This window comes from Dermacentor variabilis, chromosome 4, assembly GCF_050947875.1.
Source record: "Dermacentor variabilis isolate Ectoservices chromosome 4, ASM5094787v1, whole genome shotgun sequence".
NCBI classification, from domain to species: domain Eukaryota; kingdom Metazoa; phylum Arthropoda; class Arachnida; order Ixodida; family Ixodidae; genus Dermacentor; species Dermacentor variabilis.
The window spans coordinates 198,482,039-198,626,217 of NC_134571.1; the positions used below are offsets into that span (position 1 = coordinate 198,482,039).

General features: G+C 48.5%; 1 protein-coding gene across 2 annotated transcripts; it reads left to right on the forward strand.

Moving 5' to 3' along the window:
* The first annotated feature begins 11,222 nt into the window (after positions 1-11,222).
* Positions 11,223-106,829, forward strand: LOC142580044 (endothelin-converting enzyme 1-like). 2 transcript variants are annotated; one of them, XM_075690790.1, is made up of 4 exons: positions 11,223-12,047; positions 22,678-22,835; positions 50,821-51,103; positions 101,439-106,829. In XM_075690790.1, the coding sequence occupies exons 1-4, from the start codon at positions 11,442-11,444 to the stop codon at positions 103,467-103,469; spliced, it is 3,078 nt and encodes a 1,025-aa protein (XP_075546905.1). In that variant the 5' UTR covers positions 11,223-11,441; the 3' UTR covers positions 103,470-106,829. The 2 variants fall into 2 exon arrangements, with proteins under 2 accessions (XP_075546905.1, XP_075546907.1); XM_075690792.1 differs by having other exon boundaries at positions 22,681-22,835.
* Positions 106,830-144,179: the final 37,350 nt, after the last annotated feature.

The window sequence follows — 144,179 nt, forward strand, 5'->3', positions numbered from 1 at the left end:
GGCGAATAGTTTAGCGACCATTTCGCGAATTAAATTTTTTAGCCCGCACATTCGTGCAATTATTTCGTGGGGTGTTGATAGAGCTGCAGCCGACAATTCTGCGGCGCAACGCATCGGGTGCATGTGCTCGGGCTACTGGATACTGGAGCATTCTTTGCAATTTGCGCCCAGTCAAGCCGGCGGAAAGAGGGGTGTCTTCAGGCGTATATGACACCCCTCCCCCTCCCTCCTCCACTGGCCCCTTGTACCCGGGGCCCACGGCCCCCCGGCCCCCCCTGTTGCTACGCCACTGCCTATGAACACATGCTGTTCGGGGCAGAGAGCTGTATGTTACGCGCAGCGAGTGCTGAAAAAGTAGGGCGCTCTGCCTTTGCAAAAGAAATGTACCTATTTCTGAAGCGGTACAACGTGCACTATTTGCAGTATGGCAATAATGCGCTCTCTCTCAACCTCAGTAGCAGGCTATGTGCGCTCGAGCGTTGTTAGCTGTTCTGCTTGGGGTTGAAGATACGTGTTTTTCATGTTTTAATTGTGTATGCAGTCGCTACCGTAGAAAGTTCCTTGTTTCTTAGCATTTATAACAGTGCTTCCTTAACCAAAAGATACGCATTACATGAAGGAACGCAGCATCTCCATTATAAAGCTTTTCAGGGTCCAGTATTGGTTATAAGAAACGTAGCGTCTACATTCAATAGCTTTGAAGCCCTTGGATTGCTTACCTTCTGTCTGTCATTCTACGTATTGCAGGAATCTCCACCATTTCCTCAAAATACACTCTACAGCCGGAGGACATCATACATACTCAAGGGCAAAATTCCAAGCATCGGAAGATGATTGCAAGGCTTCGAAGACAGCAGGTGAAGACCCCCAACACAAAGTGCTTAATTGCAGCTGTTTAATGACGGAAGCACTGGCTTACACATTCGAGATGACGACGTTGGCGCGTGCCCGATTATTTTTGCAGCCATTTAATTTCTACACGCAACCATTCACATAATTTTTCTACCTTAATTCGGCCTCCTTCGCAGAAGTACAAGAAAAAGCGTCATATTTTTTCCTTCTAAAACAATCCTATTTTGAGCAAATTAATTGCTGGTGTGTATGTGCAGTCTTTTTTCAATATCTTGATAGTTGCAACACGTCGTCTATGTGTTTTGCTTGTGCAAACTCATTGCCATCACGCCTATAATTTCCGACTATTCTCCATTATACCGGTGTCACACGACCACTTTCGATCGCGATCAAGTCCGATCCGGATCGAAATTCTCGACCGCTATTGGCTCCATCGCGCTGCTTGCGCAAAAGAACCAATCACGATCGAGAAATTCAAATTGGATTGGGCTTGATCGCGTTTAAAAGTGCGCCGTGTGACACCCGTATTACTTGCATTTCGCTGTTTCTTCACGTTTTGACGCGTAGCAGGCCTACACTGGAGAGGACAACTTTTCCCTAGATGAGGACTTTTCTGTGGAAGAGATACGCACGATTTTGCATAACCTTAACAGCAAGTCGGCTCCCGGACCGGACGGGATTTCGAACAAGCTTTTGAAAAATCTGGACGATAGGTCAATCAAGTACCTTACCGGGGAGGTTAACGCTATGCGGAGAGACGAGGTGGTTCCGGAGCAGTGGAAGATAGCTCTCACGGTGCTGATTCCCAAGGCTGGCAAAGTCCCGAGCATTGATAACTTAAGGGCTATTTCGCTCACTTCGTGTGTGGGCAAGGTAGCCGAGCATGCGGTGCTTAATCACTGAAATGTGGAAACGCACAAAGAATATTTCAGCTTTGACGATGAAACTGGCTTTTTATAACACAGAAGGTAGCCCTACTTGGGTTTGTCGACCTCATCAATAAATGTGTGCGGTCAGTTCGTAAGACGTGTCACGGGATGAAGACCACAGAATTCACTGAGCACACTTATCCCGAGTTCCATCCAGATTTCCTTGAGCGGAGAAGGTTTCCAGAAGAACGCCCCTATTGTTTCCCACATCAGAATATGTTACTCCGTGAAGCGGAGAATGATACTAATGAAGAATCATGATACTAATACAAACGAAAGGCCCTGTCTTTAATGTGAGTGCTGCTCTTAGAACTGAACAGTTGCCGCGCGTTCCGCCGTAAATGAAGGGAAAATAAATGCCGCAAGAAGGTAACCTTCAGTGCATTTAGAAGACCTGGGTGCTGCTCCTTCGCTTAACTGTGAAAGTCTTGGGCAAGACGTGAAAGAGGAGTAATGCACGCGTTGAGATGTCGCGCAGTCTCGCTTTCACTGCTGCCTCTGCAGGCGTCGGAGCCCTCGGCTAACAGCGCCATCTCGGGCCAGCCGGGTGCGCGCCGCATTACACTTTTCTTTATGCGCTACCGGGAGAGATGGCTAGACTTCTGTAGCACTCTGTCACACCATTCCGGTACAGGGCGCTTGTGACGCACCTTCCGAGCTATGAATGGTCAAAAGAAGACTAGGAATAACATAGAGAACATCCTGATCCGCACCGGTCAGACCGTCGATGAACTAGAGCATGAGGCAGCATACACCTTTTTCCCGCAGCCCGTTCATTTGCCACCATGCGATATCTACACCCCTCTGCCGTCTGAGAACTGCGACGGCATCAATGCTCCATTCACCCTGTTTGAGTTGGAGCTAGCCCTTTCGCAAGTGAATCGGAACAGTGCTCCAGGAAAAGACGGGATCTCCTGGAGCATGCTCCGCAACGCAGACACAAATACCAAGCACAAGCTCCTAGAGTTGATAAACAAGCATAGGCAAGATGGCTCCCTTCCTAAGCACTGGAAGCATTCCGTTGTCATACCTATACCGAAACCTGGCAAGCAACCGACGCAACTCGACAATATGCGACCAGTCTCACTTACTCCGACCATTTGTAAGTTAATGGAAAAGATGGTTACTACACGCTTCTCCCACCACCTCGAAGAGTGTGGGTACTTCCACCCCTTCGAGACCGGATTCCGGCCGCAGTTGGGCACACAGGATAACCTCTATCTTCTGCATAGCACCATCAACCGCGAGAGGAAATTTTGCAGAGGACGACCAGACATTCTAGTAGCAGTTGAAGGAATCTTTTGATACCATTGGCCACCCTGCTATTATAAAAGCAGTCGAAAGCACTCGAGCAGGCACCAGAATTGTAAACTTCGTGAAAGCATTCTTAAAAAACAGAACATACGAATTTCAGCTATCTCCCGGTCATCAAGCCAGGCACTTCACCAACTCTGTAGGAGTCCCACAGGGGTCAGTCATCTCCCCTACACTCTTTAATGTCGTCATGGCCAAGATCGCGTGGAAGTTAAACGCAGTTGAAAACCTTTGGTTTATAATGTACGCTGATGATATAACCCTGTGGACGACCTATAGGCTCAGTTCAGCTGAACAAGTAACAACGCTACAACATGCACTGGACATATATCAGGAGCTGAAACCAACAGGCATGAGGCCCTCGCCGGAGAAGACGCACTACATCACGATACATGACAAACATGGAAGTTCCGACGTAACCCTTTACTTCGATGGCCACCGAATTCGCCAACCGGAAGAGGGATACCTCAGAATATTGGGCATCCCAATCAGCAAGGACGGCACGGCAAGCACATGGCTGCAACATTTGAAGCAGCAATGGAAACCGATGGTGCACCTTATCAGGAGGCTAACCCACCACAGCGGAGGGGCAGGAACAGAGGTTGCCCGGCGGCTTACGGTAGCTGTTCTCATCGCCAAGATAAGGTACGGAGCCCCACATTACGACCTGACGGCTGCAAACTACAAGCAACTTGACAAGCTACACAACATGGCTATGAGGGCAATCACCGGCCTACCAATACACGCAAAAATAGAAGACCTACACAGATACTCCGGCCTCCCGACGGTGGAGGCATTGGTTAAAACCCACAAGGATAACCATGAAACGAGGCTGAAGAACACGTGGAATGGTCAGCGACTGCTATCTGCACTGCATGGCACCAACCTGCAGCTGCCAGAGCTGGATCACCTCCTCCCACCCTGGGATGAAATAAGGGTTACGGAACCCCGACCACTACCTCAGAACACCAAAGGTGAAGGCAGGGCACACCGACAACAAAGTGTACTAGACGCGGAACAAAAACATGAAGGAACAAAAATATATACTGATGCTGCGTTACAATACGATGGACATTCAGGAAAAATGTATGCTGCTACCGCTTTTTACAGAGAAAACGGGCAAGCACACGCCGTGAGCCACAGCGGCTATGCTTCCTGGACAGCCACCGATCTTGAACTACTGGCCATCGAAGAAGCCATTCAACTCTCTGAGGCGCGCACCGAAGACACGGTTCACATCTACACCGACAGTCAAAAGTCCGTCAAGCAACTGAACTCCTGATCCTACACGACTACCATAGCGCACCGCATAAAACAAGCCTGCCGCCACCTGCGGGACAATAGACATGCACAAATTTTCGTACACTGGACACCTGGTCACAACATGAGGGGAGCGGGGAACAAAGCGGCCCGTGAAGCTGCAGGCGAGAAAATTAGAGAAGACCGCCATCGCAGCCGTGAAGTGAGCCCGTCCCTGCTGGACCATACCTATAGCTCCCCGTCATCTGTCGTTGTACCAGATCAACAGATTGCCCGGTTGAAACACGAGAGGAAGGCTCTACTACGGGAGTCCATTCCTAGCATCCTTCCTCCCATTCCCACTCGCCTTCCTAGAACAGCCCAGGTTCTCATCCACAAAGCAAGAGCTAAGGCATCTATTACACCGGATGTCCTGAGCAAGTGGAGAAGAACAGAAGTGGAATGCCCCAACTGCCCTGCGATCAACGTCGATCTTAAACATATGATTTGGTCCTGTCCTGCCACAGCCACCCTTAGGGACAAGCACACCCGACCTCTAAAGGTGGCATCGTACGAATACTGGGTCGCACCTCAAGCAGATGCCACCAGAAGAATCAACGCTTTGCTCTCCTTTGCGAAGGAGGCAGGCATCCTCCCTTTCACCTAACCCCCACCCCTATCTTAGGCCACGGGCCATCCCTTCTAATAAAAGTTTCAATCAATCAATCAATTTTTGTGTAGCGCGCGGAATGTTGTGGCCGGATCAAAACGTGCCAGCACGCGCAATCTCGGAGGCCATGTTTAAAAGGCCGCAACAGCATGCAACTGCTGTGTGTAAGCGCAGCGTTTGCTTTGTGCACGACAGGGCTGGAGCGCGCGCTCGCGCTCGTGTCTGGCCGTGCTACGTGGCGCAGACCGGCTGAATGATTCACCGGCGGATAGTAGCCACATCCAACTTGCGCATTTTGAAGCGCTTTCAATGGCTCAGTACAAAGCGATGCCTACCAATGTGTCTAACCAGAAGTGGCAAGGAGTGAACGCGCGCTGGAAAATATACCTGTGGTCTTACCTCAAGTTTCGCGTTGTTCGAGGCTAGTTGTGCGTTTAAGCTAATCGAAACTAGCGGGACCCAACGGCTGCGACACCGATAAGCAGGGTGGCCCAAGTTTAATTCTTATGTGGGTGGTCGCAGTCGAGCCTTGGCAAACAAGGCTTCTTACGGAACTACGTAATTCAATCCGAATTCGAAAGCAGATTTTCGCCTACTCCAGCCCGTTTAGTAAATGGCGTCTACAAATGTACACAGCGACGATAAGAAGTGGACTGATCCAAATGCCATTCTTGATTGACACTAGATATCATCCAATGGTAGCCATATACGGTAACCTTGCTTATGAGGACATATGCAAGCCGTCGTCAACTTCAAAGAGGGTGAGGAGAAGGACTCGTTTGAAACGAGAGTGCTTCAGAAATAAGTGTCTACGCGCTCTGCTTGAGAGACTGACGCGCCGCGCGCCACTGCAAAATTTGGCTGAGATGTTCACTGCAGCTTATGCTATCTGCAGAGTGCGTTTTTTCACAAGTCCGAGGGGTGGTCCCAGACAGCTTTAATCTTTATACGCAGCGTTGCCTTGATTTGCTTTGTTTTGAGCACGTTTTCACTCTAGCAAACGGAGGAGGAGGAGGAAATAACTTTAATGTGTCCTGAGGAACCCCTCCCCACCCACTCTTGCTTTAGTGGGCGGCAGGGGTCGCGGGCCGCACCCACGTTGGGACGGGAAGCCCGTGAGCCTCCGCCCTTTCGTGAGCCCTCTGGACGGCCCGGAGCTGGGTCTGGTGGTCGTCGCTTTGCAGGGCGTCCACCCAGTCTTCTTCTTTAGTGAACACGGTGCCGCTTAACGCGGAGCATTGCCAGAGCATGTGCGCTAGCGAGCAGTAAGATTCGCCACAATCCGGACATTGCGGCTCTACTTCTGGTGAATAACGTCTCAGTCTGCCTCTCGTGGGGAACGACCCTGTCTGAAGCATTCTGAATATCGATGACTGTGGTCTAGTGAGTTTAGCGTGGGGGAGTGGGAAGGTCCTCCTCGACAGCTGATAGTGTGTTGTTATTTCGTTAAAGGTGAGCAGCGGGTCTCGGTGCTCCCCTCCCTCCCCGCCACCTCGCTCGCCACGATCGCCGCGGTGCGTGAGTCCTCGCGCGCGTCCGTGCGCCAGCTCGTTGGCGTTGGGAAATTCGGGGTGCACATTTGACGATGTGCTGACCCGCGGCTCCCTCGCTGCCGAGGACGGCCGCCGCTTCCCGGGATATCGAGCCCGAGGCGAATGCTCTTGCCGCCGATCGCGAATCTGTGTAGACGTAAGGACGTTCGGGGTCTCTCATTGCCATGGCTATTGCTACCTGTTCGGCCACTTTGGACGTTACCCCCTTGACCGATGCTGCGTTAATTATCGTGCCATCCCAGCGTACCGAGACGGCCGCGTACCGGTCACTGCGCCCATACTGGGCCGCGTCTACAAATGCCGCCAGGCCCGGGCAGTTGGCGGTCGATTTCAGTAGTGCTCGGGCCCTCGCCTTTCGGCGCCCCTCGTTGAATTGCGGGTGGACGTTTCTCGGAAGCGGTTCTACCTTGAAAGTGCCCCTTACCGCCGCGCTGAGCGCAATCTTGTGTGCGTTGCACTCTGCCTCGGCATTTATCCTTGCTTCTTCTAGGATGCGCCTGCCGGCCATGGTGGTCGACAGCCGCACGACCTGTGCCTTGGTCTGCGCTTCGATGATTTCTGATAGTGAATTGTGGACCCCTAACCGATCGAGCTGCTCCGTGCTTGTAGTGATCGGAAGACCTAGCACCCTTTTGACGCTCTTGCGCATCAGTGTCTCTATTTTGGCCGCGTCTCTCTTGGTCCATTTTAGCGCCGAGGCTACGTAATTTACGTGACTCATGAGGAAGGCGTGGTAAAGTCTGATGAGATTGCTCTCGCTGAGCCCTCCTCTGCGGTTCGTCACCCTGAGGATCAGCCGGAGCATGTTCTCCGTTTTGGACGTGAGTTTCATGACAGTTTGTGTGTTACCACCTTTCGCCTCAATTAGAAGCCCCAGGATTCTTATAGTGTCCACTCTGGGAATCGGCTGGCCGGCATTCGTATGTAATTTGATCGGTATTTGATCGATCGGCGTCAAATTCCTCATGCCTTGTTTTGAGGGCCTGTACAGCAACAGTTCCGATTTGCTGGGTGACAGACGGAGTCCCGTTTCCTTCAGGTACTCTTCCGTTGTGTCCAGCGCCTCTTGAAGAGCCTGCTCGACGTCTGCGTCGGACCCTCCCGGGCACCACACCGTAATGTCGTCTGTGTACAGGGCGTGATTGACGTTGGTCACTCTCGTCAGCCGGTCAGAGAGCCCTTTCATTGCAAGATTGAATAATAGTGGGGAGAGCACCGCCCCTTGTGGGGTGCCCCTCGCGCCCAGCGTGTACCAATCGGAAGTGGTCTGTCCTATTTTGATCGTGGCTTTCCTGTCTCTGAGGAAGGAGCCTATGTAAGTGTGGAATTTCCGGCCGAGCCCCATCATCGAGAACGTTTCCATTAGAAATCTGTGTTTGACCGTGTCGAACGCTTTCGTTAGGTCCAGGGCCAGTATGCCCCTGGCGTCTCTGGTTATGCCGTCAATTATATGCTTCTTGAGTAGTAACATTACGTCCTGTGTGGAGAGGCCCGGTCTGAAGCCCACCATGTTATGTGGGAAGAGGCTCTCTCTCTCTATGTACCGGGATACTCGGTTATGTATGGCATGTTCGGCCGTCTTGCCTACGCACGAGGTGAGCGATATTAGCCGCATGTTCTCCGCCGCAAGTGGTTTACCGGGTTTCGGTATAAGTATGACCGAGGCCTCTTTCCAGACCTCTGGTACTTGTCCCGTTTCCCACACTCTGTTTATTTCTTCGGTGAGCTTCTCGACCGACTTTCCGTCTAGGTTCCTCAACAGTTTGTTCGAGACCCCGTCCGGGCCCGTAGCGGAGCGTCCGTTGAGGCCTTGTAAGGCATCCCAAATTTCCGATTCCGTGAAGGGCGCGTCAAGTTCTTCGACCTGTGCCCCGGCGTATTGTGGATAGTCGCCGTCGCCTGACGGGCCCAGTGGGAGATACGTCTCCGCCAGCTCCTTTAGGAACTCGCTTTCCGTTTTGCCCTGCTCCTTTTGCTTTTGTAAAATCCTATCGATTGCCAATTTCTGATTGCCTTTGGATTGCCTTTCGTCTAACAGTTGCTTTAGGAGGTTCCATTTGCGCCCGGTTCTCATTTGTCCGTCTACCGACGCGCACACCTCGTTCCACTGTTGCTTGGAAAGCTCGATCGAGTGCGCTTCGATTTCCCGGTTTAGTGCCGCTACTTTCTTTCGTAGTCTGCGATTCAGTCTTTGCGTTTTCCACCTGGCCGTGATGGAATTCTTTGCCTCTAATAGGTGTGCCAATCTCGCGTCCATCCTTTCCACGTTCAGTTCAGTTTGGACAACCCTCGTCGCGGTGTTAACGTCCTCTTTGAGCCTTCTAAAAAGACTGTCTAGATCAGCGTATTCGTTTGTATCTTCCTTCCTTATTTTGCGGAAGGCGTCCCAGTCGGTGACCTTAAATTCTCTCGGTGGTGCCGCCCTGATGGGGATCGTGACCGCCAGTATGTAGTGGTCGCTGCCGAGGTTCTCGTGCAGGTTGCGCCACTCTGCCCCTCGCACGTTCTTGACGAAGGTCAGGTCGGGCGTCGTGTCCCTCGCCACCGACGTGCCTAGTCGAGTCGGATAGCGGGGGTCCGTCACCAGCTCTAGCGAGCACGTAGTGACTGCCACCAATAGCCGCTCTCCCTTAGGCACTGGCCTTGCGTAACCCCAAGCTCCGTGGGGCGCGTTAAAATCTCCTGCCACTATTAGTGGGGCCCCCCTGGCCATTGAGGCCGCCTTCGTTATTATCGATGTGAACGACTGTCTGTGGTCAGAGGGCGGGCTGTACACGTTTACTACGAATACGCTGTTTTTCAGCCAACTGTTCGGTATGAGTTCGATCACGGTTACCTCCGCTTTCGCGTTGCCTAATTTCAAATCTCGTTCCTGGAAAGAGCATTTGTTCGCGACGAGGGTCGCCACGCCGCGCTTACCCTGTTCGAATTTCGACGAGGCGACCCGGTAGCCGGGCAGGGACGCCTCGCTACCCAAAGTTTCTTGTAAGATTATGACGTGCGGTTTGTCCGCCTGTGAGGCAACGAACTGTAGCAGCGGAGCCTTGCGCTTTTTGAAGCTAGCGCAATTCCACTGCCACACTACCAGCTCTCTAGTTGAGTTGGTCGCCATGATTGATGCCTTGGATTTGTTTAGCACCCGCAGGCGCCACGTGTCCTTCGATACGCGTCACTCTTGCCGCGAGCGCTACCATGCTTTCCGCTAGTTGCTGGACCATTAGATGCAAAGAGCTAATCGACTGCTTAATTCCCAATAGGACGCTACTGGACTCGGGTTCCGCCGGGTTTCCCTCCTCCGTCAGGGGAGGGGCCCTGCGTTTGACCGAGTGAACCGACTGTTCCCCTTGCGGGGTCGGTGTACTTTGCGGCACCTGCTGCTGCTGTTGTTCGACTAGCTGAGGAGTGGAACCGTGTTTCCGAAACGATTCGAAATCCGCCCTCATTTGCTGAATCTCCGCCTTGAGGCGCGCGTTTTCTTCCGCTAGCTGAGCTATTCTAGAGTCTTCCTTGTTATGCTTTGGCAATGCTACCTGCGTTACCTTTGATTGTGATTGCGGTTTTGGCTTGGCCCGGTCCGCCCAAGTCGGCCCTTCTTGAATGCGCACTTGGGAGCGGGAGCGCCCCCTGGAGCGAGAACGGCCTCTCGATCGGCTGCGCTGTTGTAGTGTCGGCATTGTCGAACGTCCTCCTCTGGGGGCGCTTGACACGCTGGAATCACGTGATCTACTCTCCAGCTGTTGCGGATGGCTTTTCAGCTGCGATTTCTTCGCATTTCTGCGTCGGCGCCTCCTGCGCCGCACGACGTAAGGGATTTGGTAGCGTTGCTTGCACTTGCTGTCCGCCGTCGGGTGTTGGCCCCCGCAGAAGGCGCACTTGGGCGAGCACTGGTGGTCTGCAGCCGGGTCGTTGGCTCTGCAGCCGCGGCACCTCTTCTTGTCAGGATTAGGACAGACGTCGACTCTGTGACCCAAGTCACCGCACCCGTAGCACACGTCGTTCTGCCGCCTGTAGAGCGTGCAGCGTATTAGGCTTACGCCACACATGACGTAGTTCGGCACTTTCATGCCGTTGAAGAGCACTACCACCGTCGAGGTGTTTTTGATTCGCTTAGCTTCCAAGGCCATGGGATTTCTTTGGTTCACGATCATGGCCTGAAGCTGGGCCTCGTTGATTTCGGGGTCCACTCCTCTGATGACCCCCTTGCACGTGGAGAATTTGATTTTCGGCTACATGGAACCTCAATAAAAGCGATGCAAGGTTGAGAAAAATTCGCAGCTATGACCTGCAGAGAAGCTTTGAAGCAGACACCTGGCGACGTGACCATTTGTCAATGACCTTTATTCAAGCAGCGGCTTCCGAACCATGGCACAACATCTCGCTGCGCAAGCACCTGCACTCGCTGACCTGGTAGCTTTGACTCTGCTGCGGGGAACTGCTGAAACAGAATGCAGCCAATACATTCAGTGGCAGGTCTTTGTGGAATACAGAAATTTTAACTTGCGTGGTATTTTATTGTCGTCATAGTGCTCTGTGCGCAAACGTCCCAATGCCCAAATGGGTGATTTGTAGCTGTAGTCATGGCTCGGCTCCGTCGCCGGTGCAAAATCACCCATGGAGAACGAAAAGGAAGAAGCATAAATCTGCGCTCGTGAGCGCTGACTGCTCGAAAGTTGAAGACGAAGATTGCTCTTCTGCGTAGGTCGACGTTCCCACAGCTTGCGTTGACATTTAATTCACAAGTCTGCATTGGTACGCTTAGTTTCCAGCTGTCGGCAGCCCGCTACGCACTCGAACAATCACAGCGAGCACCTCGTGGCGCCACTTCAGGCGACGCCAAACTCGACTTGTGTGCTGGGTGTTGTCGAAGCGCGCCGGCCAGTCACCATGCGCGAAGGCCAACCAGAGGAAGACGACCCTGCCCGCAGTGACCACGCTGCAAACACTGCCCCGGCCTCCAGTGGCGGCGCAAGACGTCAAGCCTCGCGCGGCAGCTCGCGCGGACGGGTGCCGCCAAACGAATTGCTCAGAAGACGCTCTCGTGTCGGGAAGTCCCCGACCGCGCAGCCAACCGCAGCCCTCGGCGCAGCCTGGACGCAACCGCATCAACGGCAAGGTTTGCTTCCCCTATCGCCGAGTGTGCCGTCCACGGCTGATGCGGACCGCACCGCACCGCAAGAGATAACGCTGCGTCATCATCGCCCGAAAGGCCGCAAGAAACAACCAAACGACGGCTTCGAACAGACTTTGGCCACGTTTACGCGCGCTTCCCCGCCGTCAGCTACTTCCGCATCTCCATCTGCTTCCCCGTTGTCGCCCATTTCACTCTTGTCGTCCGGCTCCCCTTCGTCTGCGCGTCCCGGTTACGACGCGAGCGCCCTGCAGCACGAGGGACTGGGAGCCCCGGAGCAAGACGCGACAAGCGGTCAAGGAGCACCCAGGTTGGGACGTGCCAAGTACGGGGCACTGCACGGCTCCGTCGACAAGGAGGAGGTAGGCAGGCAGTCGGGCCTCGTCATGAGAGCAGCTACTGAGCACACAATAGTGCAAACGAGCGGCAAGTCGCTGTACTACCTCCGACCTGCTCGAATTATATATCCATCAGTGGTATAACGTAAAACTATTAGATCCCAATTTAATTACGATCTACTGATCTAAAATTGATGCAATGGCTGGCGCAATCATCGGGCAGCGATTGAAAGTCTTTGTTTGAAGAATCCCATTAAACACTTTCCTCCTTTATAGGAGCTCACATTTGCTAGCTTCCAACGAAAATAGCATTGCCTTCCTTTGCACGTTTCTGTTATGTAACTGACCAACCAGAGAGGACGTGTGCGCAAGTAGATAGGGTTTCTATGTGTCTCATGTAGCATAGTAGAAGTACACGTATAGGTAAACGGATGAAGAAGGCGGTGCCCACGTGTGCGATTGGTCCTCTTCCCCTTGCTTTGCTTGCGCAGGCTGCTAGAAGCTTCACGGCGGTGTGCAACAGTACGTTAAAAATGCCGCTAAAATGGATCCTTAACGAATAAGAATTGTCAGAGCCATGTCGTATACGGGCCGAAAGGTCTCGACAACGTTGTGTTTCCATGCCAAAATGATTCTCCCCGGCAGCTTCGTATAGCTGGTGCCACAGCTACTGGCAGCAGCCATATTTTATGCCTTTCGGAACAGGGCGGCCTGTCATTATTCTGAAGAATAGTCAATTTTGTTCGGCGTCTTAATGCATCTTTAGTGCGTAAACGACACTTGTACATGTTGATTTTTGTGGTTTTGTGGCTTCGCGCGACGGACAGGCGAAGAGGGCACAGGCCAAAAATTTTTGGCAAATATCAGAGGGCTAATGACGAAAAAAGCATAGAAGGGGAAAAATAATTTTATGTTTTTCTGCCTAATCCTGCACAGTCAATGTGTCATAGGCGTCATATCAGACGTCATATCGCGCTTTTCGTGACGTCCCCTGACTGATAGGCCAAGTGGGGATAGTCCGAAAAGTTTCGGCCAACTAGGTAGGCTGGTAGTTGAAATGGTATGAAAACAGATTGGAATAACTTAACCTAACTGAACGTAATAGCGCACCATGGCCGATAACAGGAAGGAAGATCCCTGTGTAAAGGCAGGGGCGAGAATAGCCTTTACACATTTTATATAGGTATTTTGGCCTTGAAAGCCAGAAGCAGTTTTCTTAAGCTTAAGAAATGAAATATTCATCCTAAGCAGAAGTGGTTTAGAAGATTATTGCTCAGATATTTGGAAATATTAGGTTTTCATTACTAGGACGTCTCCTCTTCCCCTTGGATTAAGAAGTACCCCAAGTTTCATTCCTTGCCCCACTTTCCTCCTTTTGTATTACGTTTTATTATACACTTAAATGTTTTAACTGATTGCGTTTATGTACGCTACCACCGAATGTCTACCGCCAGTTACACACGGAAAATGCGTGCAAAGCGAAACAAATAAAATTTACGAGAATATGTCGTAACAGTTTGTGCACCTGCAATTGTAACAATCATAGTTCAGTTATAGTGCAAAACCACACTGACAATACTTGAGAGTTCGTGTAAGCCCTACCCTCTTCTTACAGGGACACAATAATTACCATAATAACGCTAACGGCAAGCTTAGATGTCGAAACAATTGTACGGCCCAATCCTTTGTGAAGCTCCTTCCATGAGACGTGTCTTTATTCTGAGCTTGGATACCAGCTGTGGGGGATCTACAAGTTACCATTTCCATCAGTCGTACTGAAGCAGCCCTGATGTAACAGTCAAGTCTGTATTCCGTTATTCTCGCCCTTCGTCACTGGCTCGAACATCGCAGCGCCGAGTCGTAGTAAATGAAAATTAGAAAGCAAAGTCCGTTATTGCATAACAGGGCCGCAGGTTTCATTTTATCAAATTACTTCCCTCCGTTTAGCGTATTCTGTTGGTGAGCCTGTCTTTGCGCAGGTAAATAGCCCACTTATCCTAAGTTAGCGAGCTACATCGGACTCCCACCTTAAGACAGAGCTACGTGCTGACTCTGGATTTCGCGTATCGATGACTGACCGCTGCTTGTCGTGGGAGCCTGTGCTCGCACTGTTTCTTGCTTCATTTGTGTAAAAACTGCGTCAGTCACGTGCGCTTTAGTCAATTTGCAAAGTGTGAACGAATGGTGGGAGTTTACGTGTCAAACCACGATTTGATTATGAGGCACGCCCTAGTGATGGAATCCGGATTAATTTTGACCACCAGGGGATCTTAAACGTGCTCCCAATGGACGGGACACGGGCGATTCTTTCATATCGGCCCCACAGAGCGACCGCCGCGGCCGGGCTTCGATCCCGCGACCTTGTGCTTAGCGGCGCAACACCATGGCAGCCAAGCCACCACGGCGGGTAATTTGCAAAGTAACGGTTAAGCACCAGTAAAAGCATGATGCACTCCCACGGGAGCTATCATGCAACCTGTTTAATGTTAGTGACACTGGACGGCCCTGGGATACCCCACAGACGACAATGCATAAAGGGCCCTAAGAAATGCTAGATTCTTGCTGCTTTGAGGCTTGTTTGATCTCTCTGGACGAAGGTTCATACCTAGCGCTGCCACTAGTTGTAGGATCTGGAGGACAATCCCAATTGCTGTCCCCCAGATTTTTGGACCTTGCCGTTGGGTGCGGGAGTTGGCCGAGGTTGAGGAGGACTTATAGATGAAAATTGGAGGTATATTTACATTATTTACAGTGAGAATACAAATAAATGAACAGTCATAAAGTCATTACGGGCCGGCAGCAACTCGGACGCTGCGGCCCGTGGCAAGAAGCTCGAAAGAGATGAATGAAGGAATGCTCTACCGCTGCTCCCGGTCTCTGGCTTTTAAGCCCTTCGGTGTCCCGAAGTCACGTCACGTTCGGCAAATCGGCGAGCCCGCTCAGGTGACGCCATTTTCGACCAATCGGCGAGCCCGCTGAGGTGTCGTCAATTTCGGCCAATGGTAGGCGCCCGTGCGATTGTGTCACACCCGGCGCAGAGGGTCGCTCCTTGGGCTCCAATTGTCCGAGGGCTTACTTCTCTCTGCGGTATTGCCTTGCTGGCTTGCAAGCGCCGTCGCAATAGGCGGAAGGGGGCGACGTTTCAGTACTGCAAAGCAGCTTTGCTCGGGACCTGCGTTACCTAGAACCGTGCCAGGCTCTCGTTACACTTTCGGGAAGAGGCAAGCAGTGAATTGCTCCACCTGCGGCGCACGAGGTGGGGGACGCCAACTCGTTTGCACGTGCCGCGCCTCGAGAACGGGATAGATGTGTTTCTGCGCGCTCCTTAATTAGTTGTGGCGCGATTCGATGTGGTCTGGTCAACTCGAAGGAGGCTCATGAAAAGGCCCCGTATCTAACAGCTCCTCCTCGCCCCGGAAGTTCAGAATGGCCGGTGAAAACAATTCGCTGGCCATGAGGAACGCTGAAAGAACCTGCAGGGTACTTGTGTCGAGCCTCGTTTGACGAACTTCGGGATCCTGGGCCCTGGAGAACGTACGTCAAACAAACAAAACAACACAGCGCTGCACCACGTGTAAGCGCAGGCTCTTCACCCCTGACTCGCCAGGCTATTACTGAGTCAAAATGAACCCTGATCTTTTATTTCCCCAATTTTGACAAAGCAGTTCCAACCACCTTTCCAAACCGCTATCCATTTCTCCCCGAATGCCGACAAGGCCAGAGTGACATTGTTGTTGCAAAACAAAGGGCCGTTGGCGTTGCAAACAAAAAAGGAAAACAGCCGAACATTTATTTTATTTATTTATTATTTTATTTATCAATACTGCAATCCCCATTGGGGATTTTAGCAGGGTGGAAAAGAATACATATGTAAAGAATACTATAGCATAGGCAACGAAAACAATACAAATCAGGTTAACAGAGCTTGAACATAGCAGTGGCACAGCAAGAAAACAAATTGTTACTCAATACTTGAAACAAACGCCGAAAGTGATGATTTTAAAGCTTGGTCATTGGTTAGATGATTCCATTCAACGACTGTTCGGGGAAAGAAGGAATACTTAAAACAATTATTACGTGTACTAAATGGGGTTACTGTTCGGCTATGTCGCTGTCTAGTAGCATGACCAGATGAAAAAGTAATTATTCCCGTGAGATCTGTCTTATAATGACCGTTAATAAGTTGAAAAAGAAATTTTAGTCGTGATACACGATTTCTTTGCATTAATGGTGGCAGGTTTGCTTTTGTTAAGAGGTCTGTCACTGAAGTGCGTCCGAAGTTGTTATAAATGAAACGAGCTGCTTTTCTTTGCACCATTTATATCTTGTTAGTGCCAGTTTTAGTAAAAGGGTCCCAAATTACACATGCATAATCTAGCATCGGCAGAATTAGAGCTTTATATGCGAGTAGGCGTACAGTGGGAGTAGAAAGTTTCAAAGCCCTCCTTAAAAAATAAAGCTTGCGGTTAGCATTAGATACTACATATTCAAGGTGCTTAGCCCAAGTGAGGTCATTTGTGATCCAGAGTCCTAGATACTTATAATGTGTTACTTCGGAAATAATTATGTTATTAATACCGTATGGAAACGTTAGTTTATGCTTCTTATGTGAGATGGACATAAAAACTGTTTTCTCGAAATTAATTCACATTTGCCAGGCAGCACACCAGTCGACAATTTGTCGAAAAGCATCATTCAGCAACTCCTGGTCAGTAATATTGTCTATCTCCGAGTACAATACACAGTCATCTGCATAAAGCTTAGCCATAACAGGAATACCATGCAGCATATCATTAATGAATAAAAGGAACAAGAGAGGTCCAAGGACCAAGCCCTGGGGAACACCAGAGCCTACCGGAAGTCGTTCAGAAGAATGATTATTAAAAACAACAAATTGTTCTCTGCTATCAAGGTATGCTGTGGGCCAATTAATTAGTCTGGAGTTTTTCAGTATCTTGCTCAATTTGTAAAGTAGTTTTTTGTGAGAGACCCTGTCGAAAGCCTTTGAAAAGTCCACGAAAATAGCATTTCCTATTGTTAATTGCTTTCGCAAAGTCGTGCACTGTTAAAACTAGTTGGGTAATTGTAGAGTAGCCTTTTCTGAATCCGTGTTGATGCTTTGTTAGTACATTATTGTTTTTCAAGAATTCTGAGATATGATTATGAATTATGTGTTCCAAAAGTTTACATACTGTAGATGTTAAAGAAATTGGACGGTAGTTTTGAATGCAGTGCTTTTTTCCTGTTTTATGTAATGGCTTCACTCTGGCTGTCCTCCAGTCGCTCGGTACTTGTTCCTCGCACAATGACCTTGTGAACAGAACGTGCAAGTACTTTGATGTCCATTCTGCATACCGTTTTAAAAATGTGTTTGGAATGTTGTCCGGGCCAGAAGATTTTTTAGTGTTCAATTGTAAAAGCATGTTGAGTATACCTTAAGTAACATAACTTAAGTGGCCTAATTTCGCGAACAGCCTGTTTCCAACCTATCGCAGTGGCGTACTTATCGCACGCATTGGGGCCACTGAAAAGTCCGGTCAACTCTACAAGTACGTAATCACAAGCGCGCTTGCTTTGTGGTCCCTATTCCGAACACGTACTTGCGTCGCACGCAAACGTTCCATCACGCTTACTCACGTGTCTTTCTCTAGTCCCTACAGGACACGTAACTTAAAAGAACAACTAAACTTGCGGGACTTACGCACTCCGCAGAACCCTTAAAAAATGCGTCTGCTAATAACTCGTTCCACGCACGCTCACTAGAGAAGTCAGAATAAGGCTGCCCTCAACACACACGAGCAACCCAGTCATAAATCTGCTTCCTTCCGTCCACACAGGACACGCGCTGAAGGAACTAAGAACGCTTCTCAGTGCAAATTATGCACTCACTGAAAATCTACGCGCTTAACCTTAGGAAATAAAAAAACACATAAAAATAAGGTTAACTAATACACACACGCGCTACCATAGGCCGCTCACCGATAACGTTGACCTCCAGGTTACTCACACACACAGAAAAAAAGAAAGCCTATCTACTCATTAACACTCGCGAAACTAAAGTTTTACCTAAACCTCATCTTTCAAATCTCGGAGCTTCTCAAAAGAAAACACAAACAAAGCTCATACCTTACACATTGAAAGAAATCCTAGTCTCAAATCGTGAAAATTTCGAAGTGCTCAAAATAAATTTAAAAAAAAACACGCTTTCCTTCTACGGAAGCTCTCTTGGCCTCCCGTTTCAATTGTTTACAACTGATTCATAATTTTGAGCCGTACTCGAGGTGGTCGCGGTTCGAAAGCTATTCTGGCTACCCAGGAACGATAATAGGGCCGACACACTATCAGCGCCTTGAAGACGTTACAGTCTCTGGCCAATTTGTCTCCTGGAGCCATGCTTTTATTATGATCTCGACTGACCGCGTCGCGACTCCCTATCACTTCGTCTCGTCCTGCCACCTTGCGCTCCTTCGCACTACACGCTAACTTCGAAATGAACGACGGACCTACAAGGAACATAATTGCCCCGTGCCCTTTGTCCGCGTCCGTGCAGAACATGCTTCTCGGTATATCTTTGACCGGTGGCTCGAACGTGTTTGATGCGCCAACGTCGTCAACGACGACCGCACCTTTCTTCTCCTCGCGCTTTGGTTTTTCGCGCCTCTCGCCCTTTTTGGCTGCGCTACCTTATCTACGGATTCCCGATTTTTACCGCGCTTCTTTCTGCGGCGCTTTCTCTTTGAACTCGCTTTCATGTCGCCTTCTCGCGCCTCGTGCTGGCCGGTACACATTTCGTCGGCCCGGATCGGTCTTTTACCCGCACAGTCTGAGTGATTCTTAACTACATCACCTCTCTTGGCTGCCTAGACTGGCGGAGAGCCGCATCGATCCCTGAACAATGCAGTTGTCTTCCCTTGAGCTACGCAGCTCGCGATCCTGAGAGCTGCCCTCAACTGCATCGTCCAGCTTTCACTTCCCATCAGCACGCAGATCTGGCTCGACATGGGTGCTCGCGTCTGTCGGGTCAACAGTACTCTGTACTTCGCTAACAACCTCGTCAACACTACAAGCGACGCACACGCGCGGTGACTGTCCCAATTTGTTCGCAGCTGGCCTAGCTGTCTCTACAGTACTCTGTTGGCACAGCACCTCGTCGCTCTCACTCTGGCCTTTAACGGCCTCTGTTGCCACTACGGCATCGTTAGCAGCTAGCCCTTTCCGTTCGCGTATGAATGGGCCGCTAATCTCACAGGCACTACTTTTCTCGTCGGCTTTTGGTGAAAATGCGCTAGATACTTCCTCATTCTTTTGCTTTACACTACCTACAGAATTTTCAGACAGCCGTTGTCTCTGTGCCTTTAACTGCTCACAATATTGTATCTGTTTTATCAATGCTGCCTTCTCTCTCTCGTACTTTTGCTCACGCTCACGCTTACGTTCTTGATACCCACGTTCACGTTCATTCTCACGTTATTGACGCTCACGCTGACGTTCTTGACGCTCACACCTAAGTGTAAGTTCTTGAAGCTCAAGCTTCCGTTCATTCTCACGTTCTTGACGCTTACGCTCACTCTTACGTTCACGTTCACAACGCTCACGCTCCCATGGTTCTTGTATCACCTCCCAAGCAAGCTCAATGCTTTTATCATCATTGCCACTATCTTGAATCACCTTTATGATAGCTGGCTTTTTCATCTGCTCGTCCGCCTGAACTCCCAAATCGTCGCACACCAACAAGTCTAACATCGTCAACCTTCTAAGATCCATGGCAGCTGCCCCGACTGGTGGTTAGAACTGTTTTCCTTAATTTGTGCAAACACACAATATGCAACAAATTCCCGATTCCTAGAACTATCAAAATAAACACAACATTTGAAGTATGGCGAATCAAAAGGAAAAAAAAAACCACACGCTCACTTACGGTTGCAGCACCCTGCCACCTTGTTCATCGGGCCGCCCTTCCCGGTTCCTCGGGACTCTGTGGGTCGCAGGCTCGCTCTTCTTCGCTGCGCCCAATTCCTCGGGACCCCTTTAGACGAAGGCTCTTCTTCGCTGTTCCGGGGTACTCAGGATTCTCTGGGTCGAAGGCTAGCTCTTTTTCGCTGTTCCGGGTTCCTCAGGATTTCTCTCGACGAAGGCTCTTTTTCGCTGTTCCGGGTTCCTCAGAATTTCTCTCGACGAAGGTTCATCCGTATCGAAGCTACCACAGCGGGTAATTTGCAATGTAACGGTTAAGCACCAGTAAAAGCAGGATGCACGCCCAGGGGAGCTGTCATGCAACCTGTTTAATGTTAGTGACACTGGACGGCCCTGTGATACCCCACAGACGACAATGCATAAAGGGTCTAAAGAAATGCTAGATTCTTGCTGCTTTGAGGCTTGTTGGATCTCTCTGGACGAAGGTTCATCCCTAGCGCTGCCACTAGTTGTAGGATCTGGAGGACAATCCCAATTGCTGTCCCCCAGATTTTTGGACCTTGCCGTTGGGTGCGGGAGTTGGCCGAGGTTGTGGAAGACTTATAGATGAAAACTGGAGGTTTATTTATATTATTTACAGTGAGAGTACAAAGAAATGAACAGTCATAAAGTCATTACGGGTCGGCAGCAACTCGGACGCTGCGGCCCGTGGCAAGAAGCTCGAAAAAGATGAATTAAGGAATGCTCTACTGCTGCTCCCGGTCTCTGGCTTTTAAGCCCTTCGGTGCCCCGAAGTCACGTCACGTTCGGCCAATCGGCGAGCCCGCTCAGGTGACGCCATTTTCGGCCAATCGGCGCGCCCGCTCAGGTGTCGTCATTTTCGGCCAATGGTCGCCGCCCGTGCGATTGTGTCACACCCGGCTTACAGGGTCGCTCCTTCGGCCCCAATTGTGCGAGCGCTTACTTCTCTTTGCGGTATTGCCATCCTGACTTGCAAGCGCCGTCACAATAGGCGGAAGGGGGCGACGTTTCAGTGCTACAAAGCAGCTTTGCTCGGACCCTGCGTTACCTGGAACCGTGCCAGGCTACCGCTACACTTTCGGGAATAGTCAAGTAGTGGATAGCTCCACCTGCGGCGCACGAGGTGGGGGACGCCAACTCGTTTGCACGTGCCGCTCCTCTGGAACGGGGTAGATGTGCTTCTGCACTCCTTAATTAGCGGTGGCGCGATTCGATGTGGTCTGGTGAACTCGAAGGAGGCTCAGGAAAAGGTCCCGTATCTAACAGGCTCATGCGTCCCGTATGAGCCGTACGTTGTTTGTACATTGTGGATGTAAAATACATTTTATGTGAAAAGTAGATTTTCGAGATATGTGTACAACTTACGTGAAGCCGTGGTGCAAGTGCGGGTGGACGTGAGAGAACGGTTGAGATCAGGTAATTAATGCCCTAATTGACTAAAATTGGTTAATGAACTTGTTAACTATTAGACTTGCAGGGCTCATTATATTAGGGAAATCGAAGAAAGATATCCATACATGACGTATGAGCGTTTACATGTGGAGAAACTCGGCGGCTCAGCAGCGCTCCCGGCCACACTCTCGAGTGAACGTAACTGGAACGCCACTGAGCGGCGGGAGTCAAAAATTCCGCGTCCACCTTCTACATTGCACCCCTCAATTCCTTAGAATAGAAGAAATATATAAGCGTGGGACGGCGTATCTCGGTGACATTTACGATGTAGGCGTGAAATTCAATCCAATCGTGCGCTCATTGTATATACTTGAAGAAAAGAGCGTTACGAAGACGCGGACTAAAACAGGAACATGTATGACGGACAAGGCGCTGCTTGATGTGGGCGAGTTGGTTTTGCATACTTGAAGAAAGCAGACTCTTTTAGTCCGCGTCTTCGTAGCGCTCTTTTCTTCTAGTCTGCAATTTTATAAAAAAAGTTGAAAACGACGTCTCAAAGAACAGCGCTATATATATATATATATATATATAGATATATATATATATATATATATATATATATATATATATATATATAGATATATATATATATATATATATATATATAGATATATAGATATATATAGCGCTGTTCGCCTGCTGTTCGCCTGCTGAGAAAGTTGTAATGGTCACTGTTAACCTGGTATTGTTAGGAGGCGCCTCTAAACGCTAGCTTGCTGATCTACTCCCTTGGACGTGCATTGCGCGATGGTGTAACACCATCCTCTGTTTCCTAACTGTTTGTTCAACTGTATTGTTAAATTCGTTTGCATTTCGTTTCCAACACTTTCGCACCCAATATGCCTCTCTATACATCCTCTAACTTCTTTACTCTCCTTACATTTTCCTGTTCTGTTTCTACCCGTTTAACATTTGTGGCATGGAAAGGGGTACCCCCAACAACCAAGCACATTTTCATAGCAGTGGGTGAACAAGGAGTGTCCATGTAGCCAACGTTTCGACAAGGGCACGCGTCTTGTGCCCTTGTACCGCTGTTGATTCATGCAAACTTCCATGCTAGCGTGACTTTCTGGCTTCCTTGTATATTTAGTGTCACAGGGATGGGGCGCCTTCAGCCGAACATATCAGATGATATGGGCTATGGGATATACCACATATTTGATAAATGACAGCTGCCTGTGCTCTCGGTAAATTGTTCTCTGTTTTTTTGTGTGTGTGGGAAATTGAGCGCTGTTTGCAACGCTTAGTGGAAACTATTTCATTGCAGCAGAAGCCAGCAAGGGTGTCTGACATCGGAGCTGCGGGCTTCGAAAGAACAGTGGCCAGTCACCGCCCTCTGACCAGCACTAACCAGCGGCAGCGGGCAGGTCCGAATGGTGGCGCCAAAACGGCCCCAGGCACGGACTTCACTACGACTAAGATCGGGTAAGGATCGGGCTCGAGCACGCGAACGCATCTCTCGCTACTCTTGAACAATGGCTCACCAATATTTTTTGAATGAAGAGTACGTAACAAAAACAGTCGTCATTGCTAAAGTGTCCCGGACAACAAAGTAAACCGAAAGAAAGCGAAAGACTGCTAAAGCAGCGATGGAACGGAACACGGTAGGTGCAACGTTAAGACAAGAATGAGGCAGCATGAATTAATAATTAATAATTTAGCTACCGAACTCTCCCGATCTGTTGGATGCTTGTATAAAATTGCACACTTAATACCTATTTGGCTGAAACAAAATCTATATACTTCACTGTTCAACTCCAGATTATCGTACGGCATATTGGTATGGGGTACCACAACAAAAGCTAACTACAACAGGCTCATTATTCTACAAAAGAAAATATTGCGCACTTACGAAAACTATCAGGGACCATGTCATGAACTAAGCACATTACCATTATTCTTTAAATACCGAATGCTTAAAGCTAACGACGTTTACGATTTTAAACTACTGCAGTATATATATAAAAATGCACTCTATATACACGAAAACATTAATGAAGCTCCTTACGATATGAGACTAAAAAGAAAACGGACCCTAAACACAAGGACCAAGTATGGTAAACAAACAACCAGGTACCAAGTACTAACAATCCTAAATAAGCTAGAAGATAACATTGATTTCAGTATGACAAGAAACGGCTTCAAAAACCATGTGAAGGAATTGTTACTAACACAGTGTTTGAGAGAGTGATTGTTGCTACATAAATATATTATAACCCGCTTTTTTCCTGTTTTTCTGTTTTACGTGGATACGTACATGTTCATGGTTATATGCTGCACTTTAGTGTACTATGGTAATTAACCTGTATAACCTGTACGTTATTGACTGTGAACCGGGAGAGGAAAGGGAAGAGGGGAGGAAAAGGGGAACATTTTTTTTCTTATTTCACCGTCTGTATTGGTAAACAAACTGTAACCCAAAAATTTTGTTATTTCTGTTCTCAGTTTGTGTAAACTCATGCATAATGTGTTAAAATATGTAACGTTGTGTGTGTCCGCTCACTGCCAATGAACTACCACTAAATAATGTATAATAAAAGCGTATATTGGGGGTACAGGGGCCACTGTCAGGCGCTGTGCGCCTTTTGCCCCTGCACCTTTCTTGAAAGTGTATTCAAGATGAAATAAACATTCATTCATTCATTCATTCATTCATTCATTCATTCATTCATTCATTCATTCATTCAAAAAAAAAACCTTGCCAGTTCTATATCTTAGACGCAGCCACAGAAGGGTGCATAAAACTAATGTGCGTGCTACAAAGGTTGTATAGGAACTAGGCGTATAGAAATGACGTTGCGAAATACAGAAGTTCACTTTCAATTTATTACCTCAAAGGTCCCATGGGGGTGGGGTATTATATAAGGGGTGGATATACAAAAAGGAAAACACAATGCCCATTCAATATGAGTAGTGAGCTCTTACAGCGCCAATGAAGGCGTGTGACTTGGTGATGTCCACGATGGCGTGAGGAAGGCCGCTCCAGTCTACAATGGTGCGCGGAAAAAAAAAAAAAGACGAAAAGGCGAGAGTATGGGCTCGGGGGCGCGCAATAGGGAATGCCCTATACGAAGGGATCTGCGAACTGGTGGTAAGAGGTAAGGTAATGTAAGGTAGCTGATTGAGAGACCTATGATATATTTTGTGAATTATGGATAGACTAGCGATGCGACGGCGTCAGTAGAGGGGGGGGGGGCTGTTTCTGCCTTTAAGGAATATATGCTTATGTTGTATGCATACGATGAGAGATGAGCCTAATAGCACGATTATGCACCATATCTAGCACATTTATAAGATAAATTTGATAAGATCACAAAGTGTGACACGTACTCGGATTTAGCGCGAATTAGAGGCATGTATGCAATGAGTTTAAGATGAGGAGGGGAGTTTCGTAAATGACGTCTGAGGAAACCTAGGGTTTGGTTATTAGATGTAACGATGTTGAACACACGCAGAAGCCAATTAAAATCTTGAGAGATAGATGTTTAAGGCAATTAAGTGTCTCAGTGCGAGTGGTAGAAATTGTGTACGGAAAAAGGGGAAGGTTACGAGAACGAGTGAAAGACACCGCTTTACATTTAGTGGGATTTAGAACCATCAGGCAACAATCGCACCAGTTTAGGATATTATTTACGTTGCGCTGCAGTGTGACCTTGTCGTTAGTGTTTGGTAAATAACACAGTCGTCTGCAAACATGCGAATTGTGCAAGAAACTTGTAGTGGCAGATCATCAATGTATATGAGAAACAATAGGGGGCCCAATACAGAGCCCTGGGGTCGCAAGATGATACAGGGACAGGATTAGAGGCAGTGTTATTGATGCATACATATTGTAAACGGCTAGTAAAGAATTCTTTAATACATCGTATGAGAGCTGGATGCCAGGCAAAATGAGAAAGTTTTAATAGTAACCGTTGGTGGTGTACTTTGTCGAACGCTTTAGCCAAGTCGAGGAAAATTACGGCAGTTTGCATGTTAGTATCTAAGTTTGAGTGTAAGTCATGATGGAAAAGAGTCAACTGAGTTTCAGAAGATACTCCCTTGCGAAAACCATGCAGTGATGGATGAAAAAACGCTATTGGAATATAGGAAGTCCATTATATGACCGTAAATGATACGCTTCATTTTTATTACGTGGTATGCTTGTTATGGAGATGGGCCTGTAGTGCAAAGGTGAAGCATGGTTACCTGACTTATAGATCGGAACGACCTTGCCCACTTTCTATTTGTTTGCTGGAGTTCCCGAAGACAAAGACTGTGAAAACAACAAAATTAAGAATGCCGGAGAAATATGCTTAGTGTTTTTAATATTTTGGAGCCGATTTCATCAACACGCGTGGACGAAGACACTCTTCGTTTTTCAATTAGTGATGCGACGCCGTTGGCGGACCGGCATTGTAGACATGACAGGTGAAGAAAACACGGGTAGCGGAACTTCAGGTTCAGTTTGAAAACTGATGAAAAAGCGACATTGAAAGTATTAGAGCACTCAGAGTCCGAAAGAGTATCACCTTGACCATTACAAATATGGATAGTGGGAGTAGGCTGAGGGTTCATGGGCTGCCAGAATTTACGAGGGTTATCATTTATCACGCGGGGGAGGTCTGAGTGAAAAAAAAAAGAATGCTTACGTTGGCGAGCCGCTGTTAGATATACGTGCTCAGCATGATAGTAAGTGTGCCACGAGTCGGCATTTGGTTTTAACTTCGCAGAACGAAAGAGCCGTTTCTTTTTGTTCTCAAGTGTTTTCAAAGTTTGGGTGAACCGTGGTTTTTGGCGGTTAGTAGGAATAGAGATAAGTGGAATATAATTATCGGCTAAAGAATTCATCTTCTTCTAAAATAATAATCAGTTGTGTTGCACAGACCAATTTACAAAAGCAGACTCATTTGTTTGGTAAAATTCCTGCAGTTCCCCGTGTATAGCAGAGTAGCTCCCTTTTTCGTAGGGGCGATTTTTTTTTTTCATGTGTGACTGACGCAAAGACGGTTTTAAGGGAAATGTAGCATGAATTACTTTGTAGCCACTCTGTCCGTCAAGGTAAGTAACGGAGGATAAGTATTCGTGGTGCGTGGTTAGTATAAGATCATGCGTTTCTGTAGAATAATCGAAATTTGAGCGTGTTGGTAATGTTTGAACATCTTGAAGGGGCTGCGCAAGACGACGAAGACAAAAGGCAGGGAACACGCAGGACAGCGCTGAACTCACAACTAAAGAAGGCATACACAAACTTATGTACCAGAACCCATACCCACGTGCTCTCTCATCGATGGCGTCATTATCAGTGCGCTGGCAAAAATAACGCAATAGCCTGTAATCTAATGCACACTATGAGGCGGTTAAAAAAAATGGCTGAGGCTTAACTTGGCTAAGCCTAGTGGATTGCGAAAGCAATCTTCTGTTCAGGTTGTAGAGTTCCATACTGCTCATCGAACGTGTAGATGCAGTCTCGTCGCCATTTAAAGCATCCATAAGGCTTGCTGTCGAACGATCAGGTGTCGCCAAAGTCGCGTCAGCACTGAGAGCATGCATGATACTTGTAGATGCACCCAGATCAAGAGATGTTGAACGCATTCGCCTGGCTGCATAATATGCACGCCGTTTAGCTAAACGTTGTTCCCGCTCTTCATCCGTTTCTTCCGCACGCCGCCGCTTCTTAGCTGCAGCACATCGTTGCAGCTTCACCTTATACACATCATCCAACATACCGTGGAGGATTCGCTGGGACGATCGCGACGAGCCGAGTTGGGGGCGTGCGTCTATTTGTCGTACAAAAATCCCTCACGTGACCTGATCCAAGGTGGCTAGGGACAACATCGATTAGGGATTTTTGAGAAAGCGCGATGCTGGCGCCGAGCGACGCCGTGGCGTGTTCGTCAATGACGTGATCGTTCTCTGGACCGCGCGTTTTTCAACATTGCTCATGTGATTGTACGTGCGTTGCTTGTGCGTTGCTTGTGGGTTCTGTGTTACTTGGCGGAAAGCCGTGAGTACTAGCGGTGTGGCACTGCGCCTTTGGCCTCGGTGAGCTATGGCAGTACGGAATCTGCGTTGTGTGACTCGTGCTTTCTTGAGAACCCTGCGGTGGTGACGATTGAAATATCGAAGTGGCCTAGCGCCTCGGCAGCGAAGTTCTGCGAACCGCGATGTAGCGTCGCCATGTCAGACTTTGCTTAACGGACATCGAGGGATGTGCTGCTCGCTGCAAGTCATGTAAATGCAACTGCGTCGACCGCCCACTGTTCAGCGCTGAATGTGTGTTTGGTGTGCTGAACGAGTGGTGCAGCCGTGCAGTGGGGGTGGCGGAGGAGCAGAGTGGCTTAGGGGCTCCGATTGCGCGTTCACAGACATGTGCTCCCGTCTTGGTCTCATTAGCGGCTGTCGCGGGCTTGTGGTGTGCTAGCTCCTCGCCTAGTATGAAGTTTACGACGCTAACACACAGCATGTTCACGTTTTTCCGCGCTATATGTCATTTGCATGACGGCCGAATTGAAAACGAGACACATGTCTTTGTTTGCATTTGTGTGCTGTAAATTAAACAAGACGTATGTCTGGGTTCTTTGCGTTTGTGTGTTGTAAATTACTTTCTATTGTGGAAGTTCTGGGAGTCTTATTACGCAAGGAGTGCGAACGTAAACATAAACACATATGTGTGTCTGAAATATTGAATCACTCCTTATACCCTTTACGACTAATAAGTTGGCTACACGGCCTGTGTGAATCAGCTACCGTATGTTGTGACGTGTGTTGTGGTATACTGATGCATGGTGCGCGTTTATTTCAGTACTGTTGTGAAAACCATTTGTTTATTCACTCAATTAACGGTTAACAGTTAACAGGTATAACACACTATAACACACTATAACAGTTAACAGCTATATATTAACAGTGAACAGCTATAAATACCTTGGTGTTCACATTTCTTCTAATCTATCGTGGAATACGCATGTAGAATATGTAACTAACAACGCCAATCGCATGCTTGGTTATCTGCGTCGAAACTTTTTTGATGCCCCATCGTCCCTGAAGTTAACACTTTACAAAACCTTGGTACGTTCTAAATTAGAGTACGCATGCGCCATATGGGATCCTACTCAGACTACACTCATTCAAACTCTTGAAGCCATACAGAATCGCGGCGCACGTTTCATCTTGTCGAATTATTCACGTCATTCCAGTGTCACATCTATGAAGAAAACCCTAAACTTGCCTGACCTTTCGTTGCGTCGAAAGTCATCTCGCCTTAATCTTTTTCATAAAATCTATTATTATAACAACGAGATGAAGGACGTTTTGTTTCATCCACCTCATTACATATCTTCAAGGACCGATCATCGCTTCAAGGTGCGGCTACGTTCTTGTCGCACAAAATTGTGTAATGACTCTTTTGTTCCTAGAACAAGTGTCGCATGGAACCAGCTTCCCTCCACAATCGCGAGCATAGCTGAGGACCACCAGTTCAAGAACGCTTTACAAGACGCCTTGTAATATTTTTGTTTATTTGTTTGCTGCAAGCCTTGCCATTTCTTCCCCACTCCTTTCTGTAGTGCCTTTGGGCCCTGAAAGTATTTTAAATAAATAAATAAATAAATACAAATGTTAGGCTTCTTCGCCGCAGTACATTTTAGTTACGCGGTGAAGCATACTAAAAGTGGGAGGGGGCTGCTATCGGCCACCATAGGTATGTCCATTTAGGTGACCTGAGAGGCGGCGGGCGCGCGAGTGTATAATTAGAGAACTCTTATTATGTCCAGTGACAGTGGCCCCTTCTCACTTTTAGTATGCTTCACCGCAGTACATTGCTTAGGCTTCACCGCGAAATATTTGTGTATTGCGAGAAAGATAGTCGTAAAAAGCCTAATTATGCAACGTTTCTTTTGTAGCTTGCTACACCGCAATACAGGGGTGTAAATAAGCATCGTGCAGTAAAGCGTACTAAGAGTGGAAAGGGCACATAGGTTTACACTGCTCATTATTTTCAATTGTGACATAATTTGCAAGTGCATCTGTGCTCGTGGTAAGCTTCATTGACAATTCTTCATACATTACAAATTCATATTGCAGGGAAGCTTACTAAAGTACATTCGCCTATGGTACGTGTTATTCACCTTCAATGCAGGAGCACAATGCGGATTCTTGCCCCTGCTTTTGGCTGGACTGCACATGCTCTTTGAGAATTGATTCATTGTTCATAAGTGCACTGGTACTTTACTCTAAACTGGAGGGCTCAAGTTGATATGAAAGCACAATTTTTATTAAGGGGACAAGATGTTGCCGAGATGGTTGCAGCACAGCTTTTTTTTTCCAGGCACCTTTTCTACTTGAAGCTTCCATTGCAGTGTCTCGAGCCTCTTTGAACCAGCACATAGTGTGTATAAAAATTGGACACTGATTGGCGACATCACCTAAGTCCATGCCTATCTATAGTAAAATGATGTAGCACGACCAGACAAAATAAAAGAAGGGGGCGGGCTGCAGCAATACCAAGTGTTAAATGGTGATTTATCCTTTCCTTTGAGTTTTCTGTTTTTGTGCTTTTTATGGATCCTCCGCAGTAACCACGCGAGTGCCGAACTTGAGCTTGCTGGTTTCAAGTCTCATGGTTGGTACTAACAGAACAGTGTAATAAATGAACGAGGTCTTGGAGGCATCCGTTCACCTTGCTTGCCTCATGGCGCTGCTTCATAAGCACCGCGAGCATCCAGGCCAACTAGGAAGGGACCAAACCAACAGTACTCTCAATGACAGCTTTTGGACAGTAGAATGCTTGCACCCAGCAAAGTCGTAAGAAGGAAGCATTCAGGATGTGCAAAGTGGGCTTTTGAAGCTGGCAGCATTACTGAAGGGGCTTTGCCCATCTGCCCTCTTTATAGATAAACAAAGATGATTTCCTCTTTAAGAGAGATTGTTTCAGAGGTCGTTACATGGCAACAGTGTTGGGTGTTTAGTAGCTTGTCTTTGCCCACTGTTAACGATCTGTTCCTTCTCCAGTGCCCCTGTGAAGTGCCTACTTTTTGGACACAATGTGCTCTCCATGCATGCATTTTTAGCTTGTAAAGACGTCTATTACCCCTTGCCTCAAGCTGGTCCTTGCTGATGTCACCCAGAAGGAATTGGGGAATATGGCAATGTACACTTACAAAACACTGTTGATACCAGTGAAACCAAATTAATGGAGCTGCTGTTCTTTTTTTGTCCACTCCATCCTCGTTAGTTAAAATGAGCAATGTCCGAACAGAAGGCATATCTAGTTGGTCGTGCATAGCCTGCGCACTAAGACTTGTTGGCATGTTATAACCTTAGCACTGTGTTTAAATGTAAAAACCTCCTGATGTGTTGATGACTTCCTTCTCTTTATTATACTTTGCCTGATGGAGCCAGCAAGTGGGTCAACCAGATGTTCAACAGGCTTCCGACTAGTTTTCCCAGAGTCTCCTTTACCAGGGTGCTGCCAGGGTGCTGCTCATAGATATCTGTTTTCTTGACCTTGCACTGCACTTCAACCATGGCCACACCTGCTAAACCTATAGCATGCGATCAAAAAAGTGCTATACACCATGTTACTCCAATCTCGTGACATGTGCTACAAGGCCTTGAGGAACACCCTCATTTATTTATTCCCTCATCATACTGTACGAAGCTTCGCATGATAAGTGCGACAATTAACATCTGCTGGTTTTTCACTGTTATTCCTGTCCAGCTTGCTGAAAGCTGTCCTGAGTGTTTCAAAAGGAAACGACCGCTGCTGGACAAGAAGTGCTTAAAACAAGGATCGCTATAACCACATGTCACACGAATTGAAGAAGGCCACTGAGTATACAGGCGGTTTACTTCATATCCAACAAGCTTGGTTCTCCCTTTGCTAGTGAGTAAACTCAACTTGCCCCGAATATATGGCCTCTGACAGACTATGTGCCAGATGCTGTGTCCCCTGCAGAGCTGAAGATGTGTATGAGATCCTGACACCCTGCAGCGGCTTCTACACTGGGCAAACAGGCTACTATAACAACGACTGTCTTTACTTATATGCTAATAACATGAAAACGGGCAGAAATTTGGCTATTCATCGGACCGAACTGCAAGTGCAAGCCACTCTTCCACCAGATGTGTGTTGTTCACAGAAACTGGAGCTACACAAATGCAGATAAAAACAATGATGTTTCAAAGTAGTAGAGTTCAACTATTTTCTGCACAAGCAGTGCTACCTGCAGCACTGGTACCTTATAGCCACAATTCATGGCTGCACCACCGTGCAAAGGCACTATTCTTGAATTATTAACATCTATTATATTTACGGTGGCCATATATTGCAATTACATATCCACATTGTGTGCAATATGGTTAAATGTCAATTATGATGACCATTCCTAATCTGAAATGCAGCAAAAGGGCAAATATAGGCAAGAAATTGCAATTCAAAGAGACAAAAGATAACCAGTGCACAGGATAAGTGACAGACTTCCTTTTATTGAAAAAGATATAATAATAATATTTGGGGTTTTACGTGCCAAAACCACTTTCTGATTATGAGGCACGCCGTAGTGGAGGACTCCGGAAATTTTGACCACCTGGGGTTCTTTAACGTGCACCTAAATCTAAGCACACGGGTGTTTTCGCATTTCGCCCCCATCGAAATGCGGCCGCCGTGGCCGGGATTCGATCCCGCGACCTCGTGCTCAGCAGCCCAACACCATAGCCACTGAGCAACCACGGCGGGTTTTTATTGAAAAAGAAATATCACATGTGTCATGCCACCAGCAGTGGGTAGCAATCTTTCAAGCTTTGGTGACAGAGGCAAAACTTAGAAAAATACTACAATCACGCTGTAAAACGGCCTTGGACACAAAAAACCGACGCCAAGAAAAAACAACCCGAAAAAGGTTTCGCTTAGTCTTTCAACGATTAAAATTGTCAAACTGTCTCATGATCTCTTAATGAACCTGCACAGCTGAAAAGTAAGGAAGGAAAGCCCAATAGCAGGGTTGCAGAAAATGTCACCGAATAAATATACTTTACTTACCAACGATACCTGTGGCTTAGTTGTGGTCTGTGTATAAACTTGCTTGTTTAGAATAGTTTAGCGGATAGGGAAAAAACGACCATAAGAGAACCAGGTGTATGCATAGTCTACGCACGAAAAGCCACTGCTTTCTTACTTTTATTTTTTTCTCTCTACTACTATTCATGAGAATTTAAGTACATAAATAGCACTGCTAACATCCTACTGCAAAGTACGAAATTGGGCAATTTGTGGCATAAGGAAAATTGCAGTTTCACTCATAATGTGAAACAATGATGCAGTAGCTGGTGAAATATGCTCAGGAAGCTTACTTCATGCAGTGTTTGTTGAAGTGAACACTTTCCAATGCAAGTCAGTAATCTCCTCAAAAAAGTAAAATAAGAGTCGTATTTATTTGTCGGAGTTGTGCCTTCCAGTGTTGATGATGTTTGATGAGTTTGGCGCTTACCCACTCACGGGGATTGGCCAAGAGTCGGGCGGACTTTGCACAACTCTTGTGTTGAAGTGGAAAGACTCGGCTTTTCTTCCTCCTCTTTCATATCATGACTTGGCCACTGGTCTACACCAAAACAACCCTTTAGCATCTTACTGCTGAATTAGTTTTGGTTCTCTCAAATCTATATTTGGGCTACCCATTGCTAGGTCTCGCGCTTAATCAATGTTTAATTGATTAAGCGCTTAATCAAATGTTTGTGATGTTAGTAGTTTGCAGAATGATCTAAACAAAATTCATGCTTGGTGCATTAAGTGGGGCATGTCTTTGAACAATGCTAAATGCCAACTTGTGTCATTCACCCGCAAACGCTTTCCTGTGAGATCAGTGTATAAATTGGACGGACTACTTCTTGAAAAGGTCGAACACTACAAATACCTCGGGGTCTATTTTTCAGAAAATTTAACATGGAACAGACATATTGAATACTTAACCTTAAAATCATCTCGTATACTAAACCTTGTTAGACGTAATTTTTATAACGCCCCCCAGAAAGTAAAAGAACAGCTTTACATAACAAATGTTCGTCCGGTACTCGAATACGCTTGCCAGGTATGGGACCCTCAAAGCTCTAAACTTATAGAAAAGCTCGAACGCGTCCAAAACCGCGCTGCAAGATTTGTTTCTGGTAATTATAATTTCCGTAGCAGTATTACATTGCTTAAAGAGGACCTTGGTTGGAAAACACTAGCACACCGCCGATTAACTGCAAAATTAGAACTTTTTTTCCGAATCTACTTTGATCTCACAGGAATAAACAAGAACTTGTACATTTTCCCTCCCCACTTCATCTCTAAACGATGTGATCACGAGCTGAAAGTCCTTGAAATGCGCTGTCGTACTGATGTCTACCGTAATTCATTTTTCCCGCATGTTTCCGCACACTGGAATAGGCTTCCCAGGAGCATTGGTGAATGTAAAACGTGTTCAGAGTTTCTGTCTTTATTGTCACGCAGTCTGTCGTAGTATATTATCCCGTTTTCTCTATATCATTTGGCTGGCATTGCACTTCATGCGATAGTGTACCCTTTCCATTTCTGTCTTGCAAATTTGCACCGCATTTCACAAGACCGTTTTGCCGTCGAGATGACTCATCTATGTTACGTATTTTGTTACTTTTACCACCTGTGCTCTGCTGTATCAAGTTTTTGTCACATGTTCACTTTATTTCAATTTGTCCCCCCCTGCAATAATGCCCTTGTGGCGCTGCAGGTACTTGTATAAATAAATAAAAAAAGAATGAATCAATTCTCAAAGAGCATGTGCAGTCCAGCCAAAAGCAGGGGCAAGAATCCGCATTGTGCTCCTGCATTGAAGGTGAATAACACGTACCACAATGGCGAATGTGCTTTAGTAAGCTTCCCTGCAATATGAATTTGTAATGTATGAAGAATTGTCAATGAAGCTTACCATGAGCACAGATGCACTTGCAAATTATGTCACAATTGAAAATAATGAGCACAGTGTAAACCTATGTGTCCTTTCCACTCTTAGTATGCTTTACTGCACGATGCTTATTTCCACCCCTGTATTGCGGCGTAGCAAGCTACTAAAGAAACGTTGCATAATTAGGCTTTTTACGATTATCTTTCTCGCAATACACTAATATTTCGCGGCGAAGCCTAAGCAATGTACTGCGGTGAAGCATACTAAAATAAGAGTTCTTTAATTATACACTCGCGCACCCGCCCCCTCACGGGTCGCCTAAGTGGACATACTATGCTAACCGATAGCGGCCCCCTTCCACTTTTAGTATGCTTCACCACGTAACTAAAATGTACTGCGGCGAAGAAGCCGTACATTTGTATTGAGGGAATAAACAAATGGTTTTCACAGCAGTACTGAAATAAACGCGCACCATGCATCAGTATACCACAACACACGTCGGAACATACGGTAGCTGATTCACACAGGCCGTGTAGCCAACTTATTAGTCGTAAAGGGTATAATGAGTAATTCAATATTTCAGACACACATATGTGTTTATGTTTACGTTCGCACTCCTTGCGTAATAAGACTCCCAGAACTTCCACAATAGAAAGTAATTTACAACACACAAACGCAAACACAGACATATGTCTCGCTTTCAACTCGGCCGTCATGCAAATGACATATAGCGCAGAAAAACGTGAACATGCTGTGTGTTAGCGTCGTACACTTCATACCAGGCAAGGAGCTAGCACACCACAATCCCGCGATAGCCGCTAATGAGACCAAGACGGGAGCACATGTCTGTGAACGCGCAATCGGAGCCCCTAAGCCACTCTGCTCCTCCGCCACCCCCGCTGCACGGCTGCACCACTCGTTCAGCACACCAAACACACATTCAGCGCTGAACAGTGGGCGGTCGACGCAGTTGCATTTACATGACTTGCAGCGAGCAGCACATCCCTCGATGTCCGTTAAGGAAAGTCGGACACGGCGACGCCACATCGCGGTTCGCAGAACTTCGCTGCCGAGGCGCTAGGCCACTTCGGCATTTCAATTGTCACCACCGCCGGGTTCTCAAGAAAGCATGGGTCACACAACGCAGATTCCGTACTGCCAGAGCTCACCGAGGCCAAAGCCGCAGTGCCGCACCGCTACTACTCACGGCTTTCCGCCAAGTAACACAGAACCTACAACCAACACACAAGCAGCGCACGTATACAATCGCATGCACTCTAAGAACAGTTTACACCCTTTGACTTGCCCCTTCTGCCACACAAAGATAATCGTCATCTGCGTTGATGCGTTTCCTTTCTTTATCGCTGCAAGCCCGGAACTTTCCAGTGACGAACAGCACACGCGTTATCAGAAGGGGCACTCCAAAGGGTGTAAACTGTTCTATGCTGATAACGCACGTGCCATTCGTTACTGGAAAGTTCTGGGCTCGCAGCGATAAAGAAAGGGAACGCATCAAGGCAGATGACGATTATTTTTGTGTGGCAGAAGGGGCAAGCCAAAGGGTGTAAACTGTTCTTAGAGTGTGAGCTATGTTGAGCAACGCGCGGTCCAGAGAACGATCACGCCGAGGACGAACACGCCACGGCGTCGCTCGGCGCCAGCGTCGCGCCTTCTCAAAAATCCCTAATCGATGCTGTCCCTAGGCACCTAGGATCAGGTCACGTGAGGGATTTTTGTACGACAAATAGACGCACGCGAGTTGGGGGGGGGGCGCTTTTACACAGCTGGCATGACGTCACGTACACCGAGCTCCCCTCGCGGCAGCGGCGCGCAGCTGCAGCATGGAGGATTCGCTGGGACGATCGCGACGAGCCGAGTTGGGGCCCCGCTTTTCCACAGCAGGTATGACGTCACACATAGGTCACGCTAAAGGTCAATGGTGGATTCTCCGGGACGACGGCCAAGAGCGGAAACCTCGAGCAGTATTGCTTTCGCAATAAATTTCAAATTCACTCTCATACAGATTTAGGCATGGCACGCTTACACAACGCGATCCTTTTTACTCATATAGTAGACCTCAATAATCTCCCTCGTAGTCTGATTGCTATGCACTGAAAGTATTGTGTTGTCTTCATAGATTAAAGTGCACCCATGCACAGAGCAATGCCGTGCGACATGTGACTAGGCATTACCCGTTAGCTAGCGCATATGCTCTGACAATCTAATGTTCAGGCATCGACCTGTTTGGCCGATATAGACGTGACGGCAGGTAGGTTTGATGTAAAGGATCTTTTTTCTGCCCCTAACAAGATGATCAAAAAATATAAGGGCACTTTGCAGAGCCAAACTGCGATAGGCGAAAGCCTACCTATGACTGCCTTTGTTGCTGTTGTGTGAACTGTTCTGCGAACGGACGCCGCCGTGGCCGCGAGCATGGGATGCAATCACAGCCATATGGCTGCAAGGTTTGTCGTCGATGTGCGCACACCCCCACGCACATGTCAGCGCTCTCCCACGCGCCCACTCGCACAGCGCTACTGGCATGGCGCCTCCTCTTATTGCTTCTCTCGCCCATGGTGCCTCTTCAACTTCCTGCTAGTAACAGCGCAAAATATAGACAAGGGACGAGAGAAGAAGACACCACAAGCGCTGACTTTCAACAACGTTTATTCTGAAAGAAACACGGCTTCTTATAAACATTGCCCTCACGTGTCGCAGTCACGTGATCTCACATCATGTGAAACAAGCACTTTTTTTTTTCTCTTCTTTTCTTTTATACACTCAAGATAGCGTTTGCACGTGCAAAAGCTCAAGTTCTTTTTTTGTCAGTAACAAGGACGGCGTGCTAACGCATTGGTCACGAAGTCTGGTAATCTCGGCCGCCTCAATTATCTCCCGGACCAGCTGGTCATTGTGCTTCATCAGCACTTTACAGCGTCTAAATTCTGCGGCGCAATCTTTTGAGGGGCAATCCCTGATATGTATGCCTAGATTCCTGTTAGCCTGCTCGACGCTAAGTTTGTGTTCCTTCAGTCTCTCATTTGTGCATCTAGAAGTTTGCCCTACATACCTTTTTCCACATTTCAGAGGTATTGAATACACAACGGCTTCCGTGCACTCCACAAAACGAGTCTGGTGATTAGTCGTGCACCCTTCCTGGTTTGTCGGCTCTTCAGCATTGACGCGTCGGCAGAGGCTTTTTAGTTTTTTCGGGGCAGTAAGCACTACATTAACACCAGCTTTGCGCCCAATCTTTTTCAGGCGGTGAGATACGTTGTGCACGTATGGCAGGGCCACGGTCCGTCGTTTTTCTTTTGGCTTCTCGCTACCTGGCTCGCCATGGGCACGCTTGAGTTTTAGGTTCTTGCTCATTTTTTCCGCAACGGACACAAGAAGGTGCGACGGGTAACCAGCCCTAGTAAGCCGGTCAACCTGCCGTCGAAAACTTTGTTCCATTGCGTGGATGCACGATTTTTTGAGCGCATTTGTTAGACAAAGGTTTGCAATTGCTCTCTTCACTATTTTTGAATGCGCTGATTCGAATGGCAGTGGCGCCTTGTCGCCTCTGGGTTCATAGGCCCAGCAGACCTTCCCTTTGGAGAGCTCGAGTCGGAGATCAAGGAATCGCAAAGAGCAATTGCAAACCTTTGTCTAACAAATGCGCTCAAAAAATCGTGCATCCACGCAATGGAACAAAGTTTTCGACGGCAGGTTGACCGGCTTACTAGGGCTGGTGTATTTATATGACCCATTTATATTTGGTGATTTATATTTATGACCCATTTATATATGTATATATATATATATATATATATATATATATATATATATATATAAATGGGTCAGTTTTTTACCAGAGTACCCATAAATCCTCTGGTTTGTAAATGGGTCCACTTCGATTAGGAAGGGACCATGATTGCAAACTTAGAGCGAATGATTTAGACTGCCTGTAATAAAGTTAGGCATGTGAGGTTTCTAATACGTGAATGAGTGCAACTTCGCCGTTCAGCAGGCGTGATCACTAATCTACCGCTCTTCGTCGTGCAGGTTGATCCTTCGTACGGCACATTTTTGTATATATATATATATATATATATATATATATATATATATATATATATATTTCTTGCGCTTAAAGGAACTTCGTGTGACCTCGAAGAATTGAGCGCTGAAGTGACAGCATTATATGAGGATGTTGTAACGTGATAGTAACTGGCGCACACAGTAGCAAAACTGTAAATGGCGAAACTAAATTTTTATTGGGCGAACTTCTGTCCTCGAAAGCAAGTTACACTTAAACACAACGATAGCGGCGAACACAGTTGGCGGTCGTCGGAAATCTGATCAGCGGGTCAAGGGCGTCGGCTTTTATACATCAGTCGTCGAATGTTCCAGAGTAATCGCTGGGACCCGTGTGTCTTCCACGAAGTTCTACACTATTCGCGTCGCGCATACGTGCAATCAGATTACACAAGATTCGGCGACAGACAGCGGATAGAACCATCGATAACCTTCCAGAAACTTCCGATACATGCAGGCGCGTCCCTCGCTGTGCAATAACATTTGTTGGGCGAAAAAACGTGGTCGCCCGATAAAGATAAATGAGTACACGCATCAATATACAAGGCCCTATAGTAGGGCAGAGTTTAAATTTCACAGCCTGAGACCCCTTGGTGGTACTAATACTGCTTCGCCTTTCCGGCGAAACTGCGACCTCTCTCTCTCTTTTTATCTTTTTCTGTGCGTCCCAGTATAAGCGCTCCTGCGCATGACTGCTGTTCATCCTGATTTCGGGTGAACCCGGCTTGGTCTCATTTGGTTACTAAGTGAATTAAGCAGTGTTCCCCAAATATTGTGCCCCAAGACATAAAAAAAAGAGCAGTTCCGTTACTCGAAAAAAACCTAGTGCCTATTGTTTCCAATACGCTGGTGTATCCGCCACTATTTCTTTCGTTACTTAGATTTATTTCGGTAATTTCAATTAATTATAGAATTCGAGAAACACTGTCCTAATTTTCAAAGCGTCAATGCGGCATTTTTAGGCACCCCAAGAAGACACCCAGCTGCGGTGTTTTCGATGGCGTACTAATAATTCCATACAATCTTTTCCGACTGGCAAAGAAACCTCAGCAAGTACGAAAAATAGCACGTTGGTGCCCTCCCACCCACACCCGCATCATAAAGCAGCGCCCTCAAGTAAGCCGATTGAAAACAACTGCATTGCCTGTGGCGTACCTGAAAGAGAGCGCATCACCTTGATAATTGTATGTAAGGAGCACCAACAGCGGGTATCGCGGCTTCCCAGCCACTCCTTCGTCTCATTTCTACGTCACACTTGTTATCCGTCTTTCAAGGCCGACTGATCACATTGATAACAAAAGCCCCTTGATAACGCGGCCGAAGCACCACTCTGACCACGCACGAAATGGGAAAAGCAATTTAATAGGCATAGAATCTTTCAAAATCCCGGCTTTGCTCGCACCACATCGATAGAGTGCGCGCGAAGCCGTATTTCGGGCCAGAAACTAGCCTTGGACCAATGCCAAATTAAAGTTACTGTTTGATTTTTCATGAAAGTGTATACGTGCTGCAAAAACAGGTTCGTGTCAAAATATAAAAGTGAAATAAACAGACCGGGAAGCGGCCAACCTGTAGAGAAAATGCAAAACTGATGCGTTCAAGAAATTAAATATACCACTTCGAAATGAGCCGAATTGGCAATCAGGATGTCTGCAAAAAAAATAAATAATCAGATTTCAGTGTGCCTTCACTATCTATGAATTCGTCAGCTCCGCTAAACACCAGCTGCTGCTTAGAGGGCGTATTCGAATAGGTCTCCTTTTACAGCGACGCCAGTACTGTGTCCATTTTATCACATCTTCAGTGGCTTTCTTGATGACTGACCCCGGAATTCTACGGCAGACATACGTTATCCTTGCCTCGAACTAATCTGACGTGCGTCTCCATCATGTAAGCACGATCTTTCCCATAACCCCCAAAGAAAGAAATAGAGTGGAGAGAGATCAGGTGACCTAGCTGACCAAGTTACAGGCCCGTGCCTTCCAATCTATCGTTCACGAAAAGTCGAGTCCAGGCAGTTTCGTGGCTGGGCTGCTGCTATGTGCAAGTGCCCCATATTGCTGATGCCAATGAAGTGGAAGGTGTGACAGCGGAACTTCGCTGAGAAACTCATTCCTCACTCCTTCAGGGATTTAGTTCACGTATCGCTACCCAGTAATTGTGTGATCGAAGAAGATGGGACCGATTGTAGCACCGGCGTAAATTCCGAATCACACATGAGCGACCACTGGTACTGGTGCCGATTGCGCTTTGCCCAGTGAGGATTTGAGTCCCTGAAATAGTGTGCATTATGCAAATTTACCCAGGAGATTGTGGAAAAATTGGCTTCATCTGTGCATAGGATGTTGTTCAAAAAGCACGGTGACTCACACGCTTTTGTGAGGACCCAATTCAAGAAATCTAGACGATTCTACAGGTCCCTATCTTCCAAGTATTGGTGCTGGTTAAGGTGGTACGGGTGAAGGGCCGTCGTTTAGAATCCTCCAAACTGATGACTTGGAAATTGGTCTCTGGGCGGGCACGTCCCGCACGCTAGCATCAGGGTTTGAGGTCATAAATGCTAGAACATCCGTGCGTAGTGTTGGACTCAAAGATGCAGTCCTCCGCCGCGGTTTCTTGAAGCTGCCAGTTTCTCACAGGTTGTCAAAATTTCTCATGATAGTCGATGCGTTTGACCTACCGCGACGCTTCCATGACTGATATATATATTCGGCCTTCCTCTTGTTGCCATTTGCAGATCCCAAGGCAAGGGTCATGCTTGCCTTCTGCTCAGTAAATAAAGAAATGAGAACTGGGATGACAAAAAGCTAACATTTAAACCTTTGCACTGACATTGTCAATTCGCTTTTGGGGTGATATGTTTTGTGGCAAAAATATAATAAACTTTGTCCTGTGTGCATATTTAAATATATTGTGTATATGCATGGTGTTTACAGTGGAAATTTAAGGCAATGTGGAAGTGAGAAAATACGGACGAGGCAGCCGCCGCTAGTGCTTCTAATGCGCGTGTCCTCTTAATGTCAGAATTTGCAGAAATAAAGCGAAAGTATGAATGAAAAGGTTTGCACGTCCACGCCAACAATGATTCAGTAAGCTATTCGCCCCAGTAAAATTTCAAGTGAAAAGGTCGAGGAAAGTCAAAAGAGACCTCAAATGATGTGGGTGAGAAAGCTCTTGTAATCGCACTTTAGGTTTGTGTAGGGGGGGTGGCTTTCGCATAGCCCGTGGGGGTGGCTGAGCCCTCCCCTCCTCCCCCCCCTAGGGAAACTCCGGAGGGGGCCGAAGCCACGCCCCCCCCTCCCCCCCCGTAGTCGGCGCCTATGCGATGCACGCTGGTTGTACACAGGACTGAGTAAAGCTCCATTTGTATAAGAAATTTGTGTTTATAGAATGTCATGATACATTTTACGACGCTTCAGGGTGTGGCTTCTTGTATATGTTTTATAATAGACTGCACAGCCGGTATTACAGCATAGGTCTCTGCAGTGAAGTTACTTGTTTCGGGCTGCAGTATGTGGATACTGAAAACTATGGACTGACTGCCGCATAAGAGACACTGGCGTGGGATTTTGATGCACGTGCATAAAATGCAGTGCAAGAGTACTTGCACTGAATTTCTGGAAAGTACGTCGACTATGTACCGCGGGAGTCACCTTAGGGATTTCAGCGAACGTCATCTCACTACCCACTTGCTACCACCGCCATAACAGAGGCTGCTTTATTGGAGCTATGAAATTATGGTCGAGGACTGAGATGCGCATTTCTTCGCTAAGCTTCCTCACCCTCAGTGAAAAGGGTTTTCTCGCGACAGGTTGGTTGTGCAAAAGTGCGGCACATTTTTTATTGTTTATGGTTCAATATGAAGAACGTGTGAAAAGAGAACGAACTTCGACAAAATATGTAAAGCTAGAATGCGATCTCCGCAGATGCACAAATGCCGTATTCGACTCTACGTAGAGGCTTGTTATCGGATGTGTTCTCCTAAAAGGATCGTTCGCGAGGCAGATGCCTAAGTGATCCAGGTCCAGTATTTTCAAGCCATCTGGCGTAGCGGATCGATAGTCTATGGCGTCATAATGTAAACGTGTACGTACGAGGAAACTGGTAATATGGCATTTCCTGTCACGGCCCCAGGGTGTGTGACGGAACCTTTATTTTTAGGCATTTTCTTTTGGTGCATTTTATGCGGAGGGCGATGCTAGCTTGGAGTCAAAGATTACACTAAAGAATTTATTCTTTCTTCACCAGTAGACGCTCTCCACTGAGCTCGATGTTTGGCCCAGAAACCTAGCCACTCTTCGAGAACAGGATGCACGTACTCATTTTAGAATATATTTTAAATTTATTTTTGCGAGTCGGCATACTTGTTTTGACTGATATGAGCTTGGTCGCTCGCAGATTGCTACGTTACAAGATGTAGCCTGTCTGGACATCGTCCACATAAACGCAGTAAAAGAATTGCACCAGTTATGGCTGAGCGCAAAGAATTCATTTAGACAATGAATAGCGTACAGCTCAGTAACCCTCCTTCCTTAAGGGACGCCGCTCTCCTAGGTGAAAGGCCTAGACAGAGCATTTGCAAAGTTTCACGTGAAATGTGCCTTTAGACATGTAGCTCTCGATTACGGTTAACATGTTTTCACTGTGAAAAACCCTGTGAAGTTTGAATTCGCCAGGAAGCGTCATGGGCATTCCCATGTCTAGAAACACTGACCAGAAGAATTGTTTGTGAATAAATGCATCTCTTATGTTTGATTCGATGTGGACAAGGTGATCTGCTGTTGACCCATCTTCCCTGATACCACACTAGGCGCGGATCTAATAATTTGTTGTCTTATAAAAGTGCATTAGGTGTCAAGTTATAATGTTTGCGAAGAGCTTGCAGGTAGGAATAGTCAGTACTCCTGGTCTGTAAGTACTAGCCGACGATAGGTCTCTTTACTCCCTAAGTATAGGAATTACAAGGACTTTCTCGTAAATCCCGGGCCTGCCTAGCTGCCTGTATTGCATTAAACAATGAGAGGTGCGTCATTAAACTTTCAGGATGTATGCGTTCGATCATTTCATATGAGATGCGATCTTGTCCTGGCGCAAACTGATTACAGGAGATCAGAGCAACGCGCAGTTTCGCTATATTGAAGGAGCTGTTTTACTCTTCAGTGTGCCTACATTGACGTTCGAGCGGCTTTCTTTCTCTTCGCTCTTTATTTCTCACGGCTATAAGTAATATGCAGAACTGGATAAACGTTAAGATTGGGCAGCAAGAGAGTTAACTTTATCTTCTATAGTATTCTCGTGGTTTACTAACAGCATCAAACGTGTGTGCCGTTAATTTGTCTTCCTCAACGTGTCACAAGCTTTTTTCTCATCTGTATGCTAATTGACGCTCTCCCACCTTTCCCTTTTCGCTTGCCGCCGTATTCTTTTGCCCTGCGACTTAATCTGCTTTAGATTGATCAAATTTTGTACAGTTCGATGGAGACTCTCGTAAAGATCTGCAGGGTTTGCTTTAGTTCAAACGCGATAACGTCAAGGGCTCCATGTCGCAATAACCACGGCGTCCAGCTTCCGGCGTCCTGTGTCAGACATCAGTTCGGCAAAAAGAATGTTAGACCACGCATACGCAACTACGCCGGCTCTCGATGTGGCGCAGGGAAGTTACTGAACAAATTAAATTTCTCAAGCTAGAATACGTAGAAAAACTGTAAAGTACGACTTACACCCAACGTACAGATATGACAGTGTCGGATAGTAATTTGAATATAGGAGTTACGAATTTAAGAGTTACAAGAGTTATAAGCGAATATAAGACTCGCATAATTCTGTTGGGCGGAAGCTCAAACACAAACCCCTTATGAGGCGATAGCGTTTTCGAGCTGCCGTATGAAGTCTGTCTTAGTAGGAGCGGCGCGGCCCCCTCAATTCCTTGCAAACCATCAAAAAAAAAAAAAAGAAAAAAAAGAAAAGAAAACCAGAAAGCTCGTCTTTGTGTATAGCGTTCGCCGCCAGCGTTTCCCGATGAACATTGCTGTTACATAAGCTGCAGTTGCCGGGAAGCGCGAGAAGCACTCAGGGATATTTGATTGCTATCACGTTCCGCTCTTTAAAGCGAAGTTCAAAAGTCCTGCACAATTTTTGCCTGCCTTTCTGCATTCCTCATTCCACCAGGGGAAGCGCCGCTTACATGAAGGTCTATTCGTTGGCGGAATGCATTTTTTATGCAGCATCAATAACAAAAGCTGTGAAGTACGCGACTGCATGTGGAGAGCTGCGATGTGACCTCACTTCAGATGTGTACGTTCTCGATAACATTCCCAGTCGGTTGGGGTGAAATGCGTTCAGCCTGTTTGCTGACGTATAGAGCTATTGCAAAATGGTCACCTCTGTGCAGATTTAAAACAACTTTTCACTTTAAGTACGGCATTAATGCTGCAGAGGTTACGCTTAGGTTTTTAGAATGGTATGTTCTATGTGGGGGGGTGGTGCTACTACAGAAGGTGTGATCCTTTTTATTCAACAGAACCGCACGAAACAGAAAATGAAGTTTTCAGTTATTTGAACGCTAGCGTCGCATCGCGAGTTGTCCCAGAGATTCTTATGGGCATTTACGTTCTGCGGCTGTAGCTCAGTCAACGCAGCGCTATCGTCGCAGCAGCAGAGACACGCAGGCTGGCGCTGCATGCGGTCGCGCTCGGGTTCACCGGCGCTCTGGTTACCTGCTGACGTAGTAATGAAAAATCTAGTCTTAGTTTTGGCCTGACGTCCCTTCGCTATGCTCCGCTCAGTCCAAGGTCTCACAGTGTTGTGACCCGGACATTTACTCTATGTTTTTGTGACACCATGTCGACCGAGCAGCCAACACAGCCCGCGGTGGGCCAAGGCACCATAGAGCCCACGGAAGTTGCCCTGTTACCGTTCGGCCGCTGGTGTTTTGGGACCAGAACCAGAAAACATGGTTCCTCAAGGCGAAATGCCACTTTTCCGTCACCAGCATTCGCTGCAAGCTGCGTAAGTACTACTTGGTCAGCTCCGCGTTGTCCCAAGCTGTCATTGCCGCGTTGTTGTACGATATGTGGTCTGCACCACCTTCCGCCACGTCATATGACGTTCTCAAAGCCACACTCCTACAGCGAACGACGCCGTCGCGACGCAGTCTTCTACAACAGTTGCTCTCCATAGAAGATATCGAAGATCGTTGGCCTTTGTAACTTTTTCTGCACTTGACTTTGTGCCTGGGCCCGAGCGCGGCTAACATAGACGACGCACTCCTACGAGATTTGACCCTGCAGTGCCTGCCAAGGAAAGTACAGATAGCCGCTTCCGTTTAAATCAGCAGCCCGACATTGTTTCGCTGACCGACAGCGTGATGGAAGGCACTGCATCATCAGCGTCGGCTCTCATCTCCCTTCAAGGCCCAATTCCTGTGAACAGCCAGTCATCGTAGAGCTCCACCGTCACTCCGTCGTCACTTGACAGCCTCTGCGACCGCCTTAAGGCCATCGTCTCTGTCGCAGAACATCAGCGCTCTTAGCCTTCTCATCATCGTCGACGGCGCACCAGAATTTCTCGCCGCACACCTGCCTGTAGTGCACGCTCCACTACTCCACCCAGCTGGCACCGCAGCCATTTCGGAGAGGATAGGTGCATTTTGTATTTGCTTACGTCGACTACTTGCTCGTTGTCTCCTTACGAGCAGATGGAGAATCTCAGAATGCTGGTCTCGCGCTTTGCAAGCGCAAGACCAGCTGATGAAGAGTCAACTTAGAGAGAAGCAACTTGAGTTCCACGGACATCTGGTTGACCCTTGCAGCTGGTGCCAGGGAAGGTTCGCGCCATCGCAGATTTAGCTGGCCACATAACTGAGAAGCTTACGCCTTTTCCTCGGTTTCATAAACTTTCATCACCGCTTCATCCCAAAATGCGCTCAACTAGTCGCTCCTGTTGACGCCATGCTGCCAATAGAAAGCAAAGAATCCACTTTGCAACGTCCTGAGGAGGCTACCGAGGCATTCACTCAAGTATAAATCACACTCTCCAAGGCCATACTGTTTGTGCACCCCACGCTTGACGCGCGAAGCTCCATCATGGCGGATACGTCCAGTACAGCTGTATGTGTTGTTGTAGATCAGTACTCTAATGAAGCATGGCAGCCTCTCACCTTTTTTTCAGAGAAGCCAGACAGTACAGTCAGTACAGCGTCTTTGGGCAGGAGCTCCTGGCTGCCTGCATTGTCGCAAAGCATTTTCGCCACTTCGTCGAGGGTCGACACTTTCTGATTCTCACTGACCACAAATCCCTCGTCTATGCGGTCATTTGGTTGGCGTGGATCTAGTCTCGGAGAGATATACCCAAGCAGCTTTCATTTCGGAATTGACGACCGATTTTCGGCACGTCAAGGGCACAGAAAGCACTCCTGCCGGTGTACTGAGCCGCGTGGACGATGCTAGCAATCTCACCTGTACATCACTTCACTTGGTCGCAGAACTTCTAGCTCGCCAGCAACGTGAACGACACGAAAACAGACCTACTCCATTGGTCGTCTACATCACCGCAACTTGAAAACGTCATTTTTCCCGGCAGTTTAACCATCGTGTGCTGCACCTCTGCAGCCCAACCCGATCATTCGTGTCTTTTCAGAGAGAGAGAAAGAGTGTGATTTCTTCACCTGCGTCGTCGGCGAAGCTCTTCACAACCTCTCTCATCGCGGCATTAGGGCAACGCAGAAACTACGTTCTAGGCGGTTTGTCTGACCTCAACTTAACACTCAAGTCCCAGACCAGGCGGGTTCCTGTCTACCGTTACAACGATTGAAGGTCTACCTTTGTCCGGTCCCTCCACCAGCGACCTTGTCTTCACCTGACGCGCGGTTTGACAACGTTCATCTGGGCATCTTCGGTCCTCGTTCTCCCTGTCAAGGTTATCGTTATCTCCTTACCCACATCACAGGTACACATTTGGACGGAAGCTCGTTGATTCCGGTTATTTCGGCGCCTACCATTGCGACAGCTTTCTTGTTCACTTGGGTTTTGCGCTTCGGCTGCCGACCTTCCATAATAACAAACGATGGTTGAAAATTTGAGGCCATCCTCCTCAAGAAACTACTTCGTCTTCTCAGCACCACGAGACTATGTACGACAGCCTACCACCCACAATCCAACATCCTCGTTGAGCGTTTTCATCGCCACGCGAAGTCTGCGCTTACGCGTCAAGGCTCGCCTTCAGAGGGGGTGCAGCGCCTTACCCCAACACTTTTGTGGCATATGCATAGCGGTGAAAGTTGACTTAGGCTGCTGAACAGCCGAGCTGGTTTTTGCACTGCCATTCACCCCTGCGATCTCTTCGAAGGTGTAACTGCACTTCCCTTAGCCACGGATTGTGTGTAGCGTTTGTGTACCATGTCCCAATCCGTCCGGCCAGTTTCCAATAGAGCACACGCAACACAAGGGTCCTACGTTTCTCCGGACTTTTCGGGCAGCAACAAGTCTTTGCGCGACAGTATGCCCATCGTAAGGCCCTTCAAACGAACTACTTTGGGCCTTACCCCGTTCACGAGTGCCGCAGAAACACCTTTATCATTTGCATTGATGGACGACCGGACACTACTGCGCTTGAATGCCTCAAAGGAAGCACATGACGACCCGTAAGTACAACCACCTTTACCCAGCTACGACCCCGTCAGCTTGACCGACAGCCCTGTACAGGCGGCGCACTTGCTGACGCAGTAATAAGAAATGTAATTTTGTTTAGGCCTGACGTCCCTTCTCTACGCTCCACTCCGTCCAGTACCCCACAAGGGATTCTGTCAAGATGTGTGGCTCCGGGAGCTCTTCAGTTTGTTTCTCAATTTGTCCAACTCCAGAGAAAAGTCAGGCACTACGTACAATGAACAGACTGCGAAAAACCGGTCAAACTGTATGACTTTAATGGCTGCTGCCACCAAATTTGTTTCTAAGTGTAGGTGTTGTCAAGCAGCGTACGTCGGTGCTATAAATGCGGCGCCGCGAGATGTCTCGAGACGATCCTCGTGGTCTGGTCTTGCGCAAGTCTTTTTCAAAATGTGTGTTGAGGATGATTTCAGATGTTCTCCCTGTACGCAGAACAACTTTAGTTAAAATTCGTTAAAGATGCCTTAACATCGTTCGAAATCAGGCGAAGCACTGTGGCATTTCACTGGATTATTTGGGTATCCATGTAGTAAGGGAAGGTGAAGGTTATCTGCTTACGAGAAATTTCTTGGCTTGTGTGCTTGAAGCTTTTTCAGGCGGAGTCACTAGAGCAGCTCTTTCTTTTTCTGAACCCTCAAGTGAGCCGCGTTGCTCCTCCGACAGCGACGACGCTGAGGGACATTGGATAGCGTCCATTGCCGCGACAGATGCATTGGATGTCTGCCTGTGCAAGCTTTGTGACTTTGCGCTAGAGACCTGTCCACGTGTGGAGAGGCACCCAGATCCGATGTTCTCGAGGTGGAAGGGCCCTGTTTCGACAGAAGTGGAGCAGCTTTAACCACTGCCCCCGAGAGGACAGACAGGTGGCACAACCACCCACAGTGCGTGGGCGGACGGGGTGCCTGAGGCTGCTGCGGTGCTCAGCACTTACGCGCTTCATCAGCGTGTCTTGTGCCTTGGAGGAAAGGGAGACGTTTCCGTGTTTCCTCGAATGAAATGCCTTCTTTAACTTTAGACGTTATTGCAGCTTTTTTGTTTGACAAAGCACACACGTGCGCAAATACCCGGCATGCCCACCACCACTCTTCCCACAGCAGAGGGCGTTTTCGCAGCTTTCGGAGGAGTGATCACGGGATCCGCATTCGATAGAGAGGAACTGGTCTCGGCATGTTCGGGAACTCTGACCATACCTTTTACAGTTTCGAGGTATTTATTTTCAAAGTGTCCGATGAAATGCGTTGAGGTTCCATTTACTTTTCTTCTTCAATGCACAAAACACAATTTTCTTCAAAAAGTAAGTGGAACAAGAATGCAAGTTTGGGGGTTCGTTTCTCGAAATCGGTGCCATGCTCGGAATTTATTCCACGTCGACATGCTTTACACACTAAAGCTACAATTCGTAGATTGAAATAGGTGCCCTGAAGTAAGTAATTAAAAGTGAATTAATGCTATTACGGAATTTATTCAGTTAAGCATCTTGATCGCTCGTAGAAGTAATCGGTAGCCTCATCGAGTGATCTAGCTCAACGATTAGAATTGTGCTGTATGCCACAGGCAATTATTAAAATTTGGTGCAGCTAAAAACACATTGTCACCAATGCAATCCCTTGTTATTATAGGGTAAGTGTAGGCGGCGGCGTGCTTTTATCGCATTAATTTAATAATGTAATTGAAAGGTAATTAGTGTAATTGTGAAAATCATTACCTTAAGCATTTTGATTGCTCTTAAATGTAATTGCAGTCTTTGGTACAGCTAAACAATGACTCTCCATCGCTGCCCTGCGAAAATGGATGTCCAGCAAAGCTGTGGAAAACCGCCACAACTGCTGTGTGGGGTATTCTTTATAAATGTTATATCATTATATTGCTAGTAAAGCGAAAATTTCTGCGTTACTATCCAATGGTACCAAGACACATGTGACCAAATAGTGACGTCACGTCTGACATGACGAAACATGATTATGTTGTCACCTCAAACGCCGCGTGATGAAATCACGTCAAACATTACGTAACGCGATAAGGACATGTTCACGCCATGATATCGTATGATGACGTGACGTGATGACGTCATCGTCAAGCGATGATTTCACCTTATAGTCGTGTGACGCCTCTTGGAGAAGCAGAATATTGGGCACTTCCCACTTCTTTGCACTGTCGCCCGGATCCGCCCATGATGACGTAACGGAAATACACAGTCACCTCAAACGTCACGTGATGACGTGACTACACTAAATGTCGCTTGATGGCATCATCACGTCAAACGTTACGTTACAGGACAACGGCATCGCCAAGTGACGATAGTGCATGATGACGTCTCGTGACACGTGACGTCACACGATGGCATTTTTGTCACCTGATGAAGTCATGTAATGCGTCTTGGAGAAGAAGTACAATGTGACCTTCCCGCTTCTTAGCACTGTCTCCGGTATCGGCACCCATTTTTATGTGAGCAAAGGTCGCGCATGCGGACACAAAAACATCCCGACCAATAAGAGAATAAGAGCTTCGCTGTAAAACACCATATATACGACGAGGGACTACATTGGTGACAATGTAAGTCTCACCAATGCAGGGTTGAAGACATGTGTCTATGTGAGAGCACATCTAAACTTGGTCGCACGTAAGAATAACACTTGCCTTAGTTTGTTTCACACGATACGATTCTGCTATGCGGGACGCTCTGAGAAGTTACGTCGTGCTGCTGCGGCCGCAGGTTAGCTTCACATGGTTCGTCGCTGAGCGCTTGCGGTGTCTTCGTGTCCGCAGGCGGTCGCTAGGTGGAGAGAGGACAAGACAGGGAGGAAGGCCCGTCATCGGTTCCGGCCAGATGACGCCTACTGGCGTGGTTATCTCCAAGCGGGACACTATGACGTCACACGACCAGCAGCCAGGGGCCACGGCGGTGAAAGCGCGCGACCTGTGCCCCATGGGTTCACTCAACGAGGAGCTGGAAGACCCGGAAGGGTATCCCACCTGTGGATTTCCCACCAAAGGCATGACGACAAGGAGCCATGGTCGCTTGGAAAGCGTGCTCGAAGGCCGGTCCTTGGTGAGTGTGCGAGAAGCGGACAGCGTCTACACTGTGAATCATGCAGTGGTGATACGAATAAACTATGATTTGAAGCAATTTTCGGAGCAGCGAGATTTACACTTTGAATCACTTTGGAGCAGCGAAATTTGTGACAGAAACCTTCTGAAAGCTTTCCCAATATATATTATTTTGCATTAACACTATTAGCAAAGAAACACGTCCAACAACAACAACAAAAAAAAACGAGAGGGGTAAATGTGTTTCATTTCATCTTTACGGAACAAACAATGCAGGAATGTTGGAGGCTGCATTTTGCAGTGAGTTCAGTGAACACGTTTGCCAGCATTACTTTCCTGTTTCGTTCACAATACAGCAGTAGTGCTCGTAGTTTGCGGAGACGCTGACGACTGTCAATCTTGCTGCAACAGAAGGTTGGCACCCTCTTTCAGCGGTAAAAGGCGGGCTTCAATGTTACAAAGGAGCCGCCTACAGCATAATTTAGGATGATAGACTATATTTCCGACCTGATTTATTTTTCTATATTAACCTATTTTCCTGCAAACAAATTCCGCTTTTAACGTACCTGGTTTTGCGAACTATGGGTTACAAGGGACGAAATTCGGGGCAGAATTTCGTCTAGATTTGTCATTTACAATATGTGTTCCGGCGGCTACACCTGCATCCGGCAGAGAATTACATGCAAGGTTTCGCGGTCACTTGAGTAAAAAAAAGAGAGCAGTCTTGTGTGACCTTTCGGAATCATAACCCAGTTTCCAACGAAGCTGTTGTAAGCGAGCAGCTCTTACGCGCCCGTTTCTGCTGCGGGCGTCGGCGTCACCTCTAACCGAGCGAACGAGCACAACAAAAGATGAGAGCGAACATGGCGCACAGCGGGGGATGAAAAACAGATCGTCGATGATTACGACACTCCCTGATGCGAAATTTCAGCACAGATTTGTGCACGTTTTCATTTCGCGTCTCAATATTTTCTATTATGATTATATAAGTGCAAGGTTTGCATTAGAAAGAAAACGCTGTGAGTAGCGTAGGTGGCGTGGACAGTCTGTTTCATACGGTACATTGCAAACGGAGCGAACTGTGGCACGACTGCATCACTAACAGGAGGTGACTAGAGGCAGCGCATGGCTGCCGCGCGGGCGCGATTCACAGCAGCCGCCGCAGACAGATATGCACTCATGCAGCGCTCTGTTTACCTGTTTCCATAGAGACGACGCGCGCTACTCTGGCCCTATATCCTAGCCGTTGTCGCCGCACAGCCCGTCTTTCGCGGCACTACGCGTTTCTGCTCGCGCTTTCGTTCCACCAACGACGAGAGCGGCCCTTGGTTGCGGGGAAATCGGGCCGCCGGTGGTAATCAGCGACAACACCCAAGGGCGCGCCACATCGAGCCTTACTGGTAGCCACTCGCCATTGTCCCTTGCAGGAGCAATGATACCCGTCACACATGCTGTTACCGCAGACTGACCTCAGCAGCTGACGCCTGGACGTGGACGGCCCCACACCGCACCTTCGCCTCCCCTCGGCGGAGCAGTTGATATCGCTCACGCGGCAGCGGATTCCCTGAATGCCGGAAACTCAGCGCATGCGCAGGCCGTTTACTCTCCGTTTTCCGCCGCATGCTTTCATTGTAGCCTCCTCCTTCGCTTTCCTCCTTGCGCTTTCTTCGCTGTCGGCCCCGCGAGAGCTCTCGCGGGGCGAGAGGTCTCCTTTTGCATTCCGTGCTGCGCTCCGCATTGCCTCTTCATCCTTCGCGCTGCTCGTTCGCTTGGTTACGCCGAGGTACGCCGACACAGACCATCAATGCAGGAACGGGCGCCTAAACAGCCCCTTACCAGGTGGCATTGGCTATGGTGTTAGGCTGCTGAGCACGAGGTCGCGGGATCGAATCCCGGCCATGGTGGCCGCATTTCGATGGGGGCGAAATGCGAAAACACCCGTGTACTTAGATTTAGGTGCACTTTAAAGAACCCCAGGTGGTCAAAATTTCCGGAGTCCTCCACTACGGCGTGCCTGCTAATCAGAAAATGGTTTTGGCACGTAAAACCCCATAATTTAATTTTTTCACCAGGCCTCACAGCAAATTCGGTTATACGCTGTAAGTTGTTACGCGTTCTCTAGCGTGCGTTCTGGCGCAAAACATTTTTCAAATTGGTTCAGTTATAGCCGAGACAAAAATATTTCAGTGCCGCGAGCTCATTATTTCAGGAGGCGAGTGCCACTGCCAACATCGACACTCTCTCCACTTGCCCCGTCTAGCCTCCGCAAGCGGCATCCCTTCCCTGCGTTCTCCCAGACCGGAGCTTGAGGATCGCGTGACGCATATGTCATGGGCCCCGCCTTCATTTGTTTTGCTTCTTGCGTTCTTGCGGCGCGGCGCACTTCCACTGACGGCGTCGCGCGCGAGCTGTCGCGATTGTCTAGTTTTGCGCACCGCAGGAATTTGCGTGCTGTGCACGAGGACACTTGACTAGCGGTATAAGTCAGCGCTACACGAATGCTGAGGCAGAACAAACGGATCACAGAGCAGGATCGCGCGCTGAAATGCGGTAGAAAATGACATAGTTTAGGTGCCGGTGCGCGCGACTGCGCAACGCGGGAATAAGCAGACGAAACGGAAGTACATCGCTCTTGCTGCGGTGCGAATTAAAACAAGAACTGCAGACATTCTGTATGCGTCTTTTATTACTTCTCAAAACATTAATTCGCCTATTGAACCACCAGCTTATGCAAATAACGGATGTTGCCTTGAATAATTATCGAAGTCACGTGTCCTCATCAGCAACGTCACAGCCCAAACACATGTTCGTAGGCGGACTAGCACGTATACGTCACGCTCCGGCTTGGAGCTCGGTGCCCGTGAGAAAGAAAACGGCTTTCGGTTTGAAATTTCAGCTCCTTCCGCGGCCCGTAGCGATGTAATACTTCGCAGACAAGATCATTAGCGCGCATTTTATGCACTGCGCTTGTCAGCTCAAGATGGCCAAACCTGGTGAGGGGCCCTTTAAGGAGCACTGAACCACTTTTTTATCGAAGTGTAGAAATGCATGTGAAGTGAAGATGGGCTGTTACAGAAATACTATGCCGCTAAAAGTACTTCAGGGCATTCAGCAGAAGTGGAGTTATTGGCAATCAACCACGACTTCTGCTATGCTCCCGTTCCTTCTTCGATGCCTTGCACTACAAAGGCTACGGCGCAGTGGATGTGCCCACAACGCTCCGCCTACGTGAGAAGATACGGGAGAAAAAGAACGCCGCACCTAGAATATTTTGGAACCGAATTAACTTATTGGGCAGGAAATCTGGAACAATACAACAACATATTCTATACAAAGATGGAAGCAAACTGGAAGGGGATGCGGCATCAAATTACACCCGAAAAGTAACATGCGAATATTTCCAAGGAAATGACAAGGTTTTACTGGCGGAAAAAAAGTATGTAAGAGAACCAGATGGAAAAGGAGCTGTTGCTGACAAATTTCAACTGGAAGAAAGCGGCAGAGATAATTCCGAAGCGCACAGCCGCACGGCTACACGAGGTTCCCGTTAGGCTGATTGTTAAACTAGGTCCACATAGTAAGGAAGCTTTGTTGAAAGCACTAGAAAAATGTTTAAAGGATGAGCGAATACCAGACAGTTGGCGACAAAATAGAATGAATTTTATTTACAGCGGTAAGGGGGAGAAAGATTAAACTCACTCACATAGACCGTTGACCATTACATCGGTAATATACAGGTTAAAAGTGCAGGCAATCAAATTAGAACTGCAAGCATCGGCAGATAATAATGGTATTTTGAGAGACCTTCATAATGGCTTCAAATAGGTAGGCGCATGGATGATAACTTATTTGTTCTAACTCAGTGTATTGAACTATCGAGAGTAGAAAGCTGACCGTTATATGTGGCCTTTTTAGACATTACAGGAGCGGATGACAACGTAACCGCAACATTTTGTGGGATATTATGGAAGAGGAAGGCTTAGGTGACGGTTGTCTACAGCTTTTGAGAGAGATTTAGCTAGAAAATACCGTTTCCATTTAATGGGAAGGGATGAGGAGTGAGGAGAAAGTTGATATAAACGAGGGACTGTGGAAGGGGTGCCCTTTATCCCACTGATGTTTACGATGTACATGGTGAGGATGGAAAGGACGCTAGAGGAAGGTAATGTCGGGCTTAATCTATCATACATACAGGGGGGGTGCAGTATAGTAGGGCAGCAGCTTCCAGGTTTGTTTATGCGGAGGACATTATGTTGCTAGCTAACAAGCAGAGTGACATGCAATGTCTGGTTAATATCTGTGGACGGGAAGGCGACAATTCAGGTCTCAAATTTAGCTTTAAAAATTGAGATGTTATGATAATAAATTAAAACAGTGAAGAGAAAGTGTTAATTCAGGGCCAGTAAATACCTAGAGTAAAATAATATTGTAAGTAAGATAACGAACGTGAGCGCAGAGTCAGCAGCATCGGCAGTATCAAGCCCGCAACAGAGGCTCGAGCTAGGTGATTGTGCTCGGTGCATCCTAGAAGAGGCTGTCGCTGCGAACCTCAAGAAATCTCCTTTATAAGTGTTGGAGCCGTGCGGGGTAACGTTCCACTCTACCATCCTGGAACTCCGTTCTCGGACGCTACCCTCTGCCATGCCGGACGCCGAGCAGCAGACACTTCCATCGTCACCCGTCCCTTGCGCTGGCACCGTTCGCCAGCGGGAGCCTCGCATCTTCAGCGGAACCAACGACAACTACGTTGAAGAGTGGCTGTCGTCTTACGAACGGGTGAGCGTTCACAACAAATGGAATGACTCGGACAAGCTGGCTTACGTATCATTCTACCTCCCGGGCGTGGTCAGTCTCTGGTTCAGAAATCATGAGAGGGATATCCGAACGTGGTCGGCGTTCAATACGTCGCTTACAGAAGTATTTGACCGACCCACCATCAGGAAACTGCGAGCCGAGCAGCGTTTGCGTACTCGCGCACAGGACACGGGTGAGACATTAACCAGTTATATAGAAGACGTTCTCGATTTGGGTGCAGGCGTGTGAGCGCTGCCATGACGGTAGCGGAAAAAATCAGGCACGTCATGAAGGGAATCGATGATGACGCGTTCCATATGCTTCTGGCCAAGGATGCGCTCCCTGTTGGTGACGTTATCAGCTTGTGCTAGAGCTATGATCAATTACGTAAGCAGCGAGCTCTGAGAAGGCGACATCCGACACCAAATGTAGCGTCACTATGCAGCCTGACCACAGTCCCCGAACAAGCCTCCCTGATAACCCAAATCAAGGATATCGTCCGCGAAGAAGTCGCATGGCAGCTATTTCTGGTGTCCATCACTCAGGAGTCTGCCAGTCCTTTGCCGTCTCATCTCCGTAATGTGATCCATGAAGAGGTCGCGGAAGCGCTGCCGGCTGTTCACCAGCAGGATGTCGTGACTACACCAGTCACTTATGCAACGGTTGCTGCAATGGCCTCTCGCAGTGTGCCCGTGCGTCGCTTCCAGCAGCCTGTGCACCGCCCTCCCCCTCCCGTGCCCTGGACCACCGAGGCCGTCGCTAACCCGTGGCATAAGCCGGAAAATCGCCCTATATGCTTCGCATGTAGGTATCCCGGTAATGTCGCAAGGTTCTGCCGCCGCCGATCGCAGGCGTTCGATGACGATCGACGAGCGCCTTATGTGCCGCCTGATCCAAATGCACCTTACGGACCCTTCGACCCATCACCAGCTCGCTCCCAGACTGATCGCCATCCTCGCTTCGAACGCCTCCGATCACCCTCCCCACGCCGCCGATTGCTTTGCCCTATGCGTCGACGGCCTGTTTCTAACGAAGAGGGAAATTCGACGACGCAGTTCCCGAGGCAAGGACTGCGCAAGTGTCGACATGCCGAAGCCCTCCTCCTTTACCTGCCAATGCCATTGATGTGTTTATCGAAGATGTCGCTACAGTCACCCTCGTCGATACCAGTGCCGCTATTTCAGTTATGGATGCCAGGTTTTGTCGCTCGCTTCGTAAAATGACGACGTCTCTGTCTGGATTGTCGCTTCGAACGGCGAGTGCTCAACCGATTCGCCCTACCGCTGATTGTACTGCCTGTGTGACCATACAGGATGTTTTATACACGATTGAGTTCATAGTTCTTTCATCATGCTCCCACGCCGTTATTCTAGGATGGGATTTTCTATCACGCCACAATGCCATCATCAATTGCGCTCGGGCTGAGATTGAACTTTTTCAACTTGGTGACTTGGCGTCGGTCCATGCTTATCCTGCCGCTAAAATTGTCCTGGAAGAAGACACCTGTACTCCCCCGTGCTCTTCAGCATTTTTACCAGTCTTCTGTAGTACCATATCCGACGGGACGGCTTACTTCGCGCCCTCTCATCACTTTGTTACCCAAAAAGCGCTTCCCTTGCCCTTTGCAGCTCTTGACCTTGCCGCCGGTGTCAGCACGATGCCCATTTACAATCATCTTTCATCGCCGCTATCACTGCTCCGCCGCGAATGCCTAGGTTACGTCGAGTCGGTCGATTCAACACGAATTGTCTCCGTCCGCGACGATCTGTCTTCTACTGCCGTTCATGAAATGACTGCCTTCTCCGTACCCGACTCAACATGGACTGGTGTGTTCAGCCCATTCATCGCCGAAGATCTGACGCATTCGCAACGATCTCAACTCCCCGCAATCCTTCAGCACTTCCGCCGTTTTTTTGCCGTTGCGCAAACTTCTCTTGGCCGTGCATCCACGGTCGAGTATTACACCAACACTGGCTCTCATTCACTGCTGCGACAAAGATCATATCGCGTGTCCGCTACGGAACGTCGCGTCATTGCAGACCAGGTCGATGACATGCTCCGTCGAGGCCTCATTCAACCTTCACAGAGCCCATGGGCATCTGCGGTGATCCCCGTCACAAAAAAAGACGGTTCCATCCACTTCTATGTTGACTTTCGACGGTTAAACAAGATTACGCAGAAGGACGCCTGCCCATTACCACGCATCGGTGATGCTCTGGACTGTTTGCAGGGAACCGAGTTCGTTGGATTTGCGGTCAGGCTACTGGCAGGTTCCGATGGCCGAGGCCGATCGCCTGCAAACTGCCTTTGTTACACCAGACGGCTTGTATCCATTCACCGTCATGCCTTTCGGACTTTGCAACGCGCCTGCTACGTTCAAAAGAATGATGGATAATGTTCTGCGTGGCCTCAAATGGAAAATCTGTCTTTACTATTTTGACGACATTGTGGTGTTCGCGTCTGATTTCGCAACGCACTTCTCCGTCTCCAGCACGTACTTACTTGCTTGACCAACGCCGGGTTGGAACTTAACCTGAAGAAGCCGATTTGCCGTTCGTCAGCTCACAATTTTAGGCCATGTCGTGTCAAAGGAGGGCATTCGCCCAGATTCCGAGAACCTACGTACTGTTACTGCGTTCCCAAAACCTACCACTATAAAAGAGCTACGTAGTTTCAGCGACCTCTGCTCTTACTTCCTGTGATTCGTTCGAAACTTTGCGTCAATTATATCGCCTCTCACGCAGCTCCTTGGTGGAACTAGAGATCTCTCATCATGGTCTCCAGAGTGTGATGACGCCTTCACAACCTTGCGCCGTCTTCTCACGACGCCACCCATTCTTCTCCATTTTGACTCTCAAGCGCCAACCAACACAGCGCCAACCTGGCCACACAGAATACATCGTCGCATACGCGAGTCGCACGTTAACCAAGGCGGAGACGAATTACAGCATTACGAAAAAGTAGTGTTTGACCATTGTGTGGGCGCTTGGCAAGTTTCGCCCATATTTGTACGGCCAAATCTTTTGACGCAGTCACCGACCACCACGCACTATGTTGGCTGTCGACGCTCAAAGATCCATAGGGCCTCCTTGCCCGCTGGGCATTGCGAATCAAAATATATGACATCCGCGTGGTTTACCGTTCCGGGCGAAAGCACTCCGACGCTGACGGGCTATCGCGATCACCGCTTCCCCGAAGGCCAGTCACGACTCCTCCTGCGAGTGCACATTATCCTCTCTGGACGTTGACACTATCGCTGCTGCACAGCGTAATGAACCCTGGACTGCATCTCTGCTCGACCTTCTCTCGGATACGTCGAAAATTCCAGCGTCACGTACGCTTTGGCGCCAAGTTCCTCATCTTGCGATTCGAGACCAGCTATTGTATCGACTCAACTATGCACCTGGTTACTCGTCATTCCGAGAATCTTGCGATCAGAGCTCAGCTGCTCACCGTTCCACGTCGACCCTCAGTGTGGCCACGCAGGAGTCTTCAAGAACTACGAAAGACTTCGACACCGCATTTGCTGGCGGGGAATGTACAATTTCGTTCGAAACTTCGTCCGCTCTTGCCATGAGTGCCAACGCCGCAACGCGCCACCGCACAACTCCGCGAATGAACTCCAGCCTTTACAATGGCCATCCCGACCCTTTGATCGCTTAGGCATAGATCTTTACGGGCCACTTGCGTTGGCTCCTACCGGCAACAGGTGGGTAATTGTTGCGGTAGATCACTTAACACGTTATGCGGAGACTGCTGCTCTACCAAATGCTACAGCACAAGAAGTCGCCAATTTCACACTTCGCTGTTTTCTCCTTCGTCATGGAGGTCTACGTGAACTTTCAAGCGACAGAGGCCGCCTTCTTGTCTGATGTCATCGAACAACTGCTTGCTGAATGCGCTATTGTTCATCGTAAATGCACTACGTATCACCCACAGACTAAGGTACCACGGAACGCTTTAATCGAACTCTTAGTGACATGCTCGCCATGCATGTCTCACCTGATCACCCTAATTGGCACCTAGTTCTTCCGTTTGTCACCTACAACACCGCGACTCAGGCCACTACCGGATTCTCACCCTTTTACGTTCTTTACGGCCGTCATCCTACGCACACAATTGACACCGTTCTGCCCTACCGGCCGGACCTATCCGAATGCTTGCCGATCTCGGAAGCCGCCAGACACGCCGAAGAATGTTGCCAGCTGGCCCGCCGATTCACCTCGGACGACCAGAACCGTCAATACGGCCAGAACTCGACTCCCACTTTTCTCCTGGGCACCCTCATCCAGGGGCGTAGCCAGGGGGCTAATGGTGCTTCAGCTTCAACCAAAGCAACCCCCAGCGCCGGAAATCATTCTGGATTTTATCTAGAATGTCTTGTTTACGCTCAAAAGAAAAAAAAAGAAACATTTCACCGCGAACATTGCGAACTCGGGCTGGATTTTGCGGCAACACCCATGCACCGGGAGTCACATAACGCAAGCAGCCCCATCGGAGCACAAAGTTTCAAGGGCGTTTTGATGGCGAGCGGGCTCGTAGGGGCATCTAGCGGAGACCGCAGAATCTACAGAGCGCATGGATGTCAATTCCGAAAGTTTATGGGTATAAAGTTGTCACAAACTTTTGATGTGAAAGGTGCATTGACATTTCCAATGTTGTGCTTGAGATATTCCATTGCGGAAGTTTGTGGGTTTAATGTTGTTATAAACATTTGACGCCAAAGGTGCATTGATTTTTCTAGTCTTAGATCGGAACATACAACGAAGCAAGCCAAATCTACACACCATCAGACAAGTTGACAAAGCACGCAGCGAGGTCCGATGAGACGAAGCGTTATGGTGGTTCATTTGTGCCGTCATGTCGCATAAAAAATATCATCATTTTTTTTTCACGTACGCCAAAGCATCCATGTCAAGACACTAAATCCAGCCAGGGTAACTACGTTCTTATTTATTTTTTCTACTTTGACTTTTACTCGCGACGACACATTGACCCTCTTCAATTTCTTTATTCTCGCTACCCTACCCGCGGGCTGCCGGCCAGAGCCGGCCAGAGCGCATGCATTTTTCTCGCTCCGACCACCGCGCAGCGCACTTCGGTGCGCGTATGGCTTTCTCTGGCCAAGTGGATTTTCACCTGGCAGAGTTTTGGACGCCTTCTGGCAAGCAGACGAGAAAAAGAAACAATGGTCGCTCACCGCCATCACTGTGAGGACACGACGGATTGCACCGTGTTCGCTTGAGCGCAACCTCTCCGGAAAGTCTTGTCTCGCCGGTGTAGGATGCCGAGGAGTATGCGTGTGGTTCTCAGTGGACCAAGAGTCTCACGTTTCCTTCGATATTCATTCGGTAGCCACATTAGGTGTCCAAAGAAGGCATTGGATTGTGGCCAACATACTCTCCTCTGCGTTTCTTTTTTCATTTTGGCACCCCCGCCCCACATAAGAAAAAAAAAATACATTGTTGCGGGGTAGCGAATTGTCGCATGGTGAAAGTTCGATATTGTTACTTCTCCCTTTGCGGAAAGTAATCGGCCACGAGACCCTTCAGTTGCCGGATACTCTTATATTATTGCGATAGCAATTAGATGGACACTCCAGGCGCATTCTTGCTGTCGCCGGCGCCATCATGTTTCGTATGAAGTCCGAGAGCGATAACATCGTGACCGCGCACCGCATGCTGTACGTACGAGTGAAAGCCTAGGGCGGGGGGCGGAATGGGTGAGCCAACGATGGTGGCTCAGTCTTGTGTGCGCAAAGGAGAAACGCGGGGAGCAAGCGCGCCGGCGCGCGATACAACGGGGGGAATGGATGGAAGGGGGGCGGGATCTAGGATTCCGTGAATCTGTGAATGCATAACGTGTTTATTTGCCTTGTTTGACGCATTATATACAGTGACTTTTTCTTAGATACGTAGATTTATTGGAGACTTATAGGTATATTTAAATATCTTGTTGCGAGGTTTTCTGTGTACGCACAGCTAACTTTCTTTCCAGTCACACTTTTTTGCCCTTTATGAAGCATTTGTATATTCCATTGTATGTTCGCATTTTTAATGAACGAGGACGTCAAGTGAAAGTAAGCCTACCCACCCCGCGCAATAATGGTTCGGTTTATTATCTGCGAGGCATGCCCGTAGCTCGCATTCATCTCTCATTTACAAAAGTGGCATGAATGTATGAGGGTAAATGTTCTTTAATGCTCTCATACACTGGGTTGAACATGGTTGCATAACGTAATGGACGCTTCCTAAGTTGAGCAGCCCGGTGCCGGGAGATTTTTACAGCTGAAGGTGTTTCCCAAAAAGAAATTAGTCGTCGTATGGCTGCCGTGTACGTTGAACATTGCATTTCATTGGCCACTGTGAAGCGTTAGAGCAAACGGGTGAAAGAAGGACGTGAAAGTTGCAAATACGATCCAAGACTGGGCCAAAGCCATCGTGCAATCACCGCCAACAAAATTGCAAAGGTTGGTGAGCTGATGAGACAAGAACGGAGGCTAAGCATCAATGAACTGGCAGAGCATGCGAACATGTCACAGTTCGGTGCACGCCATAATTCGTGAACATCTCGGTTATCGGCTCTTGCGTGCGCAATGGATGCCCAAGATTTTGATCAACCGCCAGAAGAAGGTCCTGCGCTGCCTTGACTCATCTGATCCGGTGTCAGAATGAGCTTCACAACTTTCTCTGCAGTTGTGACCGGGGGCAAATCATTGTGCCGCTACTACGAGCCTGAAACACCACGGCAAAGCTTACAGTGGGAACATTCATATTCACCACCACCAAAGAAAGCAAAGGCCGTCATTTCTTCCGGGAAGGTGTTGTTGACTTTTCTTTTTTCGATCGTCAGGGGCCGTTACTGATAGAATTTGCCAAGCCAGGCGAGACTGTCAATCGTTTCCGATATTGTGAAACGCCGGATCGGCTGCGTGTCGCAATCAAGAACAAACGACGCGAAATTTGACGAATGGGGTCATCTTGTTCCACGACGTGGCAATGGCATTGGGCTGCTGAGCACGCGGTCGCGGGATCGAATGCCAACCACGGCGGCCGGATTTCGATGGGGGCGAAATGCGAAAACACCCGTGTACTTAAATTTAGGTGCCCGTTAAAGAACCCCAGGGGGTCGAAATTTCTGGAGGCCTCCACTACGGCGTGCCTCATAATCAGAAAGTGGTTTCGGCACGTAAAACTCCATAATTTAATTTTTAATTGTCCCACCAGAATGCCCGTCCCCACGTCGCTGATGTGGTTAATACAAAACTGGCAAGGTTCAAGTGGGAAACGCTGCAACATCCACCATACAGCTGAGACCTGTCGCCTTGCGACTTCCACATTTTGGCACAAATGAAAAAAAAAACAGCTCAAGGGAAACAGATTCATGTCGGACTATGACGTGAAAGAGTCAGCGGCAGATTTGTTGAAGCAGCAACCTAAGGAGTTTTATGAGACGGGAATCACGCGACTCATTAGTCAATCGGACGAATGCCTAAATGCCCATGGAGGCTACGTTTAAATAAAGTACCCCGTTTGTCATATATTCGCATTGGCTCACTCACATTTGACTCGCCCTCGTATATTTTGCAGAACGGCTTTATATACGTGCTCTCTTTTGGGACAATGATTTCGGTGCAATTACTCACGATACACGACCGGTGACAGCTGCTCCTGCGTAATACAATGTAATAAATGACAGCGTCATTAAGATTTTTCATAGGTCGTTGCATATGTACAAAAATATAAACAAGGTTCTTGAATGACAAAGTTTCATTAACATAATTGTCCCCAACTTGTTCATTTCATGGGCCTTACATTTTTCATGTCAGTGGCATGCACTCCTTTGCTGGTTTCGAACTGATATAGCTTTAAAGTTCGTGTGATATTTTCTTATTAAATAAACAGAAATATGGAAGCATTGATATCAGTTATTCTTGGCACAATTTTTGGCACATACGAGTATATTTTCTTATGAGAAAATATATATTTTACTTGTTTTGACATTGCGTAGCGTTCAAGAATTCGTTTACAGCATCTTTCGCAATAGCAATGCAGTTATTCATGCATTTGGTCCCTCGGCAAATTGTTTAAAAAGAAGCCTTAGCTCGGACCCAACTCCGACGCGGCCTATTCAAATACATGTAAAACGCAGAAACGCTTTTCTGAGATAACTCCTGGATCGCTTTTAATTAAATTTGTTGCATTTGAGAAAGAAAGTTAAATTCCAATGACTGTTGGAAGGAGAATTTCGATTTAGGGCCTGAATTTCGTTTAAAATATTTTGAAAAATTCGGAGGTACGAAACAAATAGAAGCACGACGTTTACAAACTAATAGCTCTGCACCAAGAACAGATATCGCGGTTCTGTGAACGGCATATATCATAAGAGTCAAAGCGGACAAATTTGGTATGTCAATTGGTATCTTACGTGAATTGGTTACGGGGTGTACAAGGGTTGTGCAAAAGCCGTATTTCGATAATACTAAATTTTTTGAGATTCATGAGTATCATATCAATTTTGTGCGCTGTAGATGTACTATTAGATGCGACTCACAGAGTTGTGGCATTATTTTTCATTGTTGAGTTACAGTTTTAAACGTGAAAGTTTTGTTTCCTCAAAATTTGTGATTTTTGCCAATTTTTAATAAAGAATTGACAGCCTAAATGAAAAATTCGGAACAGAAGTCAGTAGAATTCAAGTTTTTCTTTTAAATGCAACAAACCTCGTCAGATTTGGTGCAGTTCAAATTCACCTTCTACATGTATTTAGGTAGGAGCACCCGAGCTAAATGTATAACAAGTGTAACATGTGTAAAACTAAGCGTATAACACTTGTACTTACCTGTACTCACCTACGGGGCAGAAACCTGGAGGCTTACGAAAAGGGTTCTACTTAAATTGAGGACGACGCAACGAGCTATAGAAAGAAGAATGATGGGTGTAACGTTAAGGGGGGATAAGAAGAGAGCAGATTGGGTGAGGGAACAAACGCGAGTTGACATCTTAGTTGAAATAAAGAAAAGGAAATGGGGGGGGGGGGCATGGGCGGGGAATTTAAGGAGGAGGGAAGATAACCGATGGCCATTAAGGGTTACGGACTGGATTCCAACAGAAAGGAAGCGTAGCAAGGGGCGGCAGAAAGTTAGGTGGACGGATGAAATTAAGAAGTTTGCAGGGACAACATGGCCACAATTAGCACATGACCGAGGTAGTTGGAGAAGTATGGGAGAGGTTTTTGCCCTGCAGTGGGCGTAGCCAGGCTGATGATGATGTTGACCTGAGCTAAAGCTTCCTCTCAAGGAGGATGCCAAGCTGCAACGTGAGCCCCCCCCTCACCCCCCCCCCGAACGAAATTTCTGGCTACGCCACTGCCCTCGTTGTTAGTGCCACACCGCAAGCCTGAGCTCGCTTCAAAACTCCTTCCGAAGTACGACGGGCCATACCGCGTTCTCGAGAGAACATCACCCGTTAATTACCTGGTTGAGTCACTAACGCCGCTAACCGACATACATGCGATGTCGTAACCCCGAAGTGGTTCACGTTCAGTGTCTCAAGCCATATCACCAGTCCACCGTCCTTCCAGAAAACTAAGTCGCCAGGATGGCTCCTTTATTTCCGCGGCGCCATTGTAAGGAAGATAACGAACGTGAGCGCAGAGTCAGCAGCATCGGCAGCATCAAGCGCGCCGCAGAGGCTCGAGCTAGGGGACTGTGCTCGGTGCATCCTAGAACCGGCTGTCGCTACGGACCTCAATAAATCTCCTTTATAATATAAATACATTGGTATATGAATAAACGAAGGCGATAGATATCTGGAAACACAGGAAAAAACAATAACAGCAAAGAAGAGAAATGCGGCCATAAGGAAGCACAGAGCGCTATGGGGATACAATAGGTACGAGGTGCTTCGGGGTATGTGTAAAGGGGTGGTGATTCCAGGGCTTGCATTTGGAAATGCGGTTGCTTGCTTGAAGTGGGGAGGGGCACAATCAGGACTCGACAGGAACCAAAGGTCAGTGGGACGCCTCGAAATGTGCGCTCACGGGAAGACTACAAATGAAGCTCTCTAGGATGATATAGGCTAGTTGTAAGTTTTGAAGTGAGAGAAGCACAAAGTAAAATTTATTATGAAGAGTGAGTGAGGAATATGGAAGAAAGTAATTGGGATGGGAGCGTTTTCATATATTTGTACAGGAAAAACATTGACTCACAGTGGAGGAAAACAAGTAGGTAGCTTACCAGCAAGTATGCGACCTGTATGGTGAGCACTCACAGTGGAGGAAAAGAACTAGGTAGCTTACCAGCAAGTATGCGACCTGTATAGTGAGCAACATGGTGTTGGATCTGGAGGACAATCCCAATTGCTGTCCCCCAGATTTTAGACCTTGCCGTTGGGTGCGGGAGTTGGCCGAGGTTGAGGAGGACTTTGAGATGAAAACTGGAGTATTATTTACCTTATTTACAGTGAGAGCACAAAGAAATGAACAGTCATAAAGTCATTACCGGCCGGCAGCAACTCGGACGCTGCGGCCCATGGCAAGAAGCTCGAAAGAGATGAATGAAGGAATGCTCCCTTGCTGCTCCCGGTTTCTGGCTTTAAAGCCCTTAGGTGTCTCGAAGTCACATCACGTTCGGCCAATCGGCGAGCCCGCTCAGGTGACGCCATTTTCGACCAATCGGCGAGCCCGCTGAGGTGTCGTCAATTTCGGCCAATGGTAGGCGCCCGTGCGATTGTGTCACACCCGGCGCAGAGGGTCGCTCCTTGGGCTCCAATTGTCCGAGGGCTTACTTCTCTCTGCGGTATTGCCTTGCTGGCTTGCAAGCGCCGTCGCAATAGGCGGAGGGGGGCGACGTTTCAGTACTGCAAAGCAGCTTTGCTCGGGACCTGCGTTACCTAGAACCGTGCCAGGCTCCCGTTACACTTTCGGGAAGAGTCTGTTTGGAGTCGGAGGCGATCTCACCGCTGGCAACCAGATGTTTGTATCGCACCGCTGGTACGATCTGTTGGGAACTCGGCGCTGACGCCCGTGGTTGTACCTGGGTCGCAAGCCCCAAGGGTAGCGTTGGCCTGGCGGCCTGGGGTACAACTGGAAGCATCCGAAGGTCCCGGCAAAGCATGAGTCGACTGGTAACAACGAAACAACTTGTTTATTTTAACATCGCAAAGAGTTGGCGGTCAGGTTTGACCGAAGTAGAGAGACGGGAGAGCACTTCACTCAACAGAAGAAATCGGAGCCCTCCTTTTGGCGTCCGGGGGCAGCTGTTTTTATACTCTCGCAGTTGAGGGCAAGAAGGAACCCCTCAAAAGACGAGCACGTGAATGTACAATGGGCTAATGGTGACGCACACTGTCGAAGCGCTGCCGTAGCACCATGTCGAGCACGATCTCGTAGCACCCTGTCGTAGCGCTGCCGTAGCACCATGTCGAGCACGATCTCGTAGCACCCTGTCGTAGCGCTGCCGGTCGGGCACAATGACTGTAATGAGAGGATGATCCCTGCTTTCGCTTCACCTGGTTCGGGCACAATGACTGGAATGAGAGGGTGATCCTTTGCGGTCGCATCGCCGCAGTCGCGCCTGGAAACACCTGCCGATGAGCGTTGCGGCGACGACGATCGGGCCAAAATGTCTGCCGCCCCGCCGCAGTCGCGCCGGCAAAACCACGTGTCGTAGGCGAAACGCAACAGACCGCCCCGCCGGGGGAAGGAGATCCCGATAGACAGGGGACTGCATCCGCTGTCCGGAGGGATGTCGCTCGATGATGCTCATAACCGAAGTCGGGCGTCCCTCGACGTTTCTTGAGCGCAGCGCACAGAGAAGGCCTCGTTCTCTCGTTCAGGTTCGCACGGGACACTGCAAAGTGACTTCGGGAGAGTTCACATTTTTGTTCTCGTTCCCGGCAAGCGTTAGAACTACGCTGAAACTCAACCGCTCAGTCAGCAAGCACGGCACAACCCTCACTAAGCCCTGCCAGGCTCTTTCCCCTTTTTATACCACTGCCTAGTTCCTTACAATAGTCTAGCATCACTCAGAACGCGTCCACAAATTGAAAAATTGCACTAGAAAGCATATCATCACTTTGAAACACTAAACAAAAGCAATATGTTAAAAAAAAATCCTGCCTCAGGAAGAAAAACATCAGTAACAAACAATTTTGAGGCTGATTCCTACGTTAGGGGCTTCGACTTAAGCCATCGGCGTTACCGTTGAGACTCCCCTTTTTGTAACGCACCTCAAAGGAATATTGTTGTAAAGCGAGGCTCCAGCGCAGGAGGCGGCCATTTTTGGGAGAGATGGTCTGCAGCCATTGGAGAGGGCAGTGATCCGTCTCAATGATAAACCTCGAGCCGGCTAGATAGCATGACAATTTCTGAACGGCCCACACGAGACATGCACACTCTTTCTCGGTGGCGCTATACGCCTGCTCACGACTGGTCAGCTTACGACTAGCATACAGGACGGGGTGTTCTACTTCTCCCTTTTCCCGTTGGCACAGTACAACGCCCATGCCTCGCTCACTAGCATCGCACTGAACAATGAACCCTTTTGTATAGTCTGGCGATCGTAGCACAGGCTGGTTTGTTAGGGCACTCTTTAGGGCGCTAAAAGCTCTTTCCTTTGTCTCGTCCCAGACGACTGTTTGAGGCTCTGTCTTTCTTAGAGCATCCGTCAGGGGAGCCGCGATATCAGAGTACCTAGGGATGTACCTCTGATAGTAGCCGGCGACACCTAAGAACGACCGAATATCGGTCTTGGTGCGCGGTTGCGGAAAGTCTCGCACAGCGGCCACTTTTATTTCAGAGGGGCGGCGACGACCCTGACCAATCACGTGACCGAGGTAGACAACCTCGGCCTGTGCTAACTGGCACTTAGGAGCCTTGACTGTCAAGCCCGCTTCGCGCAGGCGGGTTAGCACTGCCCGCAAGTGTGCCATATGCTCAGACCAGGATGCGGAGAATATCGCTACGTCGTCTAGATACGGTAAAGCGAATTCTTGCTGTCCCCGCAACACTTTATCCATGAGACTTGAAAAACAGTATGGCGCGTTCTTCAAACCAAAACTCAACACTTTAGGACGGAATGTTCCCATTGGTGAAATGAACGCCGCATACCTACTAGCCTCTTCTGTAAGTGGAACCTGCCAATAACCCCTGACAAGATCTAGGGTGGAAATAAACTGAGCGCTACTAACTTTCTCAAGGCGCTCCTCGATGTTAGGGATCGGATAAATTTGATCCTTAGTGATGGAATTAAGCCTGCGGTAGTCGACGCAAGGACGAGGTTCCTTGCCCGGTACCTCAACTAAAATCAAAGGGGAGGTATAATCACTCTCACCTGCCTCAATAACACCGAGCTGTAGCATTTTCTTTACCTCAGCCTCCATAATATCGCTCTGGCGGGGTGACACCCGATACGCCTTGGATCGTACTGGCTCTGTGGAGGTAAGTTCTATATCATGAGTAAGTACAGAAGTCCTACCAGGCCTCTCAGAGAACAGACCTTGAAACTCTTGTAATAGCTGGTGTAGTTCGGTTTTCTGCTCGGGCGACAGCGGTGCTTTACTGATAAGGTCACTAATGACTTGACCGGTGTCTTCCCTGTTCGTCACTGAGCCTAGTCCCGGAAGCTCGACCGGAAGCTCTTCAGGAACGTTTACCATCATGCACACCACTGCTTCCCTTTGTCTATAAGGTTTGAGCAGATTACAGTGGTAAACTTGCTGTGCTTTCCGCTTTCCTGGCAGACTTACCACGTAGTTAACGTCCGACAGTTTCTGAACAATTCGTGCTGGGCCCTCCCACTGCACGTCTAGTTTGTTGTTTAGCGATGTGCGCAATATCATGACCTCATCGCCAACCTTAAAACGACGGGCCCTGGCTGTCCGATCATAATAAACCTTGGCCCTCTGCTGGGCCTTTGTCATTGCTTCACCTGACAACTCCTGTGCCCTTCTTAAGCGTTCGAGGAGCTTAAGCACGTACTCCACCACGACTGGGTCGTCGCCCCTACCTTCCCACGATTCTCGAAGCATGCGAAGCGGAGATCGAAGCGAGCGACCGTACACCAGTTCAGCTGGCGAAAACCCCGTAGCCGCATGCGGCGCGGTCCTTAAAGCAAACATCACCCCAGGCAGACACAGCTCCCAGTCAGTTCGATGTTCAAAACACAACGCTCTCAACACGCGCTTCATGACGGAGTGGAGCTTCTCAACGGAATTCGACTGTGGGTGGTACACTGAGCTGTGTAACAGCTTTACCCCACACCTTTCGAGAAAAGTTGTCGTCAAAGCGCTAGTAAACACTGTGCCCTGATCTGATTGGATTTCCGCAGGGAAACCAACTCGCGCAAATATGGACAGTAGTGCATTAACTATCTCAACTGAGCTGAGTTCTTTAAGCGGCACTGCTTCAGGGAACTTTGTCGCTGGGCAGATCACAGTCAAAATGTGTCTGTACCCCGTGGCTGTTACCGGCAGAGGTCCCACAGTATCAATAACGAGCCGTCTAAAAGGCTCCGTAATGATAGGTACCAATTTCAACGGCGCCCTCGATTTGTCCCCTGGTTTGCCCACCCGCTGACAAGTGTCACATGTCCTCACGAAATGGTCTGCGTCCCGAAAACACCCTGGCCAATAGTACTCTTGCAAGAGACGGTCCTTAGTTTTCTTAACTCCAAGGTGTCCGGACCACGAACCCCCATGTGACAAGCGCAACAGATCCTGACGATAGCATTGAGGCACGATCAGCTGATCGAACTCCACTCCTCTGCGGTCTAGATACTTCCGGTACAGGACTCCACCTCTTTCCACAAAACGCGCAGTTTTCCTGGCGATACCTTCTTTGACATTGCAGCGCACGTTTTCCAGGCTGCCATCCTTTTTTTGCTCGGCTATCAAAGCCGTCCGGCTGACTTTTAGCAACCTATCAAGTCCGTCTGACGTAGGCGCGATGAGCAAATCAGTAGATAGCTCTTCTAACTTTCCCGCGTCGGGCGTTTCCTCTCCAGTATCTGGCGCCTTTAACGTTACAGACTCAAGTTTATTCAGTTCGGGCGTGCTCGGAATATCAGCTTGCTGCGCCTCTGACCCTTTTTCGTTGTTTGATAACGTCGGCCCCGCAACTACCGCCTTTGCAGCGAGCTCCCGAACCTTCGATCTGGTTAAGGCCTGAACACTAGCTTCACCAAACAAAAGCCCCTTCTCGCGCAGGAGGTGATCGGACCTGTTTGAAAATAGGTACGGGTACTGGGGTGGCAGCATAGATGACACTGCCGCCTCCGTCTCAAGCGCTCCGAAAGGTCCTTCAATAAGCACCCTTGCTACTGGCAGACACACGCTATGAGCTTCCACGGCTTGCTTGATCCACGCGCACTCGCCCGTGAACATATGGGGTTCTACATAAGACGGGTGAACTACATCCATCGTAGCTGCGGAATCGCGAAGCACTCGGCACTCTTTCCCGTTCACGAGGAGGTCTCGCATGTAAGGCTCGAGAAGCTTCATGTTCTCGTCAGTGCTGCCTATTGAAAAAAACACAACTTTTGGTGTTGTTTCCGGACACTGCGCCGAAAAGTGACCCGGCTTCTGGCACGTATAACAAACGCCCGCTCGCCTCATCTCGAACCGCTTTCTGCGTTTGGCTGCCGCCGTCTCTTTACGTCTGGTCGGACTGCTTTCACTCGCATCCGCACTACGCGTGTCCCCCTTTAATCTCATGGGTGTGAACTTCGGCCTCTCAAACTTCGAGCCAAATTCACCCTTTTGACCGTCCTTAGCTCCGCGAGCCCGACGCGTCACAAACTCCTCGGCTAGCTCAGCGGCTTTAGCCACCGTACAAACGTCTGGCCTATCCAAGACCCAGTATCGCACGTTCTCCGGTAACCGACTATAAAACAGTTCTAGCCCGAAACACTGCAGAACTTTATCGTGGTCACCAAACGCTTTCTCTTCTTTGAGCCACTCCTGCATGTTCGACATAAGCCTATACGCAAACTCTGTATATGACTCACTTCTGTCTTTCTCATTTTCCCGAAACTTCCGACGGAACGCCTCCGCAGACAGCCGGTACTTTTTTAGCAGACTCGATTTTACTTTGTCGAAATCCTCTGCTTCCTCTCTATCCAAGCGAGCGACTACGTCGGCCGCCTCGCCGGGTAACAAAGTGAGCAAGCGCTGTGGCCACGTTTCCCGAGAGAACCCCTGCTTCTCGCACGTTCGCTCAAAGTTAACCAGGAACAAACCAATGTCCTCTCCAAGCTTAAACGGCCGCATCAGGTCAGTCATTTTGAACAATACTCGTTCTCCTGCACCGTGTGCCTGACTTCCATTACGAGCGCGTTCCATCTCTACCTCGAGACGCTTCATTTCCAAAGCGTGTTCGCGCTCTTCTTTTTTCTCTTGTTGCTCTCGCTCTTTCTGTTCTTTACGTTCACGCTCTTCTTTTTCTTTTTGCTCTTTAAGTTCGCGCTCCTGTCTTTTTGACCTCTCCTCAATAGTCTCAAGGCATTCCGACAGCTCGTCATCCTCAGCCTCTAACTCAAGAATAGCCTTTAGCAGTTCAGGTTTTCTTAGTTTGTCTGAGACATCCAGACCCAACTCTCTTGCAAGCTCCAACAATTTCGGTTTGCGCAACGACTTCAAATCCATGGCTGCTCTGAATGCTGCTTTCTCTACTGCTTACTATTGTCTTGCCGCGAACTAACCCGGCAGCAACGACAACCACAATTACCAGCTCTGTTTCTGACACTAACAAAAAGCCTGGCAAAGCTCAGAAGAAGAAAGTCCCGCACTCACCAAACCTCGCAGGCAGGAATTCCGCGCAGTCGTTCCGCTGCAGGCAACCAGTCGTCACACAGGGCTCGTTGCACTGCTCCCGGATCGTCGTTGAGCTGCTCAGCATACAGTCAACTGCATATCTTCGCTGCTGGCCTCCGTTGTCGCGATCTCACCGCTGGCAGACAGTTGTTTGAAGTCGCAGGCGATCTCACCGCTGCCAACCAGTTGTTTGGAGTCGGAGGCGATCTCACCGCTGGCAACCAGATGTTTTGATCGCACCGCTGGTACGATCTGTTGGGAACTCGGCGCTGACGCCCGTGGTTGTACCTGGGTCGCAAGCCCCAAGGGTAGCGTTGGCCTGGCGGCCTGGGGTACAACTGGAAGCATCCGAAGGTCCCGGCAAAGCATGAGTCGACTGGTAACAACGAAACAACTTGTTTATTTTAACATCGCAAAGAGTTGGCGGTCAGGTTTGACCGAAGTAGAGAGACGGGAGAGCACTTCACTCAACAGAAGAAATCGGAGCCCTCCTTTTGGCGTCCGGGGGCAGCTGTTTTTATACTCTCGCAGTTGAGGGCAAGAAGGAACCCCTCAAAAGACGAGCACGTGAATGTACAATGGGCTAATGGTGACGCACACTGTCGAAGCGCTGCCGTAGCACCATGTCGAGCACGATCTCGTAGCACCCTGTCGTAGCGCTGCCGTAGCACCATGTCGAGCACGATCTCGTAGCACCCTGTCGTAGCGCTGCCGGTCGGGCACAATGACTGTAATGAGAGGATGATCCCTGCTTTCGCTTCGCCTGGTTCGGGCACAATGACTGGAATGAGAGGGTGATCCTTTGCGGTCGCATCGCCACAGTCGCGCCTGGAAACACCTGCCGATGAGCGTTGCGGCGACGACGATCGGGCCAAAATGTCTGCCGCCCCGCCGCAGTCGCGCCGGCAAAACCACGTGTCGTAGGCGAAACGCAACAAGTCAAGCAGTGAATAGCTCCACCTGCGGCGCACGAGGTGGAGGACGCTAACTCGTTTGCACGTGCCGCGCCTCGGGAACGGAGTAGATGTGCTTCTGCGCTCCTTAATTAGCTGTGGCGCGATTCGATGTGGTCTGGTCAACTCGAAGGAGGCTCAGGAAAAGGTCCCGTATCTAACAGCTCCTCCTCGCCCCGGAAGTTCAGAATGGCCGGTGAAATCAATTCGCTGGCCATGAGGAACGCTGAAAGAACCTGCAGGGTACTAGTGTCGAGCCTCGTTTGACGAATTTCGGGATCCTGGGCCCTGGAGAACGTACGTCAAACAAACAAAACAACACAACGCTGCACCACGTGTAAGCGCAGGCTCTTCACCCCTGACTCGCCAGGCTATTACTGAGTCAAAATGAACCCTGATCTTTATTTCCCCAATTTTGACAAAGCAGTTCCAACCACCTTTCCAAACCGCTATCCATTTCTCCGCGAATGCCGACAAGGCCAGAGTGACATTGGGCTTCTTCGATTTTCCACTTGTGGCTACCCGCGGGCTGCCAGAGCCAGGCAGAGCGGCTTCGTTTTTCTCGGTTTGCTCCACCCACCGCGCTACCCACCGCCCACTCCACCCACCGCGCGTTCGTTTTGCTCGTGCTTGACGGTTCTGCCTACCCGCGGGCTGCCAGAACCTGCCAGGACGATTTTGGTCTGGCTGGTCTCTGGAAGTTCTCTGGCTAGCAGACGACTAAAAGAGGCGATGGGCGCTCGCCGCCATCTTTACGGGGACTACACGAATTGCAACGCGGGTGCTTGAGGACTTAAATTTACCTCGCTCAGCCAACTGTCTACGGTCATCTTCGGATTTCCTTACTTCTAGCGTTATCTTTTTAGGTGCTAACGCACCGTTCCGCATCGCGAAGCGGTTTCATACGAGTCGTGGTGAACCGTTTGAAACTTTTGTGTGTGTGGTCCAGCTGATTGCTTGTTCGCGGCGGTGAACAGCGCGCCGCGCTCTCATGCGTGCATGTTATCTGCATCGTGTTCCACGCAAGTTGTAGACGCTCAGTCACACATTGCGGTACATTTTGGGTTCGTTTTTCTCTGGTGGCGTTCCTTTTCACATATCTCGCGTATATATCTCCTTTCTCTGCAGTTAGCGAAGGCTTTGCAGCTAGCCCGTGTTCACTCCGTCTCTCCGTCGTATGCTTAGGTGGTAGCTCGAAACCGATATGTGTTCGAACTGCAGGTCGTTGATCTAAGAATACACTGATTGCACTCGGTACATTTAGACGCACGTACAATGGCTTATTGCTCTCATGATTGCGACCAATGTTGTTTTTCGTGTGAAACGTTTCGCTCGTCACAGGCGACGTGCATTTTATGCGCCAGCCGCGTCCCCAGCTCCTTAAATGAGAAGCACCATCAGCCACAACAAACTTTATGAAATCGAAGCCCAAGCAGGTCGGCGCGAAATTTTATGCGTATGAGCTAGACATACCCGATAACCTGCTTTTTCAGGTCTTGTGATGACACAATGCCAACTTATCAATGTCGCCGGTGGTGGACGTGATCGCTGCGAGCAGGGATCCTCCAGCTATCGCTTTCGAGTATACAATCACGATTTCGCGTTTTGTCATCTGCCTCGTCGGAGGCCATTTGTTGCGCTGCGCAAGCGAGGTTGGCCGAGTACGCGTCCTGCGCCGAGTCGCGCGAAATCGCGCGAAAGTGATCGTATCCCTGAATGCAACTATACATATTCAAGCTGGCAACGCATAAATTGTCCGACTACGCCGAGCGCGCGCCGGCCTCGACGGGCGCTGCCATGCTGGTAGCATGTTTACATTTGGCCAGCTGTACCGGCGTTCGATTTTGCAAACTTCGGGCAGGTTCGGGTTGTCTTGGGATCCCAGCCCATGTGACTTCCTGTCAGAACCGGAACTAGCTGGCTGCCATCTGGCTCCCAGCGGGCTGCCAGAACTCCGAAAATCGAAGAGACCCATTGTTGTTGCGAAACAAAGGGCCGTTGTCGTTGCAAACAACAAATTAAAATAGCCGAACATAACTTAAGTGGCCTAACTACACGAAGAGCATGTTTCCAACCTGTCGCAGTGGCGTACTTATTGCACGTATTGGGGCCACTGAAAAGTCCGGTCAACTCTACAAGTACGTAATCACAAGCGCGCTAGCTTTGTGGTCCATATTCCGAACCCGTATACTTGCGTCGCACGCAAACGTTCCAACACGCTTACTCACGTGTCTTTCTCTAGTCCATACAGGACACGTAATTTACACGAGCAATTAAACTTGCGGGACTTACGCACTCCGTAGAACCCTTAAAAAATGCGTCTGCTAATAACTCGTTCCACGCACGCTCACTAGAGAAGTCAGAATACGGCTGCCCTCAACACACACGAGCAACCCAGTCAAACATTCTGCTTCCTTCCGTCCGCACCGGACGCGCGCTAAAGGAAATAAGAACGCTTCTCAGTGCAAATTATGCACTTACTGAAAATTACGCGCTTAACCTTAGAAAATTAAAAAAAAAAACATAAAAAAAGAAGGTTAACTAATACACACGCTCGTTACCATAGGCCTCTCACCGATAACCTTGATACTCAGGTTACTCACGCACAAAAAGAAGCCTATCTGCTCCTTAATTAACACCTCGCGAAACTAAAGTTTTACATAAAACGCATCTTTCACATCTCGGAGCTTCTCGAACAAAACACAAACAAAGCTCATACCTTACATATAGAAAGAAATTAGAATCAATTCGCGAAAATGTTCCAAATGCTAAAAAAAAAATACAACACGTTTCACTTCTACGGAAGCTCTCTTGGCCTCCTGTTCTAAACGTCTTATACTGACTTATACATTTGAGCCGAACTCGAGGAGGTCGCGGTTCGAGAGCTATTCTGGTTACCCAGGAACAACAAAAGAGCTGACACACTATCAGCTCCTTCAAGACGTTATAGACTCCTGCCAATTTGCGTCCTGGCGCCATGCTTTCATCACGATCTTGACTTACCGCGTCGCGACTCCCTATCACCTCGTCTCGTCCTGCCACCTTGCGCTCCTTCGCACTACACGCTGAACTTCGAAATGAACGACGGACCGACAAGGAACATAACTGCCCCGTGCCCTTTGTCCGCGTCCGTGCAGAACATGCTTCTCGGTATCTCTTTGACCGGTGGCTCGAACGTGTTGGATGCGCCAACGTCGTCAACGACGACCGCACCTTTCTTATCCTCGCGCCTTGGTTTCTCGCGCCTCTTGCCCTTTTTGGCTGCGCTACCTTATCTACGGCTTCCCGATTTTTACAGCGCTTCTTTCTGCGGCGCTTTCTCTTTGAACTCGCTTTCATGTCGCCTTCTCGCGCCTCGTGCTGGCCGGTACACATTTCGTCGGCCCGGATCGGTCTCTTACCCGCACAGTCTGAGTGATTCTTAACTAAATCACCTCTCTTGGCTGCCTAGACTGGCGGAGAGCCGCACCGATCCCTGAACAATGCAGTTGTCTTCCCTTGAGCTACGCAGCTCGCAATCCTGAGAACTGCCCTCAAATGCATCGTCCAGCTGGCACTGCATTTTGGCACGCAGATCTGACTCGACATGGGTGCTCGCGTCTGTCGGGTCAACAGTACTCTGTACTTCGCTAACAACCTCGTCAACACTACAAGCGGCACACGCGCGCTTAACTGTGCCAATTTGTTCGCAGCTGGCCTAGCTGTCTCTACAGTACTCTGTTGGCACAGCACCTCGTCGCTCTCACTACGGCCTTTAACGGCCTCTGTTGCCACTACGGCATCGTTAGCAGCTAGCCCTTTCCGTTCGCGGAATGAATGGGCCGCTAATCTCACAGGTACTACTTTTCTCGTCGGCTTTTGGTGAAAATGCGCTAGATACTTCCTGATTCTTTTGCTTTACACTACCTACAGAATTTTCAGACAGCCGTTGTCTCTGTGCCTTTAACTGCTCACAATATTGTATCTGTTTTATCAATGCTGCCTTCTCTCTCTCGTACTTTTGCTCACGCTCACGCTTACGTTCTTGATACTCACGTTCACGTTCATTCTCACGTTCTTGACGCTCACGCTGACGTTCTTGACGCTCACACCTAAGAGTAAGTTCTTGAAGCTCACGCTTCCGTTCATTCTCACGTTCTTGACGCTTACGCTCACTCTTACGTTCACGACGCTCCCGCTCACGTTCACGACGCTCACGCTCCCGTGGCTGTTGTATCATCTCCCAAGCAATCTCAATGCTTTTATCATCATTGCCAATATCTTGAATCGCCTTTATGATAGCTGGCTTTTTCATCTGTTCATCCGCCTCAACTCCCGAATCTTCGCACACCAACAAGAAGTCCAACCTCGTCAATCTTCTAAGATCCATGGCAGCTGCCCCGACCGGTGGTTAGAACTGTTTTCCTTAATTAATTTGTGCAAACACACAATATGCAACAAATTCCCGATTCCTAGAACTATCAAAATAAACTCAACATTTGAAGTCTGGCGAATCAAAAGGAAAAAAAAAATAACACACGCTCAATTACGGTTGCAGCACCCTGCCATCTGGTTCATTAGTCCGCTGTTCCGGGTTCCTCAGGATTTCTCTCGACGAAGGTTCATCCGTAGCGCTGACACCAGTTGTTGGAGTTGAGGACGATCCCACCGCTGTCAACCAGTTGTTGGATCTGGAGGACAATCCCAATTGCTGTCCCCCAGATTTCGGACCTTGCCGTTGAGTGCGGGAGTTAGCCAAGGTTGAGGAGGACTTGGAGATGAAAACTGGAGGTTTATTTACATTATTTACAGTGAGAGTACAAAGAAATTAACAGTCATAAAGTCATTACGGGCTGGCAGCAACTCGGACGCTGCGGCCCGTGGCAAGAAGCTCGAAAGAGATGAATGGAGGAATGCTCCCTTGCTGCTCCCGGTCTCTGGCTTTTAAGCCCTTCGGTTTCTCGAAGTCACGTCACGTTCGGCCAATCGGCGAGCCCGCTCAGGTGACGCCATTTTCGGCCAATCGGCGAGCCCGCTCAGGTGTCGTCATTTTCGGACAATGGTAGGCGCCCGTGCGATTGTGTCACACACGGCGCAGAGGGCCGCTCCTTGGGCTCCAATTGTGCAAGGGCCTACTTCTGTCTGCGGTACTGCCTTGCTGGCTTGCCAGCGCCGTCACAATAGGCGGAAGAGGGCGACGTTTCAGTGCTACAAAGCAGCTTTCAGTTAAACTGTGTCGCTAGTAGTCAACGACTCGTTGCAAAAAAAAAACATTTTTGCATTGTATTATAAGACAAAGTAATAGGCTACAAGTCCAGTTCAATTTTATTTTTAGAAAAAAATGAACTCATTAAAATTGCCATTGACAACGACGCGGGCGGTCGAAAGGTTTCGTTTTCGCTCGACTCCGCGCCGCCCACGCTTTCGCGTTTCAGTAGTTTCATTATCGCGTAATGCTGCGCTGGTGTTGCTGGCTCGCGGAACTCACACAAACTGCAAGTAGTAGAAAATTCAACTTCCATGGGATTTCGCGGGATGCCCGTACGGTCTACGCCACCATACCCAGGAATTCTGGACAAGCGTTTGGTTTCCTTTTTCGCCACCACGTGGCGTATCCACCTTAATGATTTGAAATTCGCGCCGTGACGTATGCCATGACGCACAACAAAAGAAAACATAATAAAAAGAAGCGCACCCTGAGACTGTTGCTTCACCTCGGTACTTGAAAACGAGCGCGCTCAAGTATCGGCCTTATCTGCTACTTGCCCGACTGGCAATGAATCGACGATTTTGTTAGACACCTTGCCAGACAGCTCGTTGGCATTCCGTGTGAGATGTATGGCCGAGATAATGGCTCCCGCAAAGCTTCCCTTTGGTTTCCTTCGTTGTATTTTCCTATTATTTGTACACCACTGCAGCCGTGGGCTTCCATATAGTCAGCTTTGTGTTTCGTGGTTTTCCGGTAGAACCGGAATGATTGAATAAGAGGAAGCTTTAGCTAGGGCCTATGTTCGATGCCGGCCGCTCAAATACATGTAAAAGGCATGATTTTGTGCGAAAACAGCTCAATGACCTGAATGAGAATTGTTGCATTTAAGAGAGAACGTGTAGCATTTAAGAGAGAACGTTAAATCAGTGATTGCAGCAGAAATAATTTTGATTTAAACCATATAGAAGTATTGACAAGACGTCGGAAATCAGTAAATCTGAAAAAAGAATAGAAGTACGAAGTTTACAAATCCGCTTGTTAGCATCAAAAACTGGTATCACATCTCTATATTGGAGCAGCTCAATCGGGCAAGTTTGACGTATGAATTTATGATGTATGTGAGGTTGTTACAATGCTTGTCAAGGTTTTGCGAATGCCACATTCAGGAATTAGTGGTGTACTTAAGGGTGGCATATGTTATCTCATTTTCGTCCGCAATAAATGAAATATTAGGTGCAGCTTAGAGAACTGCGACATTATTTTTTGTTGGTGAGGTGCGGGGTTGTATACTTCAGGTAGCGTTTCTTTAAATTTCGCATATTTTCAGAATTTAAAAAAGTGGAAGTTAAATAAAAATTCGTGGTTTCTGCAATCTCATTTTGACGGTCTCTTGTGAGTTCAACATAACTAATTAATTTCGGTGCAGTGATTGTGAGAAGAAACCATTGTTCATTTCCCATGTAGGAGCTAAAGCTTCCGGTTAGGTTCGATTTAGAATATTATTGCTGAAAGAAGAAGCAAGACGGGTAGCGTATTTACAGTATGGGGGCCGCAATTCGATGGGGGTGAAAATGCGAAAACACCCTTGTACTTAGATTTTGGTGTACGTTGAAGAATCCCAGGTGGTCGAAATTTTCCTGAGTCCTCCACTATGGCGTGCCTCATAATCAGATGGTGGTTTTGGCAGGTAAAGCTGCATAATTTAATTTTTTGTAAGTTACAGAATCAGGAGTAATTTACAGTAATTGGCAAAGACAATTACTGCAGTCTAGTTTCTGAAGCATTGTCTTTTTCAGTCCCAAGCTCCTGCTCATCTTCCTCAGCGTTGTGCAGAACTGTGTAACGTATTTCCACCTGGCATGGAAGCGCCATTCCGCTGATTTTTATGCTGAAACGGACTAGTAGCGTTTTAGGCAGCCGACAAGTACGGCGTCATGGGATGCCTGGATGGAGCGAGTAGTAGGTGCGGTCGGAGAGATCTCATAGGTTACGTCGCTTACCTGACAAAGGACCCGGTAAGGCCGGAATAGCGGGACATTAGTTTTTTCGAGCGGCCGAAGCGGCGGCTGGGAGATCGCCGAAGGACAAGATCCCAGGGAACATAATCGGCGTCCCGGTGACTAATGTCACAAATGCTTTTCTGCGTTTTCTAAGAAGCACAAAGGCGACGGTGAGCAACTAGGCATGTTTCTTGGGCTCGAGCAATTACATGGCGGGTATACTGAAACACGGGCTCTTGAGTAGTAGGCAGTATTGTAAAAAGGCAATACTGGATCTCGGCCGTACAAGAAATAAAATGGCGAGTAACCTATAGTGTCGTAGCGTGATTAATTGTAGGCGAATGTGACAAAAGTGAGAGCAATATCTGAATCAAGATGGTTTTCAGAAACACACATGGAGAGCTTGTCCGTTATTGATCGAATAAGCCGCCCCCTAAGATCGTTCGTCTGAGGGTGGGATGCTGTACGAAGTTTATGTTTGGTAGAACAGGAGCGGAGCAAGTAGACCACAACTGTAGAGAGGAAGGAGCGACCCCTGTCGGTAAGAAGTTGACGAGAAGCGCCGTGGTGAACATGATGTTGTGCAAGAGGAAGTAGGCTACGTCTGTTGGAAGGGCTCTGGTGAACCCGAACCAAGTTGTAGAATCAGTTGCGACGGCAGTCCATTTGTTGCATCAGCAAGATGTGGGGAAAGGGGCCAACAGTCGTACACCAACGCGATAAAAGGGTTCGGTAGGATTGCCAAGAGGTAGGAGTAAACCATCAGTGAGAACAGATGGCTTCTTCTGTAGTTGAAGCAACTCACAAGAAGCGACGTAGCGGCGGGCCGATCGGTACAGACCAGGCCGTAAGAATCGTTGCCGGACACGGTCGTACGTACTGATTCCCCGAAGTGACGAAAAGTTGGTAGATCGTACAGCTTGGACAGAAGGATCAACAAGAGAAGGATCACATGATCTAGAGGTGAGCTTGTACATGATGCCACGTATACCGGATCTCAGCACTCTTCGGTAGCGAGGTCAGCGAAGCACATAGCGAAAATGCAGAAGCAGAAGCATAGCACACAGGAACATCAGGAGCATCGTCTAGGTGGTAGTACTAGCAGTTGGCATGTTGGTGTAAACTCGCACAAGCAACCGTGTACGAGTATTCCTGTAGGCGTAGCGCCCAGTGACCTAGGTGACCGGTAGGGTCTTTGAGGGACGAAAGCCAGCAGAGCGCATGGTGGTCTTTCGTGAATGTAAAGGGCCGACCATACAGGTAAGGGCGAGATTTTGCCACTGCCTACAGAAGTGCAAAGCACTCACGTTCAGTAATGAACTAATTGCACTCATCTGGAGAAAGCAGACAGCTGGCGCAGGCAATGACGTGGTCGTGGCGTCGTTGACGTTCGCAAAAACAGGCACCGATTCCATGACCACTGGCATCAGTGCGGACTCCTGTTGGAGCAGTCTGGTCGGAGTGCGCAAGAAGGAATGGAAATGTTAGTAGAGAGATAAACTCCGAGTAGGCAGTTGCTTGTTCAGGACCCCAAGAAAATGAAACGTCTGCCTTCACAAGAGCAGAGGGCGGGTGACCTCCGCAAAATTGTGCATGCGGCGGCGGAAGTACGAGCACAGGCCCACGAAGCTCCGGATATATTTAGCACATTTGGCACGGGAAGCATCCGTGCGGCACGAACTTTGCCCGGGTCTGGGCGCGCAACAGATGAATCAACAAGATAACCGAGGATAGTAATTTGACTGCGTCCGAAGTGGCATTTAGAAGAATGAATTTGAAGGCCAGCATTGAGAAAAGCAGAAAGAATGTGCGAGAGGCACCCCAGGTACGTGGCGAATGCAGGAGCAAAAATGAAGGCGTCATCTAAGTAACAAATACAGATGGACCACTTGAGGCCATGAAAGAGTGTGTCCATCATGCGTTAAAAAATAGCTGGAGCATCACATAAGCTGAAAGGCATGACTTTGAAATGATATAAGCCATCAGGTGTTATAAACGCGATGTTCTCTCAATCTATGTTGTCAACAGCAATCTGCCAGTATCCGGAACAAAGATGGATGGAAGAAAAGTACTTTGCACCGTGGAGGCAGTTGGAGGCGTCATCAACGGCTGGTAGAGGATAAACGCCTTTCTTGGTGATTTTGTTGAGGCGCTGGTAATCCACGCAGAAGCGCCAGCTGGCGTCCTTCCTTTTAACTAGAACGACATTGGACGCCCAAGGACTGAATGACAGTTCCACGACTTCTCGAGATCATGTTCCTGACCTCCGTTTGAATTGTTTGTCGTTTGTGCAAGGACCATGACATGGTCGCTTGTGAATAGGGTGTGCGTCACCGGTATCAATACAGTGGGTCGTGAGAGAGGTCTGTCCTAACGGGCGACCCATGTAAAAAATGTCGCTGAACGAGGACAGCAGGTGGCATAACTGGTCGGCGTGGTGAGGCGAAAGTTCGGGAGCAACCATTTTTGTTAGGTGAGGAAAGACAGCCGGCAAAGAAGACGTCCACAGGAGATGGCGTAATATCAGAAGTCAAAGTTGAAAATTGCGAAACTTTAGTGAACCGTCTACGAAGCTGGTCGCTCATCGCAGAGATGCACGCGCCTGCATCTAGCAGAGCAGTAAAGGGACACCATCTACGTACACATCAAGTAAATCCGTATCCGTCGGCAAGGTCAGTAGAGCAATTGCAGTCGGGATCGTTCTAGCAGCGTCACTCCAAGGAGCTGCACCCTTCAGTTTCCCGTAGAGCGCGGGTACATGGGCGAAGGAGAACTGCAAACAGGGAGTGAGTGAGACAGAGGTCGTCGTGGTGAAGGTGAACGACTCTGCCGTGTAGATGAGGACGCCTTAGTAGAGTTCGATGGCTCTATGGAATCTTCCTGTACTATACGAGTACCTGGTGACCGGTGGTAAGGTTGGAACGCAGATTGATATTGGGATGACGTCCAGGTATTGCGGTAGTGAGGGGAAATGTGGCTGCAGCGCCTCGGCAGTTGCAACAAATCGGCCGATCTATGGAATCTATGGCTCTATGGTTCTCTATGGTATATATATCCATATATATATACCATATAGATGTTCGCTATTCCGCTGGATTGCGAAAAGGTCGAGAGGGGCACTGCCGTCACGAATGAGGGACCGTAGGAAAGGCATAGGTGTCCGATCGGTTGACGGAACAGACAGTTTGAATTCCAAGGTTACTCAACTGGTCGTGACGACAGACTGCACAAGGGAAATCGTCCGTCGAGAACATTACCGACTTTGACAATATTATCACTTTCTGAAAGCGAAACCGACGCAAAAAGGAAAAAAAAATATTAGAAGCCATTCCACTCTGTGAAGATGGATGACCAGCTAAGCTCTAGCACATCACACAGGATTACACAAGCGGTCTTGTATTTATTTTCACCACTCTGGAAACGCTGCCAGTCGAAATTACAACACGAGAAGGGCACCCCATACCGAGGGTGAACTCCATCAAAATTTTAGGACTTCTAATCAACGCCAAAGGCTGTAATGCAGAAGCTCTAAACAAGCTGAGCGCGCAGGCGAAAAACATACCAAGACTCATAACTAGAATCGCAAGCAAAAGGGGGGGACTCAAGGAGGACAACCTACTCAGGGTCTTCCAAGCTTTCTTTATCAGTCACATTACTTACACGGCACCGTACCTCAAGTGGAGCAAAATTGAAAAGAACAAACTCGACACACTCATCAGGTCCGGCGTCAAAAGAATACTCGGTATTCCACAATCCGCTAGCACATTAAAACTACTTGAACTTGGAATTCACGATACCACAGACGAATTAATTGAAGCACAGTTTATTGCACAGATCTCCAGGCTTTCGTCAACTAAGCCGGGAATCAAAATTCTTGATGAAGCTGGTCAACTCCCTATGCAGGCTCCGCTCAACCGACACCCCCTGTCTAAATTAGCCCGTGAAGGTAGAAAGGTCGAGCCCGTGCCGAGGAACATCCACCCAATATATAACGAAGGTCGCAGAAGAGCGCGGGCTAGAGCCATCCTTCGACGAATAGATCCTTACGGGGCAGATGCATTCTTCGTTGACGCCGCCAAATATGGCAGCGAAGACAGGTTTGCAATCACGGTCGTTGACGCGCGCGGAACGCTTATCAGCGCCGCATCAATCTACGCCAAACACGCGAACGAGGCGGAGGAAACCGCGATAGCCTTGGCTCTTCAAGCCGCAAAAGGCCCGGCGTCCATTTTCTCTGACTCGCGCACGGCGGTCAGGGCTTTCTCGTCCGCTCTAGTTTGTAAACACGCAGCCAACATCGTTAACAGATGCTTTCGTATTAATACGCGAGAAGAAACTGCAGGTCATATCAACATAGCATGGTTCCCGGCACACATGGACGATGCAACTAACCGAGCGGGTTGCAACCCTAACGAGCGGGCCAACTGCCTGGCGCGTGAATTCACGAACCGCGCCAGAGCTAGCAGTCCGGCTCTCCCGCAGGATTGCCCCTTCAAAGATAAACTTACAACCTTTCACGAAATTACGTCACATTACAGACAAAGCAGGAGAAAATTCCCTCCCCCCAGTCCGAAACTGAACAGGGCTCAGGCTGTTACTTTCAGGCTTTTACAGACGAGATCGTACCTCACCCCGAGAGCGCTTAGTTGGATAGACCCGAACTCTCCGCAATCGTGCTCCAAATGCGGTCACGCGTGCTGCTCCTTCGACCACATGCTCTGGCTGTGCCCGTACAACGCGGGCTCCGACTTTCATAACGAGTCCAAGTGGGACGCCTTGCTGAAGAGCTCGGATTTCACAAGCCAACTACAGGCCGTCCAGAGGGCCCGCGACGTCGCGGAGAGTCACCATCTCCCTGTCCCGTAGTGGGTGGAGCCACCAACTTGATCGGGGAGCCTTCGGGTGCCCCCTAATCAAGTTCCTCAGGACACTCTAATAAAGTTCTTGTCAATGTCACCACTTGGTAATGGTAGTGACGATAGCCTTACTGTGATTACTGTGATATATACGGGTTGGTCCGGTTACAACCTTAGACAGATGCCTTGGCCAAAGTAGAATCTATGCACGACCATTGTTGGTTAATTGAGTTACTTCGAGTGGTGTAGCACTCCAAACCAAATTCTTCATGCACAAACTCAGTGAACCATTTATTTTCTGGTTTTCAAATGCCCACATTGAACTCTTCAATGATGATCACAAAGGTAGTGTCATTGCAGCTAACCAATGCAAAGTGCGTGGTAATGAACTTCTCAGTACCACACTTAGGTGTGCCTGAATATACATATATAGACAGTGGATATCATAATTTCGTCTTTCGTTTGTACGGCAGACACTGCACTCCACAGTCGGTGCCTCTCTCCTCTTACGAGTCATGTTGTATGGTTGTACATACATTTCCGCCTATGCATATGCGGCAATGCCTTCTGCGCGTGAGACCATGTGCGGTTCACAAATGATTCCAGCATGCCCATCGACGGGAAACAATGCATCTTTATTATTATTATTATTATTATTATTGTTATTATTATTATTATTATTATTAGTAGTAGTAGTAGTAGTAGTAGTAGTATTGGCGGAGCACTTGAAGCCTGCTTCACCTCCGCCGTGTGACAGCCCGATACTTCGCAACCTCCAGGATTGGCCAAAATTCTTGCTCCATGACACGACAAATGCATTTCGGGGCAGAGGTACACAGCTTCGCTGTGAAAGCGCCTGTACAGTCAGTATTGCCACCCTGTATTTTGTCTCGATGGCACCATCACCATCGGCACGGTCCCGCTAGGAGCTACTAGCGGTTCGCGTTCGTAACTTCCTTGCGTCTTGACGGCGATGACGCGCTAAATCTGCACTATCATTGCGTCGTGCACCCCTACTTCGCCCAAGCCAGCTTTCGGCGGCACACGTTCGCTTTTGTATTGACATCAAAGGTTTAAACTGCTTGATTTAGAAAAAAAACAAAACAAATGTACATCAAAAGTGCACTGGCCGCAGAGAACGTACTCACGGAGTGATGCTATTGATCACATTATCACAAAAGGCTGGGCTCTGTCAGGTCGCCCTTAAAGACGGTCTTTTTCAGCGTCAGTTATGCTTTCAGAGTTTATCTGTAAAGGATTTGTAAAATAGAAGCATGTTTCTTAATTATTCGCTCAGCTAGGTAGTCTCGCGGACTGGCTCCAAGCTACACATGTCCGTTACCCACCTAAGATCAATTATTGACAATTTAATTATCGTACCTTCGTTTATTACGAAAACAACTGCTCAGCTTACTCCGTATGTAGAGGCTACCAATTTCAACACTGGAATGATAGCAATAATGTCAGCAAGATTTACATTGCTCTATTAAAATTTGGCGCCGTTAAAAAGTAACTGCCTGGATATTCATGGTGCAGTACGCTTCTGTTAAAGCAGGTGCAAATGCTCCAACGGGTTTTCTTGTCGCAATTCAAGTTCATCAACTTAAGCACATGCGCTCAACAGTACACTTCTGCTTTTACTACGGACTCTCCTACGTTATACAAGAAGCACCTCAGCGCTACGGTATATCGCACAAGGTGTACGAGAACATTGTGCGCGCTCCCGATTACACAAATGAGCTTGGTGACATCAGGCTCGGTTTCCTGGCGTCATTAGGAATAAGAACAGCTGCTTGGCGGAAATCACTGCAAAATTATTATGGTGCATTGTATCAAGTACAGTAGCGCGCACGTGTGTGTTAGAACAAAAAGTACTGAAGTATTGGAATGAGTGCTTTGCGGAATATATTTTAACTGGCTATTGTTAACACATAAAGAAAAAAATACCACTATTTTTTTTCTAGAAATATTGCTGATATACGTATGCAGTCAATGGAAACATGAGTTCCGACCTAGTGCCCGTGGTGGAAGCAGCCCCAAACCGCACGGCTACATTGGCAGACGAAATATTGGTTGATTAGGGTGAAAGTCTAAAGTGGCTCGTTGCAATGGCTCATACCGGAAAGAAGAACGACACAATCAGGAATGGCTCATACCCTCGTAAGCAAGCAAATATGCAATGGCTGAATATGAATGAAGAAACAAGAGGAAAAAAGAACGAAGGAAAGAAAGAAGGAACAAAAGAACGAAAGAGAAAACAAACAAAGACAGAAAGAAAGAAAGAAGGAAAGAAAGGAAGAAACGAAGAAAGAAAGAGAGAAATCTTATTTTGTTGTAGCGCGAGCTGAACAAGGTCAACAGAAAGGCACATCTGACACACACAACGCTAACTTTCAACAACAGATTTATTTCCCATTCTCGTCGCAATATATACACCCTCGAAACGTCATGCAGCCCGTGTGTTGTCCTTGTTCAGCTTGCGCTACAACAAAATAAAATAAGCCGTACCAACAAGCCGCTATAGCGATCCTCATCGACAGAGAGAAAGTAAAAAAAAAATCATGAGCCAATCCACTCCGTGAAGGTGGTTGACCAGCGAAGCTGTTTGGCACAGGAGACCGAGGTGACATAATTTTGAACAAAAGGAACAAACTCACTTATTGTCCTAATGGGTCGTCATTATTTCCCTCGCAACTGCAGTCACATTCTTTGATAATGTCAAATAGATGCACGTACGCCGCTGGGTTGTCGGTTGGGCCGGATCAGTGTGGCATCGCTAGGGATATATCTGCAACACGGAACGCGTAACCGCTCCCTTTTCGGTACCCACACATACGCAATGAAATCACCGATGACAACAGAGGCAGTGTCATCGCAGCTAATTCACGCAAAGTGAGTAGCCATGAACCTTACGGGACTATGAGTCGTTACATTTTTTATTGCTTACTGGGGTATGAACCATTGCTCACGGGGGTATGAGCCATTGATGATGGCATTTTTCGACATGCTGTTTTGTATGTCGTATGCGTGATTAGAAAGAATTTAGGCACTGTTCGCTTCACTTTGGTGAGTGTATGTAGCCTCTGCCTTACGAGGCTATGAGGCATTGCATTTTTTGCTTGATCGGGAGTTTTCATATTGCTATACAATTTTGTCACTGACACTTTTCACCTAATTATAATATTTTAGAATTTGATTCATTAATTAAGGCTAATTGTCTAATTATGCCGAAATAAAAATAAATATCTGAGTATCTTCAAGCGATGGCAAACATTACGTTGAGTCTGTACAGGTACGTTGCATTTGCATGTATTTAATGTTTGGCTCAAGTTACGTGGGACACCCTGTATATACGCATAGGTATATGCGAGAACATTGTGCGCGCTGCCGATTACATGTATGAGCGTTGCTGACATCAGGCTGGGTTTCCTGGCGTCATTAAAAATAAAAACAGCTGCCTGGCGGAAATCAATGCAAAATTATTATGGTACATTATATCAAATACAGTAGCGCGCACGTGTGTGTTAGAACAAGAAGTACTGAAGTATTGGGATGAGTGCTTTGCGGAATATATTTTAACTGGCTATTGTTAACACATAAAGAAAAAAATACCGCTTTTTTTCTAGAATTATTGCTGATATACGTATGCAGTCAATGGAAACATGAGTTCCGACCTAGTGCCCGTGGTGGAGGCAGCCCCAAACTGCACGGCTACATTGGCAAACGATATATTGGTTGATTAGGGCGAAAAAATCTAAAGTGGCTCGTTGCAATGGGGGCTCATACCCGAAACAAGAACGACATAATCAGGAATGACCCATACCCTCGTAAGCAAGCAAATATGCAATGGCTGAATATGCATATACATTGTTTGACTATGCGTATGACTTGCTGTTGAATTGACACCATGTAATTATTCGTCTTTTCATTAAACATCATAATTCCCGATTTCTCTCTGCTAAACTTAAGGCCTAGGCTTTTCGCTGCGTAGCCACAAACATTCGCTCGTGTATAAATCACATTCATTCTCGATAGTGGCAGAATGTCGTCATCACACATCATTCCGGGAACCTTCTGTTGCGCGATTTGTCAATTACTCATGCAAGATAAATCAGACCCTAATTCACTGTTCTGATTCCTGATGACGCCAGAAAACCAAGCCTGATGCCGCGAACGCTCAGAAATCTATTAGGGAGAGCAAATAATGCTACCACACACCTTTTGTGATGTACCATGGCACTGAGGCATTTCTTGAACAATGTAGGAGAATACATTGTAAAGACAGAGGTGCATCCTTGGATGCGTGTGTTCTAAGTTCATCAACTTGAATTGCACCAAGAAAACCTGTCCGAGCATTCGCAGCTGCTTTATTAGATGCCTACTGCACTATCATTATACAGGTGGTCTTTTTTAACGGCACCAAATTTTAAGAAATAGATCAATGTAAATCTTCCTGACATTATTATCATTAGAGTGTTCAGACGGTAACCTCCGGATACGGAGCAAGTTGAACAGTTGTGTGCGTAATTCACGAATGTATGTTGATTATCTTTTAAATAATTGATCTTGGGTGGCTAAAGCGAATGAGTAGTTTGGAGCCTGCCTTCGACATTGTATAGTTGAGCGAATATATGCTTATGAAACATGATCCTGTAAGAGTAAGAACAAATATCTTGCAATTAAGCGCTCTCTGAAAGCCTCGCTGACGCGGAAAAAGGTCGAGGGTAACGTCGACCTGACCGCTTCCAGCCTTTTGAGATATTGTCATGAATGACACGGCTCCGTGAGCATGTTTCTTGCGGCCAGACGACTGTCGATTTTTATTCACATTGTTTTTTCCGAACGCAAGCCGTTTAAAGTTGAAATGTCAATATAGCAACAAACGTGCGCTGCCGAAAGCTCGCTTGGTCACCGAAACGATACACGATCGAATGATAGTGCAGATTTTGCGCGTCATTGCCTTCAAGACATTGCGCTGCCACCGACGGAAGCAAGATAACGAAGTTGAACTGCTTGGCAGCCTCTTACGGGCCGTGGTAGGCAAGGGCGGCATTACTGACATCGCAGGCGCTTTCTTTTTGCAGTGTCACTCGTAGTTGTCTCGTGCATTTAAACACGGGCTTTAATGGTCTCCACATCGCGTTTGTTTCCAAGAGTAGGTGTAAGCAGGAAAATGTTCGCTCACACCCGCAAACACGCAAATACCCTCGCACACACACACACGCACTCTCTCTCCCTGGCACGAGCACACACTCTCTTCCTCAAACGCATTCACACGCCCTCTTCATCGTGCCCATCGTACGCACACATATCCATGCGCACACAAACACGCACAGTTATGTCCGCAGGCATGCATGCTGAAACACGAACAAGCACGGTCGCACATGTGTGCATTCACGCGCCGCCATGCATGCGCCGAAAGCACGCAAGCGCACACACACATGCACTAACACGCAGATGCAGGCATGCACACACGCCGCGAACGCTCACACACACATACGCGCACTAGCGTGCAAGCATATGTACATACGGAGACACTAGCACGCGCACACACTCTCCGCTGGCACGCACACTCACGCACACTATCTCTCTCCCTCGATACACACGCTCTCTTTCCCTCGCGCGCACACACATGCTGGAAACAGTGATAGGTGAGCGCGACAGTGATTATACGCCGGCTGTGCGAGATTGATAACACAGAACTTAGTTTAAAGGAAAAAAAAAACTTTAAAAGAACTTATATTCTGGTCATGCAGTACAGTTTAACAAAGGAAAACATCGCAGCGTAGTACGCAACGTCCGCTTTGTCTTGTCTCTAAACAGCGTCTCTCTCTTTCTTCTCACACAAACACAAACACACACAAACACACACACACACACACACACACACGCGCGCGCGCGCGCACACACACACACACACACTCTGTATCCCTCGCACGCAAACGCACTCTCCCTCACACGCACGTACTCTCTCTCCATCCGTCATACGCATACACACACACACACGCGCGCACACACACACACACAATACGCACGCACAGATATTCATGCGCACACAAACACGCACACATTTTTTCGCAATCCTGCATGCTGAAACTCGAAAAGCACACGTTGGCACGCGTACACGTACACACACGCCCACGCATGCACCGCAAGGGCGCGCACAAGCGCGCACACACGCAGGCACCCACATACGCTGCGAACGCTCACACACGTCGCGAACGCTGACACACGCATACACGCACTCGCGCGCATGCAAACGCAAATACGGAGGCACACGCCCGCACACTCATACACAGAGCGAACATGCGCATAGAACCATACCCAGGCACGCTCAAGACATGCACATGCATAACCACTCTGTACCATCTCGGCTGCTTCTCAAAAGCCTGCACGTGCAAACAGGCTGCATAACACTCCCTCTACCAATACCTTTTCAATGTCAGCTGTAATAAATCGCTTTAAGGTTTCAATTTGGCGCTTTTTTAAGCCAATGTGCCCTCTGGCGGGAGGGTGCAAAACGATTTTCTCCTGTCGTTGGACTTCACCGCCCCTGTCTGACTTTCTTTAACTGCTTTAACGTACCACCAATGTTCCGACTAAGTGCCAAAATGCATATGTTGCTAGAAGGGACTACCCTCTTGTTGTCGTCGTTTGAAACTTTTTGACCCTCGCCCTATATTCTGAAATATAAATTAGAAAAAAAAAATTCCCATTGAGTCACACTTGTGCGTTGCTGTGAAGTTCCGAAGGAGAATGTCCAGAATTCCTGGACATGTTGACCAAAAAGGAGCTGCAGCGGCCAATCTACCGCTCTGGAATGGATGTTATGAGCGTCCCCTTTGGAACGGGGTGGTGGGTTGCTCCACCAAGCTCTTGTTAATGATTGCCTAATGCCCTACCTATATTAGAAACGAAAAAAAAGCCTTTAATTCCCGTAGCCAAAGTTTCGGAAGCTCTATATTGTGAACTTTGCTTGTGTACGTCTCCGTTGTTTGTCGTTTCCGAACTTTTGTTCCACCAATGTTCAAATTGCCTCTTCCTAATCCCTATTGCAGAGAAGTTTACTTTCCCCTTGCTCTCATGGAACCCAAGGGCTTAAAGGAGGCCAGTGATTCCGAAGTCGAGCGCTGGGCGATTTCGCCCATGCAGTCTTGTCTTGGCTCGATACCACCGTCTGTCTGGCGCCACTCACCTATGGCAGCAGAGGGTGGTGATGGCGTATGCAACGTCACCACTCCCCTGGTTGGGTGGCGGGAGATATGAATTTCGAAAAAGGTTTTCGGACCCATCAGATGCAATTTACTCGTAAACTAAGGCGTTTATTGACACGAAACAAGCGTTGCGAGGTTTCTTGAATGGTATTTAAACAGTGAACATCGACTTAGTATTTGCCTTTAGTGTCCCTTTAAGAGCTGCGCCCTAAAAATGGTGAGAGCGAAGAGGCGCGAGCATGAGAGTGGAGAGGAGGGCGCAGGCGGAACCATGAGGCGCAAAGCGGAGCGCCGGCGGCGAGCGCGGAAACAAAGCGCTCGCGTGCGCTTCGGACCCACTGCGCATGCGCTCCGCACGAGCCACGCGTCTCCCTATTGACGCTTTCTTTCTGAACAATGAGCGACGCAACTCGTGGAAATGCTTTGTCTGCCGCTGCTGCCAAACGAGCTGCCCGAGCAGAGGCTCAGCGCTGCCGCCAAGAGCATGTGTCGTTCAGAATCGAATTGTTTGCCGCAATAAGTCGCGAAATGAAAACAGCTAACTAGCTGCGCTCAAAATTCTTAGTATCGTAGTCGTCGGTGAAATTTTTTTTGAGCAAGAATAAGAATGTAAGTTACTTATAATTAAATCACGTAATTTTAAACGGTGCACGCATGTGCTTGGCTCCTTTATAACCTGGCCCACATATACAGCTCTTGAACACTGTTCAAAGTTTTTTTTTATAAAGGTACTTATTCATCCATACACATCATTATTGCGCAGAAGATTGGCCATAATGTCCTCTCCACACTTGCTACGCTATGTTTGATACCGGTTGCATTTGCAGCTCTCGCAGGACCGCGGGTTAAATTCTGAATTGTTCATTTAACATATTTACAGCGCTTCGAGTCAAATGCATGCGCAATTTACTGCTAAGGCGATAATTAGTCCAGACACTTAGAACCTCGCCAACACATTACCCATAACGTACCGCTAATTTTAAACATGTATAAACAAGGTGTCCTGTTTAGTTCACCGAGGACATCAAAGAAACGTACTGCGAACCTTGTGAAACGCATAAAAATGGAGAAACAACATTTGAGTAGTTAGTTGAAAAGCTTCTATCTAGACGACGAACGTCGAAGTTTCGCATCATATCGTATATAAAATTTTGTCATAGATCCTGCGGCCCAAAATTTCTTATTCATGTCTGAGTTGCAGAGCGGAGCCCTCCATTCAATTCCCACTCCATTTCAAGCGTGCAGATCCTTCATGACTGCACTCCTTTTAATTCCTACGAATGGTGAGAATTGACCAATCCCACTCCTGGAGTGCCTGAGCTGATCGGTTCCATTTCTCCAATTCCATTAAGGGCAACGCTTGGCCTGCAATTCTTTACTGCGTGGGCCCCCAATGTGTGCCTAGTGACAAAAAGAAGCATGTTTCTGATTTCCTAACACCGTTCCAGATAAGTACAATTTCTTGCACAACAATCATGCTTTGTGGACCAGCTGTTTTCTCTACATTATCTCTACAGCGCGGTGTTGCTGTAACCTCTGCAATATCTGCTGCGTTTTTTAAGAATCAGATTCCGAGTTTTTGTTCCGGCTAAAATTGATCTGCCTATGTGCTGTTAAAACGATCACGAGCCCCCAGAAGGAGCATTTCGCGAACACTCGGATTGCAAGACACGTCAAACGATTTTATATCACAAACACGAATAGACGACGAGTACTCAAAGCAACTATACGTGTAATATGACCAGGCAAACAATACATAAAACATTATCACATAAATTTTGTGTTGCTTATCAAATAGCGTCAACAAACATGTGCTAGCTGCGCGGGATAGGAGTATCGAATATGTGGCGCGATTGCAAAATATATTAAGGCCTTGTCGGCAATATATCTCTAAAATATATTGACTTTTGGTGACAGCCTGTCACGCAGACCCCTTTTTTCGAAGCCTCTTTATATTCCCTATATATATAAAAAAATACGCAGTGACAGAAAATGCCTTCTTTCTGGGCCTCCTCAAAACCATAACGAAAAACAATGTTGGGTATGCTGCATCGGAGACACAGTCGTAGTGGTAGGGTACGTGACACTTCTTGTACGTGATTTTTAGGGTGTATGAAAATTAGGGTACAGAAATGACGTAACCATATACAAACTTGACATTTATTCTTCACGCTTTACAAATGTTCCATGCTTAACTTATGCTACACATACTGGGGTGTCCTACAGTCTTGTCTTGCAATCGGGCTGGCTCCCCATTCGTAGTGTGTCTGCCGTAGTCGAAGATGGCGGGCACGCGTTGTCATCCCTCTCTCTTGCTGCCAGAGTTTCTTGAAGCAATTGCTGGACCCTGCGTATCCAGCGTGAGGGCGCCGTAGTCGAACAACCGTCATATTTCTGCAACAAACTTCTCACATTAAGCAACATGACTGCTGATGAGCACAGATTCGATTTCGTTAAAATATACCTACTACGGCGTAGTAAGCTCTCTCAAACGCGACCCCACACACTTGGATCGACAAACGTGCCTATGTACATGTCTGAAGGCCAAGCGAGAGGTTAAATATTGCTCCTATTGCGTCGTGCGCGTTGCGACAACAGCAGTTTATCTGTGCACGTGACCGTTGCAAGATCCAGTCATGGATCCTACAATACCAAAGGAAGGCCTGCGGGTTGTTACGGTTGCAAATACATTAACGATAACAGTACCACAAGTTTTTAACCTGTTGTATTAAGCAAGCTATCCCTTCTGGTGCGTGAACTGAAATGCGTGTCGCGTGAGAACTTCAACGATTGAAGCTTTCATAAATGAAATTAGGCTGCGTCGTATTTACGCGCTTGTTCTTCAATTTAGGATTAAGCCGAACATGACGGTAATTTATGACATCGTGGTATACCAGTTCTTTAAATGCTAGCCTACAGGGGACCGTTCCTAAACCATAAAGATAGCTTAAGGTTAGTTTAGTTTCTTCAGTTTACGACCGCACCACACGCCGTGCATACAGGTAGAGTATCCTGTTATGTTTGTTACAAATCCAAAGGTAAAAGTTTTCACGGCGATGTTCTTTATACATTTACCGCCGCTTAGCGTGCACTTTTTCGGACAAAGTTTCACCTCGCTGACTTCCTTTAATCAGGCTCACTGAATACTTGACAGTATGCCAAAAAAAGAGAAAAAAAAAGGCACGCGCTCAAACTCACCGTGGGCTCGCGCTGGGTGCACCTATATGCGAAGTCGTTCTTGGTCTTCATCTTAGTTTTGTAGGTCCAAGCGTGCTCTGGCATAACCGAGTGATTCTTGACAACGAGAAGCTGCCGTGTTTAGACGCACTTCGACCTTGTATAACGCAGAAAGACTTCCGGGTTTTCAGAAGTACAGAATAGCCGGTTGCTTATAATTACCGCCGCAGAGGTAATGCCTTATAGTTAGCTACTGTAGTAACCGCTAGAAGAAATACAATATACAGGGAAATAATTTTTAAGCTTTACAGATTTAAAAATTAAAGCCTGTTAGAGGTAACATACTTCTGGTCGGGTACAACCTTATAGAAAAGGGGAGGCTCCGCCCAGATGACCGAAGCGCGACAGCCGATTGCCTCCGCGACTAAAATCATCATCATCGTCGTTATCATCAGCCTGGCTACGCCCACTGCAGGGCGAAGGCCTCCCCCATACTTCTCCAACTACCCCGGTCATGTGCTAATTGTGACCCTGCAAACTTCTTAATCTCATCCGACCACCTAACTTTCTGCCGCTACCTGCTACGCTTCCCTTCCCTTGGAATCCAGTCCGTAACCCTTAATGACCATCGGTTATCTTCCCTCCTCATTACATGTCCGGCCCATGCCATTTATTTTTCTTGATTTCAACTAAGATGTCATTAACCCGCGTTTGTTCCCTCACCCAATCTGCTCTTATCCCTTAACGTTACACCCATCATTCTTCTTCTCATAGCTGGTTGCGTCGTCCTCAATTTAAGTAGGACCCTTTTCGTAAGCCTCCAGGTTTCTGCCCCGTACGTGAATACTGGTAAGACACAGCTGTTATACACTTTTCTCTTGAGGGATAATGGCAACCTGCTGTTCATGATCTGAGAATGCCTGCCAAACGCACCCCAGCCCATTCTTATTCTTCTGATTATTTCATTCTCATGATCCGGATCCACGGTCCCTACCTGCCCTAAGTAAATGTATTCCCTTACCACTCCCAGTGCCTCGCTACCTATCGTTAACTGCTGTTCTCTTCCGAGACTCTTAAACGTTACTTTAGTTTTCTGCGGATTAATTTTTAGACCCACCCTTGTGCTTTGCCTCTCCAGGTCAGTGAGCATGCATTGGAATTTGTCCCCTGAGTAACTAAGCAAGGAAATATCATCAGCGAATCGCAAGTTACTAAGGTATTCTCCATTAACTCTTATCCCCAATTCTTCCCAATCCAGATGTCTGAATACCTCCTGTAAACACGCTGTGAATAGCATTGGAGAGATCGTATCTCCCTGCCTTACGCCTTTCTTTATTCAGATTTTGTTGCTTTCGTTATGGAGGAGTACGGTGGCTGTGGAGCCGCTATAGGTATCATTAAAGGGGTTGGGACACCAAATTTTGAGGCTATAAAAAGCATGTTGTAGGCTGCTTCCATATGCAAGGACACCCAGAACGAGGTATTGGACGCTGCAAATATTTCAAAATAATTTTAATTCAGCTCCAAAAAGTCATTAAAAACTCCTTCTCATGGTCGAGACCCATCGCTAGCGCGGCAGTTATGACGTCACAGAGGAGGAACGAAAACATTGACGCCATACCACACTAGCACAAAAACGTGATGTATGATGAGTAGCGATGAAATGCCGATTACAGAGCCTGCTGAGCCGACCGACCGAGCATAGCCTCCACTATGACCGAGCTACAGGAATATAGAAATCCTCTCTTAATGCAAAGAAGGGGTAAGGCGTGCAGACACGGACACAAGAGGAGAGAAGTGGACAACACGAACGCAGCACCGCCGGCGGCCCGCGAACGGCAAACTGCGTGTAACACTTGACTCCGAAAGGGATTAGCAGGATACGCGGCGTTCGTGTTGTCCGCTTCTCATCTCGCATAATCGCATAGTTCGGCAGCTCGGAGCGGTCTCTCGTTCGCTTGGCCTTTCCACGTTACCGGCCCGTCCACGTTGCCGGCACGGAAACTCGCCGCACGCCGTTTGCCGTTCGCGGGCGCCCGTGCGACGGCGGTTTTGCTCGCGAACTGCGAGATTTCCTTGCCGTATGAGAGGACGGGCCAGGGACCCATTTGTGCCGCAGCGGTACGGAGAAGCGGCCAATCAGCGACCGAGGAGTGGTCACTCTGGCACCGACGGCAGCCTAACCGCCTCTGATCGTTCGGCGCCGCTGACATCGTCGCTAGGCCTTTTCCGGTTCACTTCAAAACTAAAGCTTACGGCGCTTCGGAATGAATCACCGACTCTCACAAGCCGCAATATTTTAACGCGATAGCGTTAAGGAGCTCGTGTCGCAGAAAAGCCGGTGTCGTCGGCGTCGGCGTCCGCGGCGTTGGCCGTGAGCGATAAATCACGGCAGGCACACAAATAAAAAGCAACTTCCAAGATGGGCTGGGTGGGAATCGAACCAGGGTCTCCGGAGTGTGAGACGGACACGCTACCACTCAGCCACGAGTTCGATGCTTCCAAGCGGTACAAACGCGCCTCTAGTGAATGCGGTGTTGCCTTCGAAACGAGCCGTGGAAAGTTATACTGCGGTGTATATCGGTAATTATGAACATGTAACTTACAGAAGTCGCAATTACACGAGTAGCGAAATGCGTTTCCGCTGCATTTCTTCTGGGCTTTCCGCACACGCAGAGCCATCTTGCGGCAAACATAGAAGACCCCCTCCTCTCCATGTATGGCGCTGCCCGACAGATGGCGCGCCACGCGCGCATTGGAGCTGTACGAGGACCGGTGCGAGGCGGGTCGCGGCATGGACTCTCTCTCCCCTGACAACGCTTCGCCTTGCTCCCTCTGCAGAATCATGCGGCCTTCCTTTCTTTAGATCACTATCTGTCTATCTGTCGGCCCGTGCCGATCACGACGTTTGGCTGGCGTGCATCATTTCCCCCTCCGAGATACCGAGTTCTTTGGTTCGTTCCGCTTGCTCAGGCGCACGTTTCGTTGCTGCGCCGAACGCTGCGTTGCTCGACCATATGGCTCGACGCTCACCGCGTCCGATGCGGGGCGCCTCGTAAGTGATGGCTGCCCTGTAGCCCATTGTCTTACACCCCTTGGCGGGTCGACAGGAACGCTGTCGCGTTCCACTCTTGAAGGCGAAGCTTAAGCGTCCTCCAATTTTTCTTACCGTTGTTGTTGCTCTTCGCAATAATTATAATAATCGCGACATGCACTTAGAATCGCCAGTTGTTTACCTCTGCTGGGAGAGCACGCGTACGCGCGAGCAGACGACGCAACATCGTTTTACGTCACTATATTTTGTGGCTCACGTGACCAAGCCATGTTGCGTTTCCTCCTCTGTGACGTCATAGCCTCCTCCGGAGCTCAGAAACCGAAACCGAAATCGCTCGGTACAATAATGCTATTATTATTGAATCCCGCTGTGTGTATCGTGCTCGCTGAAGCATGACGCAACGTTTGAATAAACAAACGCATGAACGAAAATTTTGATGTCTCCACCCCTTTAAGTATTTCTACGTACTTCTCATCTACACCTTGATTCCGTAATGCCTCTATGACTGCTGATGTTTCGACTAAAATATTCCCGATCAAAAAACCGTGCTTGTAAAAAGCGTAATTCTTGGTATTAAAACTTGTGTAATTTGATGATTGCTTTGGTAGAGCTCTCGTGATTGGAACGCTACAGCACATGCGAGATCGCGAAAGAAAGATAAACGCGCGCCTTCTACAAGGCCGCGCGTCGTCTGCTTTTTAGCTTCATTGCAAGGAACAAAATAGAAAGAGCAGCTCTGCATGGTTTTGCGCTGGTTTACATACACAGCACATTTTCTACTCGTTTTCCAAGCTTCAAATGAATCAGTTGCTATTTGTAACAAGTACTTAAAAAGGAACAATGCATTTATCGAAAGTATTAGAAACCTGGGGCGAGGAGACGATCGAGGCAGGAAAGGTGCGAAAAATGCTTTTCTTCGTTGTAAATAAATACTCTTGATATTAAATAGCATCATATTCATATTTTTTTGGTTTTATGTTTTCACAAACTTATTTTCAAGAATGTTATAGGTTTTTTTTTCTTTCCTTTTCACGTTTTTTTTTATTTTGGTACAGCGACACAGTACACGAACACACCCGCCGCTAACAGTAGGCACCAGACTTTGAGAAACTTTCCCCGTCGTAACTTCACTCGTGAGCGAAATAAAAGAACATATAACAAAAAAGGAGGATGTTTCTTTGCAGCGGTGTGTCGCTGCGGGATCCTGTGTTCAGACGAAGCGTAGAGTAGCGTCAGCGATGTTCGCTGCAATCTTTCGTCGCCGAATCACGGCTCAGAATAAACGTATCTGGCACGAATGGCGCATCGTAAGCTCGCAATAATATTTCCGGTATGGTAGATCACCACAAACAGTTTGGGAATTCACTCTGACGAGGGACAGACGCACACCAACGCGACTGAGCACAGTTCGAAGTGCGGGCGGCCGTCTTCTCCATCGGCAGGGTCACCGCACGCCCGGCTCATGACGTCAGTCTACCGTGCGCGCCCATCGGTGAAGGCTCGTGTGCGTACGCCTTGGAGGGGTAAACGTGCCTTTTTTCTAAAGTTGTACCCGACTATAGTGCTTGAGCTTGATTATTCATAGTGGCGGCCTTTACTTGCACGAGAAATGGCAACACATATTAAACTAATTAACAGAAATACACTAATTATTATTTGAATAAACTACATTACGGCACATATTGCAATTTACGAATTGTTGCCGGTGAGTTTGTAAGGCGTATCCACTTGGAATGAATTTCCATGATGACGGCAATTTGGAGATTTTCGCTATCAAACTTGCCGTAAAAATACACTCTTGTTCCAGTTACTTTTAAAAGAAATGCTATTTTACGCATTGAAGCAAACTGCGTATTGTAAATAATTAAGAAGTTCATTAGTGAAGGTTCCTTAAAATTCTATAAAACCTAAAAACCTAAATAGGAGCACCCTGTATTGGCGAAGTCTAGTTTACTCTAAATGGCAAATTCACCTGTTTTGTAGCGTTCCAGCCTTACCTAAAATAAATATTTAATGCTACAACACTACGTGGTCATTCTATTCCGCCTCCCATTCCAGGATTTCGGGCTCCCATATCATTCCTATTCTATCTGCTCAACAGGTACCTATCATACCACTCTTATTCCATTTCTGCTGTTTATAATGTGGAATTATTCCGGATCAATCCGACTCCGGAGCTGCCCCTCCGCAACTCTGGTGTCGATAGGAATTCACTAAAATTAGACAGGGTACAGTGCAGTCCTTACTGTGCTATCGTCCCGTCTGATTTTTGAAACGCTCTCTTTCAGGTATTGACTCAGGCCATGGCCCAGATCAAGAAACGTAGCGTGGGCGCCACGCTCGTCACCGTAGCCACGGCCATTGTTGCCCTGATTGCTCTGGGGATTCTCTTGACCAGGAAGAAAGCGAAACTCAGCGGAGAGAAGCTTTGTGGCACGAGGGACTGCCTCACGCACGCTAACCTGCTCTTGCGTGCCGTCAACATGAGCATTGACCCGTGCGAAGATCTGTACGGCCACGTGTGCTCCCGCTGGTTACCGGACAGCAGGCACCGCGACCACGCCAAGTCCACATTGGACGAAGTGAGGTTTGCTTGGTACGAGGGATTCAACACAACCCTCACTCATGGTACGCTCGTGCTGCCTGTGGGAAAAAAAGCCCGTGCCATGTATGACACTTGCATGGCCAGTGAACCCATATTCGGCGATTCGGTGGATCAATTAATGGATTTGCTCCACCACTACGGGTTACGCTGGCCGGGCCCCCCCGAGTCAAACGAGACAGCTCTCGGCGTGCTCATCGCTCTCGACGTTGACCTCCAAGCGGCGTTCTGGTTTGTGGTCAGAGCACGAAAACTAGGACGGACGCGGGCAGTCATAATTTCGCCCAGTCCCTTTATCACGGTATTCCTGAAGCACCATCTGAGCGTAATGTCAAGCGGGAGGTACGCCAATTATTGGAGGGACTTCGAGTCTGTCGTCCTTAACAACTCCAGGTACGGCGCCAGCGATGAAGAAATTGCAAAAGCAGCTGACACAGAGGCTAACATACTGACGTGCCTGGCCAGTGCCTACAACACACAGCCAAAGTCTGCTGCGGTGTTTTCCCTTAGACAAATCGAACGGCACACGCAGTCATTGTCATCTGAGGACTGGATTAAAGAGCTCAATGCAAAGATTAAACTCGACTCAGCACTGACTAGCAGCGATAAAGTGATTACAGATGATGTCCGTTACCTGCAAGCAATCGGTAGCATCTTCGCGAACTACAGTAACGAAGACCTCTTGCGTCACTTAGCTTGGCATGTTATTCAGCAGTACGTGGCTGTTGCCAGCTATAGGCTGCTCTATGCACGGTTCGGTAGTGGTGAAAGAGCCACGTTCTACCGGCCCATCTTCTGTGCCACTAACGCCGAGGTGTCCTACAAGGTACTCGTTCTGGCCTTGTACGTCGTGTCGCGGTTGCAGCCCGATGACCTTGACTCCGTCACTGATGTTTTTGACAGGCTCAAAGATCATTTGTTCGAAAAAGTCAATGCCTCCCGCTGGCTCGACGTGAGCAGCAAACGAATGCTCGGCCAGAAGGTGTCGGTGCTGGCGAAGCGTTTGTGGCCCCAGCCAGAATTTCTGCAGAACAACATACTCGAGGCAGTTTACTTTGATTTCCCTGATAACGAGACGTCTTTCGGCGACTACTGGATCAAGTCGCGGCTGTTGCTGCAAAAGCTCAACGAAAGGGTGCCTGGCTACGATCAGGTACTCGAACTGCCCGGAAACAACTGGCCCGAGTACCTCCTCTTCAATTACTTGACGAACAGCGTTGACGTAGCAATCGGAGCAGTTTCGAGACCCCTGTTCTACCCACAGGGAACGCGAGCGATGTTGTATGGTGGGCTCGGGTTTTCCATGGCGTTGCAGATGGTGAAGACAATGAACAGCGAAGGTCTCAAGTGGCACCCTCTTCATGGCCTGACGTATTCCATCAAGTCGCCGTCCACACTGAGCGCCTACCAAGCAAAAGATGGCTGCCTCAAGGAACAGGGATTCCCGAGTGTGTTTCCCGAAATTCCGGCTATGGAGATCGCCTATGCTGCTTACGCGAAATCCAACGAGACCTATCCGCCGATCGATCACACACTGCCCGAAGACAAGGTCTTTTTCTTGACCCTTTGCTACATGACCTGCTCACAGCGTGGACACAGAAATCCTTCCGCAGCCGACTGCAACAAAGCCGTGCGTGGCTCTCCCGCTTTCGCCGAAGCGTTCTCTTGCTCCAAGGGGTCCGCCATGAACCCGGAGAAAACGTGCAGTTTCTTCTGATGTGCGGAGTGTATGAATGTGGAATATTCGCGAATGCCTACGCTTGTCTTGTGGTAAGCAGTAAATTATGACCTGTCATAAAGAGAACGCTAAGTGTATGTGTATACCTGACGCTCTGTTACTTCGGAAGAGTTTATTTCTGTCGGCCGGATTCTCTTAATTTGCCTACTATCGCTTTATGCTGTGCTTATCTGTGAATTACCGGTGGACGCCGCTACTTTGTGCACCCTCCGTCAGAGTGACGCTCCGTTGCGTTGTGGTGAGGAACGATGACTGACTGCGAGATGCTGTGCTCGTCTATGTTTATTGGGTGCGGTGACCAATGTTGTTCACCGAGCCTGGCGGGCCACCGAGACCGGGGCACCAACGAAGATTATGCTTGAGGAGGTGGCACATGCTCGTCACAGTTAGATGGATTCAAAGTTCCAAAAGTAGGCAAAAAATGCTAGTTGTATTAAGGGTCATAGGCCAAGTGTCAGTGTCATTGGTGTGCAAGACGTTATTTTTAGGCATAACGAGACAGCAGTCTCACATAAGGAGTCGTAATACCGACCGATCACTTTAAGCTTGCTTACGAATGCATGAATTAGCCTCTGGCGCAACGCCTCCTTGAAGACAAGGATGTTCTGCTCACTGTATTAGGGAATCGGCTTACGATTAAAGTGATTACCCCACGGTGGGCATATTAAATTAAGTTGTGGGATTTTACGTGCCAAAATCACGATTTCCCTACGAGGCACGCCGTAGTGGGGGACTCCGGAATAATTTGTACCACCAGGGGTACATTAGCGGGCACCTAAGTCTAAGTACACAGATGTTTTCGCTTTTCGCCCCCATCAAAATGCGGCCTCAGTGGCCGAGATTCGATCCCGCGATCCCGTGCTTAGCAGCCTAACGCCATAGCCACTAAGCGACGACAGCGGGTGATGCAGGATTTTTTTTGTTTTGCAGCAGCTGTGCATGACTAACCTTCCGTAGTCCAGGAACAGAAGCGGACTTAGCAATTTCTAACAAACCCATACGGGTGCAGTGCGCCGGCGCAGATGTCAAAATTCGGAACAGATTAGAACGCTCGCCGTGAACAACAGCGTGACGTTAAGGTTATAGCAGTACGTAAGCACGAGAGGAGATAACACAGCTGCATTACCTGAAAAGGGAGGTACCCTAACGCGGTTCCTCAGGACCATTAGAAACGTTCTTTGTCTGTCTGTCGATGGGGCAGACACGAATAGTTCCTAAACCCGAGGAACATCATGCGTACGAAGAGCACCGGAGGGAACAGCAACGAGAATGTTAACGGCGTCGGCGCGAAATGACCACCGATGATAAACGTCCCCGCGATGATGAAGGGAAGCTGAAATCGTGAGCCCAAGCACCTCCGAACTAGCAACGACGCCTGACTCGCAATGCAGAACATGACAACCATTTGACTCTGTGAAGATGGAATGGCAGCGAAAGCACTTTGCTTCTCGTTTCAGAGCTTTGACAGTCGTCAGCTTTCGTTGCCATTCCATCTTCACAGAGAGGAATGGTTTTCATTTTTTTTTATAGCAGGCTGGGGCAGTCCCCTGACTGTACGCAGGTTTCGCTCTGGCAGTGGGGCACGTCCAGTCATTCGGCTTAGACATGGTACTCTACAAGGTTACGGTGGCTGACTGAGTAGATGCATTGGGTTTAATAGAATATTGGATAGGATTGGGTAGATTGAGTAGGATACGATAGGAATAACTTTAATAAAGCGCCAGCAACCGATGGTTTAACGCGTCGTGACGCTGGCCAAGCGTCGACCTGGGGTTATACCCTAATCTGCACTACCCCAGTTGGGCCCGTTTGTAGTGGGTCATGAGGCTTCTGCTTTTCGAGCGCACCCCGGGCCTGCGGGACGGCCCATAGTTGTGTGTCCTTGCCTGCAGACTGCAGTGCGCTTTGAAGTTCGTGCGGCTAAGTCCTGGATGTAGCTGCCGCTGGGAACCAGGCACAGTCCCACATGATGTGCCATTGGTCCGCCAGACCCGCTGCACGAACACTGCACAGCCCACTCGGATAGAGCTCTGGGTGAAGCACGTGCAGCATTGCGGGTGCGAGGAGTGACGCGGTCTGTATTTGCCTTAGGATTACGGCCTCCTCCTGACTGAGTGCCGGGTGGAGAGGCGGCATTGTCCGTCGAGCTAAGCGGTAACACTTGGTTACTTCGGCATAACTGGTCAATATGCCCTTGCTTTCGAACCACCACACGGAACGGTCACTCTCGGGGGCGCGGAAGGTAAGCGCTCGTGCCGCCGAATGGGCCGTCTCGTTGTGGTTCGGTGAGGATGCGCACTCGCCGGCGTGCGCCGGCAACCACTTGACACGGATGATGCTGCCGCGGTCTTGAAGTTGGAGCTTGCCGATGATAGCGGCCGCCGGCGCACGTATTCGCCCCTTGGCAAAGTTGCGCACGGCGTTCTTCGAGTCGCTGAGCATGGTGCGACGCTCGACGTCAGTGATCGCCAGAGCGATGGCAACCTTCTCAGCGTCTGTGGCGTTCGCGCACCGCACGCTCGCTGCCGTTGTCTTGGTACCGGTAGCCGCCGCAACGGCCACTGCCGCGAAGCCTTCGCGCTGGTATTCCGCTGCGTCCACGCACCGGGCGTGCGTGTCCTGGGCGTGTTGTTCGGTGAGGGCCTTGGCCCGCGCCTGCCGCCGTTCTTGGTTGTACTCTGGGTGCACGTTCTTCAGGATGGGGTCCACATAAATGTGGGCCCGCGCCTCCTCTGTGATCTCGCACGGTTGGCGACTGCGAGCTTGGGGGTTGAAACCCAGAAACGTCAGCATAGTGCGGCCCGTCTTGGTGGTAGAGAGGCGCTCCATTTGCGCGGTGAGCTGCGCCTCGGCTATTTCTTCTAGGGTGTTATGGATGCCGAGCTGCAGGAGCCGAGCCGTACTCGTGGTTTCCATTAAGCCCAGCGTCGTCTTGTGAGCCCGTCTGATCAGCGTGTTGATCTTGGTCCTGTCAGTGACCTGCCAGTTGAGGTAGACAGCAACGTAGGCGATGTGACTGATCATGAACGACTGGACAAGGCGCACGAGACTGTCTTCACGCATGCCCGCCCGTCGTGCAGAGACTCTGTGTATGAGCCGGATGGCGTCCATTGCCTTGGTGGTAAGCTTTTTGATGGTTTCGTCGTTGCGGCCGCTCTTGTTGAGCAACAGGTCCAGGACCCTGATCTTGGGAACTTCGGGGATGCGTTGCCCCGATGCAGTCACTATCTTGATGTGGTCACACTCCCCAAGGGGAGCGCGCTTCCGTCCCGATCGAAGCGGTGTGAGAACGAACAGCTCGGATTTTGCGCGTTAGGCCTGCGCCGTCAAGGTGCTGCTCGATGGCGGTAACCACCGCTTGCAGCTGTTGCTCGATGCTGGCATCGGTGCCGCCAGCCGCCCACAGTGTAATGTCGTCGGCGTAGATCATATGCCGGACGCCGGTGCCCGCTACTGCCCTCGCTACCCCGATCATGACGAGGTTAAAGAGCAACGGCGAGATGACCGAACCCTGCGGAGTACCCGTATTGCCGAGCTTGTGTTTGGGGAGCTTGAGGTCTCCGGCATGCAGTTCCACCATGCGGTTGGTCAAGTAGACTTGAATATAATTGTAGCTCATTACCCCCATGTCGAATCTTGATACTTCTTCTAATATGGCCGCATGTTTGACTTTGTTGAATACACTTTGTAAATCCAGCCCTAGAATTACTTTGCTGTCTTGTTTCTTGTTGTCGATGACTTCTTGTTTCAGTTGTAACATGGCATCTTGTGTGCTGAGTCTGCACCGGAAGCCGATCATCGTGTCAGGATAGGGGCCTTCCTTCTCTAGGTATTCCTGCCACCTGTTGGCGACCGTGTGCTCCAGCACCTTGCCCACGCAGGACGTCAGCGAGATGGGACGCAGGTTGCCGATGTCCAGTGGTTTGCCCGGTTTCGGAATCAGGATCGTTCTTGCCGTTTTCCACTGTCGGGGGAGCTTGCCCGAATGCCAGCATTCATTGAGTAGTTGACCACGTATCTGCATCGTCACGGGAAGTTCTCGCTGCGGTCTGTTGAATTGCGCTGATAAATTCTACCACAGATGAAGCGGCGTGCTTCCTCTCGTAAAAGTAACAGACAGCACGAGAAAAAAAAGAAAGTCATGCACACAAAGTCAAATTTGTGTGCCGTCCGTAAGCCTCAGTCCGTGGAGTGAGGTTATCGTACTTGTTATTGTGCGTTTAGAAGTTGCCAACGGTGCGAAAGCTTACGCCACGAAAAAAAAAGAGCCGCAGATTAGTGGATGTTCAAATTCCCGCCCAGAATCGCCGGAGGCATGACTAATTAGTGACCGTATTTCTCCATCAAAGAAGATCAAAGTGCGCACTTACTCTTTCGCTTCAGAATGCAAGTTATGTTTTATGTCCGCAAAGAGGGTCTTAAAGCAGAGTTGTGTTCATCGCCAGAAGAACCCGACGTGTTTTGGAAAGGGATGTTGGCGCTTCATCTAAAGCTGACAAAATTACAGCGGTCGTCAGTTGTCTGCGAATGACCCACCAGAAAACAGGGCGTGATTTCATCCATGAGTGGGCGGAGAAAGTGCTACCACAGATGTCGTGCCGTACCTATCCTGCCTCCCGCTAAGATCTGTAAGATGATACTGGAGAAAAGAAATAAAAGAGTCCTTGCAACTGTGGTTACGCAATGTGAGTAAGAACGCAAGCACCTCTGCGGAGAGGTCACGGGAGCAAGGTGCCAATGAAGCCTGCGCGAATTTCAATGACTTCAAGTTTTGTGTGAATGCACCCGCCGTGGTTGCTCAGTGGCTATGGTGTTGGGCTGCTGAGCACGAGGTCGCGGGATCGAATCCCGGCCACGGCGGCCGCATTTCGATGGGGGCGAAAACACCCGTGTGCTTAGATTTAGGCGCACGTTAAAGAACCCCACGTGGTCAAAATTTCCGGAGTCCTCCACTACGGCGTGCCTCATAATCAGAAAGTGGTTTTGGCACGTAAAACCCCAAATATTATTATTAAGTTTTGTGTGAATGCGCTTGCGAAACTCGTCTGGGCGGGTTGATGGACCCAGGGTCGCAGTATCACGCAGTAGAAGGTTTAACCAGCGCCTAGTTTTCTGTTTATTGAAAAGACAGTAACACTACCACCGCCAGTAAATTGGCCCTTTTGGAAAAGTGTGGGTTTAAGAAGAATTCGCGCAGAAACTCCTCTGGCAGCTGCGAGTATCCGTAAGCATCGCATCACTTGCTTTTCTACACGCAGCGCGGTGTCATTGTCAGTGTTCTGAAACTTGATCCGGCCAGTACAAACGAAAACGCGGCGGCGACACGAACTGCTGCGGACGGCGGCGCAAAGTGAATTCACGACAGATGAAAAGTACTGCAGATGGCGACGCCAGGTGCGCTGATGGTGTTCCTATTTTATAAGCCGTTATTTATCGCTCCTTAGCATCTTATTCATCCTCGTCGAACCATCTCATGAGCCGCGATCAACCATATATTTAACGAAATATTTTTGTGGCGCATAGTATAAGTGACAGCAAACATAAAGGGGTAGAATGGAACGCCGAGACTTCCAATTAGTTTATTTGCAGCACACCAGCCAAACACGTCTCTATTTCAGAGATGCGCATGCACGCAGAGCCTGAACGCTGCAAGTGCAAGTGAACTATCGCAGCACGATCTAAAAATAAACATTCACTCTTGTAGAGCTATTCGGAAGGCACACTGATGCCATTCTCCATTTTTCATAATATGAAAGGCTTCAAGCACGTCACGTGCCAATGTTTTTCTGCTCCTTCCTTTCACGCACTTTTGCCCGCTATGGCGTGGTACGCAGCCGCATGACGCACAATATGGGAACGGCAGGTGTGAATCCACACTATTCTTAATCGAAAATACGTGTTCCCTTACACTCTAAAAACAGTTTACACCCTTTGGAGTGCCCCTTCTGCCCCACAACAATAATCGTCATCGGCCTTGATGCGTTTCATTTCTTTAACGCTGCGAGCCCGGTATCAGCATGATAGCATTGCAGACAGGAAATGCTATCATGCTGATAACACGCGTGCCGTTCGTTACTGGAAAGTACCGGGCTCGCAGCGTTAAAGAAATGAGACGCATCAAGGCAGATGACGATTATTGTTGTGTGGCAGAAGGGGCACTCCAAAAGGGGTAAACTGTTCTTAGAGTGTAAAAAAATAAATTATGGGGTTTTACGTGCCAAAACCACTTTCTGATTATGAGGCACGCCGTAGTGGAGGACTCCGGAAATTTTGACTACCTGGGGCTCTTTACCGTGCACCTAAATCTAAGTACACGGGTGTTTTCCCATTTCGCCCCCATCGAAATGCGGCCGCCGTGACCGGGATTCGATCCCGCGACCTCGTGCTCAGCAGCCCAACACCTTAGCCACTGAGCAACGACGGCGGGTCTTAGAGTGTAGGCGATCACAAACACAGCGGCGGCATAAGGCAGAATTTCGTAAATCAACCGTACACGCGTGGCGGTTGCGAACGGGACGGCCGCATGGGCCGCGTCTTGAAAGCGATCTGCAATGAGGGCAGTAAGCACCGACTGCTGATAGCTTCGCGTGCTGTGTTCTCGTTTTAGTTCGCGTTGGAGAGAGACGCGCGGGCCCCTGTCTTGCAGCGACTGCCGATAACTCCGTGAGCGCTGTGTTCTCGCCGCTTAAGCGAGAGGCAGCACGAATGTGATTTCGCTCGTTGCTGCGGGCGCCATCTTGACAGCGGCCGTCTTGCGGGACGGATGGACGAGCGGTTTTCCTCATTGGGTAAGCTTGCAACTGCTTACGCATTTAAAAGCGTGGTATGACCTTGAAAAATACAGACAAAATGTAGCCAACGAAACCATAAAATGCAGTTGACGCTTTTTACGAAGCTTTGGGAAAGGCAGATGACATCAACGCTTAACGAAGCAATGAAGGCACTAGGGATATCCCTAGCGCCCCAAACGCTTCTTACCCGTCGTGATGGATCAGTGTATTTCCATTGCCACGGTCGCGCGTTCGATTGCCTGCTGCAGCCACCGCATTTCGATGGGAGCAAAATGCTAAGAGCTCGTGTAAGACTTCCGTGCAAGTAGGAAAAATATGCCTAAGTGATCGAGCGTAATATTGTGTGCCCCAATGCGACGTCTCGCATAACCAACATGTCGCTTCTGGACGCTAAACGAAATAATTTGATTGGGGTTAAAAAATGCTGGGCTGCACCATGTCCAAGAAAACCTACGCACTGCTATAAAAAGGAGCTCACGTCTGAAAAGTTCAGATTACTGCAAGAACTGCAGTTCCAGGCAGTGGCGCACCAACTATTTTTCGAATGGGGGCGGCAAGCAATCTCCCTCTCTCTCTCTCTCTCTCTCTATACACACACACACACATATATATATATATATATATATATATATATATATATATATGCAGACAGAGAGAGAGATAAAATTCGGTTAAGAAAGCCGGAGATACCGGCCGAAAAGTCAGAAAAGCAGGAACGCTTCGCACTTCATTCGTTCCGTTTCTGTGCTCTTAAAGCAACTGTACCATCGTATCCAGCTTTTCTGGACATGAGGGTTTAGTTCGCGTGAGTGCCACCACGTGGCGTAATAACCTTAAACTTTTCAAACTTCCCGCGGTGACACGTGATGACGTCAACCAAAAAAATAAAAAAAATAAAAGCTATCCCTGCGCATTGAACTTCGCCACAATGCTTGTCCCGCCGGTGTTATCAGTGGTCTTGATCAAGCGTATTCGCTCGTCGCCTACAAATTACTCGTCATCCTAAGAGCGTTTAGTCGCGACGAACAATGGTTGATTCTGGGCTTTTGATGCGGTTCTTTTTTTTTCTTTTTTTCTTTTCCTTTTCTTTTTCTTTTTTTTCATTCTACGGAGTAAAGAAGCTAGCCTAATCGTCAGAAGTACTTCGGGGCAGCCTTTCTTCAGTCGGCACACATTGTTAACGTCCGAACATCGCACAGCGTCTACTAGAGATGCCGTCGTGGACGGATTTTGATTTTCCACTATCGAATTCGTTAAGGTTCACACAATTATTTCACTAGCGACATTGCAATGCGCACTCATGGGCCACCGCCGCAGCTGCAAATCTAGATGTGCTTAAGCATAAATACATATACATGGATAAGTTGGTTTTTCACCTTAACACAAAAGTCACGATACAAGAGTTGAGCAAACTGTCTCTGTGTCGTCGCAGGGTGTGAGACCGGGCTAGTTGGTATTCCATGTTAAAGTGACTAGCGCAAGAGTGGACACGGGACACTAGAGGCGACAAGGATAAGCGCAAACATCCAACTGGGCGCTTGTCCTTGTAGCGTCTTTAGTGTTCCCTGTCCACTCTTGCACTAGTCACTTCAGTTTGTGTTGTCGTCCGTTAGCATGCTATAGGCGAAGCTGTTCGCAATATTACGTCTCCATTTACCGGCCACCAGGCCAGGTACACCATTGGGTACGACATATACAGTACTTGCGGTTAGTTTCCAAAGTAGTCTCCTATGGCGGTTATCCACGTGCGTGAAGCAAGAACGATATTTAAAATTATTGTGCAGTAATATATGCGGGATTTGTGTGTTCTCCACATTCTCTACCCTGTTGCCGTATTATGTAGCCACAATGTAGACTAGCAGCTATCGAACGCCATAAAGGCTATCCACATACTCAAAGACCTCGCGCACAACTCCTGACGCTTAATTGTATTCAAAAGTTGTGCGACTGCCCAGGACATCCTTAACGATTGTTACATAACACATTGTGAGGTTTTACTTGCCAAATTCAAAGGGAGTATGGTAGCGCGATTCAAAGACGGGACAAGAGAAGACACAAAGGGACACACACAGCGCTGTGTGTGTCCCTTTGTGTCTTCTCTTGTCCTGTCTTTGAATCGCGCTACCATACTCCCTTTGAAGATGCATTACAACAAGCCCACATTGCAACCGTCGTTTACTTGCCAAAACCACGATTTCATTAGGAGGCACGCCGTAGTGGACGATTCGAGAATAATTTAGACCACTTGGGATTTTTTAACGTGTGCCTAACCCTAAGTACGCGGGTTTTCGCATTTCACACCCATTGAAATACCGCTGCCGTGGTTGGCATTCGATCTCGAGACCTCGTGATTAGCAGCCGAACCCAATAAAAGCTAAGCAACTACGGAGGGGAAGGAATGTTGGTAGTAGGAGGAAGGTGACAGCCGCAAGGTGAGACAATTTGTTCCAATCCTCATTGCGCGAAAATCGGTAACATCTGTCGAAGAATGACACCGAAGAATGCACTGTATTCAATGAGTGAAAAAATTATGCGAATCCTATGTATGTGCGAATCGATGTAAGCAAAGCTTTCTGCGTTTGATGTCATTGTCATGCGTAATCTCCACAGAGTAGACAGGCACTCTCTAATGAAATGCTGTCAATGTTTACCTGATTACGCCTGCCATTGTGATGCAAATAAACGGGCGCCTTCAACTCTTTTTCTCAGAAATAAACGCTGAATGAAATGCTGACGTGATCCTAAACAAGATCAACAAGCGCCGTAGTGCTCGATCTTACGACGCCCATATTCGTAAACTTATATTCGTGATTTTTTTTTTGGGGGGGGGGGGAGGGGCGTCGTACTCTTGTACCCTAGAAATGTCCCTCGGACGTCTCCGATGTGCTCGTTTTTATTCTCAAGTAGGCAATGAAAACTCTCATCGCTGCAAGTTCATGATGTATTGGTGGCAGGCCACCATGGCATGTCGCGCAAGTATGACCACGCTGATTCGTTTGGGTTTGCATATACCATTTCGTGCGTCATACTTCGCCACATTCATTTTTCAAACTAAGCCAGAGCTCGAAAAGGGCGGCCAACTCACTACGTCCCTTTCCTCTGTTTACTTCCGCAAAATGTGTGTTTATCGCTGTGGTTACCAAATAGGCCCAGCTGTATGCTACGACACAAGCCTTTCTGGCGGCTGAGCAACTGAAGTCGCAGGCTTTATTCAACATGGCGCCGACGTTCAATATGGCTATCCTCAATTACTTTTCGCGGACTTCGCTCACCGCCTTCTCTCCAGTGTCATCTCTTACGCTACTCGTTCCTGCTAGACACAACACAAACACGCAACGACCTTAATGAAGTATCAATTACACGCTAGTTGACACACTGTCGACGTATATTTCCGCTGAGCACCGGGATTGGAGCGTTGTCCTGTCTATGGTGACATTATCCATCTACAGCCTCGCTCAACAACACCACTCGTTACTCATCACGTTTTTTTTTTGTCGGCAAGAGTATAGTGTATTTCCTCTGAATGTGCTTTCGGCTTTAGGCGTGACCTTGCACGCCCGCTTATTCTGTTACGTTGACGGCGACCGTTGTCGTCAGGATGCGGCCTCATTCTGAGCTTCGCCGTCACCAGAGAGCACAGAAAGCTGTCTTCACAAACAAACCACCGAGATTCGAGCCCATCTCCCAAATGCTCCATCTTGCATTTGGGAAATGGGCACGCTAACCATTACGCTACCACCTGCCTCCACCAATTTCTGTTTATCTATCTGCCTGGACCCGCCGTGGTTGCTCAGTGGCTGTGGTGTTGGGCTGCTGAGCACGAGGCCGCAGGATCGAATCCCGGCCACGGCGGCCGCATTTCGGTGGGGGCGAAATGCGAAAACACCCGTGTACTTAGATTTAGGTGCACGTTAAAGAACCCCAGGTGGTCTAAATTTCCGGAGTCCCTCACTACGGCGTGCCTCATAATCAGAAAGTGGTTTTGGCACGTAAAACCCCATAATTTTTTTTTATCTGCCTGGAGCAATTGCCGGACTTGTTCGCCAAGCTAAACCCGCCTGCTGCTACAATTCACCACCACCATCACCACCACCACCCTCCCACTTCACGTTTTTGCCGCAGACGCAGGCAGAATGGATGCAGAAACGAAAAAAAAAGTAAAGATTGCTTGAGCGGCCAGCTGACACATGACCTTAACTTTGGCAGGTTATTCTCATTGGAGCGCATGTAGGCGTGCGGTTGTGTGCAGATTGTGGGTCGCCTTAGCTTTATTGTAAATTTGCTTTCACCGACTCTTTTCAGCTAGAACTCAAATGCCGGACAAAAATGATACCTACCGCTTGAATATTTTTTCTTGTTTTCTTGGTTTCAACCAAAAACGCTGATTTACACAAATAGTGATCTTTTCAAGAAATGGCATAAGGATACTACATTTCGAGGTCATGTCGTTGTGTCAGTACGGGCCGGCACCACGTATCGACGAAAGGGCATCACAGTGCCGATGCACGCGGCAGGTTACTGAATGAAGAAAACAGGAAGCGACTGTTTTTCAGTTCTCGCAACATATTGTAACAGATACGAAAGGCACGCACAAGAAGAGAAGAAAGAGAGGGCGAAGAAAACTAGGAGTTAGAGAGGCCGGGCTGCGCTACGATCACGCTACCATCATCGTCCAATTCTCCTGTAAATAAAACCATTTCTCCGTAGCTTCTCGTAACAGTTGTGAGGAAAGGTGATGCGTAATCGGCACCCGAAGACGGAGGCTGAACCACAAGTTCTTCGACGGAGCCATCGCCTTGCTGGACTCCCACCGAATTCACCGGAGCTGAACATGTCCCACGACGCAGAAGAACAACGGCCCATTCCAACTGCTGCCCCGACAAGTTCTGTTCTGCAGCTGAGAGATGCGCGTCCCTTCGCCGGAAGATCGGACGAAGACGTCGAGGAATGGCTCATCCATTATCACCGGGTGAGTGCCGCCAACAGGTGGAACAGCGCTTCTCAGCTTTCGAACGTCGTGTTCTTTCTAACGGATACTGCGTTGGTGTGGTTCGACAACCACGAGGAAACATTCACAACATGGGGAAGATTTGTTTCGGAAATCAAAGAGCGATTCGGCGACTCCGCGACGAAAAAGAAAAGGGCAGGACAGACGCTACTGCGACGTGCGCAAGTACCAGGCGAAACCTGCACGACCTACATTGAGGCAGTAATAAAGCTGTGTAGGATGGTGGACTCAGGAATGTCCGAGGAAGACAAAGTCGGGCACATCCTAAAAGGAATTGCCAAGGATGTTTACAATTTCCTCATTGCAAAAGACAGCCTGGCTTCCGCCGCTGACATCATTCGGCACTGTCGTACTTTCGAGCAACTAAAGACGAGGCGCATAACGCCGAAGTTTGGCAGGCTAGCCAATGTAACGACAGTTGCAAGCGTGGACAGCAACCAGCCCCTTGATCTTGAATCAACGATCCGACAAATAGCTCGGGAAGAACTCAGCCTGCACGCGCAAGTGACACATCCAGGCACTCATAGCTTCCGCCTACCACCAGATTTTGAGCCAAACGTGGCATCCTTCTCCCCGTATCCTGCGGCAAGGGGCACTGAGGATTATGAACTCGCGCCCCGACAGCAGTCACGTCTCTACGACAGAGGCCCTACTTATGACGCTCGGCCACAACGAGAGCAGCCGCATTTTTACCCCCGAGGCCCTGCGACTTCTGTCAGGCCACGACAAGAACAGCACCAACCCTACTACAACGACGCGACTTATGAAAGATATAACGGATTTCAGCAAGCAGCAAAGACACGTCATCCACATGACCACGAACTTTCTCGCGGCCCGCAGCCGTCTACCATTCGTTTCGAGGAAGACGCTGTGAACCGCGACCCTCCCGTGTGCTACAACTGCGGTTCCACCGGCCATATAGTTCGGTATTGTCGCCAAGCCCGTCAATCACGTAGGACACCATCGATGTTCTCGCCACCCAGAACCCGTACTTCATATGACCTGCGGACGACCGATTTGCTTCCAAGAGATCACTTCTCACACGAGACCAGACGCAGCGATTCGCCAACATCTGAGCGGAGTTTGACGCCACCAAATAGCCGTCCCCGTCACTCTCCGTCCCCTCAGCGCCGTTCTTCCTCACCACCCCCGGGAAACTAGCATCCGCGGCCAGTGGATGTGTGGTCACCGGACGGTCTTTGCAAGAAATACCTCTGCCTGTTGTGATGTTCAAAAACACAGTGAATGTCTCGATTGACGGAATACCGACCATGGTGTTAGTTGATACTGGGGCGACTGTGTCTGTGATGAGCCTCACTTTCAAAAATCGGCTAGGCCGCAATGTTTTTTCTAGGAACGACGGTATTACCTTTCGTGGAGTAGGCGGCGAGTGGCTTCATCGCCTTGGTGTTTGTGCTGTGAGTGTTTTGTTGGCTGGGAAAGTGTTTGTGTCGGAATTCCTTGTTCTTTCTCGTTGTTCGCACGACGTTATTCTTGGTATCGATTTTCTTGAACAGTGCGGCGCTTCCGTGGACTGTGGTTATGGTGAAATCTCATTGAACAAGTTATTTATATCAGCACATTCCGAACAAAGCTTGGGTGGTGAAGACGGGGACACAGACACACTCAGTGTTCTTGATGAAGTGATTGTACCATCGTGGTGCCTGACGCCCGTTCGTGTTTCTACAACTACTGTTGATGCTGATTGTGTTGACCTTGTAGTTAGGCCTCTCCGCATAAACTGTGCTAAAAAAATATACTTGTGCCCTGCTCTGTCGTGTGAATGACGAAAGGAGTCGCCACATTGTGGGCGCTGAACTGTTCCGCCACGCCGGTTGTCCTTCCTCGCGGTATGAAAATCGCTCTTTTCGATGAAGCCGCATGTAGTTCAATAGCGGCAGTAACTACGGACGTCTCTACAGCTTGCTTTCCTTGCGATAATCGCCATTCTGAAGACCTAATGCTTCGCATGATCAGCAAGGCTCTCGGTACATCGGAACGGCAAGCACTGGTACAAGTCCTTGCCAGCCATGAGGCCGCATTCGACTTCACGCATGGAGATGCACCCCTTCATTTACCGTCGTCCCGCGCTCGTCACAGAATAGATACCGGCTCAGCACACCCCATCTGTCAGAAACCCTACCGAGTGTCATCGTCCGAGCTCAAAGTTATTGCCGAGCAAGTCAAGGGGATGATGAACAAAGGTGTCGTTCAAGAGTCATCTAGTCCATGGGCAGCCTCAGTAATCGTGGTCCGAAAAAAAGATGGTTCCTGGAGATTCTGCGTGGATTACAGACATCTAAACGCAGTGACGAAGAAGGATGTCTATCCAATACCGCGAATCGATGACGTCATTGATTGCTTACACGCTGCTTCTTACTTCTCAACACTTGATTTGCAATCGGGGTACTGGCAAATACCTATGGACCCTGCCGACAAGGAAAAGATCGCTTTCGTGACTCCAGATGGCCTATTCGAATTTAATGTTGCGCCTTTTGCCCTTTGCAATGCTCCTGCCACCTTTGAAAGATTCATGGACACAGTACTGCGTGGTCTAAAGTGGGAGATATGCATGTGTTACCTCGATGATGTTGTAATCTTTGGCCGCACGTTTGAAGAACATAACGAACGCCTCAGCCTCGCTCTCGACTGCATTGAGAAAGCTGGGCTGGTCCTAAACTCAAAAAAGTGTCGGTTCGGCGAACGTCAAACACTGGTCCTGGGACACTTAGTCGACAAGGATGGCGTCAGACCCTATGCTCGTAAGATTGAAGCAGTGAGCTCCTTCAAGCCACCGCAGTCAGCACGAGAACTCCGCTCATTCATTGGCCAATGTTCGTATTTTCGTCGTTTTCTTCCCTGGTTTGCCGACATCGTTTACCCGTTGACAAGTATTTTGCGACAAAATGCATCCTTCAATTGGACACCAGAGTGTGACGCATCATTCTCTCAAATGAAGTTTACACTAACGTCAGCACTCCTCTTGCGTCACTTCAATCCATCTTGCCCGACTGAAGTTCACACTGATGCGAGTGGAATCGGGATAGGAGCGGTGCTTGTACAACGTCACAGTGGCGCAGAACAGGTTGTCGCATATGCCAGGCGTTGTTTGAGCAAATATGAACGCAATTATACGGTTACGGAACAGGAATGCCTGGCAGCCGTTTTCGCCGTACAAAAGTTTCGATGTTATCGTTACGGTAGACCATTCAAGATTATCAACGACCATCATTCTTTATGCTGGCTGGTCGGTTTGCGTGATCCCTCTGGTCGCCTCGCACGTTAGGCGCTGTGCCTCCAGGAATACGACTTTGTGGTATCGTACAAGAGTGGCCGTCGTCACGCTGACGCAGACTGCCTCTCTTGCGACTACCGACTGCGATGCTGAGAATTTTGACGACTGTCTCGCTGCTGTTACTCCTACGCTCCCTGACGCGGCAGACTTTCAGCGAGAACAACGGGATGATGTTACCCTTGATCCGCTTTTTGTCGCCGCCCGTACTTCTAAAGGCAGCGGTCGCTTTACGGTCCGTGATAAATTGCTGTACAAAACTAATTACTCCGGGCATAGAGCGCGTTTTCTGCTTCTTGTCCCAGAGAGTCTCCGCTCCGACGTTCTACGCGTCATGCATGACGATGTGATATCCGGCCATTTCGGCTTCGTACGAACGCTGCACCGCACGCAGGAGCGCTTTTACTGGCCCAAGATGTACGAAACAACCAAGCGCTATGTCGCTAGTTGTGAAACGTGCCAACGTCACAAGCGACCGACCACCGCAGCCCCGAGTCCCCTTCGGCCATTGACACCGCCCAGTATGCCGTTCGAGCAAGTAGGCATTGACCTTTTGGGTCCATTCCCGTCATCTAACAACAGAAACCGCTGGATAATTGTCGGCGTAGACAATCTTACACGGTATGCAGAAACTGCAGCCATACCGTCTTCCACCGCTGCTTGCGTGGCGGCCTTCCTGCTCCGTTCCGTGGTCCTTCGTCATGGCCCACCACGTGTCATCGTCAGCGGCCGTGGTCGCCAGTTCACGGCTGATGCCATTGAAGAGTTACTTCGTTTGTGCACTTCACAGTTCCGTCATTCCACGCCGTATCATCCACAGACCAATGGCCTCGTTGAAAGGACAAACAGAACGCTGACTAACATGCTTGCTATGTACGTCTCCTCCAATCATAAGAACTGGGACGACGTGCTGCCCTTCATCACTTATGCATACAACACTGCGAAGCACGAAACCACGAACTATAGCCCATTTTATCTCCTGTATGCAAGGTTACCGCGAAGCCCTCTGGACACTCTTACCCTTCGTTCTGCACAGTGATGATTCTGTATCGAAAACTTTGTGTCTCGCCGAAGAAGCGCGTCGAATAGCTCGTCTTCATACTCTGGCCTCGCAAAGTCATTCGAAAGAGCGATACAACGACCGTCACGTACAAGTATCGCTGCAAAAAGGTGACTTATTCCTCCTTTGGACACCACAACGCAAGCGTGGATTGCGCCAAAAGTTCTTGTCACAATATTCAGGCCCATTTGTAGTTGTGGACCGCCTGAGCGAACTCATTTACGTCATAGCTCGCCTCCCGTGCAATGGTTGGCGATCAAGCAGAACTCAGCTGACTCATATTGCTCGCCTGAAGCCTTTCTACCCTGCTTGTCCATCCTGACTCGCCCCACGGGCTTCGTCTGCTTGCGGGGAAATGTAACAGATACGAAAGGCACGGACAAGAAGAGAAGAAAGAGAGGACGAAGAAAACGAGGAGTTAGAGAGGCCGGGCTGCGCTACGATCACGCTACCATCATCGTCCAATTCTCCTGTAAATAAAACCATTTCTTCGCAACTCCTCGTAACAATATTGCACACAGAACACAAGGCACCCACCACCATGAAATTTTATTTTTGACAACTGCAACACAATATGCCGGACTGATATACTTCCTAAAGGGGTTTAATTTTATTTTTTCATCGCAGAACCGCAAGCACAGGTTAGGTCGCGCGTATACCGCAGCCACGTACTGTGGCCGCGCTCCTTTTCCTCTAACAATGTGGCCCCCGGCGGCTTCACGCGCTCCCGTAGGTGGCGGATTGGACTGTCACTCCAGAAGTTTAAATACACACCCTCTTTTCATAGAAACGACGGCATGATTGTTAACATATTGTTGGCTTGGATATGTTTGGCACGAGGCCCAAGACCCTGTCTTCTAACACGTTCTTATGTTTGCGTTCGCGTCTCTGTCTTGAAGGGACTCACACCGTAACATGCTACAATGGTGCTTGAGTTGGGCGTAAGTAAGGCGAAAAACGCGGTTCTAAAATGTCTGTTCACTAACTTGTGCAGTAAACCCATGTTTATAGTATTCGCGCAGTATAGTAGTAGTATAGTAAGAGTCACGAGTATGGCATCAGTAACCGCAAGCGCCACGTTATGGTCGTAACTTGTCGGGACAGCGTAGATGTAATCCACAGACCCTGCCACTAAGGAATACGTGGCTAGGCATGGCTGATGAATAATTGCGAAGATTGGTTTTCAGTAAAGGTTTGTTACCAAGAACGGTGGGAGCTTATACTGCCGCAAAGTACGGATGCTGGGCGGTGACTCCAATCATTTACTGGGCACATCACACATCTACACTGGAATTCAACTGGTTTCGCCAACTCTTGCTTATATTCTCTCGCCTCTAAGCTGCGACTTCGCCTGCCACCCAGGCCGCAGCTTTTCCTCTTTGTCCCCCGCTTCTTTCCCAGTCTGCTCAGACGTGCTTCCACTGAGGCTTGCTCCTCCTTTTTCTCAATAAATAAAGGCATTCATCCATGCATGCCTAAGTTACTGCAGAAAATAGCGTGTCTTTATCTCCATAACCACACTGTCTCTCACCTGGACTCTCCCATCGCAAAACAAAGTTGCTGTGTTCCAAATGGCTGGGCGTCACATATACAATTTTCTAGGAATGGCCAGTAGCACGGCGGGCAATTTTCGGTGGGTGACGAGACATTATATAGAACACCTTCTCTGCCATATCCACACTCAGTGCTCTGCTTCGTGAGCTACTATTAGCCGCTACGACGATGTACGAAATGAAAGAAACCTAGCTGGGCTGGTCGCGCGCTGCTCTTTTTGGATTCGTGATGCGTCGGTCTAAAATAATAATATTTCTTATCTAAGCCTAAATGACAGCGATATAGGCGAGGTGAGTTACGGTAGCTAGTTGGTTTGGACTAACGACGCTCTTCACGCAGCACTTTCGTCTTATGCGTGTTTGCGAACGGGAATGAAAGACAGGAGGGTAACACGCCTTCCTGAAATGAAACATTCGGAATAACCCTTTGTTTGGCGGTTGGACATATGTCGAGGGTGCCCAATACGAACAATCTGCGAGTCTGTATCACCTTGCAAAGGGGAACTCAGATGAAACGTTGTCAAACGAATAGGCTTTTAATTATCGTGAGTAGATCTTTATTGAAATTCCTTACCATGAAGTGAAAGCCGACTAATAAGCATTTAAATTGTCTGTGTTATTAAAATATCCTGTTAGTAAAAGGTTGCTGTGCTTTACAGCCCCCTAAATTAGAACGTAAGTTATGGAAAATAAATTGGTGCGGTAAATGTGTAAACGCATACGCAAGAAAAGGCCTAGTCCATTTCCCAGTATTCTCTCAATAAAGATGGAGCACCTCTATACTCTCACGTTGTAGTAATGTCAAGAACAAAACACTTCCAAAAGAGTCAGTCACGAATGTCACTCATTATAAGATGAGCTTGCGCTGGAAAAGAAAATAACACTCAAAGATACCGATGGCTGCGCGCAAAGTTCTTCCTCTGATTCTGATCTACGGATCAAGGCGTCGGTTCGTCAGATTGGAATGCTCGTACATCACAGCGCAATCTCGGGTCGGGAAATGTGATGGAGAATGTACGCCAGTATACGCTTCACGCGCGCAATCTGATAAGATAGCGCTCTTTCACTATTGAATCCGTGCCAACATACTGGATATTAGAAACACATGCAGGCGCATCTTGAGGTGATAACTTTGGAACTGTGGTTAGACGCTAAAAAAAGCCCCCCCCCCCCTTTAAAAGAAAGAATACAGTTGCTTTCAATATTAGCTGAAACATAGTGCTGGTGGTATAAAAAAGGGCCCCCAACACTGCACAGCGGCGCCGATTGACATACAGGAAACTCAAGAGCGAACCACTTTACAATTACTGGTATTTATCAAACCAGCATATCGTGGTTTAATGTAGCCCTGTATTCCAGGGGCCAGTTCTACCACGGGTACTGTGTCGGAGCTCATATTTCATGTCAGCATTATTTTCACAAAATCAAAGCATTTTTTCTTTAGATCTTAACATTAGACAGCCAAAATACATGCAGCGACACCCTCACCCTAATATTTCAGTACTTTTCGTTCTAACGTACATATCCGTGCTGATCCATATGTTACAAAGTGCCGAAAATGTACCCAATGCTTTCCTCCAGGAAGCTGTTTTTATTCCTTATGATGCCAGGAATCCGAGTCTGATGCCACCAACGCTCAGAAACCTAATCGGGAGCGCGCACAATGTTCTCGCACACCTTGTGGGATGTACCGTAGCGCTGAGGTGCTTCTTGTATAATGTATGAGAATCGGTTGTAAAGACAGACGTGCAAGGTTGGGTCATGTGCTTAAGCTCATGAAGTTGATTTGTGCCAAGATAACATGTCCAAACTTTCACACTTACTTTATAAGAATTCTACAGCACCATCAATATGCCGGCTGCTTTTAACTGCACGAAACAAAACTATTCGAATGATGCAAACAATGTTAAGATCATTTTGTCATTCAAGTGTTCAGATTGGTAACCTCTAGATGCGGAGTAAGTTGAGAAGTTGTTTGCGTAATTAACAAAGCCACGTTAATTAAATTTTCAGTAATGGTTTTTACGTGGTTAAAGAAAATGAGCAGTTTGGAGCCCGTCCTCGAGATTAAGCAGCCAAGCGAACAAATTTCGACTAAATGTGTTTCTGTAAGAGCAATGCGAACAAAAATTTTCCAAGTAAACACTCTTGGAAGACTTAACTGACGCAGAAAAAGAACATCTGTAAAGTCAAAGAAAGAACAGCACTTCACGACGGGACGCACACAGGGGGAACCACACACAAACTGCGCTAACATTAAGCGCTGTTCTTTATGTGATAATGAAGCAACTAGCCCGTCAGTCATTCCTTCCAAACCTGTAAAGTCAACCTGACCACATCTAGCCTTTTGTGATGCTGTTATCAATAGTATGGCCCTGTGAACATGTTCCCCATGGTCACGTAGTCGCGTTCCATTTTTGTTCACGCTGCTTTCTCGAAGGCAAGCATTTTAAAGTTTTAGTGTCAATACGGCAGTGAACGTGTGCCGCCGAAAGCTTGCTTGGTCGCAGAAGCGATGCATGACGGAATGATGGTGCAGATTTAGCGTGTCGTCGGCATCAAGACAGTGCACTGCCGCCGAGGGAAGGAAGATAACGAAAGTGAACAGCTTGGTAGCTGCTCAGGCAGCCGTGCCGATGGTGGCGGTGCCATCATGACAAAATCTGCGGCGGCGATATTGACGGCTGAGGCGAGTTTTTTCTTTTATTACTTTTTTTACAGCGAAGTCGTTAAGAGTATGCTTTAACTCGGGTCCAACTCCGACGTGGCCTATTCACATAAATGTAAAACGCCGAAACGATTTTCTGAGATAACCCCTGGGCCGATTTTAATAAAATTTGCTGGATTCCGGAGAGAAAGGTAAATTCTAGTGACTATTAGAAGCGGAATTTCTATTTAGGGCTTGAATTCTGGTAAAAGATTTTCAAAAATTCGAAAGTGCGAAAAATACAGAAGCACGAAGTTTACAAATTAATAACTCCGCATCAAGAACTGATATCGCGGTTATGTAAACAGAATCCTTTAGACAATTCAAAGCGGACAAATCCAATATGCCGATTTATATCTTACGTGAAGTCGTTACGTTGTGAACAAGGGTTGTGGAAAAGCTGTATTTCCACATTACTAAATTTTTTTTAGATTCATGCGTAATATATCAATTTTGTCCGCTTTAGATGTGCTGTTAGATGCAATGTACAGAATTGTGATATCAGTTTTGATTGCCGAAAGACAGAGTTGTAAACGTGGTTTCGTTTTCTGAAAATTTGTTATTTTTGCCAATTTTATATAAACAAATGATCACCAAAATAAAAAATTCTAAACCAACAGTCACTAGATTTTAAGTATTTCTTTTAAGTGCAACAAACCTTGTAAAATTTGATGCAGTGGTTGTGGAGAAAACCGAATTCTCCTTTTACATGTATTTATATAGGACTAACAGAGCTAAAGGTCCCTCTTAAGGGCTACTTTCCCCACTATCGCGTCCGCGTATAGAGCAATATCCCGAAGATAGCGCAATACCGGCCTGACCCACAGCAGAGGTGCAGCAAGCGTTCACCTCTCCCCATACGTGGGCTGATCCCGAATGTAACGCCATGCCAGGCCGACCAGCTGCGGAGGTGAAGCACGCATTAAGCACTCCCCATACGTGGGCCGATCCCGAAGACAGTGCTACGCGGTGCCGACATACGGCGGAGGTGCAGTTCGCCATTAAGGGGCCCACATACACGGCTTTGCTGGTCATCTTTCTTCACAGAGTGGGAGGGCACTGATATTTTTTACTTATCAAACATCAGGTCATCGACGGCAAAACCAGGGACACCAAAGCCGTCCTCGGGCTCCACGTAGAAAGCGCCTTCGACAAAGTTACGCACTCTGCCATCCTCGCGCAGGTATCGCATCTAAACCTAGGCGAATATTGAAAGGCTTCCTCACCGGCAGATGGTGCAGCTCAGACCCGGCGACCTGAAGACGGACGAGAAGACATTAGGGAGCCAGGGCACTTCCCAAGGCTCCGTCATCTCACCCATGCTATTTAATCTTGTTATGATTCAAGTTGCCACAAGACTCTGCCAGCTTGAAGGACTGAAGCACACGATATACGCGGACGACATTACGCTGTGGGTGGACGGGGGCAGTGATGCTCGCACAAAATCCACGCCACAGACGGCAGTCGACACGATCGAAGAAAGCTTGGAAGGTACGGGACTGCGTTGCTCCCCAAGTAAGTTGGAGCTCCTGCTTTACCAACCGATCAAAACGCACAGAATCAAGAAGCAAAGGAAACACGAAAAGATCAAGATCCGCACCAGGGATGGTAACACAATACCGACGGTCAGCAAGATCCGAGTCCTGGGCATGACGATCGAAGCGCTCGGCAGGAACGGAGACACCATCACCCTCAGCATGGGTGAGGCGTCCAATGCCAGCAGACTGCTCAAGCGCGTTACCACCAAGAAGGGAGTCATGAAGGAGGAAAACTTATCAGGCTTATACACTCCTTCGTACTCTGCCAGTGTACGTGGCAGCCTTCCACAAGTGGGTGAAAAGCGAAAAGAACAAGCTAGACATTCTAATCCGGAGGGCTTACAAGACACCCCTCGGTCTACCTGAAACTAGCAACACGAAACGACTCCTCCAGCTGGGCATACACAACACGCTCGACGAGATCATCGAAGCGCAAAGAGCCGCTCAGTTGGAAAGATTGTCATCAACAAAGGCCGGCAGAAAGATCCTGTGCAGTCTAGGCATCGGTTATCACGAACAGCAGGGACCAAAATGCCCCGTCCCCGACCACGTACGATGAAACGTGCGGGTTGACCCCTTGCCGAAGAACATGCACCCGGAATTCAACGAAGGCAGAAGACGCGCTATAGCCAAGGCACTGACGGACCTGCACGCGGAAGACACCGGTGCCAGATACGTGGATGCAGCCGAATAGGCCGGCCGCAACTGCTTCGCGATCGCGGTGGTCGACTCCGTGCGGGCGACTGCCAGCACATCGAGCAAGCAAGTGGAGGAAGCAGAAGAAATAGCCATCGCCCTGGCCATCGTAGCCCGAGAATGCCACATGATCCTCAGCGACTCCAGACAGGCGGTGAGGAACTACGCCAAAGGAAGAATTGCCCCAACGTCGGCACGCGTCATGCTCCGACGGGCATACCGCGACAAGAGGACTCGAATCAAGTGGTTCCCGGAGCACGCAGGACAAGCGTCGGAGAAGCATGCCCATCGCAACGAAACGGCACACGCCCGAGCGCGAGGATTAACCGACCGCGCCCAAGGCAATGGCTGCCCGCTGTGTTTCAGCGCCAAAGACCGGATGACCACCTATGACGAACTGACCAAGGCTTTCTGCTGGCCCGTAGACTTCTCCTGCCGCCCTGCAAAGGGCTCGACAGGTCGCAGACCGTGCTGTTCAGGTAACTACAAACGAGAACACTTCCAAGCCCGGCGCTATTGCATAGGATGTACCCAGAATCGCACCCCCATGACAAGTGCAGAGCGTGCTGCGGGGAGAAGGCCACATTCGAGCACATGCTATGGGATTGCTCCAAACATCCAAGCCAAGCAAACTCAGGACATATACCACCGCAGCTTGAAGAAGCAACGTGGAGCGAAGACCAAGAAAAACAACTACAGGCCGTCCAGCAGGTCATCGAGGCGATGGCTAGGCAGGAGCCTGGAGAGCCGGCAACGGCGAGCGGGGATCCTCGCAGAGCACCCGCTGCAAGAGTTGGCAGTCGTAGCTGTAGGGAGGACCTTGTGGCGACAGGACTACGCGAGCAGGATTTATTTACATATTAACATATTAAGCAAGATACATTGGCAGTTTAGCGCGACTCCCATATGGAGCCCGCAAGACTATCATACAGCAAAGAGCTTACGAGCACACAGCTCACTAGTACATTTCTAGCATGACAACGAGCACTCAGCTCCCGACGACGAGCACGCTCTAGCAGCCGGTAAACGCTGCTTATAAGCTCTCCGCTCGACGTCATAGTTCGACGTCATCGACGTCACCGTTCGATGTCCCCGTGGACCAGCCCTTCTGGCGGAGGGCTCACAAACACGTGCCGCACACACGCACAGGGGAAAAGGTTCCGGAGCCGACGTCAGAGGACTTCGTAGAACTCTGCTTTGTCTCGGGTGACGCAGCCGAGTACCACATTCCTGAGTTGACCGCGCGCCACGTGGCTGCTGGTCATCCGCAGTTCTCTGAAGTGCGCCCCGTCTGGTGGGATTGGAACACGTGCTGCGGGCTGAAAGCTGGCACGTCGCGTTGCCACCCCGTACGGCCATTCCTAACACCGCCACGATGACGACGTAGGCCACGTCCGAAGCGCGCCTTCGCGCTTTACTGCAGGCTCAATAAACGTTTTCCCAATCTAATCCAATTACTTATCCGCGTTTGTCCTGCATGCGTGTGCGATAGAAACAAGACGCAGATATGCATAGAAAATCTGAGGTGGCGGCGGCAGGTCGTAGCGCAGAAGTTAGCATGCCCAGCCCCTCCACGTACTTACATCTGCATTGACATGGGTCCGTAGTAGTGATAGCGACCACAGCTCTACTTTTTCTGCGCGCGCTAGCCATTGTGAAACTAAGGATGTAGTTAGCATGCCCAGCCACTTAATGCAAATTGCAGCAGTTACGAGTGGTGGAACCCCGCTGGGGCTGATTGTGAAGAAAGCTTCCTTTCTCTGCCCACTCTCGCGATGGTGAAGCTAAAATGAGGAGGAGGCCTGACGGACGCAACGTTGATGGCCACCATAACAGAATTGATGGACGACCTGCGGAAAGGACGAACCACACCAAGTTTTTAGCACTTGGCCTAGAGTAAAGCGCTACAATGGTTAGTATGGCCTCACGGAGATGATAGACCAAACTGCTTCTCACTGCTAACACTGGACTGATACTAAGAAAATACTCCGTTCGCAGACACCACGCTACACTGAAATTAGCAAAACAATATCAGTTTATAAACTGATAGTGTCAATTATCTGGTGTCCTTATTGTGCGTGTGAATGGCATAATGATCCTCGCAATGAAATGGTAGTATCTGTTTTTGCAAAATGCAAACAAAATGCGTTGAAGTGATCGGACAGCGATCTACCAGCAGAGAAGACCAACCCGCAAATTAAAAATAATTGCTGGTTTCAGATCTTCCAATGTGCTTTGCACTCAGCTACTATCTGTAATATATTTTTTTTCTTTTTGTGCTCTTATGAAGAGAAAAACTCCACATTACTACAATATCAACAACAGTACTCAAAATAGACTGGCTTTGAAGCTGTGACCACGCACCGCACTTTTGTACATTCAGCACATGTAGTATTGGGGCAACGCGTTTGAGAAAAATGATTGGGTTTTCGGTGAAAGCACTGTGACAGGTGGGAAGAAATCGTTGTCATGCCCGGTCGAAATAATACCATCTGAAATCTTATTTACCTAACATATTTTTTGAGAAATCACTATAACCCCTTATACGTTTGCTTCGTATGAGTTATGTACTAGCTTGCCTCGTCAATCTCAAAAATGTATTGTCTTTGTGGGAGAAGGCTTTCGTGAAAAACGGCCCAACATAACAGTAAAACATCCGGCATGGTTTCTATTCAGATGATTGACGAAATTCTGCCCTGAGAACGTGTCGACTAGCGTGAGATTGAAAGTTGAATTATGATCGTTGTAAGCTTGTGTTGCGTCTAGCACGAGCGAGTAGTGTTAGCGATGTCATTGGTGTGAAAATGTTCAGCTCGGTCTGCGATTTGTTTTTGTGGATCTCCACATTGAACGTCGCAGTCGTCACGATGAGAGCACTCCCATGACATCATTAGCTCAGTGGGCTGGGAAGGCTCGAGTGGTAGCTCACCTTGAGGGATATAGGTAACAATTATTGATGTACGTACTTTGCGATGATGAAAAATATGCAGAAACACCACTGGTGTTGTCTAACTATTCGTAAACAGGCCCCCAAATTTCAATTGGCCCACCCCAAACATTAAGTAGGCCCACCCCCAAATTTCAAGTTGGCAAACCCTGAAATTTAAATTGGCCCACCCTCAAGTTTAAAGTCGGCCACGCCCGATTTTCTTTTTGCCCAGTCTTAAACTTCAAGTTGGCTCAACCCCGAATTTCAATTGGTCCACCCCTAATTTTCAAGTTGGTCCACAGACGAATTTCCATAAATCGTCCTCCAAATTTCGAGCCGACGCACCCCAAAATTTAGGTTGGCCCACCCCTATATCACCCCCAAATTCAAATTGGCCGACCCCGAGATTGCTCCCACATTTAGGTAGGACCAATCCCATATCACCCCCAAATACAGATTGGCCCGCCTCCACAACACCACCAAATTTAGATTGGCCCACTCCAATGCCACCCGAAAATCTAGGTTGGCCCATCCCCATATCAGCCCCAAACTAACGCTGGCCCACCCCTCGATCACCTCAAATTTAGGATGGCCCACCGCAAATCGCCCACCAACTAAGGTTAGTCCACCCATATTTTACCCTCCAATTCAGATTGGCCCAGCCGCGCATCACCCCCACGGTTAGGTTAGCCCGTCCCCATGTCAGCCCCAAATTTAGGTTGGCCCACCCCCATATCGTCCCCAAACCCAGGTTCGCCCACCCCCATATCAGCCCCAAACTTAGCCTAGCCCACCCCTCTATCACCTCAAATTTAGGATGGCCCACCGCAAATCACTCCCACATTTAGGTTAGCCCACCCCCGTATCACCTCCGATTCAGCTTCGCCCAGCCCCATATCAGCCCCATGGTTAGGGTGGCCCACCCCCCATATCCCTCCCAAATTTAGGTTCTCCCACCCCCGTATCCTCTCCAAATCCAGGATGGCCCACCCCCCATATTCCCCCAAACTTAGGCTTACCCATCCCTATATCACCTCAAATTTAGGTTTAGCCACCCCCATATCAGCCTCACATTCAGCTTGACTCACACCATTTCACCCCAAATTTAGGCTGGGCCATTCCCATATCACTACCACATTCAACTTGACCAATCCCTGTATCACGGCCAAATTTATGCTGACGCCACTTCCAATTTCAAGTTGGCCGCCCCACCCCTTTTTATAAAGACCTACGTATTCATATGGGAAATGCGTCAAGTTTTTTGGCGTTACAGACACGATTTCGCACGATGTTGCTACCAGATCATTGGGGCACTCACCAAAGAATGCTTCGCATTAAAAGCAACTGCACCGAACGAGCGACGCCATATTTTGATCCTAAATACTGACGGCTAGCCAAGCTAGCTTCTCTGTAGAGCGACCGGGGCAGACACAGCAAGGGACATTTATTCAAATTGTTTATTTACGGCCACACCTACGGATTCATACCACTTGGCTGTAGGGAACACATTACCAGTAGCTATTAATCCACACGCTGCACATCTTCTCCTATTTGGTGCATGTCTTAATTGGATGAATCTTTAGAAATAATTAACGTTCGGGCAGCGACTCAGCTTAGCAGACACTTTGTTCCGCACGAATGTTGCATAGGGATGGCACTGGCCACCGGGTGGCATTGTGGCCCAGGTGGACCTCATTCGCTCGGAGTATGTGCCATTAAGGACAGGGGAAAGTCGAAGAAAACGCACCTTCCAGAAGGACGCAATAAGAATGGCCATTTTGTTCTCCCAGGTTCCACGCTACAAAGCACGAAAGTTCTTTTTTTTTTTGCATAGCACAAAGCTTTGTGCAAGCTTCTAGTTATGATGTGCAATGAATAAAACCTTCATAAATGCGATGACTTAACAAATGAACACGACATTGCTGTGTTTTAGGAAGGAAAAATATAAAACATAATATTTCAAGAGAACGACTGGAAAACCAGAACCGAAAGCAAATCATGAGTTTTCTGTTTCTTCCATCTGGTGGCAGACTATAAAACTAAGTCCTATGCGGCTGTAAAAAAAAAACTGCGCCGCTGAAAAACCAGAACCGAAAGCAAATGTTGGGTTTCGTGTTTCTGCCATCTAGTGAGAGACTACAAAACTACGCCCTATGCGGAAAAAAAAAAGTCCGAAGCGTGACTAAAGGTGCGCGCAATTCTACCGCTCGGCCACGGCTTCCAAGGGTTTGCGTTGTGGTACGAACATCTTTTTATAGATACCACGTGAATTTTTACGACAGTGTTACAAAAAACGCTTTTGGGAACAGTGTTGCGCCATGTGTGGAGAGTCGAGATAGGCATCAATCGAAAGCTGAGTCTCCGGACTACATACGCTGCACTGCGTATTACGATAGACGTCGTAGGTTAATTACAGGCACCGTTCGTGCCTCGAAAATCGAGTACAAATTTTCGTCGTTTCCATAGGCTTCCATTGCTAAACCTTTAACCGCTGTGGGAACAAAATTCTTACGTGCCATAACGTGATCACTGCATTTGGATCGTGTGGATTGTCTTCCAGAACACATCTGTCGCCTGCGTTTTTGGATAATCGACCTGCAGCTTTTGTTATGCGCGAAAAACCCGCTCGTTCCATTGAAAACGCGCTAGCTTCGTGCCGGGGCCGCTTGGGGGCGCTAGTTGGTACGTGTCCAGGAAAGCTGGATATGACAGAGAAACACTCATCTGTCTATTTATATATATATATATATATATATACATATTAATATATATACATTATATATTATAATATATATATATATTTCTCTTACATATTCAGCAGCTTTGTGCAAGTTACGGTTCTTGAAAAGGAAACTTTAAAAGGCACCGGTAAACACCAAAATGTTAGTATATAACACATACGTGCGATCAACACTTGAATACGCAGCGGTTATATGGGATCCTCATACCAAAAAGGATATCATGGATTTGGAACGTGTACAAAATAATGAAGGCCGTGAGATTTATCTTTGGAAAATATAAAAGAGAGGATTCCCCGTCCTTACTAATGTTAGAAATAAAATCAGTTCACTAGAAGACAGGTGTAAAGTTAGTCGTCTCTAGTTTTTACATAGCATCATAAATGGAATAATCTGGCTTCAAATGCCTCTTCATGTAACGCCTCTTAATGGACGAAGAACGAAATATAGACACAATTTTTCCCTTACGCCATTACTTGCTAAAACAAAATCTTACATGAATAGCTTTTATCCGCGTACTATAAACGAATGGAATTCTCTCCCTGTTGATGTAATTCAATCAGGGAACTTCACAAATGCGTTGGAAAACTATTCGTCACATAAAATTACATAATAAACGTCAAAAGAAGCCAACAAATACTGACACCAAGGACAACATAGGGGACATTACTGGTGCTTAATAAACGAAAATAAAGAAACGATAAATTAATGATAATTAAAGCGGATGAAAAAACAACTTGCCACAGGTGGGAACCGAACCCACAACCTTCGCATTTCGCGTGCAATGTTCTACCAATTCAGCTACCGCGGCGCCGTTTTCCCATCCACTTTCTTGGGTATTTGTGTGTCCTAGTAGAACCCTGGGAGTGTTAGCCAGCGCCACCGCTCACAGACGTTGGCGGCAGACGTGGAGCGTCCTTTTTACCGCAGGCGTCACGAGAACGTGATCTTTGTAGGGTGAAGGCAACTGGTCAATAAACCCACATATGCTATCTGAAGGCATCAATGTTGTCGGAGTCGAGACCCTCGTTATGTAATAAACGATAAGAAAGGGGGTTAACCGAGGGGCCCGATATTTATTAGTCATATCATAAGAAGCCAACAAACACTGACACCAAGGACAACATAGGGGAAATTACTTGTGCTTAATAATTGAAAATAAAGAAACGATAAATTAATGGTAAATAAAGTGGGTGAAAAAAAACAACTTGCCGCAGGTGGGAACCGCACCTACAATCTTCGCATTTCGTGACCACGCATCCACGCATTTCGCGTGGTAGAGCATCGCACGAGAAATGCGAAGGTTGTGGGTTCGGTTCCCACCTGCGGCAAGTTGTTTTTTCATCTACTTTAATTACCATTAATTTATCGTTTCTTTATTTTCATTTATTAAGCACAAGTAATTTCCCCTATGTTGTCCTTGGTGTCAGTGTTTGTTGGCTTCTTATGACATGACTAATCAAAATCGGGCCCTTCGGTTAACCTCTTTTCTTCTCGTTTACAACAATGAGCAGTATTTCTCGCTATTTTTCTCGTTTTTTATGTGAAATTTCCTGTATTTTGTTATGTTTAGTGCCCGATTGTTGTTTGGCACAGCGTTTTTATCCACATATAAATTCACATGTGCCAATCTTTCTGTTACAGTTACTGTGGTAAGGCAAGCATTTTGATTTTTGATTTGATATATATATATATATATATATATATATATATATATACTTTAGCACGAGGTCGCGGGATCGAATCCCGGCCACGGCGGCCGCATTTCGATGGGGGCGAAATGCGAAAACACCCGTGTGCTTAGATTTAGGTACACGTTAAAGAACCCCAGGTGGTCGAAATTTCCGGAGTCCTCCACTACGGCGTGCCTCATAATCAGAAAGTGGTTTTGGCACGTAAAACGCCAAATATTATTATTATTATTATATACTCTTTGTCGCATTGTCATTACCTTGTCAACTGTATTGCCCCTCCTGCATGGGCCAGTATGTTGACCTGCAGTATGAACAAATAAAAAAAGTACGTGCCACCTGGGCCCGCTCTGAGTATGATCCGCCCAGTCATGAACATGAACTTCTGTGTAACATACGGTGGACATTTCACAATCCATCAATGTTTCATTAACGCATTCGATATAAGAACGTGTCACTGCTTATTGGTCTGCAGCCGCCACAGCGGCATCTACCGAACCCTCCTCCTACCCAGGCCGCGCGCCGCCTCACTCCGCTCCCCTTGGCAGCCCTCCGTGCCAGGCTTTGCGGCAAAGCATTCGCAAAATGAACCTGTGCTGCACGAGTCAATGGGAAAATGGGAATATGCAGGTCTACAGCAGTGCTGCTGCCGTTGTTGGCGTGGCGTCAGTGCCGGTAGGGTAGCGGCGGCAGAGCGATCCTAGGCGGCACGTACTGCGAAAATCGCTCTCCAATCCGGAGACCACTCTGCTGCTCTCTCTCTCCGCGTGTATATATATATACACGCGGGGAGAGAGCGTATATATATACATATATATATATATATATATATATATATATATACACGAGGGGTATATATATATATCAGGGGAATCTGTTAGTGAATGTGGCGCCTAAGAATTTGTATTTTTCAACATCAGTTATTTTTGTGTCGTTTAGAACATAAGAAATATACTAGGCTCCTTTTTTCGTGTTACTCGCAGTAAGACTGTTTTATGTACTTTTAATTTGTGCCCCAAAGTTTACACCGATCGGAAATTGCAATAACTGACTTCTGCAAGCAAGCGTGATCGTTTCGTGAAGCTATATTTTGATAATGTCACACAGACATTCGCAAATAAATTAACATGCACATCAGCGGGGATTTCATCTTATTATTAATATAAATAAAAAGGGGGTCCTAATGCGCTGCCGTGCGGTATGTCCGAAGTTATCTGATGGACACTTGAGGAACATTTATTAATTTCTACGAACTGCTGCCTGTGTCGGAGATACTCTTGGATTCACGATATAATATTTGATGGAAGACCAAGGAAGAAGAAGAAGACCACGGAGTGCAGGCGTGCTTCGTGTCGGCTCCTCTATTTTCCTATGTTTTTGGCGGATTATCGAGCTTCTCGTGGAGCGATCGGCGGACTCATCAGGACTCCCTCGACACCAAGTTTCGCCAGGTGGGCCCATCTTCTGGCCGATAAGCAGCGCCTTTTGTCCCGCCACGCAGGCGGGGCAAGCTAAGCCTATCTCCACGTATAGGCCATGATTGCCCGGCCGCCGCGGCGGCGGGGCGTGCCAAGCCTGCCGTGTCGCCGGACCTCATTGGAGCTCCCAGTCTCTGACGGCAAAGTGCCAGGCCTTTCCTGACGTTAAATGGAAGTTGTCCAGGTAGGCGGAACAGATATTAGGCCGGAAGATTTCGGCGAGGGAGCGGGGTGGTGCGATGTCAAGAGGAAGAAACAGACCGACGGTGCGACCGAGTCGGCGCATAACGAGCATGTGCACATGCAGCGACGGACGGTAGCCACGTCGACTACGGGAGTCACTACAGCGCAGTACAAAAGGAAGTACGCCCGTCAAGTGCAGCAGGTTGCCATGGCAAGCCGAATGCCAGAGTTACCGCCGGACGATTACAAAATCGTCGTACGCCCCCGAGGCGGCTTCAACGTGCGCGATTACGGGACGGATCGCATTTACTGCTGCCTACGTAACGCGGCGGGTGTAGGCAGAGAAGCGGCCGGGGAAGATAGCATCTGCCTCAACGTTAAGCAGAACGTGGTGGTGCTCAGCACGCCGTCTGAAGACAGAGCCAAACGCTACGGAGCCATTAGCAAGCTTTGCATCGGAGACCGAGAGTTCGAGGCGCATACCTATCAAGCCGCCCCGGAGAACACTTCCAAGGGCCTGATTAGGAACATTTCCAAGAGCGAGAGCCCGGCAGACATCATCGCTAATCTAGTGACGCAGCGCAACCCCGGAGTGCTGCACGCGAAACGCATGAGCAACACGGACAACATAATCGTTTTGTTCGACGGATTCCACGTACCGAGATACGTATATTACGGACCTATGCTCGTCAGATGCTCCCTCTACAGGAAGCAGATTGACGTGTGCTGCGAGTGCGGAAGGCTGGGACACCGCGCCGACGTGTGCCCCAATCCCAACGACAAGATTTGCCGTGGATGCGGACGAAACAATCCGTCGCCTGACCATCGATGCGAGCCGCGGTGTCGACTGTGCGGCAAGGGACACTTCACGGGAGACGGCAGGTGCAAGGCGAGATACAAGACCCCATACATAGTCAAGCGTCGCCAAATAGAGCGAAAAAGACAAGAGGAAGGAGCAGCCACAGCGTACGGCAGCGGTTACAACAGCAGCAGCAACTGTAATGGCAACGTACCTCAATTTTCCAGAGATAGACCGTCATTCAGTCACCGACAACCGAAGAGGACGCTCGACTAGCCGCGGCGGGAAGGGCGGTGCGGGAAAATTCCGATCCCGATCCCACTCTGGCAACCGAACACAGAGGCCGAGAAGCTAGTCGATGACGCGCGGTGGCGGCGGTCCGGGCATGTGGGCCACATCAACCAACAAAGTCAGCAGCAGCAGCCGTGGCAGCAACAAGGTCACAGGAGCACTGGGCAACAGGTGAGCTGGGCGGCTGTCGCCGCTTCCCCCGGCGGCGGAGGCTCTCCGGCGGGCCGCTCTGGCGGGCCTACCGTCGGCGGCGGCGGTGGGAACGAGCTCGAGCGAGCGATAGAGCGAGTCCTAAAACAACGTTTAGAACCATTAGAATCAATAATTGCCGAGCTTAAACGCGAAAATGCGCTCCTTAGAGAGGAAAATATCAAATTGAAAGGCGAGGCTCCACAACCGCAGCAACCATCGCAACGTCAAACGACGATGCCGCCGTCCTCGGCGCCTCGATCACCGACTCCATCCCGGCCTGAGCCGGCCGGGATGGACACGGACAACGAGGGCAGCTCGAGGGAGACGGCGGATGAACGCGATGATCGTCCCGTTACCGCGAAAAGGATCGCATTAGATCGCGCGAGACCCGAGAGCAAACAGGGATGCGGCCGTTATGAGAAACTACAGAAACGTGTAGACAACATCGAGAAGAGCCTCGAGGAACGTTTTACAACGCAGACGGCTTATATGAATGAAATGTTCAGTAACGCTCTAGCTAAGCTCTCTGAACAAATAACACAAATGTTCGCCGCGCACTTGGCGCGCATAGACGACATAGAAGCGAGGCTATCGCCAGCTGCAGGCAGACCAATCAGAACAATGAGCAAGCCGTACGCTAGACAGCTACAACACAATCAGCAGCAGCAAAACACGCTTACAGACGTAGAGACGCAACCGCAGCAGCAACCAAGTCGCCTCGATGGTGACGGGTTCAATTAAACGCAGGCATCACCATGGCTACACACGCAACGAAGCACACTAACACTGGGAAACAACACTACACAATCTGGCAGCGGAACTGCCGGGGCTACAGGAGGAAGCGGGGTAATCTCCAGCAATTCATACGCAGCCGCGAGACGAAACCGGACGTGATCCTTTTACAGGAGACAAACCATTCGGTTAAACTTGCTGGCTACAAAGCCATAGACGCGACCGCGACGGAGAACAGGCAAAGAAGGAAACGAGCTACACCCCACGTGTCGGGTGGCGCTAGGCCGGGGGCGATGGTGCCGCGCCGGCCGTCTCCCCCGCCACGCCGTTGCCGGTCGCCGCCGTGCTAGTTCGACGTAATGTCACTGTGGCGCAGTGAGAACTTGCCTGCGTAAATATACCTCACGTGTTCGTAGAATTAACCCCTAAGAGCGGCCGAGGACTCTTCGTCCTTAACGTGTATAGTAAACCCAGCACAGATTCGGGGACCTACTGCGGGGTGCACGCGCGGCTTCCGGCGGCGAGCCTCTACTTGTTGCGGGCGACTTTAACGCGCCCCACGGAGCCTGGGGCTACACCCGAGAAACACCCAAGGGCAAACACCTTTGGGAAGACTCGCAAGACCAAAGGCTTGTACTGATCGCGAATCCCGCCGATCCTACACGCAGAGGGAACAGCGTGAGTGCCGATACGTTACCAGACCTTGCGTTCGTTTCAAATGTTCCAACAGCGCACTGGCAAAATACGCAGGGAGATTTGGGGAGCGACCACGCGCTGATCGAGATCACGATAGGCACGGGCCCGAGCGGTCGTGGTACTAACCCTGAGGGCAAAGGTCGTAAGCTCAAACTCGTGAAGTGGGACACGTTCCGCAAGAAGCGAGAAGAAGCGGGGCGAGGCGACGAGCCGATTACGGACATAGACGAGTGGACCGAGACGCTCAGAAGGGACGTAGGCGCAGCAACTAGCGACGTTCCGCCCGAAGCGAACCTCGAAATAATTGACAGTAGGCTCCTACACATGTGGGAAGCAAAGCGAGCCCTCCTAAAGAGATGGAAATGCCAAAGACATAATAAGGCGTTGCGCAAACGCATAGCACAATTAGACAGAGGCATCGAAGAACACGCACTTCAGGTATGCAGGGCACAATGGGAAGACACGTGCAACGGCCTCGAGAGGCAGATGACCGGGGCGAGCGCTTGGCGCCTTTTTAGACACCTATTAGATCCGGAGGAGACTCGGGCTGCTCAAGGCCACAAGACTCGTAGACTAGTCAGAGATTATAAAGGCGATAACTTCCTCGACGCAATACGTGACCGTTACTTTAAGAAGGCCGAAAGCATCCAGCACGCCGAGTACGACGGCGTCACAAACGAGAAACTGGACGCGGAATTTAGCGAATCGGAAATTCGGATAGTCCTGTTCGAACTCAACACTCGATCGGCGCCCGGCCCGGACCGGGTTACCAACAAGACTCTCCGCAACCTAGACGACGAGTCAATCTCCCGACTCGCGGCCTACGTCAATGAGTGCTGGCGAGAGGGTTCGCTTCCCGAAGCGTGGAAACGGGCCCGCGTTATCATGATTCCTAAACCTGGCAAGCAAGTTACGCTCGATAATCTAAGACCGATTTCGCTTACGTCTTGCGTCGGCAAAGTGATGGAACACGCAGTTCTCACCCGCGTGACCGACTTTCTCGAAGATCATGACGCGTTCCCGCACACCATGCTAGGATTCCGCCGCAACCTGTCCGCACAGGACGTATTGCTTCATCTTAAACACCAGATCGTAGACGACACTACCAGCTCCACTAAGGCAATTCTAGGCTTAGATATTAAAAAGGCCTTTGACAACGTTAAGCACGAAGCGATCTTAAAAACAATTAGAACATTAGGACTAGGCCAGAGAATGTATAATTACGTTAGAGATTTCCTCGCGGGCAGGCGCGCATGCGTCGTCGTCGGCGACGAGGAATCGCCGGAATTTGAGACGGGTCCGTGCGGCACGCCGCAAGGATCCGTCATATCACCATTACTCTTTAATTTAGTTCTACTTGGTCTACCCGAGAAATTAACAGAAATAGAAGGATCACATCACAGTCTCTACGCGGATGACATCACCCTCTAGGTTCCCGGGGGAGGATGTGACGGTCACGTCGAGCGAACGCTACAGGCAGGAGTAGATGCGGTTCAGAATTACTTGCGTGGAATGGGCCTCGAGTGCTCGGCTACCAAGTCCGAACTCTTACTCTGCAAACCCACAAGGAGAGGTCGTAAAACCCTGCGCGAAGAGGAACGGCAATATTCCAAAATACGCATTACATTGGCAGATGGTACTCCCGTACCGCACGTAGATAAAATTAGAATCCTAGGGTTACACCTGCAGGCAAATGGCCATAACGGAGAGACGGTGCGAATACTTCGTCGTTCGGTAGATGACACGATCCGACTCTTGCGTCGCATCACGAATAGACGCAATGGTATGCGTGAAGAGTGCGCGATCCGTCTCGTGCAGGCGTACGCGATAAACCGCATAACGTATGTTGCCCCCTACCTGAGGTGGATCGGGTCCGAAAAAAACAAACTCGAATGCATGATCCGAAAGGTTTTCAAGAGGGCGGTCGGCGTTCCACTCAACGCGAGCACCGACAAGTTTCTAGAGCTCGGAGTTTACAACTCCCTTAACGAGTTAATCGAGGCGCACGACATTGCGCAATACGAACGATTATCGAGGTCAAAGGCAGGTCGATGCATCCTCGAGTCGCTCAGGATCGCGTACCACACTCAGCATAGAGAAAAGACGGCGGTTCCCGCCTCTGTTCGCGACCGCCTGATCACCCCGCCGCTTCCCAAGAACATGCACCCGACACACCACGCCGGGAGACGCAACAAACGAGCAAGCGACCTTCAGAAGAAGTTTGGTGACAGCAACGAGGCGGTGTACGTAGACGCGACGCGATATGGGGGAGAGAGAAGCGCACACGCGATAGCGGTTGTAGACCGCTCGGGTAAGTGCCTCGCGAGCGCCACGGTGACCGCGGGACACACGGAGGCGGCCGAAGAAGCCGCGATAGCGCTAGCAGTCGTCGCGGTGCCGAACGCTGCGATCGTGATCAGCGACTCGCAGGAGGCAATCCACGGCTTCGCGCGCGGTCGTGCCTCGCGGGAAGCGGCCCGCATACTCCAAATTTCTGACGACGGCGACTCGTCATCGCCCTCGCAACCCCAAAATTCTACGGTCTTCCTCCTCTGGACCCCGGTACATACCGATGTTTCGCTCGCAGGCAACGAGGCGGCCCACGCCACGGCTCGAGGTCTCACACGCCGAGCCGCCGCTGATTATGTGGCCGCCTCCGCCCCCGAGAGCGGGTCATCGGATCTACCGAATCGTGACACTACAACAGAGACACAACAACAAGAAGCACACTGGGCGTGGGGCGATCGCCAAACCACGTTCAGAGACCTCACCCAACGCTACATACTCGAAAGACGCAAATTCCCGCCACCGCACGATAAATTGAATAGGAACGAGGCCGTAACGTTACGCTTGCTCCAGACACACACCTACCCTAGCCCCGCTATCTTACACCACTGCTATCCGCGTTTATATTCAACAGACGCGTGTAAAACATGCGGACAGAGAGCAACGCTGCGACACATGCTCTGGGAGTGTGCCGGCAACAACGGTAATCAAACCAGCTCCGTTGGCGACGCGTCCATAATCGCGGCCGTTGCCAGGGTAGGAGAAGGCTCGAGCTCGCTTCTTCCCGACGACGCCCCGGATGCGGGAGCCGCCGGGGACCTTCTGCGTAGGCGTCGCCGCCGCTGGGAGGCGGCTATCAGAAGATCAGAGCTGGCAGACCAGCTCTGGGCCGTCCGGCAAGCCGAAGATGCCGCTCGAGTCCAAGGACTTCGAGCCGTCACCTGAGGCCACCACAGCAAGAACTGCCGGACTATTCTTTATTAAAGTTTCTTCTTCTGGAAGACCAATGCACTCGAGCTTGTAGATTAATTTTCCGTGGGGTACCTTATCGAACGTTTTACTAAAATTTAAAAAGAGCATATCAACTTCTGCGGACGAGTCAAGTACTTCAGAGATTTAATGAGCAACTGACACAAGCAGAGTTGAAGTCGATAATGCCTTTCTGAACGCGTGCTGCAGTGGCGATAGGACATTGTGATCTGTGGAATACTGACGAATAAAGCCTGTGACAATGTGTTCCAATACATTGTTGCATGTGCTTGTTATAAAAGCAGGACGATAATTTGACACTGTGAGGTGATCGCCCTTTTTATGAATTGGGACAACTCTTGCCTTACGCCAGCCTGATGTTATCTCTGGTAAATGCAAAAATAATTTGAAAAAAATTTGTTAAGGATACACACATCTGTTCCGCACACCTTCATAAAAACGCATTCGGAAGCTTGTCAGGGCCTGCAGATTTCCTAAGTTGATATTAAGGAGCATTTCCAAGACACCTTCTCGGGAAATCGTAATACCATGTAAGACAGACCTATTTGTATTGCATTGTTCGAATTCATCTAGGTCAGAGAATATACTCCCAAAGTAATCATTAAAATGCTCAGCAATTATGTGGGCGTCTTTAATAAATTTACCACCAATGTTTATTTGATGTGCTGACTCTTTTGACTGACTTAAATAGCGCCAAAGCTTCTGTGGGGCATTTGAAATAAAATCGGAAAGGCTATGACTGAAGTGTCTTTCTCGCGCAGCTTTAACTTTTGACATTAATCCATTTTTTATTTCTTTGACATGCGAACTTTTATTTTTTATGTTTTCGTTTCATTCTTTCCAGCTTCCGCCTAGCTTGGATGTATTCTCTGTTAATCCAAGGGTTTGATGGAGGTTTCTGGACCCCCTTCAATGAAATAAATCTTTCAATATAATAAGTAACAGTGTCCCTGAACCTTTGCCACGAAAGCTCGACATTATCCTGGACAATGTTAAGATGCATGTCCAAGTAATCAATAATCGATTCATCTGCTTTAGCATAATCCCTAATCTGAATTTTTTTCGGGGTAGTCTGACATTATTCACAGCCATCGATGACGAAAAAGAAATCAGTTTATGATCGACGGTTCCTTCGCCAAAAACTACGCTGAGGAATAAGAGGTAAAGAATATTCCCTCCCCGACTACATACACTGGCAATCTGCTGAAGACTGAAATTTAGCATGATATCAATGATTAAGTCTGAGGAAAGACTATCCATAACTCCAATTTTGACATTCTATTTGTGGGAGTTAAAATCACCAGTAATTATTAAGCTTTTTCCTCTATATTTAAAAAAAGTGAGCCTATAATGTCTGCATAAAGTGATCATCAGTATTTGGTGTCCGATGCACAGAACAGATTATGAATGGCACACCCAAAACAGAAACACTCAAAAACAAACTTTCATGATTATCTATCCGGTCTAGTTCCGTTACAACACTATTCTTTGGAATTACTGCGACGCCACCGCCTCGGGAGGACCTATCTTTTCTAAATAGAAGGTGGTCTGGCGAAACGATTTCATCCTCATGCACCCCGCCGTGCAACCAAGTTTCAGATATAACACACACGTCAGGATCGTATACTAGTAAAATATCCTGCAGTTTCTCTATTTTGTTGACTATACTTTGGGCATTTAGTGAGAGCAGCCGAAATTGCTGCGACTGCTAATCCGTGTGGTTTGGTCGCGCTCTCTTTTTTTCTGTGCAACGAGTCTCCGCGTGTGCAGCACGTCATCCCAAAAGAACAAGTCGTCGCCAGCGCGAATCCTGTCATGAATAAGCCCAACTTTTCTTCCGTTGTCTTTTTTCTCTTTCGCACTGCTCCAAAGCAGACGGCGCTTGCGCAGCGTGTCTGCACAATAATCGTTTTGCAACGATATGCCTGTTCCCTTCAATTTGCGTGCGTTCTTCAAGAGGGCTTGTTTTTTTCAGAATAATCCTGTAAGAACGCAATGACTGGCCTTCGTGTGGGTGCTTTCCCAAGTCTGTGAATTCGCGCCAAAGCTGTACAGTTTATTCCTAGCTTATCTTGAAAGACATCCCGGACCACCTTATCCCGCAGTACTGCTTCTGTTTTATTCGGATGCTCAGAAATTCCAAAAACTACCAAATTCGAACGGTGGCTGCGGTTTTCCAAATCAGTAAGTTTTTCTTGTTGCGTTTTAAGTATTTCCTGTACTGCAGTTACAGCCGCATTTATTTCTTCCTTCTCGTGGTTTTTTGCTTTTAACTCAATCATACTGCCTTCCAAGTTCTTTAAACGCTTTTCAAAACCATGCATCGCTTTCTCCGTCTACTCAAGGCGTTCTTTCAAAGAAGCAATGTTTTCTCTAATTGCCTGTTGGCCACTCATTAAATGACTGGAACATTTCCTGGACGGTTGGACCCTGGTTCTCTACTATATCGCCACACACTAAGAGCTCGCAAGAATTTAAACACTCATATGCAGTACTGTATGCGACCTATACTATATATGTATATATATATATATATATATATATATATATATATATATATATATATATATATATATATATATATATATATATACTATATGCATCCAGAAATCTATCACTACGTATTGTGTTATTGTAAGCAACCTGTACATGAAGAACGAGACGCACAGTCAGCGATGTGCACCTTGCGCTGTCGCCGTGCCCACTGGCAATTCCCTCGTGCGGTGCTGTCTTTATAGGAGTTGAATCCGTCGATGTCAGGAACCCGTGACTTGTAATCACTGCATCATCCGTGGATGGAGGGAAGCATGCAGCTTCACCATCGATATCGCATATTGTCGCTATTGTAAACGGTTTCACTAAAGGCGCAGTAAGGGAGCTGGCAGATGACAGGAACACAGCCTGTATACTATAAATATCGTCTCCCTTGCCGATAGCCCAATTCCCATGGCAACAAGAAAGGCTGTAAAATGCATCGGTAGATGTTGTCTTTGGCATCGACAGGTCTGGTTTGAAATTGCGCATTATAAACCATTAAAG

What these genes read in the sequence shown, in the direction of transcription:
- LOC142580044 (XM_075690790.1), top strand. Translation starts at nt 11,442, where the DNA reads ATGCGCGAAGGCCAACCAGAGGAAGACGACCCTGCCCGCAGTGACCAC. An exon ending in GCTCCGTCGACAAGGAGGAG is followed by an intron (nt 12,048 to 22,677) that starts GTAGGCAGGCAG and finishes ATTTCATTGCAG; the next exon opens with CAGAAGCCAGCAAGGGTGTC. An exon ending in TTCACTACGACTAAGATCGG is followed by an intron (nt 22,836 to 50,820) that starts GTAAGGATCGGG and finishes TCGTGTCCGCAG; the next exon opens with GCGGTCGCTAGGTGGAGAGA.